The sequence below is a fragment of the Callorhinchus milii genome, unplaced genomic scaffold, assembly GCF_018977255.1.
Source record: "Callorhinchus milii isolate IMCB2004 unplaced genomic scaffold, IMCB_Cmil_1.0 Scaffold7, whole genome shotgun sequence".
Lineage (NCBI taxonomy): Eukaryota > Metazoa > Chordata > Chondrichthyes > Chimaeriformes > Callorhinchidae > Callorhinchus > Callorhinchus milii.
Window position 1 is genome coordinate 4,871,380 of NW_024704748.1, and position 144,179 is coordinate 5,015,558.

The 144,179-nt window shown below is 44.5% G+C and overlaps 3 protein-coding genes across 5 annotated transcripts; 2 read left to right on the forward strand and 1 right to left on the reverse strand.

The window, feature by feature from the left end:
* Window positions 1–6,860: 6,860 nt before the first annotated feature.
* On the forward strand, window positions 6,861–49,016 carry pdzd7a (PDZ domain containing 7a). Of its 2 annotated transcripts, XM_042337060.1 has the most exons (16): window positions 6,861–6,927; window positions 8,476–8,946; window positions 10,368–10,517; window positions 10,821–10,995; window positions 11,681–11,854; window positions 13,158–13,305; window positions 16,661–16,721; window positions 18,226–18,711; window positions 20,353–20,553; window positions 24,393–24,556; window positions 25,051–25,142; window positions 28,024–28,115; window positions 29,428–29,499; window positions 31,117–31,821; window positions 34,704–34,804; window positions 47,333–49,016. In XM_042337060.1, the coding sequence occupies exons 2-16, from the start codon at window positions 8,748–8,750 to the stop codon at window positions 47,474–47,476; spliced, it is 2,964 nt and encodes a 987-aa protein (XP_042192994.1). In that variant the 5' UTR covers window positions 6,861–6,927; window positions 8,476–8,747; the 3' UTR covers window positions 47,477–49,016. The 2 variants fall into 2 exon arrangements, with proteins under 2 accessions (XP_042192994.1, XP_042192995.1); XM_042337061.1 differs by lacking the exon at window positions 29,428–29,499.
* Window positions 49,017–53,197: 4,181 nt separating this feature from the next.
* lzts2a (leucine zipper, putative tumor suppressor 2a) lies at window positions 53,198–94,092 on the reverse strand. Of its 2 annotated transcripts, XM_007903633.2 has the most exons (5): window positions 94,074–94,092; window positions 88,666–88,749; window positions 58,817–59,314; window positions 56,356–57,258; window positions 53,198–55,323 (listed from the first exon to the last, which is right to left on the reverse strand). In XM_007903633.2, exons 3-5 carry the CDS (start codon window positions 59,273–59,275, stop codon window positions 54,610–54,612), a joined length of 2,076 nt encoding a protein of 691 aa, XP_007901824.2. In that variant the 5' UTR covers window positions 59,276–59,314; window positions 88,666–88,749; window positions 94,074–94,092; the 3' UTR covers window positions 53,198–54,609. The 2 variants fall into 2 exon arrangements, with proteins under 2 accessions (XP_007901824.2, XP_007901825.2); XM_007903634.2 differs by lacking the exons at window positions 88,666–88,749; window positions 94,074–94,092 and adding an exon at window positions 78,303–78,859.
* A 31,508-nt stretch (window positions 94,093–125,600) lies between these two features.
* eif3f (eukaryotic translation initiation factor 3, subunit F) lies at window positions 125,601–131,747 on the forward strand. Its single transcript, XM_007903635.2, has 8 exons — window positions 125,601–125,765; window positions 128,673–128,743; window positions 129,009–129,088; window positions 130,113–130,250; window positions 130,590–130,681; window positions 131,017–131,153; window positions 131,283–131,396; window positions 131,571–131,747. Exons 1-8 carry the CDS (start codon window positions 125,642–125,644, stop codon window positions 131,646–131,648), a joined length of 834 nt encoding a protein of 277 aa, XP_007901826.1. The 5' UTR covers window positions 125,601–125,641; the 3' UTR covers window positions 131,649–131,747.
* The last annotated feature ends 12,432 nt before the right edge of the window (window positions 131,748–144,179 follow it).

The following is a 144,179-nucleotide window of genomic DNA, read 5'->3' on the forward strand; positions in this document are numbered from 1 at the left end:
TTATTAAAATAGAAATCTGATCAATGCAAATAGCATTTGATGGTAAGCAATGGCATGGATAGTCTGTGCTTTGTCATGAATTTGATAACAGAGGCAACAAAACAGATTATTTTTCAACAACAACAAATTTACATTTATAGAGGGTCTCTGACGTCGGGAGGACGTCCCAAGGCACTGAACAGTCAGGGGTCAGGACCCGAACATGGGGGAGGGGTGGGGTAGGCAGAGAGGTGGGAGAGCAATGCACGATCGACGAGGAGGTCTTGAGACTGGCCTTGAAGGAGGCAAGGGAGGAAGCGAGGCAAAGGGACTGTGGGCTGGAGTTCCAGAATATGGGGGCAGAGAAAATACGCAGGCATCTTACCTATTGTATAAATCTGTGCAGATTTACGTAATGTAGACTAGAAATAAAAAGTGATGAGACATTAAGGCAAATAGTTTTTCTTGTTTAAAAATCCAGATTTTTTTTATGTTTGTAAATATAATCCTTGCACTTCATATAGTGCCTTATCACTTCGTCAAGATGCCTCAAAGCGCTTTATGTGATTTTACTGTGAAGTGTAGTGACTGTGTATTTTGTAGGCGAACACGACAGACAATTTTCTCATGACAATGTCCCGCAAAGAGCCTTGACTTGAGTGACCAATTTAATCTTTGGGGATTGTTGGCCAGGAGACCATGAGAAACTCCCTTCTCTTTCTGAACAGTTTCAACGGGATCTTTAATGTCTACCTGAATAGACAGAGGGGACCTTAGTTTAACATCTCACCTGAAGGATGGCACCTCCAACAATGCAGTGCTTCCCTTCAGCACGTTGAACCTACAACCTCTGATTCAAGAGACAAGCGTGCTACCAACTGAGCCAAGCTGACACCTATTGCAACAAAAAGCAGCTCAACAATAACTTTTTTGTTAAAAAAATTCCTCACATTCTGTAATTTAAGTGTGATTTTTACATGTGCATTTGTATAAATTAGAGAGATATACTAGGCAATTCCAGGAAACCCATTAGTTTGATGTTCAATATCAAGTTAACAAGCTTGTAATTTGTCAGTTTCAACACGAGTAGATTAAAAAAAGAAACTTGGACGGTGAGGGGAATTGTAAAGAAAACAATCAGTCTCAAAAGAGGTGAGAAAATAATTATAATCGGCATTTTTCTTGTTAATGTGACATTTACACAAGGACAAGTCAATGTCACCGATTAACATATACGTTCAATGTTATTGTTAAACATACAATGCTGCCTAGTTTCACAATAAGATGCTCCACTGGTGATGTGGCTAATCTTTCAGCATTAAGGACAGGCATTACATTGATGCAGATGCTGTCTTCTGGATGAGAAGTTAAACCAAGGAGCCACCTGCCTGTCCTGGGGTGGACGTTAAAGATTCCTTGATGCTACTTGTCATGGCCAACAATCATGTGAAGGGCATTATCTAAATACAAGTTGTTGTTGTTGAAGGGCATTATCTAAATACAAGTTGTTGTTGTTGAATCATTCACCTCATGGCTATTTGCAGGATCTGATTGTGCGGAAAATGAATGTTACATCTGCCTGAAAAAAACTGCCTCTACACTTAACATTAATCACTGTAAAGCACTTGTGAAGCATTTTGATGTACAAATAGCTATCGAGATGCAATTTATTTTTCTCACAAGTGGGGGATAGGATGTTTGCTGTGTGTACAGCTCTTGTGCTCCCCCTCGTGTCTAGTTTAAGAGCTGTGTTAACCTGGCAGTCAAACGAGTCAAATACTGTCTGCCTTTTTAATTAGAAGATAGTGCTTTAAGTCGGAATGTGGAACAGGCAAATCAATGGAGGCCAAAACACAGTGAAAGTTTGCCTGTATTTCCTTACGTTTAATATCTTACAATGACAGTGGAAGCTGCTAAATGGTGATGTATTCCTGGCCCGCTTATCCAACAGTCCTCGTAAGCTCCCTTGCCCATTAAAATGAATGACTAATTGGAAACGACATGCAATACATAATTTAGTGATAAAGCATAACTGAGCTACAACGAAAATATATCCATCCTGTCATCAGTAGCCATTAGCAAATATAGTTAGCAATTAAGGTTAGTGTGACAGCATAGCAGCTTGCTGACATGAGTGGTGTAATGTCTCTACGTTCGTAATGCAATGATCTGGGAAGCGGCCAATGTGCCAATAAAGCAATCTGCATTGATCACTTACTAATGCCCTGCAAAAGGCACTGCTATTCTCCTTCTTGTCCCCACCGAAAGCTCCTGATTGCAACCTACGCTGGTTATATTTCCGCCTCAAACAGATCAAACATCTCCAATGAACGGTTTACATTGTACCAGCCTGCAGCTGGCAGCAGACTTTTACCATCTGACATTGCAACAAGCTCCTATATATACACATAGTGACCTGCCTTCTTTCCCATACGATTTTAAATTTTACTAGGGTCAATCTCTTTCAGTATGCAATGTATAATCTGTATTAATGATAATAATTATTTTATTTGATATTGAATCTACAACATCAAAACGTCTCAAGGCAGGTAACTGTTGTCAAGTCTAGTTAGTCTCTCTGCCTCGCCCCCTCCCTTGCCTCCTTCAAGACCCATCTCAAGACCCTCCTCTTCGACCGTGCCTTCCGTCACCCTCCTACCCCTATCCTCCACCCCCTCCACCCCTCCTAATCCCAATCACCAGCTCGGGTGTGGATCCCTGACTGTCCAGCGCCTTAGGATGTCGTTATGGCGTGAAAGGCGCGAAACAAATGTAATTTGTTGTTGTTGCATCTGTAAATGTGCAAGCACAAATTGAAATGCAAATTACAAATGAATTCAGCATTGTTAAATTCCTCATGGCATAGCACCATATCATTATACTGCCGCACAAGATTGCATGTCAAGAAAAGGTTTAGCAACCCCTTTTAGAATTTTAAAAAGGTATAAGGCTGTCTCTGTATTTTAAAGCGAGTGCTCCATGCAGCAGGCTATGAATTGCTCAGGTTGCTAATGTTAGCAAGTCCATTAACAGGAAAAATGTCAGGACTTAGTTCACTGTGCTAAGGTCAGAGACAGCATCAGTGATTTGTGCCCACTGGCCTAATTAGGTCCTGTGTACAGAGCAATCTGGATTTATTTTATTACTAATGCCAGGTCAATTGGGATTAAGTTCTATTGCTAATAAATGTACGAGTCAATGATAATTTACTGTAGTGTTTTGTACCATTGCGTATCAATATTCTTTATGGGGAGGAGTGTCAACCCCTCTGCCTCTTGGGTCATTTGCTTTAAAATTCAATTGAAAAGATGATGTTTTGAAGTGAAAAGTGCATTTGAAAAGTGCATTGATTTCCAGCTTGGTCGTAGCAAACCACAAATATAAAAACATTAGTTCATTACACTGTGTGATGCACCACTTCTTGGTACACTTGGTCTTGTCCTCCTATATTTTGGCTGTTAATGAACTGCTCTCATCTTAGATAGAATCATAAAATCATAGAATATTACAGAACAGAAGGAGGCTGTTTGGCACATCGTGCCTGTGCCGGCTCTTTGGAAGAGCTACCCAATCAGTCCCACTCCCCATTCTCCCCTCATATCCTTGCAATTTCTTTCTTTTCAAGAACCTCTCCAATTCCCTTTTGAAAGTTGTTCCTGAATCTGTTTCAGGCAGTGCGTTCCAGACCGTAAAAATTCTCTGTGTAAAAAAAATTCTCATCTCCCCTCTGGTGCTTTTGCCAATTGTCGTGAATCTATGTCCACTGGTTACTTACTGACCCACCTGCCAGTGGAAAGAGTTTCTCCCTGTCTACTCTTATCAAAATCCCTCATAATTTTGAACACCTCTATTAAATCTCCCTTTAACCCTCTCTGCTCTAAGGGGAACAATCCCAGCTTCTCCAGTCTCTCCACATAACTGAAGTACCTCATCATTCTGGTACCATTCTGGTAAATCTCCTCTGCACCCTTTCCAAGGCCTTGATATGTTTGTCTTTTCCTTTGCACGTAAGGCTACCCATTGTTGCTATATTTTACATATAGTAATTACATAGGCCACACAATATTGCATGCCAACAGTCTTTAGATATGTTCCTATCCCATGTTGTACTTACAATGAACTTTTCCGAATGATTAACAGTGAAAAACACATTATAATTTGGGTTGAGCAGCGTGATCCCAAAGTATTTTAGGTGGTAATTAATTGGGAGTTGTTAAGACACTTCCAAAGTATGAAAAAGACAACATCTCCTCGCTTTGCCATTGGCTTTGATAATATTGCACGTCTCTCACTTGCCGCTGCAGTGTTGGCTGCTCATGCGATAGCGTTTAGAGCATATACAATCGTAAATTGGGCATTACACCCAAAGTTTAATTATTGGGCCCCACGAGTCCCAACATTAAGTATTGTAAATTATCCACATCGCAACAGTTAGATTGCTTTGTTGCAATAAATGATTTCCCTTAAATCTTTGTCAAAGAGAGCAGAAACTGCCGGCTACACATTATTCAACGGAAGCTACCAAATAAAAGAAGCATAGATCAGTCTGGCAGCTTTTTTTTCAATATAGTGAAAATGAACTACCAAATTGAATACTGTAGCAAAACACTCATTAAAGCAGCTGCCATTAAATCAACACTTTACTGTACCATGCTGTGTGAAAGTAATGCTATATTGGGAAAAGAAATCGCTCCATTAGTGGAGTCACATTACTAATAAGTGTTCTGAACGTAAAGTACCTATTGCCAAATGTGCTCTATATGGTAATTTTTTTCACATCAAATCTACTTCATTACAAAACTATTTGATGGGCTTCTCCATTAGAACCTACAGCTTATTCATGTGCCTCCAGAGAAGCCTTTAAGACACATTCCAAAGATGTGATCCAGGATATCCCACACAGTCTTGTTCAATCCAAATCCTAAGAAATTGAGAGACATATTCCAACCCAGTGCAACTTTTGCTAACAATTTTAATAAAGAAATTGTCTATTCCTATTTATGTGATAGCTCTCTCCTCCCGCCCACCACACCCCCCATGGGAATATGCTACAAAGCTCTTCAGTAACTCACTATAATGCTCTCAGTTATCACAGACTTTGCCATCGCATTTACTAGCAAAAAGAATCACAAAGATGTGATGCTCTTCTACACTGAAGTTCACCATAACATTTGAGCCACTCTTACTTCTTTTGACAACAATATCTCCTCTTCCCCCCATTACTTCTGGTCATTGACCACCATTTCCCCAATCCTCATGGCATATCGGAAAGTATTGTTCTGGGTTTACTTTGTTCCATTGTTCAGTGTCAGGTCCCCACTCCTCTGTAATTTCTCACCTCATTGGTTTTCTTTTCATAATTTCTCACCAGAGCAGTCTGGCATATTCACTGGGATATGATGTAAAGTGAAATGCACTAACTACTCACTTATTTTTATTTCTTAACAACATTTCCTAACAATAGCTTTTATCTTTCCTCTGAATTATGATGCCACAATTCTTTTCCAACTCCCTCATAACACTCATATTCCTTGGTGCAAAGTCACAGCTTTTTATTTTTTTACAAGTTATTTTGTGCGATGCTCACATTTAACAAACCAAATTCCCTAACACCACCTTTGGTTCATACAGGGACTCACCAGAATGTATATAAGATGCTATATATAGATATTGCCCTTGCACCTTTGGGTTCAAACCCAATCCCCGTCTCTTCTTTACGCTTAGGCATAAAGGTGAAATAAATTTAGGCAATCTTGGCTATACGTTTCTATGGGTAAGGAACAAAAGTGATACTAGATTGACAATGTGAGTCAGAGAGATAGACCATAAAGGTGAATTCTGATATAAATATTGCACTGGTGTAATAGAGCTACTCTTCTTCTGAGGATAGGTTAAGGGAGCTATTTGGACAAAGAATAGGGAGCTTCACTCTGCATGAAATTCTACTACACCAGAACCATTTGGCACTGAGTGCCTGAAGTGGAATGCTTTAGCAATGGTTACATCTTTCATCTTGATGAGCACACGCGCAAAAAAACAATAAATACGCATCCATACATTTTCAAATGGTTCAGGTAAGTAAGCTTTATTTGCTTGTACATTTTGCATTGAAATAATGACACTTTACATTTATATAGCATCTTTCATTGTCAGGAGGCAATCTCAAAACAACTGGGAACCCTAGTTGGCGGGGAAGCTGAGGGGCAAGGGGACAGTGTCTGAAAGCGTGGTTGAAGAAATAGGTCTTACGGTGGGATTTGAAGGCAGGGAGGGGGGTCAAAGCGGAGTGACTCCAGGATGGAGTTTGAGAAAGTAGGCTGAAAGCTCACTCCCGCCTGCCTGACCAGATGCATGTTAAAGATCTCATGTTACTGCTTGGAAAGAGAAGGGAGTTTCTCCCAGTGTCCTGCCCAACGTTGTCCGATAAAAGCTGGTCAGTCGCTCACCTTGTGGCTGTTGGCGTGACATTGTCATGCACAAGAGGGTGGAGCGATTTGCAGATGGCGGTACAAATGATATTACATTATTACTCGGAACACATTATTTCTGACTGCCTTCGATAGTACATTATTGAGAACTGACATCCGAGACAAATGATTACGATTAAATGAATTGTGATTACGCGTTGACGTTACCCACAGATTATTATGAATGGCTGTTAATAATAAATTAATTCGTTAATTATTATCAATAATAATAATAATAAACAATGTACATTGCATTGTGTTATACTGTGTGTGTGTGTGTGTGTGAGGGAAGGGGAGGGGTTGCGTGTGGGGGCGTGGTTGAGAGAGGTGATTGACAGCCACGCTGACCAATGGGGGCGGCGGGCGGCGGGATGCGAGCGGCCCAATGAGGAGCGAGAGCGCGAGACGGGGGGGGCGGGGCGGACAGGTCGCCGCGGAGTGACAGGACCGGGCGGCGGGGGACAGCGGTCACGGCTCCCCGGTAAGGCCTCTCCGGGGCGAACGCGCGATCCCCACCCTCCCCCAACCGGCGCCGCTGTGATGTTTAAGCCCCCGGAGGTCTGAGGAGCCGCGGGGGTTTGGGTGGCGGCGGGGGGTGGGGGGTGGGGGGGGGTGTGGCTCCGGCCTAGCGCGCGGCGGAGGCGAGGAGCTGTCCGTGGTACCTCCCTCACCGCCCGGTAATTACCCGGTGACATCCCGTCGGGAAACGGTCATATGCTTCTTTCGACAAACTCCTACGTGGTCTCCTCCTCCCCCTCATCATCCCGACGTGGAAGCGACTCCTGACGTCTCGAGCGACCGTTAGGCGACGTCCCGGTGGGGAGGGGGCGGGGCCGGAGCGGTGGGGGCGGGGCCGGAGCGGTGGGGGCGGGGCCGGAGCGGTGGGGGCGGGGCGATGGGGATTGTCTCCACCCCCCCTCTCCGGGTCAATACGTCACTGACTGGGGCTTTGAGCTCACACAGTGGGAGACTGACCCTCCCTCCAGTGCAGCTCTGGGAGTGATCGCCTTCCTTCCAAGGCACTGAATTCAGGTCATTACCCCCCTCCCCCATCCATGGGGATGGTAAGGGGATCCCTTGGAGCTATTGGGAAAGAGAGGGGAGTTTATTCTCTCCCGGCGTGTCCCGGCCAACAACCTCCCCCTCCCCACCCAACCCACGCCTCCCAAATAAAATTGGCCATTCGCTTCCATTTCCGGGGTCGTTTGGTGGCTGCAAAATAATTGGCAGCTGCTTCATTTGCCTCCGAACACGCAGTCAGTCAGGACCGCGCCAGAGAGAGAGAGAAAAAAAACTCAGAAGCCCCTTGAGGTGCTTTGACATGATAAATTGCGAGATGAAGTACAAGGATGGTTATAGATTTAGCCCCAAATGCACAAATTCACACCGCTCACACCCTGGCCACAGCGAACTTTCCTTTGGGGGAAAAACAGACAACCCAACCGCCGCACAACCCCCCCCCACCACCCCCAAATTGGGGTTTGATAGGACTGCAGTACCCTCTCACCCCAGCGCCACACACAATTTTCGAGAACTATGATATTTTCTGGTTACAGGGCAAAAACAGCGTGTTTTATGTAATATATTTTGCAGGTTATAGGACGATAACATTTAATCCTAAATCTTAAATGACGCATGAAATGTTGACTTTAAGCATCTTGTGAAGGGAACAGGACAGAAATTGAATGTTTTATATTTGGGCACTGGTCTTTTCTTTGTGAACAGCAGCGGCTTGCTTTGATATAGCCCCCGCTCACCTCACACAGGGTAGCGGTTCAGAGCGCTTGGCTCTGAGTATATGGCCTTAAGTGCAGTTACTTGCTAATTAACCTGGTTAGCCTTTTTCAAAAACATAATTTGCCACATTTTGTATGTAAAGTAGTAATCTTTGGGGATTGGTATCAAATCTGCTATACCACATTCCCTATCTTAAATCTACTTTATACTTACCGTGATACAAGCAATGTGTTCTACCGGCTTGCTTTGGTTTGGCACATTAACTACCATTCTCACACTCTTCCTCCAAAAGCTACTTTTAGACAAGGACTGAGTGGAGATGATGAAACAATTGGAAAACGACGGCTTGTTTAGAAGAAACACTTGCTTCTGAACTTGTGCTTCTACATTATGTCGCCAATTCAGCATAGTTCATGGAAAAGATGCAAGATAAACATTTTGGGGTGATAACGTCTGATTTTAACAAACACAGTAACCAAACAGAGTCATCTGTCGTGTCCGATAGCTGCACTCAGGCTTATAGTAACCTGATTTCTTGATGATTTGTTGGCGCACTGCACTGGCATGGCTCATTCCTTTGACTCAGCAAGAAGGGAGATGACTAATACTATCCACCCCAGCAATCAGACTGGTGGTGCAAACACAGCAACAAAGTACCTGCTGAAGAAGCAGCACAAGCAAATGAATGGACAGCCGAGATCAACCCGATCTTCCTCACCCATGGGCAGAGTAATTCTTATCACCGGTAATTCTCCAATTGAAGGTAAGCATATGATAACAATACAGGTAAAGATGGGTTTCTACTGTGGAATCTGATCTGTGCTATATAGATGATGAGCATTTTGGCTTTCTTTAAAATCTTTTAACAAAAGGACAGTAAGTAATGAGAGGCAGCTCAGGTGGATTCAGATGGATTTGGATCTTCTAAATTACTGGGTCTGCAGGCAGCAAGTGCATATCAATCTGGATAAGTGTGAAATAATTAGCATGGAAGTAAGACACCAAAAAAAAAGAGAAAGTATTGAACAAAACATTCCTGATCATGAAAGATATATGGATTATTGTGCTCATTGTCTATGAAACATTCAGCCCTGGCTTGACTGTTTTGTTCGACCCTGAGCTGTCCTTTCTCCCTCACATCCGCACCACAACTGACACCGCCTTCCATCACCTCCGGAATATCGCCAGATTACGGCACTACCTCACCCCTCACGCTGCTGAAACCCTGGTCCACGCCTTTGTCACCTCAAGGCTGGACTATGGGAACTCTCTCCTCGCCGGCCTTCCCGGCACCTCCCTCCACAAGCTGCAGGTCATTCAGAACTCTGCAGCTCGTGTACTGTCCCGCACCAGGCTTCGGGACCACATCACTCCCACCCTCGCTCGCCTCCACTGGCTCCCCATCCCCCAGAGGATCGATTTCAAGATTCGCATCCTCACCTACAAGGCCATTCACGGCCTTGCTCCCTCCTACCTCTCCAACCTACTATCCCCCTACCTACCTGCCCGTACCCTCCGTTCCTCTGGCTCCGGTCTGCTCCACGTCCCCCGCCCCAACCGCCCTACTATCGGTGGTCGGGCCTTCAGCCTCTCAGCCCCGAGGCTCTGGAACTCCATCCCCCAGTACCTTTGCCGCTTCCTCCCTTTCCTCCTTCAAGGCCGGTCTCAAAACCTTTCTCTTTGACCGAGCCTTCAGCTCCCCTCTCGACTCTCTTCCTCCTCCTCGCTCCCTCCTTCCCTCCCCTCACCCTGACCATTTCCCCCCTCCTCTCTCCCTCCCTTCCCTCCCTCACCCTGACCATTTCCCCCCTGCTCGGGTCATGACCCAACTGTGCAGCGCCTTGGGACGTCCTCCTGACGTGAAAGGCGCTCTATAAATGGAATCTTGTTGTTGTTGTTGTTGTTGTATTAGCAGAAGAAAACAAATTGCCAAAAAGCTATTTACCTTTGTTGACAAAGGGTTCAAATACCATGAACCAAGTCAAAAATTGCCAAGTTTAAAAACAAGAAATCAAGAGGAATTTTTTTTTACTCAAGTTCCAACAGACATGTGAAATAAGTAACTGTTATAAACATTTGTAGTTTCCTCAACAATGCAGACAAGATTGGTATTGTTTTACATCTACACTAAAGTACTGAAGAATGCACTTAAGGTATGTCACACCGTGTTAACATTTTTCACAGCTGGTATTGAAGAAAGTGATTCAGCTGAAGCTATCCACACCATCACAGTAGAGAAGAGCCCTGATGGCAAGCTGGGATTCAGTGTTCGTGGGGGTTGTGAACACGGACTGGGAATATTTGTTAGCAAAGTAGAAGAAGGAAGTGCTGCTGGTGAGCTATTATGTCTATAGTTATTTTTTAAAAAAAGGTTGAACAAACGCAAAGTTAGATTGCTATGAATTTCAACACAGATTGAATTTTTGGGTTGGAGGAAATCGGAGACATGTTGTAATAAATGTAAATTGTTTTCTTTTGGACACATGAGCATTCTCTTTGTTTCATCTCTCTTCTGCTTTTTGCCAGTCTCGTAGTTGGGGCTGGAGGGAGAGATGAATTGTGACAGTTCAGTAATACAACCTTATTGGACCTTCCTTAATCAAGTTTTTTTATTTCTTGTTTTATTTTTCTGCCTAGAAAAAAGTGGCTTGTGCCTAGGTGATAAAATCATGGAAGTAAATGGAGTCAATTTGGAAAATATCACCATGGGAAGTGCTGTCACTGTGCTAACTGGAAGCCATCGGTTACGTTTGGTAGTGAGGCGACTGGGCAAGGTACCAGGGATCAAGTTTTCTAAAGAACTGACAACATGGTAAATAAACAAACTACCAAAAACAAGCACAGTTTTAGTAACATATATACTCCAGATTGAATTTAGACAAGGGTAGATGTCTCGATGGAGCCTTAATTTAACACGTAAAACACAGGTGAAGACCATGGTAGAAATAATTGGATGCATCATTGATCCAGTAATCTGTATTATAAAGGTCAAAGCCTGAGTGAATGAGTCTCTGACCTGCTGATGTAATTGTTATTTTTTCAATGGGTTCTTTCAGCTCTTCACCAAACTAAAGGAGAACTACATATTTATTCTATCGCACTTAAAACTTTTTCCATTTCCCCCAATGACAATTAAATCAATTTATGAAACTTACATGAGTGAAAATTCACCAATACTGATTTTTTATTTTGTACCAATCCTAATGCCAACAGGAAAACAGCAATCTACGAGTGTAAAAGGTGTATCCAATACCCTGACACTGTGTGTTATTAAATACCACTGGATAAATATGTACTCTTACATTTCCATAGAACTAGAGATGAGGAATGGGCCAACACAAGCAATTGATGGTTGAAAGAGTTACCATTAATGACAGGTATTGTCAGCAAGCTTATCCATCTGATAGGAGGAGGACATCCTGTTATAATCTTCCAGGTGCAATTTGAATGCCACAATCAGATGTAGAAGCTCAGGTTTTATTTTGGTTAATTTTTAGGGTTGACACAGCAACAAAAAGAATAATAGCGGAAAAAAAACATAATTCTGGAGATAGTGGATCCGAGGATGGAATTAGAAGGATTGTCCATCTTTACACCAGTTCAGACGATGTCTGTCTGGGCTTCAATATCAGAGGCGGGAAGGAATTTGGTTTGGGAATATATGTGTCCAGGTAAGATATACATTTCCATTCAAGGAGGTGTCTAAGTTAATGTGCATGGGCTTCGAGGGAGGACAGTATAAGGCTTGGTTGTGATGTTTCTCACAGTCAATCAACAATAATAACTTGCATTAGGGTTATTGCAATGACTTGCAATTTGCGTCCCAGAGCGCTTAATCCCGATGAAGTTCATTGCCCTGGCTCCTACATGAAGGATTTGATGTAGCAGGAGCTCTACCTTTACAAGATAAATTGTAAGGGACTTAACTAAATGCATAAACCGAACATGATGGAGATTGCAATAATTACCTTTTATCTGTTGAGTAATAGTGCAAACTCCTTTCAAGGTTTGTCCAAACATAAACGTCACTCAGCAGCAATGGATGATAAGAATATTTCATTCAGAAACGAGAACTTTTGCAGTCTTTTAAATTTTTATGCAGATCTTGCACTTTCAGAGCAGAGCTATCAGCCATATCTCCTATTAGTTTGCAGATACCGAAGATGACTACATTAAACTGAGTTTGCCTGACGTTCTCTCCCCACAAGAACACATTGTTAGTTTCATAATGATAATCCTTGCATTTGATATAGCTCATTATCATGTCTTTGAGATATCTCAAAGCACTTCAAGGAATATACTGAAAAACGAGTTGACTATATTTTGTGGGCAAAACGTGGCAGCCACTTTCCCACAGCGGTGTCCCACAAGCAGTCGTGGATTAAGTGACCAAATTATTATTTTTATTTTGAAGAGATTATTACCCCCAGAAAAGCGATCCAACAATTGACCAGCAACTGGGTTCCTACTTACTACTAGGTAAACAGACGTGTGGAGTAAGGAAACATGCCCAATGTTTCGCCTGCCCGGGAATCAAACCCTGGTCCTCTTGTTTGCGAAGCGAGTGCTCTTACTACACTAGAGGACTCTACAATGATGGAGATTGCAATAATTACTGTTTAGCTATTGAACATGTTTTGCTCCCTCAACAATAAACTAATGCAATTCTTCTCCTGCTGGTGGAACAGAGAATCCCAGCATAGATTGTTATTATTACTGCAGAGAGATTAACCTATATGGACTTCATGTTTTGGGGAAGCACTTTAAATCGCTCCAAGAGATGAAAATTTGTGTTGGACTGGCTTAATTGGTAGCCCTCTCCCCTCTGAGTCACAAGGTTCCACCCCTTGTCAGAATTTTTGGCACATCAAATGTTAATGCTTTAATTTTTTAGGGAATAAAAGATTGACTGCTGGTTAGTTATAGACAAGACTATTAAGAACCTTTGTATTCATTTTGGTTATTTAATGACAGAGTTGATTCTGGAGGCCTGGGAGAACAGAATGGGATTAAAGTTGGAGACCAGATCCTGGCAGCCAATGGAATAAGCTTCGAGAACATCAGCCATAGTAAAGCAGTAGAAATCCTGAAATGCCATACGCACATTATGCTGACTATAAAGGTAAAACAACATAATAATAATAATCATAATCCTTGCGCTTGATTTAGCGCCTTATCACGGAGTTGAGACGTCTAAAAGCGCTTCACAGGATATACTGTAACGTAATTGTATTTTATGGGCATTAGGCTGTAATACAACAATTGTATTACAACATAACAAAACTAATCTTTACATTTGTTGATGCTTGGACACTGTGCTCACATTGCATTTATTAATATAGAAATGGATTTTGTGAAAAAGGGTTGAATTAACATTGTTGGTATAGATAATTATAATTAACATTATTAGGATTATAGAGACTCGAACTCAAGATAATTCTAGAATTCATCAAATAACGAGATATTAACCTGATCTTTTCAGATTAGCAGCAGTGTCCTTTGTGTGTAAGGATTGTAAAACGGTGCATTGAAATTTTACATTGTTCTAATATATGACATAGCACCCTACTACAAGCTGCAATCTGACTATACTGTTTCACGAATCATGTCACCATATCATTTTTCAGTTCCAGTCACTGTAATTATTCCCTTCGGATAACATCAATTGTAACGCTTTTAGCAGAAAGCTGCTGGTAATGTGAATTGAAAACATCACACATCCAGAAGCTTTTGAACATTAGCACAAAGCCCCACCCACCTCCCCCTCCAAAAAACACATGTACAAATTACTCAGCGGTAATGAATAGTAAGTATGCTTCACTCAGAAATATGAACCATTGCAGTCTTATTCAAACCTCACAAAATGATGGCAACTACCTTGCCTCAGATCTCTAACATGTAATTCCAGGCATTGTCTCCAGGCATTCGAGGCAGCTCTTCACACGATTCTTATTACAAAAATGGCCTCATCATATATTATAAAATCTAGGGAGAAGGTTTTGGCTGTACTTCAATCTTAATCCTTATATCATCATCAGGACCGTATGATTTTTAAATTACACTCTTGTAAGACAATGCTAAGCATCCCTGAGTTTCTTCATTTAGGATAGCTATTTGTTGATTTTCAGTAATGATTGCTAAAATTGATTCCATAAAATAAATTGTCTCAAATTCTGTTCATTCCAATCTATCAAGGATAACATTTTTAGAGTATACCCTTCTTGTTCCTCCCATTTTCCTTGCCTTGCAGCTTGTCTCCCAACCAATCCTAACCCAACTCATGTACTTGGTGTTTTCAAAAGGGCAGAATGGATAGTTTGCTGCTCGGCTACTCTCAATGCCGTTCTTGGCCAACTGCTAAGTGGCCCCCATTCAGAGGCGTGTGGAGATTGCTGTCTGATTTGTTTTACTTTGCCCCAAACACGGGGTAAAAGAAAATTGAGCCACAGCCACAATTTTGCAGTCAATATTGAAGATTTCACCAAGCTAAGCAAGGCTTATAATAATAATAAATAATAATCCTTGCATTTGATATAGCGCCTTATCACATTGTTGAGACGTCTCAAAGCGCTTCACAGGATAAACTGTAAAGTGTCACGACTGTGTGTTTTGTGGGCGAAACTTGGCAGCCAGTTGCATACAGCAGTGTCCCACAAACAGTCGTGGATTGAGTGACCACATTACCGTTAGTGATATTTGTAAGATTTAAATTGCAGATCCCCAACTGAAAACGCTGATCAGAATTAGTGTTTAGAATAATAGTAATAATAATTCCACTTTGATTGACTTTTATATAAACGGAACACTGCTGGCAAGAACCCGACTTCAATATCCTCTGGAGCTAATGTCAGACTGAATGTTCAGAAGGCTTAAACAAATACTACATTTAATATGCAGTAAACTCTTCGGGTACAGATATATAAATGTTCTCTGGTATTGTACTTGCATATTTCTCTAAATTAATCTAGACAAACTGTTAACACTCTGTTTCCTTATCACTTTATCCGAAATAGCAAACTATAAATTATGCATATAAAAATTACCACAGTGAGGAGCATAGGTTATTACTTTTCTTGACAATGCATTGCTCTGTCACGGTAAGAAAATAGAAGCTTAATTTGTATGCAAAAAATACTTTATTTTCAAAAAATATAATTGTGTGTAATTTTCAACTAAATTATAAAATTGGAAGCCTAAAAAGGATCAATTTAAATTCTTGATTGTACTAAGTAGCTTCCTATCTCTATTACACACTGAGCACATAGGCTCCCATGCAACAACTGGGAAAATTAGGATTCTAGGTTGTACTTTCTGATTGTCTTGCTGTAAATTAATATGTTAGGATCTAGTAGGAGAGTCAATGGCGATATAACCAAAACAGACTTAAAATGCTGATCTACAACACAGATACCATCATACATCAAAATAGATGCCACAACAACATAGTTGCGCACTATTATTTTGTCCGTCGAGCTGATCGCCTTGCCTGGGGTTGAAACTCTCAAAACACATCACTCTATCAGAAGTGTTATATCAGTGTTTGAGGTGCTGCTTCCTTACATAATTAGTTAGAGGAGATTTTGTGCAATGAAATATAATATTAAATAATAATCCTTAGCATTTGATATTGCGCCTTTCATTTCCTGAGGACATTTCAAAGCTGCTTATTCGGTACCTGATTGTAACAGTCATTTTGTGTTTAGCAACGTGCCCCAAACAGCCATGAAGTGAATGACCAATTTTATTGTTGACCAGGACACCGGAAGAAACTCCCTTCTCTTGGAAACCAACAAAAACTTGGTCTTAACTTTTTAAGCTTAACATTTTGTGTTCCATTGTACAACTCAGGCGAAGCAAAAATTAGCACAGTCTTGTTTAAGGAGGTCATTAAAAATATATGCAGCAACAAGTAACATACAGTTGTTATATATGGACATGATCTTTAGTAATGTGCAGCCTCTTTTGTACTTAATTGTCAATCAACATAAAATATTCATCATTCCATTTATTATGTCACACTAGACACTTATTAGTGTGAATATTGAGTGCTGTATCTAAACAAATAAAGAGTAAAGATGGCTTTGGATATTAATGGCTCCTCACTATTGAGATCTTCCATGCAAATGAACAAAATGACGCACAAAAACTGAATGCACTTATTGTGCAAACCAGTAAATTCAGGAAAGAGATGTATATCCCAAAAAGAGTACATTCTTACAAAACACTCTTAATTATAATGTTTTTGAAGAGCTAACAGTGTTTACACCCAGAAATAAATGCTGGTTGAGTGTGCACATGACGTCAATGTTAAATCATTTGGACAATTAAAGCCCACAAAATAACAGTGCTCCTTGTGTGATGATTGTCTGTGCTTTTCGATTTCAGTTTATTTCATGTGCTGTTTCCCTGCGAAAATGTTTTATGCATTTGTTATTTAAGACATACAGTTCGGTGACGTCTTTTTCGTCTTTGCTTAGGAGGTGGGCAAGTATCCTGCATACAAGGAAATGGTAGCAGAATACACCTGGCTGAACAAATGTAAGTACAGGGGAAATCTCAACAAGTAGTATCATCTGAAATTGTTTGTCATTGCTCCATATTTAGAACTCACCACATATTCATACTTCACTATTAAAAACACTCTAAAGCATGGTTATGGGAAGAAGTTATTCCCCCCATCTCATCCGATCTTGCCTGGAAACATGGGAATGATCAGAAAAAATCACTGTAGCCCTTCTGTCCAGTTTTGAAATGAAATCATAAACAACTCCCATCTCTCATATACCTCAATTAATTTCTTTGGCAAATAGCTATCTCTGTATATTCGTCCATTCACTGAGTCCAGATTTGGTTGTTTGTTGAAGTTATTACCATGTGCCAAGACTGAGAGCCCAACTCTAGTGTTCTTTCCTATTGTTGAAAATGAAACCAATCTAAATGAAATAGGGAAAGTCACTTTTTAGCTCTTGGAAACAGGCAATGAAGCCAGCAGCATTTCACCTGGCTTATTGTTTCATAGATACTTTTTCCCATGTCTATAAACCTGTGCGTATAACTTAACACAATCGCAAACCTTGTCATCTCTACAAATACTAATTTCTGGAGGGTAATAAATGCTGGTAATAAACTGGCTTAAGTTGTATAATTAGAGTTCTGTAATTTGATCTCTACACCATCTGGAAAATCTTGATATGTTTCATTTACACACCTAGCCCATAATAGGGAAAATGGCAAGCAAGGGGTGTGTACATAAATCAGATTACAAAGTATTTGGGTCACGTCTTATTACTTGTTGGTGTAGTTATATAAATGTTGATCTACTTATCTACCTAACACTGTGATATACTGGTGTAAAACTGGCACAGTACAGAACCAGGGTCCAAAAGGGAAGTTTTCTTTTATTGGTGGTTATCTTTACCAACTAAAATTTTCTTACACCGAAGACATAAAAACAACCAATTTTTTTGTGTGTGTATCTATATATATATATATATATTGTGTTTACATTGTTTCCTTTTGTAGACAGGATGGTGAGATTTTATTTGGTTTTCATTCAGGGAAAATTGATCATCTACTTTAGGTGCCAGTGTGATCCAACAGGTGGCCCGTGGGCTGCATCGGGGGGTGATTTTATCCAGCTCGAGAAGCTTGGGCCACCCGCTCTCCCTCCCTCCCCGGTGAACCGTCTCCCATGGCAGCGGCAGTAGCCGGAGGTTGGGAGGACGCGGTTGGTAAGGTTAACCGCTTGCCTTCCCTTCAGCTCCAGAGGACTCTTTGACGGACTGCAGTGCGGGAGTGGAGATCATGCCGCCCATTACTGCGGTCAAGAACAAAGGCAGGGTTGGGTCTAAAGCTGTCCCTAAATATTTCTACGTTAAGATTGCTGAATATTTTTTGTGCATTCTGTTAAAAGACCTTTTAAAAGAGGAAATTTATTGTTTAGATATAACTCTATAAAGCGTTAGTTTGCAAGAAATGTGTAATCTTACATTGGCCGAACTTACTACTAAAGACTGAATTACAGTGCCATTTTTTATTTCAGTGACAAATAATCATCAGCTCTTTGCCTCAGACACAAACTCTTCCATCTCATCTTATTCACCTTTGAGCTCAACGAGTGGCTCTTCGCAGGGCTTCCTCCCAACCACCCACTATTCATCTGACATGGTAGATGTATGTATCTCCACAGAGGATTCAAAATCCCTTCGGAACAACCATCTGGAGACAACAGAGACTGCTATACAAACCGACCTCCAGCTGTCTCCTTCCTCGAACATTGACCTTTCAAGTGAACAGAGGACAGGAAAGGCAATGAATGAGAGAAGTAGGTCCCTTGGGCGCACAATGCTTTTGAAGGAGACAGCAATTAGGTCAGAAAGTTTCATGGAAACTCGCACTAAGCCAAGAACTTACTCCACTGGGGACTCTTCCGATGAGGTTTTGGATTCTCCCAAAACTGCTGTGTTGATGGCACTAAGTAAACCAAGGAGGCCAATCAGAAGATCACAAAGCTACATCACTATCGGAGGTGAGTCAGTGACTTGAATTGCAATTGCTTAAACTCAGGGTTTATTTGTGTTTTAAACTTGTTTTGCCATCCTGAATTCAGAAATGATAGAATGCTGGTAACCTGCATGTCCCCTTAGCAGCTGGATCTGCATTTCTGAGCGTAAACACTTGAGTGTCCATAGGCTTTTCCACCCTGGGGGTAGGGAAAAATCTTACAACTGATCCCAATCCTATTCTCACTCGATGTTCAAATATAGGTATTTTCTAACAGGGGGTCACGAGGTAATAACTCTGGCATGTTCATCACCCAATAGACTAAAGACAATGAGGACACTTACAGTGTTCCATTGCTGCCTTAGATGAGATCAACTAATTCAGCACAAATCAAGGATTTCATCTCTTCCACTCTGTTTGCCTGGGCTGGCATGGACTGGTTGGGCCAAATAACCTGTATTTGTATGTATGATTCTGTGTAATTCTAAATACAGTAAAATCCTGTGAAGCACTTTCATACGTCTCCTCGGCATGAAAGGTGTTCTATCATGTGCAAGTATTATTATTATTATCATTATTATAATCTTCACAAAATAACCTTGAAGAGGAGATTGCATAGATAATATGTAAGCTTAAAGAAGATTTCAACATGATGCAGGAGCAGCAAAATAGGTCCCAAAATAGGGAGCAAATTGAAAGAAATCCAGCAAAAGGGCATATAATTAGCTAATAGCAATCAATTTTGTTAGTTAATAAGTATGAAAGCAACAAATATATAAATACGAAATTAATGTTAAATATTTCACCCACAAAATTCAGTCAATTCACTTTACAGTATATTCTGTGAAGTACATGATACGGTGCTAAATCAAATGCAAGGATTGTTATTATTCAAGAAGAGTACAGGAAATGATTGGGGAGTTGTCAGCTTTGAAAATGTCTCAACAGCAAGAGTGAATATCCGAGGAAAACTACCCTAAAAGTTACTTACTAGTGGGGAAATATGTGTCTCAGTCTTTGCTCCAGAATCAGTTCCTATTGAAGAGCAATCTTTTAAGAGCAGTCTCTGGTTATATATTGCACATATCTCCCACGTTCCCACATATACAGTACTACATATAGGTCTACTTAAAATGTCTGAAATGGACGTCATCACCTTTCTTGATGCCAGCGAGGCACACTTGCACATCAAGACATTTCAGCATGAACGTCTGCTCCTGGAGGTTTCTAATTAGCAGCTTAAAATAATAAAACACAGTAACAAGGACTGAGATGCTAAAAGAGGACTTCTAGCACTTTGGAATATATTGCATGTGATAATTCCATTTTAAGTGCAAGTGAAGATTGAATTCCTGAATGAATAAATCCATTTGGAAATTGACAATCAGTCTTTCCAATCTAAAATATTTCTGATCCAAGCATGACCTTGATTCAAGTGCTTAAGTTGCTGGCAAACCAGGTAAAGCGCATTTATTTATGTGTTCACCTGGAGACAACTGTTGGTAATCCAACCCTGATCATCTTGATGTCCAGGATCAAGTGACCTCCATTTTGAAAATAAGACATGATATCAGTTTAACTGGTACATTTAAAGTGTGTGGGGGAAGAGGGTGGGTATTGGCTGGCCTTTATCTTGGGTTTTAATTATTTTTGGTCGTATCTTTAGAGGATAAGAAGAAAAAGAAAAAGAAACACAAGTCTTCCGGGGAAGGAGCCAAGTTGGAGCGTTCCAAAACGTTTATGAATTTATTTTTTAAAAGCGGTCGATCTGGAGTCGAGGCACAGCCAAAAGAGAAGAAAGAAAAATCTAATGGAACTGAAGGGAAAATCCGATCCAAATCCCCTTCTCGCACAGAAGCAGATAGAGGTAAGAGATTTATCTTGACATCTGACACATGCGGAAATCCAACACCGTGTTTAAGATTATCCAAACCAAGCTGAGAATTCCATATATTCCACCTTTAAATTCCAGAGATGGATTGTTGGAATACTGCCCTGGAATACTGCGGACCCACCTGGCTCAGGATCCGGACTACTGAGACTGCCACAGAGGGCTGGTTTGATTCTGACATTCCATTGCCAGGCATGTCACCTTGGAGCCAGTTCATCCCCAAGGAGACCCTGCTTACCTCTCCCCCAAGGAGGATAGTCACTTCATAACAATAACAAACAACAAATTACATTTGTATAGCACCTTTCACGTCAGGAGGACGTCCCAAAGAGCTGGACAGTCAGGGATCTGCACCTGAGCTGGTAGTTGAGGTCAGGAGGGATGGAGGGCAGGAAGGGTAGGGGTAGGAGGGTGAGCGAAGGAATGGTCGAAGAGGAGAATATAGAAACGGGCATTCAAGGAGGCAAAGGAGGGGAGAGACAGAGAGAATAGGATGGAGTTCCAGAGGGTTGGGGCAGAAAGGCTGAGGGCCCGATCGCCGATGGTGAGCCGGGCAGGGCAGGAGACATGGAACAGGTCAGAGCTCCGTTGAGCGGAGGGACAGGTCACAGAGGTAGGGAGGAACAAAGCCAAACTTTGCAACCTTGAACAACCTTTCAGTTCCACATGATTTCCAGCTTGTGCTTTATGACAGCATCGATAACCACTTGCGTCCTATTCCCTGGTACCGTTCACTCAAGGCTGTACCTCTGATGATGATAATAATAATAATCCTTGCGTTTGATATCGCACCTTATTACGTCTTCGAGATGTCTCAAATCGCCTCACAGAATTGACTGTAAAGTGAATTGACTATATTTTGTGGGCGAAACGCAGCAGCCAATTGCACAGAGTAGTGTCCCATAAACAGTCGTGGATTGAGTGATCAATATATTATCATTATTATTTTTTTGAAGGAATTGTTATCCCGGAAAAGTGATCCGCCAATCGACTAACAACCGGGTTCCTACTTACTTCTAGGTAAACAGAGGCGTGTGGAGTAAGGAAATTTGCCCAACATTTCGCCCTGCCTGAGAATCAAACCCAGGTCCTCTCGCTTGCGAGGCGAGTGATTTAACCGCTGAGCTAAAAAAAGGATTACCTTTGGTTTAGCTCAGCTGGAGCAGAACAGCTTTATACCCGACTGTACACCGAATACAGCTGGTATCACTCAGAAAAATATATCACATAACCCTTCATTCTAATCTAACTGCAGAGCCACATATTTGTAGCAGACGAGATGCACGTTTGCTTATATGATTTGTATTAGTCTCAAGGCCCCAGTAAGGTTTTATTTTTCATTTCCTTACACATCCTCTTATGGTAATTTTTGCTGCTAATGGTTTCTGTCCTTTGTTTGGAATCTGCAATATCCTGTGTCCCAGTGCAACATTATACAGTCACCAAAAGCACTTGTGCGACTGTATTGGAGTGGCATTAGCATATATATTGCAATAGGAGAAGGAATCATATTGTAGAATATTTCTCAGGTATGAGTTGAAATGGAAAATGTCAGTCAAAAATGAATGATGTTAATTCCTGTTGTAAGTATCTAAAGGATACTGCGTTAGTTTCATTTCAGTAATCTCTCTCTAATATACAGTATATATACTTTGATAGCCGTCATGTCACCACAATATTTGTCAGCCTGACATATTTGCTAACACTTAAGGCCAGGGAATTTCTAGAGAATCCTGAAATGTCAATATTATTCATTAAAGCCTTTAAAAAAATGCTTCACAATCAACATGATCTAGCTCCAGCGTGACTGCTCATTAGCGCTTTGGCTCCAGGACTGAGCATATTCGTTCACACCTCCAATTTCGCCCATGAGACAGGCAGGTCAAGCATCAGCAGTGCCTTGCCTGACTGCAGACTCGCTCGGCTTAGCCAGGTTCCCGTCTCCTTGGAGCCAGTTCAACTCCAGGGAGAATACCTTTGTTTCCCCGCAGCCCCGCTTCAACAGGATATAAATTATAGAAGTTAATAAAAGCTTCAAAGTACGTAAAAGGTAATAAAAAGATGAATTAAATCAATGTTTGGATTGATATCGGAACATAGTCTGGTAGACAGCTGATTATAACTCCTGCTATATCATTCCTTTAATACAATAGCTAACCTTCTGAGCAATTTTTAGTCAGCAGAGGAGATTTCAATTACAAAATTCCATATGATTAATCAAAAGCGCCAGAGTATATATTGATTAACAGCACATCGGTTTCGTTAACAAACTACTTACAATAACTGGCTATCAATATTCACTGCAAATTACTAATGTGTCTTCTTTTCACAATGTCTTATAGCTTTTCTCTCTTAAGCTGCCAAATTTCTTCTCATCCTCCAGATCCTTAAGATGGATATTAAAAGCTAAAGGCCATAAATCAAGCACTTTACAGTTTGGTGTACACATAATGCTTCCATGTACTTGTCTAACCACATTTATTACAAGCTGTTATCTCTACACATGCTGAAACATGTGGTATGTCATGCAGGCAGAGGCCATATTTAGAGATATCTTTTAACCTTTGAATTGATAGATATCTTGTGCTGTAGTTATACTTCATTTTGTTCCCAACAATATAGCGTTGTGAAGTGGGAAGCCAGGAATAGACTTCTTGTCTCACATTGCTTTTCACACCAAATTTCCCTGTATCTGGAATGAAATGCACAACTCTCTTTCTCTCTCTCTACCCAGAGGGAAGCATCCTGCTTGCCTAATCCCATAAGAACATAAGAATGGAGTCCTGTAGCTCAGTGGTTAGAGCACTCGCTTTGCAAGCGAGCAACCTGAGTTCAATTCCAGGCAGAGGGCGAAACCTTGGGCAAGTTTCCTTACTCCACACAGAGCCTAATAATAATCCCTCCAAAACCAAAAACAATAATAAAATTGGTCATTTTCAATCTATGGCAGTTTGTGGGACATTGCTGTGCGCAATTGGCTGCCCACAAATATATAGTCAATTCACTTTACAGTGTGTTCTGTGAAGCGCTTTGGGACGTCCTCCTGACGTGAAAAGCGCTATATCAAATGCAAGGATTATTATTATTATATTAATGAATGGAAATCTGAAATTGTAGTTACTAATTTGTACCTATATAATTCCTGCTGTGTCATCTTTACAGTTAATATTCATTCAGCGGATTGAATATCTATCATTCTGTTATTGAACAAATTATTACCTTCCATATGTTTTTATAAATTGCAAAGCAGAGCGTACCAATGACTGAGTTATTACCGTACAGAGTAAGAGGCACTTCAATTAACCATTCTTTCTACTTTTGGTTTCAGTAACTGCTGTTCAAAAATTTGTCGTCAGAAGTCTCAAGCGGGGTAAATGTTTGCAATCTCTCAAACACTTTCTGGGTTTTTTTTTGCCTTTCATGCAAAAAAATCCTTTTCTGAGTGTAATTCTGGTTTACCTGTGATTATGCACTTAGCATAATTCTGTAGATAATAAATTATCTACAATTTTGTTTCAAAAGAAAGGGAGCAAGGGAGATTCAACTCCAACTTAATCTGCTATGAAACCTTTGCAAAAGAGACTGACAAAACAGCAGCATTTGCTTTCAATAGCAGAGTTACTTGTGAATGCTTTCTTCAACTCTAAATCTTATTCGCCATTGTGTGTTGCCCATTACAAATATATAGCAAAAATGTGTATCCTTCAAAGTCTTTGCAGTGTCACTGTGGCGTGACTTTATTCTTTTTCTTTTCCCTTGTTTTTTTTAATAAAATAATGACTTTAATCTGGATTTGTTTCTGTTTTCAAATGAAGATAAAGAAAGGGGTCACCGCTTTCATATCTTTGGCTCCCAGAAAGAGTTAAGTGGTCTCTCCGCATCAGAAATGTGCACCCATGCACTGTCCATGATTGAAGACATTTCTAGGAAACTCCTGAATGAAGATGAGGTCGATGCAATCATGCGCCACTGTAGAAGGGTAAGGTCCAGAGCAGTGTTTCCGTAGACTGTCATTACGTTGGTATGAAGCTCCCACTGTGAAGGGGAGTAAGTAAATTGCATTGCAACACTATTGACTGACTTGTCACAAATATAACATTGGTAATATTCCTGAATGTGAAAAAGTTCTTGCTCTTAATTTCGCAGGGGGAAAAAAATGGTTACTACATGTACCATCTGCTGCAAAAATATATATTTTCAGCTACCATTTGCTTTTAAAACAACCTACTGTTATGTTCTGTGGAAAGCACAAGCACATTTTGATGCAATCACCTTTCCGCACACCTCAAAAAAACGTACATAATATTTATGCTGTTAAAACACAAATCTTTGCCAAAGATTAAATCTCCCACTAGATGGCGTTCAACTGTTATTTCACATAGTAGTTTAATGTGAGCCTTTTCTTTATGTTGACGATATGATATTGAGCATCTGCTGGGTTTTTTTGGTAGTGAAAACGAATTTGGTGTGTAGTTTGTTTCAGATGGTGGAGTGGAAGATCTGGTGCGACCACTGCTTAACATACTAGATAAACCAGAGAAACTACTTGTATTGCGAGAGATCAGGTAAGAGGATTAGGAAAAATAAATACTACTTTCATCAAATAAGGAACCAAGCAAAAGCTAAATTTTTCTAACAATGAGAGGTTGGTAGCCTGGAGTTCGATATATTCCTCAAGGCAGAGGAGGTTAGGGGGTGACCTGATCGAGCTATTTAAAAATAGTGAAAGGAATTTTCGGATTAGGTAGTGAAACCGTTACAGTGGCATTGCCTTAAAATCAGAACTAAAACTGTTGGAACCGAGGTCAGGAAGACACTATATACATGTAAATTTGTACATCATTGCGTTATATTTCTTCTCCAAGAGAGTTGTGGAGATGTGAAATGTTCTGCCCCATTAGAGGCGGATGTTTAAAAGATAAGACAGATACTTGGGTAGTAGAGATATAAAGAGGTATAGCAAAAGAGCAGGGCAATGGGATTAAATGATTTGCCCAAGGTCTAATAAACTGGTCGCGCAGGCTCAGTGAGCAAAATGGTCTCTTTTCATTCCTGTTTTCCAATGTTCCTACGTTTTCATTACTTAGAATAGGATTTGTACTGCCTACAACAATTACACTGCTACCCCAGAGGATTGATTTCAAGATCCTCATCCTCACCTACAAGGCCATTCACGGCCTTGCTCCCTCCTACCTCTCCGACCTACTATCCCCCTACCTACCTGCTCGTACCCTCCGTTCCTCTGGCTCCGGTCTGCTCCACGTCCCCCGCCCCAACCGCCCTACCATCGGTGGTCGGGCCTTCAGCCTCTCAGCCCCCAGGCTCTGGAACTCCATCCCCCAGTGCCTTCGCCGCTTCCTCCCTCTCCTCCTTCAAGGCCGGTCTCAAAACCTTTCTCTTTGACCGAGCCTTCAGCTCCCCTCTCGACTCTCTTCCCCTCCTCGCTCCCTCCCTTCCCTCCCCTCACCCTGACCATTCCCCCCTCCTCGCTCCCTCCCCTCACCCTGACCATTTCCCCCTGCTCGGGTCATGACCCAACTGTGCAGCGCCTTGGGACGTCCTCCTGATGTGAAAGGCGCTTTATAAATGGAATCTTGTTGTTGTTGTTGTTGTTGTGAGATCCATTTCTTGTTTTTTACTGGCCAGAAGGCTGGGTTGAAGGTGGATATAAATCATATCCAAAGGTACAAATTTAACACGGATAGTTTCCATAGAGGTGCTCGTTAGCTTTTACAGTTCATACTCAAAAGACAAGTCGCCTACTGTGCACACCATGCCAAACAAAATGGCTTTTCAGCTAATTGAATTAATCAAGGATCACCTGTGCCTTGAAAAAGAATGCCACATGAACTGTCAATTGATGCAATTCTAGACATTCACCGACCATGACTGCGTGACATGTTCTCAGAAGGAGTTTTGAGTTTAACTTGATTATTTTTCCAGCTGGGTATTCTGGCATCAGTGTCGAGCTAAATGCCAATACTTATTTTTTCATAGACATTTGGGTAGACGGGATTTACTGCTGCAGGCTGGCACAGACAGATTCTTTGTTTATAATCAGCAACTTCATGCACTAATTTGCTTCTGTATTAAAATATGTACTCAGATCACATGCCTGCCACCATGCCCCATCTAACAGTTCATTTAAACAAAGCTCACTTGCATAAACATTAGCATTATTAGTCCTAAATTTTTGACAGAGCAATTAGCACAAGGTCACTAAACGAGCGTCCTTCATCAGGGAAGGAAGTAAAGACTGATTTATCAAAGCACTACTCTAATTACCAAGTGTGTGGCATGTTGTCCCCACGAGAGGGGACTTACACGCTGTGTTGTGTGAAAGCTTTTCTCTAGGCGATGAGTTTTACATTTCATCTATCTGCTTACTAGTGATATTCTAATCATGTTCGGGGAGGAATCAAGCCAATTAATAATAATAATAATCCTTGCATTTGATACAGTACCTTATCACATCATAGACATGTCTCAAAGCACTTTACAGAATATATTATAAAGTGAATTGACTATATTTTGTGGGTGTAACTATCCTAAAATAACTTTCAGTCTTATGCTAAATTTCATAGAGCATATTGCACAAAAACAGTTTAGCTTCCTGTAAGCATTAAACTGTGTTGCTCACTTTCTAAAGCTCTGGTTGCTGTTTAAATTCTTAAGTCACGAGCTGTGGTTGAGATGAGCTCCAGTATTGTAATCTTGTTACTTCATTGAAACAGCATTCCTTTTTGCAACTGGAAAATTGCTGTGGTTCAAAATTCCATTGGCCATCCTCCGAATTCTCTGATCAAGACTCGCGTCTCATCCTCAGTGTTTTGTTTTCTTAGTCACTCCCATGATTGATCAACTTGGTATTTTGTCCTTCTGCTGAGACAGCTGAGTAAGCTTTATGAAATGCTGTTTGTTTCCCTTCCACTCACTGCCTCCAACACTCTTCTAAAAACCTACCTCTTTGACCGTGTCTTTGGTTACCTTCCTCTGACTAGCATGGTGACAGCCAGTGTATTCTGCTGTTGGTGTACATTAACCCTTCATCAGAACATTTCACAGACTTCTTGCCATATTTAAGTCACACCTGCCCTTCTTGCCTACTTTTATTGAAAACATCCGTCCAACCACATGCTGTTTACGTTGAATTTAATTTGCAAACATGAAAGAATTCAGTGCAAATTGTGAATCTACAATATAAAAAATTGTTCGTAATTCGTCGCAGATCTTTTTAATGCCTCTTGCATTGTGTCTACAGTACTAAAATAGCATCTTCAGTAGATATTCAGTTGGTAGAGTTCAACCTACACTTGACAGCAAATCTCCATGAAGCAGTTTGAGATGTTCAATGTACTAAGTGCTATATCGAACGCAAGCACTTTTATTATTTTTATCTTTATACAACTGTTTATCAATGCGTTTTCTTCTGCTTTTTATCCAAAGGGCCATTATTGAGCCTACTGACTTGGGAAGGTTTGATAGTATGGTGATGCCCTCTGAACTGGAAGCATATGATATTCTAAAGAACAGAGCAGGTGGGAATATTGTGACAGATTGGACCAAGTAAAAAAATAAATCCTCATTTTCTGCTGTTCTTAATACGTGCCTAGTTTCTGTCAGTTTTGAAATGTATAATTACAGTCTACAAAATAATGTCAAAATCTGATTTTTCTGACTGATAACTAGATATTACGCTCAAACTACTGGAAATATTTTCTTTGAAAATGTGGCATTTGCAAAATGGGCTTCCAGTGTGCTTCTGAAATGTGCGGGATACATAGTTCATTTAACATAATCGTGATCACAAACATCAGCAAATATGTTATTAAAACATCTCTAACAGACATGAAAATGTTGTAATAGAATTGATCACCAAAATGGCTGACAGAAAACAATAAGAATGATATCAATTAAATGTAATTGCAGTAAAAACAATCAAATCATGTTTTCCTTAGTAATTTCAGCTGCACTTGAAGTATCTTGAGTATAAATAATAATAATAAAATCTATAGTAGTTGAAAGAGACCATTTTTAGATGAATTTTCATTGCAGAAAAGCTTAGTAAGCCTTATGTGTCCAACATTATACAGATATTACAGTATAACAGAATGCTTTCTTTAAATTTTTAAATGGATTTATAATAATAATCCTTGCATTTGATATATCACCTCATCACATCTTCAAGACATTTCAAATAAGTGAATTAACTGTATTTTGGTGGCAGTAAGTTTCCTCAATGTTTTTTATAACTGACCAAATTAAATTGCAATAAAATTATTTTTGGTAGGCACTCTTCAAGTTGTAATAACTTACTGAATAAACACAGTAAAACATCTAAAATTACGGGTACTGTATAATGCCTGGCAGCTAGTTTTCCCCCTGGCAGCCTTTTACATTGTACAGCAGTAGATGGCTATCAGTCATTGGAACAGAGAATTTCAATCAAGTAGTTCTGAAGATGGCATGAGAGCAAAGCTAAGGGAGTTATATAAACGTCAGCAGAATCCTCGAGTATTTTAAACTGCCTGATTAATATTTGTTAACTTTTACACAGTGAAGTCTGCACTTTGCTTTTAAAATAAGCAATTCAAAAAAAGGTTTTAATTACACTGTAGACACACTGGAGGCAATGTGCTTGGATGAAAAGATAATTAAGGTGAAATAAGAGCATAAGGGATATGCTATCACATGGTGCTCCTGTGGCATCAGATTTTTTATCTCTGGCAGAATGTGATATATACTGGGGATTGAAATAGATCATTATGGGCATTTTCGTACTTAGTGAAAATGCACTAACTGTATATCGTAAAAGTATCTATATTAATATCAATAAAAATCTTCTTCCAGTGAGATCTCCTGCACTTAGGCGGGCCGATAATGGAATTGCCCCGAAGAGACACCTGATCACATCAATTCCAGGTTGGTCTCCTGAGACGCTGGAGTTCTTGGTTGCAATAAGTCAAATCTGCAGCATGAAAGAGGCAGAAAAGCATCAGGACAATCATAGTGGATATGAATAGAAACGGCTCAACGGTTGTTGTACAAATATTGATTATTTTTATCAGCTGTAGTCCTGAGTGTTATCCTGGAGGTTTTCAGACGTATCATTGTACGCCAAACTAAATTTGCTCATCAGGCTGTGGCAGGTAATTGTGAATCAACTTGTTCTCTAGCCCTATTCTTAGTTAAATGCACAAACATTGCATCATAGATTGATCTGGTCAATAACCTGGAACTCATTTTCAACCAATAAAACCAGGTTTTCCTTTCTAAATATAATAATAATCCTTGCATTTGATATAGTGCCTTATCATGTCTTCGAGACGTCTCTAAGCGCTTCACAGGATTTACTGCAAAGTGAATTAACTATATATTTTGCGAGCAAAACGCAGCAGCCAATTGCACACAGTTGTTCTCACTTCAAGACTTAAAAACCAGTGGGAGCCAGGAGAAATAAGAAAATAAGTATAATGATTTAAAATTCTTTAAAAGTTAGAAAAGAATTGAAAAAGAGAAGATTGGCTAGATCAGGTAGGTTAGATCAGCGCTATATCAAATGCAAGGATTATTGTTATCAGGTAGGTTAGATCGGGTAGAAGATAAAGAACATTAAAATTATTTTTAAAATGGACAGATACATAGAGATTTGGAAAGAAGTGAAATATGTAGGAAATAATATAATAGTAACAGTAATTACATTTGATATAGTGCCTGATCACATCATCAAAGTCTCAAAACAGTTCGCAAGATTTACTATAAACTGTAGTGACTGCAGGTGATATAAACAAAGGGGAAACAAATTGAAATGTTTACTTTTTTTAAAACCAGTGTCTACAACAACAACAACAAGATTCCATTTATAAAGCGCCTTTCACGTCAGGAGGACGTCCCAAGGCGCTGCACAGTTGGGTCATGACCCGAGCAGGGGGGAAATGGTCAGGGGAGGGGAGGGAGCGAGGAGGGGGGAAATGGTCAGGGTGAGGGGAGGGAGCGAGAAGGGGGAAGAGAGTCGAGAGGAGAGCTGAAGGCTCGGTCAAAGAGAAGTCTACGTTAGCTTATGTGGCTAGGTGAGACCAGACTTTTCTATTTCTTTTGCTCCTTTTTGATCTTAACTAACTCCATTTAGACCTGTCTGCTCCCTCCGCTCAGGAGGCTCCAGCCTGCCCGAAGTCCCCTGCCCATCCCACCCCACCATTTTTAATGTGCAAAAGGAAAAAAAAAATTCCTTTTATTTAAAAAAAGCTCTTCATAATATTTATAAGCCTTCAGCCTCTCTGCCCCAAACCTTTGGAACTCCATCCCACAGTCCCTTCACCTTGCTCCCTCCCTTGCCTCCTTCAAGGTCAGTCTCAAGACCCTCCTCTTTGATCGTGCTGTCGGTAACCCTCCTACCCCTACCTTCCCTACCCTCCACCCCCCCTGGTCTTCCCAACATGAAAAGCACTATATAAATGTGATTTGTTGTTGCTGTTGTTAACAAATGGTACTTAAGTTTAGAGTGGCTCTAAAATACGTGTTTCTTTTCTCTCTGGGTAGACTACAGGGGCGGATTCCATCTGAAACCATCCCAGGACTATGAGAAGGAAAGAACAATGATGGAGGAGTTTGAGAAACTGAAGATCTCAATGTCGTTGGACAAAGAAAGTCATCCCAAATCATTCACAACTTTGGAAGATGTGCCAGTGGATGTATACACAACAGACAATACCTCTTTGAAATCTGCTTCAGCTAGTCCGGTGAGGTCAAACTGGTTATTGGCAGAATCCATTCGGACTCCAGAGCTGCCAACTACTACAAGGCAGGACAATGGTACAGTAGCCGCCAAGTTGCACTCTGTTGAAAAGGTTGATGCACAATCCGCAAAAACTGGAACCACCAAATCAACCCATTCCAAAACTAAATCAGAAAAAGCAGAGAAAACCAAAGAGGTACCGTTGTACTCAATAGTGAACAAACCTAGAAAATCACGACCATTATTAACCCAGATCTTTGGGGTAACCTCGCCTGTGGCACAGAGTAGCAAAGGAAATCCAATCGAGACTAACACAACCGCACATGATCACAATGATCTTCAGGAAGAACCGATATATGCAGAGATTGATGAGTTCTGGGAAAATGGGCCCACGGGAGGGAAAGGCACCAGTGAAGGGATGAAAAAGAAATGGACAGGAAGTGCACAAAATCCCAGACCAGAATATGAACTGAGGACTGTGGAAATCGCCAAGATGAAACAGTCACTGGGTAGGCGTTTCATTTTCACTCAGTTATTTTCTACTTAGCCGTTTCCTCCATTATTTTAGTCTCTTTCTCAATGGCAGCAAGCCATTGAATAATAATAATAATTCAAATAATTTGAATCATTGAGCCAAATTTTTAATGTGCAAAAGGAAAAAAAAAATTCCTTTTATTTAAAAAAAGCTCTTCATAATATTTAGAAGTGCCAGTGAGATAAAGGATAAACTGATATCTTTGGAATCCTCCCTGACTTTTGAAACCGTGCTTAGATAGTGCAGATGCAATTGCAATATGCTGAAATATATATTTTGAGTGATCTTTTATTGCATACTTTTGTCTTTGAAATCCCAGCTGAATTAAACCTGGGTTCTACGTGCCAGTTTTAATGAAGCACCAGTTCAGTAAAATAATTTTAGCAGCTTCTGTCATAAGTTTTCAGCGCTTAATACTCTGATTTTAAAACAAAATGTTTGGAGCACTCTGCTTGTTACACGAGGTAGTTGCTTGCTTTGAAATTTCCAGCTGATAAAATTCCCAGCTACTCATTCACTAAGATAAACGACTTCACCTCAATTGTGTAGGTGTTTCACTTTGTGTCTACTTCCATAGTTAATCTCCACCTGCTGGAGTTTTCGTCTACTGCATCAGAGCCCTGAACTTAATTTCTCAAATACTGAAATGGATAGGGGTTGTTTGGCTGCTGTACCAGGGCGCAAACCCTTGACTGTCCAGCGCCTTGGGACATCCTCTTGACGTGAAAGACACTATATAACTGCAATTTGTTGTTGCTGTTGCTTCTCCCATCTATTTATCCTTCTCATTCCCTGTCTGTCATCTTATGCTTTACTTCACTGTAAAGCATAAGACTCGACTGGCTTCCCATCACACAGAAGATACAGTTTAAGATCCTGGTCCTCACCTTTAAAGCTCTCCATGGCCTTGCTCCCCCCTACCTCTGCGACCTCCTAACCGCTACCAACCTGCCCGCTCCCTCCGCTCAGCAGGTTCTGGCCTGCTTCACGTATCCCGCCTCGTCCGCCCCACTATTGGTGGGCGAACCTTCAGCCATTCTCCAACTTTCCCTTCCTATACCTTTCTGATTCTTCCCACCAAAGCTCTGCGCAAAGTGCCAGTTCTTCCTAATGCTGGCAAACACCAAGGACTAAAACCTCCCATGATAGCAACATACTGTTCAGAATCAGATCAGATCCCCATCTCACAACAGTCAGTCTATTAAACTTGGCAAGAATGAACAGATACTTAAGGGTGTAACATGCAGACTGGGAATCACCTGTAATCAAAACCATGTTGGCTGAGATCAAATCATTAACAACTTGAAAATAAAACCATTCAACTTGTTGAAAAATTGTACCTGCATCTTGGGTGTCGTTTAAGCTGTACTTGAGACTGTTACTATTTAAGGGAGACAAGTTGTTCTTTTTAAATAGCTGTTTAAATAGCTGTTTACTATCTATAGTATCCCTCATTTTTACCTCGGGACAAATCTTTAACTCTTTTTATCCCAACAACAGCAACAAGATTACATTTGTTTAGCGCCTTCCGTGTCGGGAGGATGTCCCAAATCGCTGGACAGTGTACAGCATTTCAGACCCGAGTTGGGGTCAGGGAGGGGAGGGGTAGAGGGGTGATCGATGGCATGGTTGAAGAGGAGGGTCTTGAGGCGGGACTTGAAGGAGGCTAAGGAAGGGGCGAGGTGGAGTGATTGATGGAATTCCAGAGGTTGGGGGCAAAGTGGCTGAAGGCTCTCACACCAATGATGGGGCGGGTGGGTCTGGGGACATGAAGCAGGCCGGAGCCGGCTGAGCGGAGGGAGCGGGTGGGTTGGTAGGGAGTTAGGAGGTCGCAGAGGTAGGGTGGGGCGAGGCCATGGAGAGCTTTGTAGGTGAGGACCAGGATCTTGAACTGGATCCTCTGAAGGATAGGGAGCCAATGGAGTCGGGCGAGAATGGGGGAGATGGGGTCACGGAGTTTGATGCAGGAGAGGACACGACAACACACCGAGGTTCCTGACTGGCTTGGTGAGTCGTAGTGTGAAACCATGGAGGTTGATGCTGCCAGAGCCTGAGGTGCAGAGGCACTGGCGCGAACCATTCAGGAGGGCCTCAGTCTTGTCCACATTCGACTGTAGGAAGTTTGCCCTCATCCAGGACTTGATGTCTGACAGACAGTCTGTCAGGGCAGCAGTGGTCCTGGAGTTGAGGATGGAGGCAGAAAGATAGAGTTGGATGTCATCCACATACATATGGAAGTTGACCCCATATCTGCGGATGATGTCACCAAGGGGGAGCATGTAGATATTAAAGAGAGGGCCAAGGACAGAGCCCTGGGAGACGCCAGACGTGACAGTGCGGGGGCTGGAGGAGAAACCGTTAGAGGCAACAAAGTGGAGACGGTGAGAGAGATAGGATTGGATCCAGGCAAGGGCAGGTCCGCAAAGGTTAAGTAAAAAGGCGAGGCGGTATATGAGGATGGAGTGGTCGACAGTGTCGAAGGCGGCAGAGAGGTCGAGGAGGACAAGGAGGCAGAGGGAGCCCTGATCACAGATGTTCGGAATGTCATTAGTGACTTAACATAAGTAATATAATCAATACGGGGCGTGTATTATCTGTACTGTTCACGTATTATATGATTTTCATAGTTAAAATTCATTAGTTAGATGGTACAAATGTCCTCGTTAACAATGCTGTCAATTCTGACAAAATCTATACACAGTCTTTACACAGATTCCTTTTCACTATTTTTATTGCTTTGTACTGTCAAAAATGTTGAAGTTGTACCCTTTTGACGTTGGTAATTCAATACTTGTTGACACGGCTACATTTGTGAGACTAAAAGCCCTGTTATACTGTTTTGACTCTTATCTGTAGGAATCAGCATTTCGGGTGGTATTGAATCAAAAATACAACCTACAGTGAAAATAGAGAAGATTTACCCTGGAGGGGCTGCCTCAGTCAGTGGAGCTCTTAAGGTAACGCAATCCTTGAACAGTTTGGCTTCTTTGTATGGAGATAAACTGGAACCACAAGCATGTTGGATCGTTCTTTGAATGATTGATAATACAAGCTTACAATCATAGTTATGGAATAGATTACTATTAGGTTCATAGAATTCATTGCTCCATAGAGCAAATAGATATTGCAACTCTACCTTCCTTCTCTTCTTTGAAGGTCAATATGACTATTTAGAATATTTAAGCGATTAAAGTGATATTTAAGTGATTGTGGAGCACTGTTTTGATTTAAAACAAAAGATTTTCTTCCCATATTTGGATCTCAGAATATTTCAACATAATAATGCTACAGAAAATTCTGTGGTTTTTATTCTTGGGATTAATTAAGAATGTTTGGCCTTGATGTACCTGTTTTATATGGTAACCTCAAGATGATTTTCAGAAGCTGGTAATAAAACATCAGCGTGTATTCTCTCCCACACGGCTCCACATAACCATCCTCACCAGGCTCTGCTGGCACTTAGTACCCCAGCAAAACGTCTTCCTCCTGATTGTTAAATCCTTTCACGATCTGCTTCACCTTACATTCTCAATCTCCTCAGTCTCCATTGACTCTGTCCGGTATAGTATTTATTCCTTACTTCCCCCATTCCATCTGTAATTTAATCCTTTAGCCTTTACTCTCTGGAACTGTCCCAAAATTCATTCCCCCTCTACCTTATCGTCTTGCCTTTGAAATCCTCCTCTTCAAAACATCGCTTTGACTTCGCCTTTGGTCAACACTCTCACATTCCTTCTCCTTTTCTCCTTGTCAGATGATCCTTGGTGTCATTTTGAAGCGACTTGAGATTTTCATATAATACAATTTACACTTATATAGCACCTTTCAAGTCAGAAGGATATCTCAAAGTGCTTAAGGATGGATGTTCATCCCAAGTGGAAAGAGTTATATTATAGCAGTGTGTTAAAGTGATTGGATAAAATGCGTTCTCCACTGTTCATGCTGACAAGTGATGAGTTACTTTATGGGGATAAAGTAATTATAATAATAATCCTTGCATTTGATATAGCACCTTCTCACATTGTCGAGACATCTCAAAGCGCTTCACAGAATATACTGTAAAGTGGATTAACTGTGTAATTTGTGAAATACATAGTGAACTAGTGAGCATGTTCAATCCTGCCTTTGAATCTCCACTTAAAAGTGACCAGAACAGCTGGGAGGTATATTTCCCACCAGTAATAATGTGTTTGCACCATCTGAGAGCAATGTATCTCACTCAATACAGAAGCACAGCTTTTTACAGCCTCCGAATTGTTCTGCTAGAAAAAGTAAAGCATTGTAAGCTATCTCTAGTCAATACAGGCCCTAAGGCAGTAACACCACCAGTTTCAACATCTAAATACAGTTGGCTCGTGTCTTCTCCAGTGATGTGCGTTCCTCTGTGTTTTAAGCTCCCCCTCCCCCCAGCTGTACTCTGACCTGATTTCACAAGGCTATTCTGGGCTCTTGGTATCACTCATGCGATGAATGTATCCAAACCAATTTTGTTTTCAATTTTCTATTCGTTGGGATATGGTTTGCTGGACCATTCTTTTCTAAAGGCACATATTGCTTTTTCCACCTTATCTTCAGTACAGTACTGCTCTTAAGAATTTGATCTGAAAGGCATTGATTTTTTTTCTCTGCTGGACATGAAATGGCATTGACGTCCAGTTATCTAAAGGCAGCGAAAAAGAAATACTGTTTGTCAGTTAAAGGGGAAAGTGTATTTTACTGAAAGACCACATCATCTTCGATTTGACAAGAGAGATCGCATGCACTTAGCCAATGTCCCATGTCATCCGGTGTTCTTTTACATGCTGTGAGGCTGGCTGCTGGTCTGAGACACCACAGGAGGAGATACTTGTTCTTCACAAGCATCACAAGCCTTAGTTTTAGTGACATCATGTCTGCTCCCAGATAGACAGCCACTGACCAGCAGTTTGAATGGTCTGCCTCCCATCTAAACACAATCATCTACACCAATAATATGAGACCTAAGAGGCTGTTGCATGAGGAGGTCTGGTCTCACTGCTCATTTCTTCACTCCCTTCACCTCACGGTTATGCTGTAGCTAATAATAATAATCCTTGCATTTGATACAGCCCTTTTCACGTCTTCTTGACATCTCAAAGCGCTTCACAGAATAGACTAAAGTTAATTGACTGTATATTTGTGGGCGGAACGCGGCAGCCAATTGCGCACAGCTGTGTCCCACAAACAGCCGTGGATTGAAGTGACAAATTTATTATTGTTTTTTTTGAGGGATTATTATCAGGCGTGTGGAGTAAGGAAACTTGCCCAAGGTTTCACTCTGCCAGGAATTGAACCCAGGTCTCTCACTTGCAAAGCGAGTGATCTAACCACTGAGCTACAGGACTCCACTACATTGAACAGGGATAAAATATTGTGTCAAATCTGCACAAAATGTGAAGCAATTAGAGTGGCAGGAATAAAGAGCGGCGCTGGAGTAGATTGTTTGCAAATAATAATTTTTTTTGTTATTATTTGATGTCTTGGCTTCGAAAAAATTTGCAGTGATTTCTTCAGTGGACCTGAATGTAGTGGGCATAGACATTTAGAAATAAGCAGCAACATTTTCCTACATTGCTTTAAATGAATGTGATTGTTATAGAATTACTAACTAATTCAGGGTTTACAAAGCAGCTTTGTGAGCAGAGGTTTTGCAATGCAGTAGAAGTTCAAAATATTGCTAAAATGTTTGAAGATATTACAACAACAACTTGCATTTATATAGCGCCCCTCACGCAGGGTGGTATCTCAGAGCACTTGATGGTGGTGGAACCTGCCTGGTCGAAGAGGAAGATATTCAGGGACCACCTGGAGATGGTGAAGGAGGGGGCAAGGTGTAGTGTTCCAGAGTTTGGGGTGTAGTGCCTGAAAGCGCGGCTGCTGATGGTAGAACGGAGGCCACGAAAGACAAGCTTACTTAATAAAAAGTAAACAATTTTGATAGCCTAAAAATGAAAAAATTCCAAACTTCTATTGTTGCTTGATTCGGTAGCCTGAAATGTCTTATAACATTTAAATATTTACCGGGGGTAAAGGTTAGTCCTAACTCTTCACATCCTTTGTCACACAGCCTCACCTTTTTCTAGCCCTTACTCCTGGCCTGTCCTTATGCTCTTCCTCCGAAACAACAAATGCAAAGATTGTCGTGCTGGGATAATTTACTTCAGTTCTGAAATGGACAGTCTTTAGTCCAGTGGTGAATCCTGATCGATTTCTAACAAAAATGTCAATGCCCACTAAAGGGATTGGATCCTGACCTCCCCTCCCCAAACAATTATTGACTTCTATTGTCAAGTTGTATGACAAATACATTTATGTTAGTACTGTATTGTTGACTGTGTCAATCCATCATGGACATGACAAGAATTCCTGATAACAAGGTTTGCTGTTTCCCATTGATCAAATCAAATAAAGATTGAAACCACTGCAGGTTTAATCACTTGAGGCCAGCTTACCTCCATTTAAATATAATGGTATCGTGATTCTTTACGGTACACTTTTGAGTGAGTTACTGTCTGAACTGCAATCCCTGAGAACTTGCCACCCACCTTCATTGCTTCCAAAGATCCTATTCATCACTCGTTCTTGTTTGCGGGACAGCCCTGGGGTGAATTAGCTATTATGTTTGCCTACATCACACTCTTCAGAATAACTCATTTTGTGAAGTGCTTTGAGACATTTCAGCAATCCTCAGGCACTATTTCAATCACAGGTATTCTGAATTTGTTCTCTCAGGCAGTTGGGAAAAATACAATCTAAAGAATAAAATGATGGAGAGCAACAATACAAGTTGAGGCTCAGATGATGCTGATAAACAATGGGATCTTTGGTTTTAAGGTTCATGATGCCACTGAACCACATGATTACATTATTGCTTTGCTACAGACGTCGAGCTAATCTATCACATTGTGTGCACTATATAAGGTGCACTGGACTTTCAGACCCTGTGCATTTTCAGAGTAGGAAGTCTGTATTTAGAGGCAGAGACAGAAATGCCAGTTACTGAAGCCCATGTATTTGGTATGATCTATCATCACTTGAAGCCAACACTATGAGACTGTCTTGGCTAGAATAAGGGATCTGTCCAACATGAGAATGCAGTGTCAGAATCCTATTAAACTGTCATTGGCTCCTGCTGGCAAAGAGAGATTGTCCAGAGCACGAATGCACCTTAGCTAATGGAACCAATTGCTTCTCATGTCCATAGGCTTGGCTTTGTTCAACAGTGAATAAGTCATCATGAACAATACTCTGAGTGCTACTATAAAGAGCTCTTTGTTTGAATTTCATGCAGCATATTTAGCCTCTAATGAACTGAGTTAATGCAAAATACAGTGGTGGTTTCTGTTGAAGCACAGGTCAAATGCAATCAGCATAGCGGATGGCTTGAGTGTGGCTGTACAAAACATTCAATAAGAAAATTTCATACTATTCATTAGAATTCAGTGGTGAGTCAGCCTGCACCATCAGAATTCAGCGGTGAGTCAGGAATCTGTGTGTCGTTTCACTGACACTCACAGAAAGTTTGAATGAAGGCCTTCTGATCTCATTCTTCCATAATGCCAACAATACTTTCAATCTTTTTACTTTCAACTAGTTCTCGAATAAGCAAGGGCTCTTCTGTTTTATATTGCTTATAAAAAGTATCTTACCAAAAGCTCTCAGGATGGAAACTTGTTTGTATACAGTAACTCTGGGCAGTAAATATGCCAAACATCAACACAATTTTCAAGCTTCATAAGACAATTTGGTCACATAATTTCAGAAACAAAAGTTAAATGAAAGATACAGAACATAAGAATTGCTAGACGAAAGACGACCAAGGTCCATCCAGTTTGCCTTCCACTATCCTGGGAGTCACATGCACGTGTCATGTCCCAAACTACATACTGTATCCCGAGATATTATTTCCTAAAAGAAATCTATCTCATTTGCTTTTGAAAGAATCGATACTTTCTGCTTCCACCGTCTCCCTAGTTCTATATATAGAGTTTTCACTACTGAAGATGGACAAATGTAGATTGAGCCTTCTGCCTATTATTTGCAGATATAATGTCATAGAAAATAGTTCTATAGGTAACTGTGGTGCACAATTTAGATATGGACAGAATTTAATAATAATAATCCTTGCATTTGATAAGCACCTTACTACGTTGTTGCAACATTTCAAAGCATTTCACAGAATCTACTTCACAGGATACTACAAGTGTAATGACAGTATTTTGTAGGAGAGCGTGCAAGCCAATTCACGCACAGCAGGTTCTCACAAACAGCGATGAAGTGAATGACTAATTTTACCTGGCGGATTGTTGGCCAGGAACTGGGAAAACCTCTCTTTTCAATTAGTGCCATAAAATATTTAACATCCATCTGAACACAGAGACCTTGGTTTAATGTCTCATCCAAAGTCATCACCCCCCCAGCACTGCAATGTCAGCCTAGACTAAACTAGTCCCAAATGCCGAAAGAAAGTTTCTGTTAGTCTTGTTACTGATGAGTTTGTTTAACTATGACTTTATTTTCACCTTTCGACATTGGATGACGAGAGATCTATCAGTATGTCAGGTGCAAATTAAAGTCCATTGCAGGAAATTAGAAAGCTTTTATTGTGGTAATACTGCATTGTTGGCACAATGTGGTCTTAGGAGAGGAAATGCCTTCTATTCTACTTAATAACTGTTTGACAATTTGACATTCAAATTAACATGATGGATATTAACTTTGCAATAAATGTTTCAGAAAAAAACAAGAATAATTTGGGTACTCAATCCATGACTGTTTGTGGGACACTGCTGTGTGCAATTGGCAGCCGCGTTTCGCCCACAAATATACAGTCAATTCACTTTACAGTCTATTCTGTAAAGCACTTTGAGATGTCTTGAATACATAAAAAGCGCTATATCAAATGCAAGGATTATTATCAAATGCAAGGATTATTATTAATATTACAACTTGCGCAGTGCTTGATCATTATTATGGATCATGTTATTGCAATTCTTCTGTGCAAATAACTGAATCTATCACTGAATGCTAAAACACACTCATGCTGTCTTCACTCACTGAAAATAGTATGAATGTTAAAGGGCAGTAATACATCAACCACTGTAAAAGGCAATGTATTTTTGCACGTGTAGTATTACTCCTATTGTTTTCAGTGGGAGACAGAAACATCAATATGATCTCCAGCTGCAGCCAGCACACAAAATGCAAAATAGTTGGATGTTGTGTTGCAACAAACTACATGTCAAACACAAGGATCATTTTATTATACGTACAACCGACGAACAAATGTTTTACATTCTAGTTAATATAGAAATGTGACAGCTTGGTGATGTGTTGAAAGTAAAGATTTAGATGACCTAGCACAGATATCTGTCATGCACTTTTGAAGAAAGTACAATATAAACATTAAAAAAACATATTTATACTTGTAAGGATTCAGATTGTACACAGGCATAACTCCACATCATTATCTAATGTTTAAGAAGTTTCAACTAATATTTAGAGACAGCAGAAAATATTGGAGTCAGATCACTCGATGTCTTGATTTACATGTTTTTTTTGTTTAGATGGGGTTAGTTAATGTAGGATTCAGGTAGGCTACAGTATAATTAATTTACATTTTAACATTATAAAATCCTGACCTGTCTTGGTAAGATCACTATTCCCTCAGGGTTTCAGTGTGCAACCAAACTTTGTACAGAATAAAGGCCAGAGCGTAAGGTTTTACATTCTGCCCATCACTGACAAATCTGTCCCGTCTCAGAGACTTCACCTTTCATGTTCTAAACTGTGAGCTTTAAATGTAGTAAATCTCCAGTCCTGAAAGGTACACTTGCACAATCACCATCAGACCTCAAGGCCAAATGAGTGTCTAAGCCAAGCACAGACAAAGTATTGTAGTAAAAGATACAAATAATGAACATGGGTTTAATCGCTTGGCTCCTGCCTATGCGGTTTAATGAACTCTACATGCGAGTGTGACCGATTACAGTTTATTAACAAAAGAAGAATGATTAAATTCTTCTCAATTATTCATGAGGGTAATTTTGTGCAGTGTAATTTTAACACTGTATTATGTAGGAGCAGATATACTACTTAATTACTATGGACCCATTCGCTTGCAGGTGTAGAGCTATCGCTCCCAGGGGAGGCATAAACTGTGTGTCAATATTAATGGCTATCAGACTAAGGTTTCTTGAAGGACAGGAATAAACCCACTGCAATGACGGTGTTTGATGCAGACAACTCATGCTATTAAAACTGTCAGCAGCAATATTTTATGTTTGGTAGATTTAAAATAATATTTGGCCAAGGTAGACCAGCAAAAAGCACGTCATAAGGAATACGAGAATAAATTATTCACGTTTTAAACTGCAGGGTATGAATAGGACACTTAAGATTTATATTCACATGCAGGGTGGATTTATTAAATGAGGTATTGGGAGAATAGCTTTGTAGCGAGATAAAATTACCTCCCTCCTAGCAATTAACAGATTAGATTAAAATGATAAAATCTCTAGTGGATATTAGTTAATTATATCTGTTGGGAAAGGGAGTCTGCTCTGTGACAACCCTGAGGACACAGGTTGGGGATGGAAAATCCGCTGGAAAATGGCATTAGTGCATAGTTGTTGTCTTAAAAAGAATGACCATAAAAACACACAAAATCATTACTCTGTTCATGTTTGTCAAGCAGGCGGGGGGGGGGGGGGGGGTTGATTGAATTGTTTACTGCTTTTATGTTGTTCAGTGAAATGAAAAACAAAAGTCCAACCACATTTATCCCAAACTAGCTGTGGTTAAGAGTGAAGTCATACCTTAAATTATCAAAAACATAGTCTTTTAAAATTTCGTCACTCAATCCCCGACTGTTTGTGGGACACTGCTGTCCGCAATTGGCTGCCATGTTTCGTCCACATAATAGACAGTCAATCCACTTTACAATATATTCTGTGAAGCAGTTTGAGAGACGTTGCAACGATGTGATAAGACGCTATATCAAATGCAAGGATTATTATTATAAGGATTATTATAATCCTGAGTAAAATGCCCACAACAACAATTTGCGTTTACAATGGAGCATTTCACATGGGGTACAGCTTCGGAGCACTTAACACTGGCGGTGTTTGATGCTGCACGGCGGAGAAGGGAGGGAGCTGTAGGCGTGACCCATGGCCTCCTCTGAAAAGAGAATGTGTAAAAGCGTGCCTCACTGTTACACTGGCAATAGAATCTGAATTAAATACTGGAGTGAAAATAATACTAATAATCCTTGCATTTGATATAGCACCTTATCACGTCGTTGAAGGGTCTCAAAGCACTTAATAATAATAAAATTATAATCCTTGCATTTGACATAACGCTTTTCATGTCTTCTAGACATTTCAAAGCGTTCACAGAATATACCGTAAAGTGAATTGACTGTATATTTGTGGGCAAATCGCGGCAGCCAATTGCGCACAGCAGTGTCCCACAAACAGTCATAACCAAATTGAGTAACCAAATTATTATTATATCTCAGAATACAATGCAAAGTGAATCAACTGTATATTTTGTAGACTGTATATTTTGTGCCACCAGTGACAACTAACACATGATAAATGTATCCGAGACGATCAATAGCAAAACTGCTCTGTGGTTGTGATGTCTCTGCCTTCTTCCTCCCCCCCATCCCTCCTGACAAAGGTTGAACTTTGAGCTGGTGGGAAAAGAATGGGAATGTAGAATGAGTTAGCAGCATACTGATTACTTTTGTTGGTTAGGACATAACCGCAGACAGGCACCATCACCTCATCTCCACAGCCAGCAAGTGCAACGGATGTTTTTAAGTAAATTAACTAAATGTAAAGTAGCACTCCTATTGCACCATTAAGATAGTCACTGTTCACGATGGGAGTGTTAATTTTTTGGTCAGCTGGGTGTCTGTCACATGCTGAAACCCCATGCTTAAAAGAGAATCGAGACCAGACAGAGTTCCATCTATGCCACCTACACGTGAAAATCCTCATGACTGAAACCTCTTGTTTCCCCCGGAGGAAATGCATTCTGATCACCTAAATCCGGAGAGTATTAGGCACAGGTTGGCAAGAGTCCTAGAGTACACATTGGAGTTTAACCAACTAAAACTGCATACCTTGCCATTGAGAGCACTGTGTGACATGCTTTCCGGTGCTTATCCAGCTAGGACAACCCTAAGGTTTTGGCTTGCAAGGTTAACAGGAGAGTTGAGGGAATTGCAGCTGCATATTGATCATTTGATATGGTGCAGAGATGGACATTACTCTGTTACTGTCATATCTGTGTCACTGCCTAACAAGAGATAGAGAAGACAGAGGTTTCCTGACTGTGTGCTTTTAAAGATAATATGAGTGTGTTCTGCTCTTTTTAAACTGTTTGCACATTCTGTCTCAGAACTTTTTCCAAGATAAATTTTCAGTTACAGAGAAAAGCATCTGTTTTATAGGCTCGTTTTCAGTAACAGCTTCAACGCTATGTACTGTAATCTAATTTGTCTCCAGTGTTAGTCATGTGCAGACCACAAAATATACAGTCAATTCACTTTACAATGTATTCTGTGAAGCACTTTGGAGACATTTCTAAGATGTGACAAGGCACTATATTAACTGCAAGGATTATTATGGAACAAAGAAGATTGGAGTTCAGAAGGAGACTGCAATTTACTGATAAAATATTGTTATCTGAGTGTACAGTTCTGGGGAGAGCAATCAGCTCCTCTGTAGCGCTGTCGTTTATTTCTCATTGTTGATAACAAGCACATTCAGCCGTGCTTTCCCGACAATCGCAATTCGAATCATGATGTGCAATTTCACACAGTGGAACCATGTCCCTCATCGTCCACCAAACCTTCAATAGTGTTTATTCACCACTTTCTCAAGGAGCAAATGGTCCACCAGTAAAAACGTGTCTACACAGGATCACAAGACAGACTCGGCCCTTTTAAACTCCCGCCCATCTGTTTCCCTGTAATTTAAGTATCATGCTCTACCTTAAATAGGCCTCTGATAATAATAATAATCCTTGAATTTGATATAGTGCTTCACAGAATAGACTTCTAGACGTCTCAAAGTGCTTCACAGAATAGACTGTAAAGTGAATTGACTGTATATTTGTGGGTGAAATATACCCGCCTTTCCTGCTACCTTTTCACCTGTTTAGCCTCTGTACAAAAAAATTCATTATCCGTTTTCTTAAAAACTTCCATTGAGAAGCATTTAAATCAAAGTGTCTGTAAATATTTCATTAAAATGATTCTTCTGTTGGAAGTTATTTACATTTTATTTGCAATATCTTTCTTTAAATTGCCCTTTCAAGCAATATTTCATTGAAGGCTTTAATCACAATAAATTAACCTGAACTTAGCATATGAATCATCTCAGAAGGATCTCATATTTTCTAGCACAGCCTAAATGTAGCTTTGTGATGGGATATATTTAACAATAATAACCTCCCAAAAATATATAATTAAAACAATTTGGTTTCTCAATCCAAGACAGTTTACGAGTCCATGGCTGTGCTCAATTATATTTGGGTACATATTACTTTGGATAATTGGCACGTAAGGTCCTTTGGATAGCAATAACCTGTGCTTCCCTCAAAAAATGTTAGTCTTGGTTGGAACGGATTTTCGCTTATGAATCTGAAACAATTTTGGAAATTGGCAACTCTATCCACAGCTTCTTTGTGGTGTGCTGTGCAGTCCATCTATCATAGTGACTGAGTTTCAGTCTTTTTTGTTCTAATAAAGAAAGCTGAATCAGCGACAGTCTGAATCGACAAAACTGCACAAAAAAATTATTTTCCCTGTCTGAAATTACCATGATGTCTTAGCTATTCTGAGGCAAGCAGACTGTGAAGTGTACAATAATAGACACAGGCTAAGTTAGGGCTTTTCAGTTGATTTGAGAACAAGATGTGAAACAGGCAACAAACTGAATTTCTTTTGATGATGCTCTCGAGAACGCTTCCAGGCACCATTATGAAAAATTGATGTTCGCCCGGCGGCTGTTTTTGTTTTTCATTTCGTATTTAATGGATTACAAGGTGGTGTGCAGAGAAATCTCATTTACTATGGCACAATTCATCTGCCTTCAAGGACATCCTGTTAACAAATACCAACAGTTCTTTTTTTCTTTAAAAAAATTGTGACTCTTTCAATGCAAAGTGCCTGAAACTCTTGTATGAATTGAGCCGTAGTGTTTATTGTGAGGGATTGCACACTGGAGAATGCCCCAGGTAAAAGCAACAAAACTTGAGTGTGTACTGCAGATTACGGGGATTTCAACCCCATATTTCCAGAACTAAAGGACCCAAGCTCTCAGCAATGGTTTGCACTGATATCTGCTATCCCCTAAACTGTAGTAATCCGTCCATTTGATACAGCCAGCATCTTATCATGTCATTGAAATGTCTCAAGGCCGTTCCTAAGATTTACTCTAAAAGTGTGTTGACAAGGTATTTTTACGACAACAGCTTGCATTTATAGAGCGCACTTCACTTCTCTGAACACTTAACAGTGGCGGAGCTTGATGCCGAGCCGGGGAGAGAGTGATGTGACCACATGTACGATCACAGGGGAAAGTGTTCAGATGTGATCTGAAGATGGGCTAGGAGAGGGCAACGCACAAGGTATTTTTAAGTGAACCCAACAGCCAATTTTGTGCACAGCAACATCCCACAAACAGCCCTGAAATGAATGAACTATTTTTTTTCATCTGATTGAATGTGGGCCAGGACAACAGGAGAAATTCCCTTCTCTTTTCCCATAGCACCATGGGATCTTTAACCACCATTTGAACTGGCAGGCAGGACCTGGGTTTAACGTCTAATCCAAAGGACAATAGCTCTTGACAGTACAATGCCCCCTCAGCATTGTATTAGAGCATCAACCTAGATTGTGACCTCAAAAGTCCCGGTATGGGACTTGAACAACAACAACAAGGCACAACCATCTGACTCAAGAGGTGAGGGTATGCAACCAATTGAACTAGGCTGACATCTAAAGTGCCTCTGTGGATGGAAAAATACAGGTTGTGGGATGACTGTTGATAATTATCACATTGACCAAAGATGCAGTCAAAAGCAATTACAGCTTGCCCTTCTGTAGAAAGTGTCCTTAAGCACTCTGGGACACTAACCTACATGAGGGGTGCTATATAAATGCAAGTTGTTGTTGTAGATTGAAGGAGAACATCTCAAAAAAGCAGTCAGTAATTATCATGGGACTTTTAACGGGTGGGAGGGCCGGGGATGCATACCTGGGCATACAAGCAGTATTGAAAACAACAACAAATTACATTTGTACAGCGCCTTTCCTCGGGAGGACATCCCAAGGCACTGGAAAGTCAACGATTTACACCGAGCTGGGGGTTGGGATCAGGAGAGGTGGAGGGTAGGGGTAGATTTTATTTGATTCAACAGTAAAAGTCATGTTTCCTCTCTTCACACAGGCTGGTTACGAGTTGGTGTCAGTTGATGGGGCAAGCCTACAAAGCGTCACACACAGACAGGCAGTGGACATAATCCGCCGATCTTATAGCAACAAATCCAAGGACCCAATGGTGCTGGTGATTAAGTTACCAAAGAGCAGCTGAAAATCAAAGCTTAAAGACATTGCAGATCTTCATGACTGAACTCCCGGTGGTCATAGACTATTTGTTTCAATGAATGATCTGTGTCTTTCTCCAGTTTTAATCTATTTGAAATTTCCGATCTCTTGTCGTCGGCACACCCCACTCCACTTTGTTTCACTCGCTCCCTATTTGCATCAGCAAAAACTACGCAAATTTTAGAAATCATTTTACAAAGCATTTCACACAGTTAGATGAACGCTGTTATTTTCCTCATTATTTCCTTTCGAGTAAACGGCTCATTTACTTGTTATGCATACAAATTTACCAAAAATAATCTTTCGCAAAGCAAACTGTTTTCAAACAGATGGTCCATTAATCATTTCATGGAAAACATGTCCACAGTAATTTTTCATGTCAAAATACAAGAATATGAATAAGGCTGAGCCTCTTTACAGTGTTAAGCGATAACATCCAGCAGAATGCACCATAAGCCAATTCAATTGTGGTTATCGCAGACTATGTTCAGCATATGGTTTCTGTGGACCATTGAGCCAGCACTTGGGATATCTTTGCACGAAAGAACACCTGCAGGCAGCCACTTTCTTTGTGTGTACAGAGGTTTACGTGGCTCCAGGAAGGTGAGGCTGTGACTTGCGAGGTTCCAGTTGCTGCCCATTTAGATTGAAGCAGGAATGTATGAATGAAAAACGTAAGTCACTCTAGCTTACAAATGGTTTCTAAGAGTTGTATAAAACAAAAACACTTTGTGCACAGAAAAGTATAACTTTTTTTTAAAACAAAGGGGTTTACAGTGCAATAATACTTTCATTTGCTATAGCCCCTTATCACGTCTTCAAGATGCCTCGAAATGCATTATAGAATATACTGTAAAGTGAATTGACTGTATATTTCGTGGGCGAGACACGGCAGCCAATTGCACACAGCAGTGTCCCACAAACAGTCGTGGATGAACAACGAACTCAACAACAAATGGCATTTAGAGAGCACCTTTCACATCGGGATGAAAAATCACACTCCCAGAAAGTTTTAAGGAGTCTTGCTTTCCACGGATGTGAATCAGTTATTGGCCTGGATTCCACCCTCCCTCTCCCCCCTCCCACTACTGCCCGCCCACACCTGGCTGGTCCTACGTTTTGTGAATGACGACAATGGGCTCAGCAGTTTGCCACCAGCAACGTCAGCAGCAATTATTGTTAGTGCCCCGTTGGGATAAGTGTAACATCAACAATAGCAAATTCACTTGGATCTGTTTATAACCAGATATTTTCATATGTTCTGCCACTTGGCACGTCAAAAGCAAACTGTCTACACCTGTTAACACTACTTCTCACATTGCCGTCGCGATACCTTAACAGTGTTCAGTGAAAGTGCCTTACCTTCATGTATCACATCCTTTTGCTTCTCAAAACCTTTTGTAAAGGTACCATTCTGTGTAACTCTCCTCCGCAGTCACTCTCTGAAATAAAAGTTGGCATTAACGGCCTGTAGATTTGACTAGCTGTCAAGTGTTTTCCAGGTATCGTAACACATCTAAAACGTCTCCCTGAGAAGAATTGGAAGATGACTGGAGAAAATTGGATTAGCAAAGGGCTTTTGGTTCATCAATCCTCACCTTCCAGGGACCCATGTTTAATTTGCACCATCGTAGGATAAGCCATCATACCACAATCCTAATGCACATAGTTCTTTGAGGGGAATATCGCAATTAAAAAAAGCAATAGAACACAACAGCAACCTACCACTAAGTTGATTAGAGTTGTCCTCTGCATTCACGTCCTCTTATGTTCCACTTCATGGGTAAGAAAAGGTCATTCCACTCTGAAATGCGGAGCCAAGCATACCAATGCATTACAGTGAACTCTGTGCTTTAGCGAACACTGACAAACATGCTCAAACACAAATAGAATCTGAAAAGTTGGCCTGGACTTGGAAACCTTATCACAGCAGAGAGAGGTGGATGAATTTGCTACTGATACCATTTCTCTTAATACCACATTGTCAGATTTTTGTCTCTTTCACACAGAAGGGTTACAGAATCTCTGATACAACTGCAGTTACCACTGTTACATAAATTGTTTAAGTGAATGCCGAGGGTTTGACTGTTTTTTCAATCTAATTAAAAGATTGAACTTCACTTGCGATTACTCCCAAAATCCTACACATGGTGGGCATTCGTGGCACGATTCATTTCAAGCGATGGAGCGAAGAAAACATAAAATTCACACAGCCCCAAATGAATACTGTTAATTAATAATCTTTGCATTTGATATAGCGTCTCATCAAGATTTCGAGACATCTCAAAGCGCCTCACAGAATATTTGCACACAGCTAATTGCGCAAAGCAGTGTACCACATAGAGTCGTAGATTGAGTGACCAAATGATTATTATTTTTTTAAGGGATTATTACCCCTGGAAAAGTGATTTGCCAATCGTCTAACGATAACTAACAACCGCATTCAACTTAATTCATTCAGCACATTGCCAACAATTGGGTTTTAGATGAGTTCAAAATTGATGCTTCCAACTTTCATTTCCTCCCACCCTGGACTATTTTATTTATTTTTACCCATTCCTTTTGTTATCTCCACCCCCCCCCCCCCCCCCACCCCCAACCCCTATCTTATTTCGACAGCCTGGCTCAGTTGGGGGCCCTCTTGCCTCCGAGTCAGAAGGTTGTGAGTTCAAGCCTCGCAATTTGAGCTGGGGGAGTGATGAACCTGAGATAGCCATTGGCACCGTTCTTGGCTAGTGAGCTTTATACAATACTGAGAGGAATACAACAACAAATTACATTTATACAGCGCCTTTCACATCAGGAGAATGACCCAAGGTGCTGAACAGTCAGAGATTTGGACCCAAGCTGGGGGGTTGGGATCAGGAGGGGTGGAGGACAGGGAGTGTAGGGATAGGAGGTTGCCCGAAGATGCGGTTGAAGAGATGGGCCTTGAAGGAGGCAGAGAATAGAGAAAGTAAATCCACAATAATACTTTCAGATATACCAGATTATCAGGACAAGAGGTCAAAGGTTTGGGACTACAAAGAGACTGATTGGAATTTTACCAGGAGAGAAATCGACAAGAAAGATGGTTAAGACCACAGCCCTGGACTCATTTAAGAAATGGATCAATGCTGTAATGGGAGGAGGGGAGGGGGGGCGGTTCTAGAAGGAGGGTTAGGTTGGATGTTCTGGAATATTGAGATCAAAGGGCAGAACCATCTTCTTTATACAAACCTCTGCTTTTGTGATCGTGGACATCGCTTGCCATCCTGATCCAGCTTGGCTTGATGAATGAGATAAGCAGAAAGCCCCGAACGACACACACAGTTATCGTAATCACAGGCAAGTAAAATAAACATATGCCTACTTAAACCCGCTTCATTTCAATCATGTTTTTTTTTATTAGAAACACAAGAACCTGTAGTCAGTTTTATACACGAAATGTACAAAAGGAAGAAAAAAAATAAGCAATATCTGGAGATGAATTCTATAGGTAACACAGTGAATATCGAAGATAAAACAGGTACGAAAGCGTGTCTAATTAGAAACTTCCCTTCCACTCCCCCCTCCCACCAAAAAAACTCAGGAGATCCCCCCACCCCCACTTTGATCTAGTCACAGCAGCTACACATAAATACACACATCTACAGAGACACGTCAACTGCGCTACTGATTTTACAGTGTAATGTCTATTTCCATTCATTACAGTATTTACAGCCTCCTCACAGTGCATTGATATAATGTACAGGTGTTATTTCTTCAGCCAATTGCCAGTATACAGTACACCCAATAATCAATTATACAACCTGGCGCTTGACAAGCTGAATTGTGATGGCCTTATTCATATATACTATATATATATATATATATGTACACACACATACATACCAGTGAGGGAGTGAGTGAGTTAGTGAGTGAGTGAGAGAAAAAAATAAGTATCTCTTGTTTCGTATTGTGGCGGACTGGATGTCTGCAAACTGGACAGTGCACCCAAGACTAAGCAAAGTCCCTTGTTACAGTATTCACAGCAATCTCCAGAACCTTAAAGCACAGACTGGGAAAATCCCCATCTAGACTTAGATCTACAAGACTAGCCTACACCTGAAATTCAACGTCAGGCAGATATTGAGGAAGAGTCTTTTTTTAAAAAAAACGGGCAGAAATTCAGACCTCGTAGCAGCTAGAGAACAACAACAACTTGCATTTAACTCAGAATCCACATCGCTGTTGCATTTGGTGCATTGAACTGGTGACCTGACCCAGGTTTTATGGAGAGATATTGAACACACGTTGAGTCCCCCCAGAGAGCAAAGTAACATAGACCCGTGCATCTACCCAGGTGCAATTCACAGTGGTTTATTATGGGGGAGATTATCGAAGACTATATTGACACTGGAAGATTAAATGGTGGGGGGGGGGGGGAAATGCTACAAAGAGTCTCACCTTACAAAAATATATTTTTACATCTCTCCCAATCCTATCCCTCTCACCTCAATCCTCCCCCGTCAGACACAGCACACTTTTACACACACGCCCGTACATGAATTGGATATAATAATGATAATAATAATCCTTGCATTTGATTTGGCGCCTTATCACGTCGTTCAAATATCTCAAAGCACTTCACAGAATGTACTGTAAAGTGCAGTGACTGTATTTTGTGGGCAAAATTTTATTTGAATTCCAACCTTACTGAAACATTTCAACTAGCCTTAGCCTGCAAGAGCAATTTGTCTTAAAATCTAAGATCAACCATTTACTTATACGGCGCCTTTCACAATGGGAGCACGTCCCAAAACGCTGACACAGTTGACTGGAAGCCCGAGCTTGGGTGGGTGGTGGTGGGTGGGGGGGGGGGGAGGGGGCAGAGGAAAGGTGGCAGAAAGAGATAGGTCGAAAAGATAGGAGTTGCAAAGATTGTGGTCAGAATATCTGCTGAAAGAGGGGGAGGGGGAACATGAAGCAGGGTGGTGTAAGCTGAGTGGAGGGAGCAGCCTGGGCAGGAGGTTGCAGGTTGGATAACACCCTGAAAGGATTTTGAATTCAATCCGCTGGGGGAACGGGGGTTAAGCAAGGGCGGGAATGGGGGAGGGTTGGGTGGGGTGGGGGGGGGGGAAAGAGAGCGTGATGGGCCTTTTGTGGGAGAGAGCAACAGCTGCAGAGTCTGGTCAGAATTGTGGTAAATTGTCACATTCAGTCTGAAATTGGGAGCCGTTTTTCTCAGGACTAAATTTAAAAATGGTCCAAAAATGATACGACCCTCAATTTTAAAAGAATTGGTTGCGGGGGTTGAGACTGATGTGTGACTGAAACTGTTTGGAGGGGATGGGGAGGATAGGGGGGAGGATTTGTGTTCAAAATTGACATTGACATTTGTAAGCATGGGATGTTTCATTCACATTAGCAAAAAGCAAATGGCTGAGGTAGGGAAAAGAGGCAACATATTCATTTCAATCCTTAAAATATCAGAATATAAAAACATTGCTTGGGTTTTCATTCATCCATCATCGAATGGCCTGTCTCCCATCCTTCCCGCTGACCCAAAAGACCTCCCTCTTCCCCCTCTGCCCCTTGTCAAGACACTTAGCTGTTTTTTCCGGTCCATTTGGTTCACTCTTTTCGAGATAAAGATGTACTTGAAAAGGAAAAATGTGCAGGGCTATGGGGTAAGAGCAGGGGAGTGGGGACGAGTTGGATAGCTCATTCAAAGAGCCATCACAGGCACGATGGGCCGAATGACCTCCTTCTGTGCTGTAAGATTCTATGATTCTCTTGATTTACCCTGGGTGTGCATTTAACCCCAAGCGACGAAATAAAACAAAATCCTGCTATCATTTTCAAACCGGTGGTTCAAAGACAATCTGGCTTGGGTGCATTACATCACCAAGAAGGTCGTGTCCCTCTATGCCATCCCTTCTGCTGTCGACTGGGCACCGCTTCCCAGGCTGGGAGGTTTTATTTTAATTTCTACGGCCCTGTCAGGACCTGGCACTCTGGGGTACCCTTTCTATCACTGCTTTGGCCCCTGATCCTTTGTGAAGAGCAGCTGACCTGACCCCCACCACCAGGGAGGAACTTGCTATGGATTCAGGGACTTTGCCAGACTGCCTTTACTTCTACAGGGTGTTCACAAAGTCATGCCCCCACCCCCCAGCCCTACCCACCCCCCGTTTTCTTTTCATACAATGATTTTCTGTTGCAGCTGAGTCGAGTGTAACAATGTCAGACACCAGTAACTTCTCCTCACTTACTCCGTGTTCCGGAAGACGCTGAACCGAATGCGGTTCATTATCTGCCATTAAATAATGGCGCTCACTCACACCCACACCCATCCTCTGGACGTCTAAATACAGTTAAACACTTCTAATGAATACAATTAATTACGGTAAAGCTCACATAAGTCTTATCAATCAAGACCCTATATTGAATCTGACTTATGCAAAGTACGAATTATGTGAGACTTATAAATAATAGGAAATCCAACGAGGCTCAGGCAGATGGACGACTTAGGCCATTATTCGATTTATACCAATTGGACTGGTGCGAGTTTTACTGCACTTCTAAAAACAATTATCATCATTCTTCCACATGTTTCAGTTGTTGAGTCAGTGAGTGCACTGGCCAAAAAAAAACACATGGGACTTTGGAGGACACCCTGTAAAGTTACAAGTGGCGGTTTTGGAATAGGGAGGCTCAGCGGGTCAAGCGGAGAACATTCATTAAGCAACCGAGACCCGGTCTCAGATGCCACCATACCCTGCCGTTGCATCGGTGACCTCTTTATTTGCCTTCAACCCCTCCCACCCCAACCCTCCCCACTCCAACACCAATACACACTGCAAAACACCAGAGAGATCTCAAAGCGAAGAAAGGAAGACTTCAAAGTATCATCTAAACAGCAGATAGACAGACCCCTGGATTTGCAATTAGGGCAACATTTAGGCCCAGTTAACTCCACACAGTTATTGCGGCTCCGTATATTGCAGAAATTCGGATGCGTTAAAGCTTTTTTTTCTCTCTCTCTCTCCATTTACTTCTGTTAAGTTGGCACTGTAATAATAGAGCACTGTAATCATTTGGCAAGGGCGCTTTTACTTTTTGTTTAAAAAGTCTCTTTTTTTTCTCTCTCTCTCTCTAGATCTCTGTCGCCGTGATCTCCTCGAACCGAATCTCTTCGTTTTGCACCTCAAAATCGTCCAAGTCCCTGGCTTCCAGCTCCAGGGTCAGCTGCCTCATCTCCCTTTCCAGCTCCCGGTTCCGCCTGTACATTTGGATGTAGTTGTGCTGTAGCTGTTTCTGGTACCTGATCACTTTCTCCTTCTCCTCCTGCCAGGTCTGACGTTCCACCTCAAAGCCGTCCATCTGGTCCTCGCTCTTCCTCCGCTCGTAAATCAGCTCCGCCTTCAGCCTCTCCAGCTGCTGCCTCAGGGCCTGCACGTTGTCCACATTCTTGCGTTGGGCTTTGGCCTCGTCGCTCTCGTACACCAGGAAGTCCTCCTCGTCTTCCTCTTCCTCCTGCTGGTATGAGCCCAGTCCGGCCCTTGTGCCGCCCAGCGCCTCCCTCAACCCCACGGCCTCCAGTTCCATCCTCCTCACCTTCTCCCTCAGGAGCTCAGCTTCATTCTTCTTGCGCTGCAGCTCGTTCTCGCACACCTCCAGCTCCAGCGTCTTCATCCTCACCGCGTCCTGGAACTCCTGGATCTGGTCCTCGTGGTCCTGGAGTTCGGCCTGAAGCTCGCGGAGCTGGGATTTCAGACAGACGATCTCATTGCCTTTGGCCCCCGTCTCAGCCTGAGAGTCTTTCAGCTGCTGCTTCAGCAAAGAAATCTCTCCGGACTTTTGACAAACCTACAGAGATAGAGAGAGAGAGAGCAAACACAACGAGAGCCTCAGTGAGGAGCAGACAATATCTCCCTGCTGTTAATTTCCAGCAACAACAACTTGCATTTTTATAGTGCCCTTCAAGAGGGGCAGCGTCTAAGAGAATCATACAATCTTACAGCATAGAAGGATGTCATTCGGCCCATCGTGCCTGTGCCAGCTCTTTGAAATAGCTAACCAACTAGTCTCACTCCCCGACTCTTACCCCATAGCCCTGCACATTTTTCCTTTTTAAATAACTATCCAATTCCCTACTCGGAGCGCTTAACAGTAACAGAGCCTGATGCCGAGCCAGGAGAAAGAGTAGATGACCGTAAGCATGGTCAAAGAGAAAGGTCTTATAAGAGGGCAAGGTGGAGGAATTGGGGGAGAGCATTGCAATGAGTCCAAGTCCCCTTTTTGACTAGTGGATTTAATGCAACGCTGTTATTCCTCTCCCCTACTCTACTCCTTCACAGGATTCACTATAAAGTGTGGAGTCCCCTAGTGGTAGTGGTTAGAGGGCTCGCCTCGCAAGTGTGAGGACCTGGGTTCAATTCCCATGCAGAGCAAGACCTTAGGCAAGTTTCCTTACTTCACACACCTCTGTTTCCAGCAGTAAGTGGGAACACGGTTGTCAGTCAATCACTTTCCGGGGCTAACAATCCCTCAAAAAAAATTGGTTCACTCAATCCGTGATTGTTTGTGGGACACAGCTCTGTGCACAAACCAGATGATTGGAGGGACTCTTAGAGGGAGTGTGAAGAGAGGAAAAAGCAAAACTGGGAAGCAATGTTAAAGAGGAGGGGACCAAGGACAGAGCCCTGAGGAACGTCGCATGTGACGGTACATGGAGAGGAGGGGAAGTTTTTGGTGGATACAAAGTGGGACTCATTCCAGGACTTGGAGAGAAAAGGAAGGTTGGAGATGGGTCGGTAGTTGGAGAAAGGAGATGAGTCGAGGAAAGGTTTTGTGACTGTCGTGCCGGGGCTGACGACGGCTGTTTTTAAGGCCACCCACCTCCCACTTGGTCTCCTCCAGCCGGGGCCCAAGCTCGGTTTGCTCTCTCTCGATGGACGAGCACTTCTTCTCCAGGATCTCGCGCTCCTGCAGCAGCTGGGCAAAGTCCTCCTGGAGTTTCTTCTTCTCTTGTTGGAGCTGGAAGACTTGGAGTTGGAGGACCTGGTGTGTGCGCTGGGCCTTCTGTGAGCTCTGCTTGATCTTGCTGGCACAGACCTGCCTGAGCTCCTCCAGCTCCTGCTCACTGTGTCTCTGTTTCTCCTCGTAGATCTGGCACAGGGCCGCCTCGTTCTCCTCCAGGCTCTCCCTGAGCTGTTGTAGCTCGGACTCCCGTTCCCTCAGCCTCTCCTCCAGATCCCTGGCCAGCCCCTCGTGGCCCTGCCCGCCAGCGGGGGGCAAGGGCGGGGGCAAGGGCGGGGGAGGAGGGGAGCGCTCCCGAGACCCTGTGTCCGACAGCGGGTGCCCCCGTCCGCTTAGCGAGGCCGTGCTCTTGCTGGACGAGGAACGCCCGCTGTCCGAGGCTGACAATCCGGTAGCCCCTCGCTCCTGGAAGCCGTGCGGCCCCCCGCTACACCCCTCCAGGCTGATGTGACCCATTGAGTTGCTGACCGGCTCCCCCTGGTGGTGATGGTGACTACAGCCAGTGCTGTAGGTGGGCAGGCTGGACAGCGAGTTCCTGCCCGAGTCTGACATGCTCCCGCCAGAGTGCACGCTGCTCCGACACCCGGGACCCTGCAGTGAGCTGCGCTTCTCCACCGAACCCCCCCCAAACAGCAGGTTGAGGCTCCCCTGGCTGTCGGACATGTCGCTGCTGGGTCGGGGGGCTGAGTGCTGCTGGGGGGCTCGGGCTTTGGGCAACACCGCTCTGAATGCCGTGGGCCTGATCAGCTGCTTCTCCATGTTCTGGCAGCAAATAAAAATATTGATGGTTAAAATACACAGACTCACAAACACGCGGACACACACTGGCACAAACACACAGAGGCTTAGACACATTGACACACAGGCACAGGCACTCAGAGACTTCCGACACAGACACACACAGAGAAATACAGACACACAGAGACAGACAGACACTGAGACATAGACACGCACACAAGGAGATATAAAGATCCATAAACACACAGATATACACACAGACACACACACAGACACAGACAGACAGACAGAAACACCACTTCAAAACTCTACCCCCCACCCCTCACTCCCCACCTTCAACGAGCTGTCTAGCTGTCTAGTCTGCCCACCTAGACAAGCTCTTTGCATGAAGTCTCAAGAGTTTATAGAGTTGTATAACATTTTAAAATGGATTGAAAAAGTAATGCACTGAGGCAGATCAAGAGGACACAGGGTTAGAGTTGTAAAGAGCAATTTCAGGATAAACACCAGGAAGTATTTCTTTACTCAGAGGGAAATTAGCAGCGAAAACAGGGTGACGGGAAGGGTGGCTGAGGCCACAACAATGCTGCTAAAAACTGCGCTGGAGTGTCAGTCAGCTAGAGAACCATGCGGGGGGTGGTGGTGGGGGGAGTGGGGGTTGTGCATTGTGAACGTTGATCAGTGGTGGGGTCAAAGAGAAAGGTTTTATTTCGGTTGAGAGAGAGCAGGCACAGCGCGGAGTGGTTCAGTTCGGGAAAGAGTTGGGACCAGTAGACCTCTCAGTGAATCCCCTGGAGGCTTTGAAGCCTTTGATCCAGGGGCTGGTGAAAGAGCACGTGCGTCTGACACCGAACGCCCATCACAAAGGGGGGATTTGAGAAGCAGCTGAATGAGAAACCCACTCCACACCAGCCCCATTGTCAGGCACATGGTGTGAGGACTCAATCACCCGGCATTAAAACCACACTGTGCGTGTTGAAAGAGGCTGCCTCTGTTTGTGCACATTTCCACACTCCTACTTAATTTGGTTGTTGTTGTTGCTGTTGACCGCCTGAATTCCTGCACTTTTTTTTCCTTTAAAATAAAGTTTCCCTCCAACCCCCCCCAACCCCCCCCCACCCACCCGCCAAAAAACACTTGTGGCGTGCAAATAATTATCACCAGCCACGATCATCACATCTGCTACATGCGTAAATGCACCACGTCACCAGACGCCTGTGTCGGCTATTCCGCAAGGACACAACGTCAGGCTGCAATGTCAGCAAACCTGGGGTGGGGGCGGGGGAGAAGAGGCGGGAAGGGGGAGGTGATTATATGTCAAAGAACTAGGTGTTATGGCGCGATTTGAAGATAGATAGATAGACAGGGGCCAGAGGTTAGGCCATTACGCCACGGGACACCAAAAAGGAATGTTTCACCCAACATTCCTTGGCTGGGGAGGTTGGAAAGAAGCTTCGCTCCCAAGGACCGACCCGACGGCTCCATTAACCGGCTCCATTCACGGCTGGTTGACCGTGCCACGCCCAGCCACGCGGGCCATCACTGCCCCGAGCACCCAAGCGAGCCCTGCGCGCACACCCACCTTCTCCAGTTTCCCCGAGACCGGGATGATTTTGGGAGGGGGCCCCTGGATGCTCCCGTTGACGGCTCTCCCGTCCCGCACATCCTCGTGGTCGCTTTCCGGGCTGGCCGGGGAGAAGGCGGCGACGTGCCAACCCCCGTTCCGGTGCTCCTCACACACGCAGGCAAAGCCCCCGTTCCTAGTGGCTCCCGAGCACAGCTTCCTGCCGGGGTCCTGAGAGTAGCCATTTTTTAGGAGTCCGTCCGGCTGCCTGAAGATCTTCTGCGCCTGGTTGGGCTTCCGACCCCTGCTGGTGTACTCGGTCGCCCGGCAGTGCTTGTCGAGGTAGGTACGTCCAGACACCAGGCTGCCCACACTCCCCATGGCGCTGGGCGAGGTCACTCGCGTCGGCCGCAGCTGGTTCTCGCTGTCTGAATTCTGTCGCTCAGAGGCTATGGGCATCGCCTGAACCATCGCCATGACGACAAGCTGTCACAATGTCCACAGCGCCCGGGGTGCCTGGCAACCAGGAGAACAAGCACAACAACGTCAACAACAACAACAACTTACATTTACACAGCGCCTTCCACGTCGGGAGGACGATCCCAAAGTGTTGGACAGTCAAGAGATTTGGACCCAAGCTGGGGGTTGGAATCAGGAGGGGTGGAGGGCAGGGAAGGGTGGGGGTAGGAGGGTGACTGAAGGCGTGGTCGAAGAGGAGGGTCTTGAGACGGGCCTTGAAGGAGGCAAGGGAGGGAGCGAATTTAGTTCCGTCAGATACCGCAAGGCAGAATGCAAAAGGCGCACGTACGTTTTTCACCTTAATCCAACCCAAAAAAAACTCTTCACAGGAACTATGTAGAGCAGCGAGTTAGAATGGTGTCTATTTATGTGTGCCACCTGGGTTAGACTGCACCCACTGAGCGGATCAAGGTCTCTCTCTCTCTCTCTCGCCCTTTTTTTCTGTGTTTTTCTTTCTCTTTCTCGCTCTTGCTGGTGGACCAAAGGCGCCGACAAGGAGCTGAGGTGAGCAGCAGCCGCACTGTAATCAACGCCAGGGAGTTTGGACTGAGCCCTGATGTCAGACCTCCCTCACCACCAGCTCTGCTCTGCGTGTCATCCTCCAAGGAGATCACAATGCATTGGCTGCTGCTGGTCAGGAGATGGGCCGGGAGGTCAGTGAGACCCTGACTGACCCTCAGGGGGCGATGGTGGGGAATGGGAGGAGGGATGGAGTTGGAGCCAAAACACTGAGATTCCCGAACACCAAGTCAGGAGGTGGTCAGAGAATCTCCCTCCTGGATGGTGACGGACGTCAATTCCAGGGATGTCAGCAAACTGGGCAGTGAGTACCCAGACACCTGGAGCTACATAACAATAATAATAATAACCCTTGCATTTGATGTAGCTCCTTATCACGTCATTGAGACGTCTCAAAGCGCTTTACAGGATACACTGTAAAGTGGAGTGACTGTATTTTCAGGGCGAAACGCGGCAGCTGATTGCGTACAGCAGTGTCCCACATTATTATTATGAGGAAATCCATCACTGTGTTTGAAAGAGTATCGAAACCAGACTGAGAGCTCCACACATATACGTCACCTTCATATGGAAATTTCTCCTGTATCTAGAACAGAATGCGTACTCTGTCTCCCTGCTTACCTAAATCTGGGGAGCATTAGGGAGGCAAGAACCAAGGTGAAGGTGTCCTGCACGCAGAGATGAGGCTTATTGTATCTTTGGCTCACACAGAGAGCTTTTCAGTAATGCCTATGTTACTAAACACGGCCGTGTCTCCAATTAAACCAGATCTGTCAGCCAGTTTAGTCACTCGTCTCTGCGGCTAGTCAGCTCCGGGGCAGCAAGAGCAGAGATTGTGGGTTGGCAGTTTTGAAGAGTTAACCAGTTAGTGACTGAAACAAGGAGCTTTATTTTGGTTAGCCGTGTGTCCGACGCATGCGGAAACCCATCATCGTGCTTAAGGGTATCCAAACCAAACTGAGAATTTGATTGTTGGAATGCTCACTCTCTCCCTGGAGGGACATATCCTACTTACCTAGTTCTAGAAAGGAATGCCAGGTTGGCAAGAGCCAAGGTCTGGGGACCCCAGAATGTGCATTGGGGAAACTGCTGGAGTCTAACCAGCTAAAGCCACATAGCTTGCCATTGATATCACTGTCTGGCATGCTTTCCCGCTGCTTGTCCAGCTCGGACCACCCTACCCTTTGGGGCTTTGGCTGGCAGGGTTAACAGTGGGAGGATTCCCTTCCCTCAGTGAACGAAAGTAGCGCAGTTCCCCTCTACAGTCCGTGTGGAGGCGCAGGGATTGCATTTACACAGCGCCCTTCACATACAATACTGTTTCAGACACTCCACTGAGACGTTTGAGTGGACGTTAAACATCCTGTCTCAGAAGCCCTACGGCACTCACTGTCTGGGCTGACACTGCAGTCCATTGCTGGGGGGAGGCAGTGCTGCATTGTTAAAAGTGCTTGTCCTCCAGACAAAATGTTACACTGAGGTCCCATCAGTGCTTGTCGTGGCGGACGTTAAAGGATCCCACAGCACGATTGCAATGGGGCTGGGAGTTATTCGGTATCCTGGCCAACAATCCCCCAGATCATTCACCCCGTAGCTGTTGGTGGGACCTCGTTGTGTACAAATCGGCTGCCACATTTATCCACAGTCACTATGGTTGGACAGAGATAAGGTGTGAAGCACTCTGAGACTTTATGATGTTGTAACAAACACAGGTCTCACACCCACACACACATAGATCTACCTCACACACACATCTCTCTCACACACACAAACACAGATCATCACTACAATAACAACAAACTACATTTATATAGCGCCTTTCACGTCATTACAGTTACAATCTCTGGAGCCATAAGAAATGCTGGACAAAAAAAAGATCAAGGTCCATCTAGTTCGCCTTCCACCTTCCTGGCAGTCGCATGCACATATGTCCCAAATTACCTATATACTATATCCCATAATGTTATTTCCTAAAAAAAACTAATCTGTGTTTGAAAGAATCAACACTTCCTGCTTCAACCATCAACCTCGGGAGCCTGTTCCACAGGTTTACTATTCGCTCACTGAACTAGTGTTTGCGTAGATTCAATATGAATTCATCCCCCTTCAATCCCAGGCCGTGTCCTCTAGTTTTACTATTCTGGACAAGTTGAAACAGCCTGTCATGACCTATATTGCTTAGCCCCTTTAGAATCTTAAAGATAGAAATCATGTCGTCTCTCAACCTTCTATTTTCCAGCGGAAACATGCCCAATTTACTTAGTACTTAGAAGATTTCAGAGCAAAGGGAAAGGTTAGGAGACAGAGGTGGACTGACTGGCTATATGAGAAATTGGGAAATCTCCCGAGCATTCCCCCATGAATAGTTCTTCGTAGACGAGATTTCGGTTTAACATCTCATTCAAGGATGGCAGCTCCAAAAATGCCATCCTCCCCAACACTGCATTGGGAGTGTCATCTTAGACCAGATAAGCTCCCTGCATGACCCCACTACCTTCTGACTCAGAGGCTGGAGCGCTACCAACTGAACCAGAGGACGTGCTCCTGATGTGAAAGGCCATATACAAATGTAATTTGTTGTTATTGAGCCAGGCTGACACATTACACAAATATAAAGGTTGGCCAGTGAGTAAATTAACACTGATCTGGTGGGTGGGGCAGGGAGGAGAGAGGAGAGGAGGGAGGAAAAAAAGAGAGAAAGAAAGAGAGGAGGAGAGGGGAGGAAAAAGGAAGGAGAGAGGATCAAAACAAGAGAGTTGTTGGGACCTTCAAGCCTTGGCCTACTTAATCCAGTCCTGGAGAAGGGTTTTCAGGCCTCTGGTTGCTCATTGAGTTGCTGAATGCAAGTGGGACCCTCCTGCCACAGTGTAATTAACCAGCTCAGATTCCCAGCGGCTAAACTTTAATGGTATTTGAAGCTGGCAGCAGCAGTGGGATGTTTCCCACCGATCAGTGGACACCGACCAGTGCTTAAGACTCCCTAATCCGCCTGTACACTGACTGATTCCCTTAATTACTCTGTGTGAAGTTCAGATCAGTTGTACGGAGGCAGAGGGGGTTTTAAGGGGGGGAGAAAGCAGGTTTGACTTAACATGATCAAGAATTTGCCCTGATAAGAGTGGGGGTCATTGTGGGGGGAGGGGGCAACACTCGTGAAGTTTCAGCTCTCTTTTGCTGGACTTGAAAAAGTTTCTGTGTCAAACTTCTCTCCTCAAGTTACCGACTCACCGACCACAGCACTCATACCCCACCACCAGCTGGCACGCCTACACTACCCACAGAACTTGGGCAAAAGCTGAGGAGAACCAATGGCCTCACAGTGATGGAAGCCTCCGTGGGGGTTGAAGGGTTAATGCAGCGGGAGAGGAGGAGGAGGAGAAGGAGGAGGAGGAAGAGGTGAGGGGGGAAGGGGAGAGCATTAAAGTGATTTAACAGCTGAGAAGGGTTCCTGGCTCCAGCAGGCAAAAATCATTAAGAACCAGAGACGATTTGGGGGCAAAGGGTCAGGGAGGTCACACGTAGGGTCACACAACCACGTGGGGGACAGGAGGGTTATGGGGGGAGGGAGGCGGAAGAACGAGAGCCTTGGCAAGTTCTCATTAGCGATCAGCAGCGCTCTCGCAGCTGGCTCAGATGGTGTTGGGTCCAAACCAGATTGCGCCTGGAGTTCACAATCTGACATTGATGTAATATTCAGGTGGATGTTAAAAGATCCCATGGCGCTCCTCGGAAAAAGGAAGGGAGTTTCTCTCTCCCGGGGTCCTGGCCAACAATCTCCCCAAATGTCACTCACTCCAGGGCTGTTTGCGGCACGTCACTGAGTGCAAATTGACCGCCGCTTTCGCTCACAAAACACACAGTCACCGCACTTTGTGGCATGAAGCGCTTCGAGACGTCCTCGCGACGTGAGAGGAGCTGTATCAGGGGAAAAGAGAAGCAGCAATTCTCCAGTGACTGCCCCCCACCACCAGGCACATCACACGAGCACGTGACTTCACGTTAGCATCTAGGTCACAGCGACTGCAATGCAATCTCCAACCGCCTCGCAAACTGATCTTACTTATGCCCCTTGACTGCTTTTTTTTAAAAAAGGAAACACTGAAACATATAATCCTTGTACTCGCGTTTATCATCTTCAAACCCAAACTTATTCCCCCTGCTCCAACGCACTCTGCCTCCGCTCGGCTGGCTGCAGCCTCCTGCTTGTCCCTTGTCCCCTCCGCTCCACCGTCAGCCCCCAATCTCTGGAACTCTCTCCCTCAACCCCTGTGCCTTGCCCCCTCCCCTATTTTCAGGTTGCACCTGAAACCTTCCTCTTCGACCGTGTTTACGGTCGCCTCCCTCACTTACTCTGCATCTGGCTCCATCACTGTTAAGCGCTCCAAAACGCTGCCCTGCGTGAAGTGCGCAGTGTAATTGCAAGAGAATCCTTCTTAACCGGTGGAGCCCAGAAGTTTGAGCATCCCATCAGGAGGTCACTGACTGGATAACAGGAAAGCTCTCGGAGTCTTAAGCTTACGACCGAACATTAGATTTTTAAGATCAAACAGAATTTTTGCAAAACAAGTCTTAATTCCGTATCTGGATTCCCAAACAAATCTGGATTCAATTTAGATTGAAGTTAAAAGCCGTTTCCCCTCCCCAGCTCGGGGGGTGGGGGGAGGGGGGGGGAGAAAGCGAGGGAGAAGGAGTCCTGAGGTCAACTCAGCACAGCTTTCTCTGCGCATGATTGGAAACCTGTGGGCTGTGTCAATGGGCCTTTAAGGGAGACGAGTGAGACTCGCCTTCAAAGGCCAAAATAGTGTTTTGAGGCCAACACTAAAATAGCCAGCAACCAGCCAAGACAATAATAATTAAAAGCAAAAGCCGAGCTGCTATTTACAGAATACCCTGTGAAGTGCTTTGAGACATCTCAATGACGTGATAAGATTATTATTATGTTGTTATTAAGGTGGTGAGCAGACAGGCTTCTCACCAAATCAGCCTGGTGTATAGAGCAGCAGCACAGTGCACGCACGCACGCACACACACACACACACACCCTCTTGTAACAGGGCATGAGACAACGCCTGAGTCGAACGTTTAATAAGCAGACATTAATTTCTGTGATGCACTCACTTGATTATCCACAGCCTCTTTCGTGTTGTTTGGGCAAAAGCAATTACCCTGTAATAAACCAAGCAAGTGGCCTGTTCAGAAGGAAGGGCTCGACCCATCTTAACACAGCATTGAGGGCTTCATCATCTATCATTAACAGCTCCCTCCACACTCTGCGTTGTTGCTGAATAATTAACACTCTACCATTCAATGCCCCGCCAATGCCTGTGTTGCTGTGCTTTTCAGCTTTAAGAAGATTACAGCTCCAGACACTTTGGAAGTATGGGTTCGAAATAATAATAATCCTTGCATTTGATGTGACGCCTTATCACGTCTCCGAGACGTCTCAAAACGCTTCACTGTAAAGTGAATTGACTGCATACTTTGTGGGCAAAATCCCCACCAATCTGGATGTCCTTCATACCTTCCAGGAAAACAATGGTCTTGTGAATTGATGCTTTCACCTGACCTCCTGTGGGGTCCTGTAGCGTATTGGTCAGAACGCTAGGACCGGGTTCAATTCCCGGGTGGGCCGAAACCTTAGGCAAGTTTCCCTGCTCCACACGCCTGTGTTTACCTGGCAGTAAGTAAGAACCCGGTTGTTAAGTCGATTGGCAGATCGTTTTGCAGGGGTAATAATCCCTTCAAAAGAAAATGTGGCCACTTAATCCACGACTGTTTACGGAACACTGCTGTGACCCTATATTCTGTGAAGCGCTTTGAGACGCCTCAACGACATGATAAGGCGCTATGTCAAATGCAAGGATTGTTATTCTTATTATAACGGTGAAATATGTGGAGCAGGCGAAGGGTTTTGCTGGATTTATTTCATGCCTTTCCCAGAGCCGAGGCGGAACGAGGTCGCACTATAAAATCTCAGAGGAGCCACGCACAACAGATGCACAGCAACTGTCACGCGGTACAGATCAGCTCGTACCACAGCACTGCTTGTTGCTGGCTGCGGCTTTCACCTCAGCTGACTTTCGTCAGTTGGCTTTCTGTGTGTAACGACTGAAATCTTTTTTATTCTTCTCTTTTGAACTCGTGTTTTCCTGTGGCTGCTTCTCAACAACTACAACAACAAAATTACATTTGTATAGTGCATTTCACGTTGGGAGGATGTCCCAAGGCGCTGGACAGACAGAGTTTCAAACCCGAGCTGGGGTTCGGGATCGGTGAGGGTGGAGGGCAGTGGGGGAAAGCAGGGAGATCGAAAGCACGGTCGAAGAGGAGGTTCTTGAGATGAGTCTTGAAGGAGGCAAAGGAAGGGGCGAGGTGGAGGGACTGCGGAATGGAGTTCCAAAGGTTGGGGTCAGAATGGCAGAAGGCCCACCCGCCAATAGTGGGGCGAGCAAGGCAGGGGACGTGAAGCAGGCCGGAGCCCGCTGAGCGGAGGGAGTGAGCAGGATGGTAGAGAGTTAGGAGGTCACAGAGGTAGGGGGGGAGAAAGACCATGGAAGGTTTTGAAGGTGAGGACCAGGATCTTGAACTGCATCCTCTGTGTGATGGGAAGCCAGTGGAGTCGGGTAAGGATGCGGGTGATAGGGTCACGGAGCCTGGTGCGGGCTGCAGAGTTCTGGATGATCTGCAGTCTATGGTGTGAGGAGTTGGGGAGGCCGACAAGCAGGGAGTTTGCATAGTCGAGTCTCGATGTAATGATAGTGTGATTGAGGGTTTCAGACAGTGCCGGAGCCGGGCGATGTTGCGGAGGTGGGGGAAGGCAGAGTGGGTCATGGCACAGATGTGGGGAAGATAGGATAGTTGAGGGTCAAATAAAACCCCAAGGTTCCGGACTGGCTGAGTAAGGTCTACCAGCCAGTCTCAACTTTCTCTCTCTAGCATTATAATTATAATAATAATCCTTGCATTTGACATAGCACCTTATCATGTCGTCGAGACATCTCAAAAGCGCTTCACAGACTAAACTGTAAAGTGTAGTGACTGCATGTTTTGTGGGACAAAAACTCCAGCAGTTACCCTCAACGCCCACTCTGAGGTCCCCAATCCTTGCCTCTCACCAACCTGCGCCTGATAAGCAGGGTGCATCCCTCCATACGATAAGAACATAATAATTTACTCAGCGAAAGAAGACCAAGTTTCATCTAGCGAGGCAGGGGACGTGAAGCAGGCCGGAGCCCACTGAGCAGAGGGAGCGAGCAGGTTGGTAGGGGGTTAGGAGGTCACAGAGGAAAGTGGAGCAAGAAAATGGAGGGCTTTGAAGTTTCCATCTAGTTCGCCTTCCACCATCCTGGCAGTCGCTTGACATGCGGTGTCCCAAACTATCCCAAGATATTAATTTCTAGCAGAAATCTAATTTGTTCTTGAAACAAACAACATTTTTTGCTTCCACCGTCTCCCTAGGGAGTCTTTTCCCTTAGTTTACCTACTGGGGTGAGAGTGTGTGTGCATTCCATTCCAGACGGGGGAGATTTCCGCGTGTAGGTGACGTGTGCAAGTGGACAGTTTGGATAGCGTTAAGCACGGCGACGGGTTTTCGCCTGTGTCATGACACCCAGCTGACCGAAAAAAAACAGCAAAGCTCCTGCTCTGAGTGGGAGGGTGAGCAAGCCATGCATGAGTCTGCCTCCTATGCTTTGCCTTGCTTTTCGTTACTGCCTTTCAGCTCGTTTCTCCTCCGCCAGCCAGCCAGCCCGTCTTAACTTGGCAAGTGCATTCTGGCCAACATTGTCAACAGACTTAAACCTTCCACCAGCTCCAGGGATATAATTGCCTCCAAATCTTCCTGAAAGACCTCTTCTTTACAGCCAACCCACTGTCACTTCCCTTCACGCCTGGCTCCCCCCATTCACCTCACTCCCTCATTGTTAGCTATATCTCCAGTGAGGCCATGGCTCATTACAAACAGTCCTGGGTCCTCACAAGACCTGTTCTGGAGTCTGGCACTCTTCAGCACATGGAGTAGGTCAGCTTGTTTATAATAATAATAATCATCATCATCAAAATACACAGTCAATCCGTTTTACAACCTATTCTGTGAAGCCCTTTGGGATCTCGACGACATGCATTTTATGTCAAAGCAGGTCAACAATCAATCTCAATTGGCAGATCGCTTTCCGGAAGGGGGGGGGTAGGGGGGAGAAGGTAATAATCTCCCCTCCCGCCGCCCCGCAAAAAATATGGACCACTCAATCCCACGACTGTTTGTTGGACGCTGTTGTGTGCAATTGGCTGCTAAGTTTCGCCTACAAAATATTCAGTCAATTCACTTTTACAGTATATTTTGTGAAGCGCTTTGAGACGGCTCAACAAATATTGCGCACAGCGACGACCCCCCCAAACTGCCACCCAATAAGTAACCGATTTTATCGGGAGGGAGAGGGGTGCGAGGGGATTGTTGGCCAGGGCACCGGGAGAAACTCCGTTCTCTTTTTTCGAGTAGACTAAAAGACACTAAAAGACGCTTAACAGCCGCCTAAAACAGGGCGCAGAGTTGAAAGGCCGGTGCATTTTGTATACGATGATCGAATCTGGCCGGTTGTGTCACACTCTCAGCGATGTGTGAGTGGGGGAGAGAGAAAGCAAAGGCTCTCAGAGAAATGTGTAGGCAATCAACGTGCAACAGCGAGACTCTGCTCTGCACACACACACTGCGAAGGCCTGGCTCACAAAGACATTCCAGCCAGGATTAATCATGGAATCATTTGCTGCTACTTGTTTAAAGTTGCCATCTAGCCTGGAGGCAGACAACCTCGGGGCGGTGGGGGGGGGGGGGGCACTGTAACACCCCAATTCTTAAAGGGGCCAAATCATCCTGTAGTGTCGTGTAATGTGGTTAGAGCGCTCGCCTAGCAAGTGAGAGGACCCGGGTTTGATTCCCCGGCAGGGCGAAACCTAAGGCAAGTTTTCTTACTCCACACACCTCTGTTTAGCAGTGAGTAGGAACCCTGTTGTTATTCAATTAGCGGATCACTTTCTGGGGGGGTAATAATCCCACAAAAACAATTGGGGCAATCGATCCATTGGATGCCATGTTTTGCCCACAAATATACAATCTACTTTATAGTATATACTGTGAAGTGCTTTGAGACGTCTCAACGATGTAATAAGGCACTATATCAAATGCAAGTATTATTATTATTATAACATTGTTTCCAAAAGTTCACTGCAACCACGAGTAACCCAGAGAGAGATTTCCGATCTATTCCTCAGTGTTTCTCTGCTAGTCCTAATTCTTGATATACATATGGGGGAGAGGGAACAGAGTTTGGGAGAGGGTATTGGGAGATTAGAGGCTGGCGTGGAGGTAGAAACACTGGCACGGACTATATGGGCAGAACGGCCTGTTTCCATCCTGTTTCACTCTGTGTAACTCTAAAATAAAGAGTGTATATTTTGTAGGAGAACGCAGAAGCCAATTTGCGCACAGAAACTGTCCCACAAAGAGCCATGAAATGAGTGACCGATTTTATCTTGTAGGGGGGATGTGGGGCGAGGGGAGGGCCTGTTGGCCAGGACCCCAGGAGAGAGAAACTCCCTTCTCTTTTTTCGAGTAGCGCCACAGGACCTTTTACGCCATCCTGAACAGGCAACACCAACAACGTGTACTTATATAGCGCCCTCCACGCAGGGCAGCGCCTCAGAGCGCTTAAAGGCAGAGACGGGACCTTGGTTTAACGCCTCGTACGAAGGACAGCGTCTCCGACAATGCAGCGCTCCCCCAGCACTGTAATGGAGCGTCAGCCTAGACTCGCTTCGTCTACAGAAACAAGCCATCACGACCGAGAGCGGCGATTTAATGGCAAACTCCAGCCAGAAATTCACCATGAATCGGGGTCACGCTCCCACAAGCCCAGGCTGCGCTGGGCTGAACTCTGGATTCCAAGCCTGCTTTCCTCATGGGCCTTTTTGGTTCAGCCAGAGGCCAGCAATCGCTGGGCTGATCAACTTAAGAGATTTTCCATCACTTGCTTTTTTTTATATTCTCCCAAAAGCCGAGGCAGGAGGGAAGAGTGAATAATGTGATAGTGTCCAGAGCCCCTGAACAGGAATGTGTTTACTGACTGTACAAGACACACAGATCATCCCCCGCACCCCCCCTCACCACCCCCCCCTACCGTTACCCTGAACCCACCCGCACTCTGGCTTTCCGAGTTTAGTTTGCTGTAAAGAACGAGCCGGACAGACTCCATACAGAGAAGAGAAACTATTCACACAGCCGATGTCAGCTCAGCTTTCTCTGGCGGGAACCCAATCCCTCTACAAACAGATCCAATGTCAGATATTTTGTGGGCCACGGTTTCAAAGTGGATGTTTCTGTTCACCAAAGCCTCCCTATCCCGCTTTGAGACGCTATGCAATAAGGCGCTGTATAATTATTATTCTCTTATTATTTTTAACGTCCACCTGGACTGGAGGACATAAACAAATTGGGACAATCCTGCTGCAATCTGTGGTGTACTGGTTAGAGCAATCGCCTGGTAAGTGAGAGACCTGGGTTCGATTCCCGGGCAGGGCAAAATGTTGGGCAAGTTTCCTGACTCCACATTCCTCTGTTTGCCTAGTATTAAGTAGGAACCCTACTTCCTTGCTGGTATATTGGGGGTCTCTTTCCTGGGGATAATAATCCCTCAAAAAAAATTGAGTGGTCGCTCAATCCACGACTGTTTGTGCGCAGTTGGATGCTGTGTTTCACCCACAAAATACACAGTATATTTTGAGACGTTTCGAAGACGTGATAAAGTGCTATATCAGATGCAAGGATTATTACTATCAATCTCCCAACCCGAATTCCTGGCATTTCCCAGGGAATGGGGTTGAGACTGGCAAAGTATAGTCTGAAAGCCCACATAACATAATTGCATGAGGTTGTTCTCAGTGACAAACAATTCCAAGCACCCTTCATGCACTGTGTACATGAGGCAACCAAATGCACACAAGCCAGCCCCCATTTCCCTGCCTCAAAAATAAACAGAGGCAAATAAAACCTAGGCAGCAGGATCACAAATAAGCAGGGATGAAAACGCAGACAATAAAAACCTGCTAATATGTAATGACCCTTAAAGGGGTACAGCCAAATGACTGGATACTTTAATATATATATAAAAAACACAATGGAAACAGCCCATTGAGGTGTCTGATGCTTCAGATCACAAGGCTTTACGATGGCCTGACTCCCTGCTGTAGGGCAAACCAGTTGCTGTCTGACACATGCCAGAGAGGTGATAAATATCAGGCTGTATCCTTTGAAGTTGCAGAAGTTAATTCATGTTGCAGCTGGGAGACTTACTTTTGGGGTGTATGGAGGAGAGATGAGAATATGGTGGGGGTTAGGGTTGCTTTCTTAAAGGGACAGCCCTGCAATGGTAAGTGTGGCACAATGCAGTTTCTGAATCCAGCCTTGGCTCTTACTGTTTTCATCTATCAGCCTGTTCAAATCAAGGGAGTAATAATGCTATAACCCCTTTACTTTCTTTTCTGATTACTGGCGCTCGAATACAGCTCCGGAGAGGGTGAGGGTAACGAGAGCGTGCGCTGCATTGTTTCAGATGCCGTACTTCAGATGAGACGTTAAACCAAGGTCCTGTCTGCCTGTTCAGTTGGACGTTAAAGATCCCATGACTAATTAAAAAGAGAAGGGAATTTCTCTCTCCCGGTGTCCTGGCCAATAATCCCCTAAATAAAATTGGTCACTCACTCCATGGCTATTTGTGGGTCATCGCTGTGCGCAAACTGGTTCCACAGTCTCCAACTAAAAACACAGTCACTGCACTTTACAGTGAATCCTTTGAAACACTTTGAGACATTGTCCTGACATGAAAGGTGCTGTATCAAAAATGCCAGGATTTTTTTAAATTCAATTTGTTTATATTTCTGTAGAGGATACCAGCGATAGACAGCTTGCTATTTGCGATGTCATATCCTTGCATTTCATGCCAACATATCAAGAAACTTTAATTTTGGGAACTATGATTATAAATGTCTATCCCTTTTCCAGTACAGCACAATATCTTGTCAATCTGTTGGGCTTCACTTGGAAATACTGAATAATAGTCAATCTTCTCCTTGCATTTCACATAACACTTTTCACAACGTTTCAAAACACTTCAGAGGATTTTAATGTAAAGTGTAGTGATTGTGTGTATTTTTGTAAGAAAATGTGGCAACCAAATTGCAGACAGCAAAGTGCCACAGAGGACTGTGAACAATAATCCTTATAAGTAATCCTTGCATTTGATACAAGACACGTCTCAAAGTGCTTCCCAGAATATAATGTAAAGTGTAGTGACTGTGTATTTTGTGGACAAAACGCAGTAACCAATTACACACAGCGTTGCTTCTGTGAAGTGCATCTGTGAAGACATCTCAACCAATAGGAACAGGACGAGATCAGTTAACTGAGATCATGACAGAACTTTTAACCCAATTTCCCCACTTTTGCGCCACCTGAATCCCTCTAAACACCCATATTCCGTCCATGTCTTTTAATCAGCTTTCGTTTCCAGTAGGCAGCAGTCATCTCTCCCCAGGTGACTAGGATAAGAGAAGAACATCTTAAAGGATGTTATTAAATCCCAACACAGATCTATTTGAGTTGCGACACATCTACCAGGATCAGATTTTGCCACTGGTTATTAGTAAATTGTTCAACTTTAACAATCTCCTTCCCATGGAGCCTGGAGGCACTGTTTCCCTCTCTCTATCTCCCCCCCCTCTCTCTCGCTTGCACCAGGAATGCTATTATTCATATCTGTGTCAATGATATTCTTTTGCGGTCGTAAACTCAAAGCTATTAAACGTTAGGAAACCTTTAAGGGGAATGAAGACCATTTGAAATGACCCAGATGATAAAACAAGCTAAAAGGCCATTGAAAAACAAGAGAATTTTCCAAAACAATGTTCTGGATTACATACTGTGAAGCCCCATTAGACCCCACAGTCACTGGGAGCTGAAGTCAGGGGGGGTATAAAATCCCAACTCGCCTTATAACAGGGGCGTGATTCCCAGTCAGCGCTTCCACATTTGCTTCACTCACCCACAGAAAGACAGCTGTGTGGATTGGTTGCATAAACCTGGTCTGCATTCCCTTGAGTTTAAAAGGTTGAGGGTGATCTAATTGAGGTTTTTAAAAATAATAAAGGGAATTGATAGGATAGCTACAGAGAAACCATTTCCAGAATAAGAATTAGAGCTTGGCCATTTAGGAATGAAATCAGGAGGCAGTTTTTCACACAAAGGGTCGCAGAAATCTGGAACTCTCTCCCCAAAAGGCTGAGGATGTTGAATCCATTCACATTTTCAGACTGAGGTGGGTTGATATTTGCTAGGTCAGGGTTTCAAGGGATATGGGGCAAGGGCAGGTAATTGGACTTGAGGTACAGATCAGCCACGATCTTATAGAATGGCAGAACAGGCTCGAGGGGCTGAATGGCCTCCTCCTATTCCTATAAAAGTGGAATTTCCCCTTAAAAGGACAAATGTCAACTCCAGTGGGGGGGAGGTAGGGGGTATTCTCTCTTGTTTTATGAATTTATTAACAACTTTTCGCTCGTGAACCTACAATGATTCCAAACAACAGGAACACAATTGCTGATAAGAAAAGTGTGGGCATGAATCTTCCTCAGAGCTCCATTCCCTGCTCTCCTACTCACATGATTCAGTGTAATGGAGTCTATCTGAGCTGAACAACAGACGCTTCAAATGGGGTGGTGGGGGGTGGGGGGGGAGTGAGGAAGAGTCACAGGTTACATTTCACCGAGCAAACAAACAGGATAGTTGATGTGTAATAAATCTTGCCTCCCCCCTTTACTTTCCCTCTCTTGGGAAAATAACACCAGGATTTGTAAACATCACATGAGAGGAGAGGAAAGAGGCACATGTGCAGTGGTGGGGAGCGATCTTTAACCCTGTTTTGACAAAGGCACAGGAAGCAGCCGGCAGGGATGGATGGAGTGAGGTTCCTCACAGGGACATTGCTTTATACTGCCTTGGGAAACTCTGGTGTGCTCTCCCAGACAGTGCTGTAACCCTGCGCTTCTCTGCCTCGCACCATGGCTCTCGAATGAGCAGCTCAGTCTCTAGTCTGGCTGTCAGCCTTGTTCGCAGTTGGTTGCACGCTCGCCTAGGTCAAAAGGATTCAAATTCACAAATACACACAGATCAGGACTTTGAACTCAACATAGTCTGGGCTAACAGTACAGTACAGTGCTGGGGGAAGCGCTCCCACATGAAACGCTAAGTTGAGATCCAATCTATCTGTCCAGGTGGATGTTAAAGCTTCACGTGGCACATCTGTGATCAACTGGTTAGACTCCGGCAGTTACCCCCAACGCACACTCTGGGCTCCCCAAGCCTTGGCTCTTGGCAGCCAAGAAGTGGACCAAGAGCGAAACCTTCACACAGTCTAAGCTGACACTCTAATGCAGGGCTTGGGGTGTTGCTGGATTGTCAGAGGCACCGTCCTTTGCACGGGACGTTAAACCGAGGTCCCGTCTGCCTGTTCAGGTGGATGTTAAAGATCCTATTGCACGATTCAAAAACAGAAGGGAGTTTCTCTCTCCTGGTGTCCTGGCTAACAATCCCCCAAATACAATTGGTCACTCAACTCCATGGCTATTTGTGGGACACTGCTGTGCACAAATTGGCTGCTGCGTTTCGTCCACAAAATACACAAATACCCATTTTGAGATGTCTCAATGATGTGATTAGGCGCTATATCAAGTACAGACATGCTTTCCTTCGCAAGGCGAGTGCTCTAACCACTACGCTGCTGGACTCCACAGCAAGTGTCAGTGCGGCAAATCGCTGACTGTAAACCCTCAACGCTGCTATAACATGCACTGATTCACAACAGTTTAAAATCACGTCTTGTTTTATAAACCAACAATTTACTTTCTTCTTCTGAGCAACAGAACCCACCCGAGGATGAGGCGACCATCAGACAGCCAGCTAATGGCTCCTTTGAATTGCTTTCAAAAGAAAACCAGCTGGGATGAAATAATCACAGAAATTCACAGAGAGAGAGAGAGAGAGAAAATAGAAAATAGACTTTTACTTTATTCCCGGGGGGAGTGGGGAGAGGGGGGGAGGAGGTTTAAAAAGGAAAGAAAGACACCAGGGGAAAGCCATTGCTCTTTGAAAACCTCCTTCTCTGTAAAGTAGAACTCAGGCAGCTAATTGTGCCGTCTCTATACAAAGCAGGATTAGGTCTCTCTAAAGCTCAGTTTGTGAAACCAAGATTGGGTTCGCTTTGAATCGAGGTCGATTCCTAAAGGAATGCAATCTCTCAGGCCCCCAGTCAGGCTGTGTAGTGGGTGGCAGGACACTGACTTGCCTGGATCCCAGCACTTAAGTGTTTATTCATTACCGCAGCAAGGAATAAGAGGCTGGACAAGTCACGTTGAGCGATCTGTCCTGGACTATTAATGCATTTCAACTCCAGGGCCGTTCCCAGAGGTGCAATTTTCTCTTGTTATCGCCAGCGAGGTTGGGAAACAAATAACTGCACATAATACGTTTGGGAATTTCCTGTGAGACCAGCTGCGGATTTGTGGCAAATGCAGATTTCCCAGCTGTAGCATGAATGGAGCTTAAGTGCTTAAGCCTCGGCCAGTGTGACATTTCACGAGCGCCACTGAACAGTGGACATTGAGCTGCGGAAAGCAAGCTGGACTGTTCTGGAACAAGTTATTTCCAAAAGATGCTCACTTCCATGTGACCACTACAAATGGTCATACGCAACAAGAGGAAGATTCCTACGGGGTGTCTACAAAGTCCTGTTACCCCTGGGTAGCAGAAAGTGGAAGCAGGAAGTGTTGATCCTTTCAAGAGGAAATAATATCTCTGGATACAGTATATAGTTTGGGGCACGACATGTGCAAGCGACTGCCAGGATGGTGGAAGGTGAACTGGATAGACCTTGGTCTTCTTTCGTCTAGCAATTCTTAAGTTCCTATGTGTTCAGGATTGTTATCTGCTATTAAAATGATTGCGCTCACTCACACCAAACCTCTGGATGTCTAAATACAGTTAAACACTTGTACTGAATACAATTAAGTACTTCTATATATAAATATCATCTTTCTTCCACGTTTCAGTTGTTGGTCAGTGCACTGTAGAAAAAAAATGTAAGGGTAACAAGACTTTGTGGATATACTGTTCAATACTCCAATCCAATCAAATAACTGTTGAAAGGATCCATCATTGTAACAAAGATTGTTGCAGTATTGACATGCTACCACTAGATGTCGCCACCACTTTTACTGAACACAATTAATTTGCCTACAAATAATAATCCTTGCATTTGATATAGGGCCTTATCATGTCTTTGAGACGTCTCAAAGGGCTTCACAAAACAGACTCTAGAGTGTAGTGACTGTATATTTTGTGTGTGAAACGTAGTCACTACACTTTACAGAAAAGCGCTTTGAGACTTCCTCCCAAGATCAAAGCTGCTCCATCAATGCAACGATTATTTATTTGTTTTCTTATGTCTGTAAATCCCTGAAGTGCAGTCCTTAAATATTTACAGAGAGTGCCTAAAAAACAGTACATACTTAGCATGGTGTGAACTGATTATCACAGATGTGAGGCCCTCAGGGAATAAATCTCACACGTATATGCACAAACACACACATGCGCACTCGTGTTTGGTCTGTTTGCACTTTCAACACAATCATCCATTCGGGATCGGTCCATGTGTGAGTGGCTTGCATATGTGGTATTCTCAGTCTGGTTTGGACGCTCTTAAGCATGGCGATGGGTTTTCGCGTATTGCAGAGCCCCCAAAAAACTGTTGTTGCACTAATTTGTACAGCACTGGATTCCTGAGTACTTGGAAGAATTGTCCTTTAAGAATACAATGAACCACATCCCATGTGGGTCCTGTAGCTCAGTGGTTAGAGCACTCGCCTCACAAGCGAGAGGACTTGTGTTTGATCGCTGTGCGGGGTAAAACCTTAGGCAAATTTCCTTACTCCAAACACTTCTGTAAATAGGAACTCGGTTGCCAGTCAATTGGCAGATCGCTTTCCAAGGATAATAATTCCTTCCAAAATCAATCAATCAATAAATTGGTCACTCGAACCACGACTGTTTGTGGGACGCTGCTGTGCGCAATTGGCTGCCGTGTTTCGCCCACAAAATATACAGTCAATTCACTTTGCGGTATATTCTGTGAAGCGCTTTGAAACATGTCAACGATGTGAGAAAGAGCTATATCAAATGCAAGGATTATCATTATTATCCCAGTTCATTTCACATCCACAGGTAAAACTCTCCCTGGAACTATCTAAAAAGACAGTGAGTGAGTGAGTGAAGTGAGTGAGTGGGAGAGAGGTTAGTCCTGCAGGGGTTAACCTTTTTCTGCCGCAGTGCAATGTTAAGAAGCTGAACTAATTATACTAACGAATGAAAAGGACTTGAGTGGGGGCAGAGTAGGATCTCTTAAACGTGTTGGGGGTTGGGGGTGGGGGGAAGAAACCCCTCCAGCCTCACCACCCACACTCCCTCCCCACAACAGCTCACTGAACAAAGCAAATGAACTGAAGAGAGAATAGAGTGCACAAAGCCCTGGCTACAGCCAATCCATCATACACTCTGCACAAACACCTCTCTGCCTCCTCTCTGCTCCTCAATCCCATTTACAAACAGGAGCCTAACCCCCACTGTATTATTTCACTGTAACCTCACAGGCACTTTATACCCACAGCAGCTTTGCCACCAGCATAGACCCCCACAGACAAGAGAAGAAGTTATTTTTTTATTCAAAAAAACACAGCAAATCAAAAAGTCTCACAAATTTGGACATGGGACTTAAAATGCCATGGATTCAAAAAAGAGTTTTTTTCTCTTTCCCCCCCCCCCCCCCCCCCTCACCCTTCCCTTCCAAAAAAAATACACAATTGGATCTTTAAAGGTCTTTTTTTTAAAAAACGAAACTGGTTAGAATGAGTCACACAGATGCAGCAGTTGATTTGAAGTAGTCCAGGTTTTTTAAAAAAAAGAAATTCGATTAAGATGAGAATCACAACGATGTAACATGCACCTCCCCCCAAATCCATCCCCATATACAGTCAAAAGGTTTAAGATTGATTAAAATAAGATTTGCAGTGTAAAGCAACACTTAGCAAACACCCCCCCCCCCCCAAAAAAAAACTACTTGTCAATTTCACAGGGAAGATTTCAACAGCAAAACTGTTACTTTTTCCCCAAAATATTATTATTTAGGGGAAAAGTATTTTGGGGAAAAAGAATAATATTGTTATTCATAATAATAACAATAATCATTGCACTTCGACTCTAACCTAGAGTTTTGCAAGTTCTCATGTCCTCTCTCTCTGTGTCTCTGTCTGTGTCTCTCTCTCTCTCTCAGCCCAGTACACTGGCACACATCCCTGTTGGCTCACTTACCATTGCTCGCCTCCTCCATGGTCTCTCTCTCTCTCTCCTTCTCCCTGTGTCGGAATATCCACCACTGCACTTCAAAGGGGAAATGTGTCCCTTTTCTTTCCTCTCTTGTTTGTTTTCAAACATGCAACTGTAGCTGAGACCTTTCTATGTGCTTCCAGCACCGAACCCTCAGCACTAATGTACTGCTATATGTCCTCAGTGGCTGATGCTAACTGGAAGCTCACGCCTCTTTGCCAGAATCTCTGTGTATGTCAGTGCTGAGAGCCTGTGTTGCAAGTCCAACCCTCTCTATCTCTCTCTTTCTCTCTCTCCTTCCAGTTACTGGCCTGGGGGTGGGCTGTGCACTTTGAGAATCTGACTGCAGTTTGTGGAAGCTGTGTATCTCTCGTGTCCCCTCTCCCAGCCCGATTTGTTTTAATATATATATATAAAAAAACACACAAATTTCCTGAGATTTAATCAGAACAGCCTTCCCCACAGCTCTACATCTGCAGTCAAGGCTTTCCAAACAGTTCCCACACGCACAAACACACACAGACCCCAACCCTCTTACCCGGGTTTGCAAAAGTCAAGATGCCAAGAGAACAATACAATCTTCATTCGAAATATTGTGAAATGGTTGGGCAAACTACACAGTCACTCCACTTTACAATACATCCTGTGAAGAGCTTTGAGATGTCTCAACGACGTGATAAGGCGCTATATCGAATGCAATTATCATTATTAAATGCAACGGCCACTGTTTGCACACAGCAAAGTCCACAAACAGCCAACCTTTTATGTCCATCTTACATTTTAAAATGCCTCTCCGGATCCAGTGTGAAATGTAGTGACTGTGTATTTTGTGGACAAACGCAGCAGCTAATTTGGGCACAGCAATCATCCACAAACAGCCATGGAGTGAGTGACCAATTTTATTTGGGGGATTGTCAGCCAGGACACTGGGAGAAACTCCCTTCTCTTTTCAAACAGCACCGTTGTGTTTTTTTAACATCCACCTGAATAAGTCGAAGGGATCTCAGATTAATGTCTCATTCGAAGGCCGGCACGTCCGACAATACAGTGCTCCCCCAGCACTGCCTGGAGCATCAACGCTATATACAGTATCCAATCCTAGTTTGCATTGCTACTGTGCCAACAACCAGTGACTTGCTATTACACAGCAACTTTCCCAGAGGATGTGTATCTCAAAGAGCTTCAGAGGCATTCAGGAGCAGGAAGGAGAGGGTGGGGAATTTAAGGTTGTTGACCAAAGACCTGATCAAAGAGTTAGATTTTTAAGAGCAGTTTGAAGGCACGGAGAGAAGGAGCGAGGCAAAGGCACTTTGGGAAAAAGAGTTCCTCAGGGCAGAGGATGGTGGAGTGAGGAGCTAGCAGTAAAGGGAGGAGTGAATGGGTGGGAGAACAAGAATGGAGACGAGGGTGAGAAAGTAAAGGAGATTGTGGAATACCCTAGCGGGTAGTGTCATCGCCTCGCAAACAAGAGGACTTCTGTTTACCCAGCAGTAAGTAGGAACTCGGTTGTTAATCGATTGGTGAATCACTTTCCGGGGGTAATAATCACTCCAAAAAAATCATTTGGTCACTCAATCCACGATCGCTTGTGGGACACTGCTGTGCGCAATTGGTGACCACATTTCACCCACGAAATATGCAGTCAATTCACATTACAGTATATTCTGTGAAGCGCTGTGCGATGTCTCAATGACATGATAAGGCGCTGTATCAAATGCAAGGATTATTATTGTTGTTATTATGCGGGAAATTGGGAGATGGAATTTCCAAGGCTGAAGCTATTGATCTCTGGTGCAGTGCTGGGGGGGAAGGGGAAGCTTCACATGACCAGCCTGACTGACCAACTTGTTGTCTCAGCATTTGTGGTGATTTCAGTGTGGTCATATATACAATACAAAATTACAGTTGTATCGCTCCTTTCACGTCAGGAGGACGTCCCAAGGCGCTGGACGGTCAGGGATTTGGACCCGAGCATGGAGGGAGGTGGGTTGGGATAAGGGAGGATGGAGGGCAGGGAGGGATGGAGGGTTGAAGAGGAGGGACTTGAGAGGCAATAGGCAACAGGAGGGCAGGGGCATGTGCTGGATAAATGCAATTTTATTTTGTTGTCAAACCAATTTCCAGACCTTTGGCTTCTTTGGAGAAATAGGGCCCATTATCGACGACGTGATAAGGCACTATATCGAATGCAAGGAATATTATTATTATTATTGTTGATTATTGTTGATGGAGCAGAGCTTGACAAATGCCTTGGTTGGTCTCAGTTAGGAAGCGGGAATTAAATCAGCCTCAGATGAAGGTGGAGTTTGGAAGATGTTTGGGATGACTGGGTCGGGGGGAATTTAACACCCGTTGAATGGCATTTACATCCCTCCCCCCCGAGCTCCCACCCTCCACTCCCTCAGGAAGAAATTCCAGGCAAAAGGCAGGATATCCAAGCCAATCCTCACCTCGTTCATTTCCTTCCATTGTTTGTTCGCTGGGAGGTGGGCGGCAGAGCGAGGTGTCCCCATGAAACATGCCTGAGACCTTACTCTACATGACCTGCTTACTCACCAACCCACTACCCGCTGCTCAACTGCCTCCTGCATGTCCCTCGTGTCCTCCGTTCCACCATCTTTGCCCCAACACTCTGGAACGCTCCCTCAATTCCTCATCCTTTCCCCCTCCTTCCCCATCTCCTGGTCGTGCCTGAAGTCCTTCCTCTTCGATCGTGCCTACGGTCACCTCCCCCCGGCTCGGAGTCAGGCTCCGCCATTGTGAAGTCATCACCAATAACTTTCTCTTTCTGATACCCATTCGGCAAACACGCTCATTTTGAATAACAACTTGCGTTTACACAGCGCCCGCTCATGTAGAGACATGTCTCGGAGCGCTTCAAAAGGTGGGGTCAGAGGCCGAGCGAGGGAGAACGGAGGGTGGGGGGAGGGTCACGATCGAACAGCTAGGGTTTAAAGACAGATCGAGAGATAGATAAATTGTCCAGGGCAATCTCCCATTAGCTCCTTAACGTTTGCAGGCAGCTATCGTCATCTGAAAGGCTGTTTGCCTGCCAGTGTTTGGTGATGTTAACTGTTAAATGGTCAGCAACACTGGACTGTGTAACAAGGGGCAGAGGAAGCTATAATAATAGTAATCCTGCATTTGATCGAGCACTTTACCATGTCGTTAAGACATCTCAAAGTGCTTCACAGGATATAATGTAAAATGAATTGACTATTTTTGTGGGCGAAGCACAGCAGCCAAATGCACACAGCAGTGTCCTATATACAGGCGTGAATTAAGTGAGCAATTTTTTGGTCAAGGATTATTACCCCTGAAAAAGGATCGACTAACAACCGGGTTCCTACTTACCGCTGGGTATACGGAGGCGGGTGGAGTAAGGCAACTTGCCTAAGGTTTTGCTCTATCTGGGAATTTAACCCAGGTCCTCTGGCTAACCACTACGCAAATGTGCCCGTCCCTGGCTGGTGGAGCAGCCATTTTGGTTTGCCCTCACACGCATACACACGCACACATGCACCTCCCTCCCAAAACCGATCTCAGCTTCCGTGCAGAGATGTCGCTTGGCAAACCCAACAGAGGCTATAAAGGGTGCCCGATACATCGTTTATCCTGTCGTAAACTTCAAAAATACAAAAGTTTTTGAAACAAAAGTTAGAAAACAGCTAAATAGGAAATGTCATATAAAATGCGGTCAGACCTGATTTCCCATTCCCCCCCCCCCCCCCCCCGCCATCTTTGGCATGTTTGCCTACAACCAGATGATGTCATGAAACACTATTGCCATGGTTACAGCTCTTGAAAGTGCGCCAGAGAGAAAAAAAATCCTCAATTGTGGTTGGTTCGAAGTTACAGAAAAAGAGATTTTTCCCCCCCCCACCCCCCCATACGTTAAGACAAAAGGCCGGAAATTTCAAACCACATTATTAAAGATTCTCTGGGAATAAAAACAGAATTGGAAGCCATGGGACGGAAGCTTTGATCCTTTCATCCCCACTGTTCAGTGTATTTTCTGAGGCTTAGAGTAATGTTCACTTGCTTGGTTTTTAACAACCACACTTTCACTTACATGTTATAGCACTTACGAAGCCTCCACAGCCTTGCTCCTCCTGACTTCTGTCACCTGCTAACTCTACACCAACCTCCCCGCTCCCTCCGCTAGACGGGCACTGGCCCGCTCCATGTCCCCCCCACCCCCTCCCGTCCGGCCCATTAGACCCATCGTTTCTGTGCTGGGTCTTTTAAGGGTGAAAGTATTCATATCACGGGTGCGAAAGAGGTCACTGAGCCCTGAATCTCAGGGAGTTGTTGTTGAGTATGGCTTGGTTTTGTGCTGGCTTCACCACAATCATCGTAACGTTAACCTCAGAATAAAACGTCACATATAAAATGGGAGCGAAGATGATAGCATCCCTTACAACACTGAGTTCATATGCTCGCTGGCCCAGGATGGAATGGGGGGGGGGGGGGGGGGTGGGGAGGCAGGGGAGATGTGCAGATTAAAGAGAGGAGATATAAGCAACACCTCCTAGCTTCACACAGGGCTTTATCTGCCGTTTGGTCAATGAGTCTCTCTGGTCTGTCAGCTTGGCTTTGTCCAAAATCATGGGAGCTTTCAGTGCTTCATTTCCTCTGCCTTCTCACAGTGATCTCTGCTCTCTGCCATTAATCTTCTTCCTGCTCCAACCCTTTGTCACCGGGCTCTCTCCTGGATTCCCGGAGCTCCGATAAGATCTGCAATAACAGAGCTGCCACTACGTCCTTTCAGCCTCGCTTCATGTCAAAAGAAATGGAACGAGACAGAGAGAGAGAGAGAGAGAGAGAGAGAGCGAGACAGAGAGAGAAATTTTCTCTTAAACCTTTGGGTCGCTTGCTTTCAACAAGGCAATAGTCACCACAGGTGGGCTTGCTTACTGCTGTTTTCAAGATCCTCACGCTCGTTTTCAAATCCCTTCATGCTCCGGCACCTCCTTACCTCTCCGACCTGCTTACTGTCCAACCCACTACCTGTTGCCTCCGCTCGACTGCCTCCTGCATGTCCCTCGGGTCCCCCGTTCCACAATCAGTGGCCGCACTTTCAGCCACTGCGCCCCTGAAACTCTAGAACATTCTTCCTCGATCCCTCCACCTTGCCCCTTCCTCCCCCATCTTCAGGTCGCGCCTGAAGACCTTCCGCACAGACGAGACCGCAGTTTTAACGTCTCATCCGAAGGAAGGCACCTCCGAGAATACAGCGCTCCCCCAGCACCGCAATGGAGTGTCAGCTGAGACTGTGAGCTCAAAGACCCCGATGTGGGACTTGAGCGCACACGAGAGCTGAAAGCTAAAACAGGAGGAATGGGCTGATCATGCTCTCTGCCATTTAATCTTCCTGCTGCAGGATATAGTTCGGGACATGACTTGTGAATATGATTGCCAGGATGGTGGAAGGCGAACCGGATGGACCTTGGTCTTCTTTCGTCCAGCAATCCTTTTGGTCTTGCGCATTTTGAACGAGAGATCTTTACGTCTGCGCCCCTCCCCCCATGATGTCTCTTTCTGAAACTCCTGCCCACGGTGCCTCGTTCTTCACTAAGCTAATCCGTTTATCCCGGTTGGCTGCCTCGCTCCCAGGGGTCAGGCACCTGTCATTCCAGGAACACGGATCTTGCCTGATGGAAGCAAGATCTCCCAAGAGCGACTCCAGCCAACGATCAGCTCCCGAGGCAAACTGAATTCAAAGTTCTTCTGCACCCCCATCCGGGTTTCTAACATGGCTCTCGTTTCTGTACATCCCAAAGGAATCCCCCGCCCACCCCCCCGACACATAAATAAACACACTCATTCACACCCGCGCGCGCGCACACACACTCCCGCGCACACACATACATGCCCGCGCACACACATACATGCCCGCGCACACACATACATGCCCACGCACACACATACATGCCCGCGCACACACATACATGCCCGCGCACACACATACATGCCCGCGCACACACATACATGCCCGCGCACACACATACATGCCCGCGCACACACATACATGCCCGCGCACACACATACATGCCCGCGCACACACATACATGCCCGCGCACACACATACATGCCCGCGCACACACATACATGCCCGCGCACACACATACATGCCCGCGCACACACATACATGCCCGCGCACACACATACATGCCCGCGCACACACATACATGCCCGCGCACACACATACATGCCCGCGCACACACACTCCCGCAAGTGCCTCAAAGAAGGCACCCACTAGAACTCCATCCTGCAGTCCCTCCACCTCGCCCTCTCCCTTGCCTCTTTCAAGACCTGTTTCAGGACCCTCTTCTTCGACCGTGCCTTTGGTCACCCTCCTTCCCCCCCCCACTGTCCTCCACCCTCCCCGATCCCGACCCCCAGCTCAAGTCCGAAACATTGATTGTCCAGCGCCTTTGGGACGACCTCCCGACGTGAAAGGCGCTATACAAATGTCATTTTGTTGTTGTTGAAAGCACTGCTGCCGAGTGTAGTGACTGAGCATCTGTCAGGCAAATGTGCCTGCATGGCTTCCAGAGCATACAACTACATTGACTTGCATTGATATAGCGCCCTTCATGCAGGATAGTATCTCAGTGCACTTGATAAGCTAGGACAGGAGAGTTGGCTGAAGTGACCTCTCTCTCAAGGAACTTCTAAAGCACTTGGCTTGAGGCGATGTTGTGTGAAGCTAACATGCAGTTAACAATCTCCCCACTGCCTCCCCTCACCCCTCACCTCCTCGTCTTTGGCTTTCTCTTCAAGCTGGTGTTTATTTTCCTGTTTAGGTGGTTGCCCTGGAGCCTGATCAGTGCATCAGTCAGGCCGCAAACTTTAACACAACTTTAGGAGCAGGTTATGTATCGGATCATGTTTCTGAAGTGCGACTGATCCCCCGAAACCATGGTGATGAGAGGCAGAGCCAAGGAGATGGAAAGCTGGCAGGAATGCCAGGTGGCAGGTTGGGGGTGGGGGGGATGGAGGTCAAGAGAAAGGCTACATCATAATATAATTTTGTCCACAAAATATACAGACAATTTACTTTTCAGTATATTCTGTGAAGCGCTTTGGGACATCTCAAAGACGTGTTAAGTTGTTATATCAAATACAAGGATTATTCTTATTCTTATACTATAGAACTCCATGTAGGAACTTTGAGCTCACATTTGAACTATGTTTCAACCCAGATCCCGTCTACCTGTTCAGATTGATTTTAAACATCCTGCGGCACAACTGGGAAAGAGAAGGAAGTTTCACAAGGAATCTTGGCTTCCTCCTCCCCCACTCCGTACGCTATCTAGCCCAGGGGCAACACCAACCTGGATAAGAAAAGGTTAACCCATCGCAGGCCAGCCCTGGTTTGCATGCCTTAGATTCACGCTGGAACCAAACAAGTTCTAAGAGGCGGAGCGGACAGGCTGAGACACACCACCCACCAGGTGTTTGACTGTAACCTCAGGGTGATTCCTCTTCACAGTAAGTGCTCGATCAGAGCAAGGCTCCCGAACACGTTTCACTTCTCATTCACAGCAGCACAAGCCAGGAGGGGTCAGGGTCAGAGACTGCACACAGAGCAGAGCGTGAGGCAATGGAGACGGGGCCCTGGCATCGCGTGGCAGGATTGGTGAGAGTAGGGAATGAGTTACATGTCCTCTCACTCGCTGCACTCTCTCCTTATATTACCTTGACACCTGCTCAATGAATCCAAACATAACCGCACGCACGCGCACACAGACACACACAACAACAACTTGGATTTATATAGCGCCCTCCACGCCGGAGGGCGTTTCAGAGCGCTTCACAGTAACGGATCCCGGGACCGAGCCGGGGGAAGGGGAGGAAGGTGACTAAAGGCGCGGTCGAAAATAAAGGTCTTTAGCCGAGACCTGAAAATAGGAAGAGAGTGGGTGAGGGGAAGGGAGTGAGGAAGGCAGTTCCAGAGCCTTGCGGCGTAGTGGCTGAAGGCACGGCTGCCGATGGTGGAGCGGAGGATTCGGGGGACGAGGAGGAGGCCAGATCCGGTGGAGCAAAGGCAACGGGCACTGCTGTGAGGAGAGAGGTCAGAGAGGTAGGGTTGTGCAGAGGAGTGGAGGGATTTGAAGACAAAAGTGAGGATCTTGATCGATCCTCTCTGGGTCCGTGCAGTCTGGCAAGGACTGGGGTAATCGGGGAGCGGAGTTTGGTACGGTACACACAGTGCGAGGGTGAGTGTAAGAGAGTATAGGAGAGTGAATGCGTGAGACCAAGCGAGAGTGAGTGAGTGAGTGAGCAAGTGAGCGAGCGAGCGAGTGAGTGAAAAAGAGTGAGTATAAGAGAGTATGTGAGAGTAGTATGAGAGAGCAAGTGTGGTTGAGAGTGAGCGAGTTGCAGTGTCAATCTCAGCGTCTGATGTCCAGCCTTGCGTGGGGCTCCCTCTCGTGGCCTGACTGAGAAGACATCAGACCAGACCCTTTGGCCAAAAGGATCAGGAGGCAAAAGGAAGGACCCCAAGGTCCCAAAGAAGTTGCCTGTGTGAATAAGTTTTTAATGTGAATGGTTTTTAGTTGATTGGTGGATCGCTTTCCACAGCTAATAATCCCTCCAAAAAAAAATTTGGTCACTCAATCCACGACTGTTTGTAGGACACTGCTGCTGTGTGAATGGCTGCCGCATTTCACCTACAAAATATAGTCAATCCACTTTACAGTATGTTCTGTGAAGCACTTTGTGAGGTCTCAACGAAGTGGTAAGGCGCTGTATCAAGGATTACTTCTTACTCTTATTATTATAGCTTGTGTCTCAAATCCAAGTTGATTGGAAGTGAACGATCTCCATTACAACTCTTTTAAGATTGTGGGCTGTTACGCATGCTATTTCTTAACAGGATTCCTTAATGCCGGTGACCGGAAGCACGGCATGCTCCCTGGGAAAATTCTGCTCCCATGGCATTTACTTCTGGAATGGGCTTGTTGGGAGTCAACAGGAATTCCAATGTTAAGGAAATCTGTTACGAAATAGTGCAGATTACTATTTCAGACAGTCCTGATATCCAGCAAGAAAGGGTCTCTGATTATAATGATTCTATTATAAACCTTGCATTTTCCCCTCCCAAGGACGTCTCAAAGTGCTTCGCGTCATGTCCTGTAAGATGTACCAACTGTGCATTTTGTGGGCACAGCAACGTCCCACAAAAGAGCCATGAAGCAAATGACCAATTTTATCTGAGGGATTGTTGGCCAGGAGATGGAGAGAGAGAAACTCCCTTCTCTTTTCGAGTAGTGCCATGGGATGTTTAACATCCACCTGAACAGGCACTGAAGGGACGTCTCATCCGAAGGACAGCAACTGTTTAGCAATGCAGTGTTCCCCCAACACTGTGCTGGGGATTTAGCCTCGACTGTAAGTGAGTAATCTAGGTCCAAGTTTTTTCTTTTGGCCATCAGTTTCCAAGCATGTTAGTTACTTCAGCCCCCAGCACCCCACCCCCAACCTCACCATCTACTTTGCCCATTGTCACTAGGCGTTAAACGATAGGCCTTGAAAAGTAGGGAAACCCCATCTGGCCAGCAGATGCCAGTTGAGCCATGTGATAATCACTGCGATTAGCCATTTGCTCTACTTCACCTTGGAGAGCGAGGCTGAAGCTTTTCTTGTGGCGTACAGAAGTGTTACCACAACACCAAACAGTTTCACAGGGAGCAACAGCGACTTGCATTTATGTAGCACCCTTCACACTGGGCGAAATTTATATCGTCGCAGAGCACTTACAGACACGTGTCACCACAACACCAAATAGTCTCAGAGGGCGAACCTCGTACAGGTGTGTAAAACATTAAACGGCCTTCAAAAAAGTAAACTCATATCAATACTTTAGGATGCAAGATGGCAGCAGAACAAGAGCACACAGGTTCAGAGTTGTAAAAGGGCAATCACACACACAAAATACTCAGTCGCTATTACTACACTTTAAAGTAAATGCTGTGAAGCATTTTCGGACATCTTTCCAACCTTAAAGGCGCTGTATCAAATGTAAACATTTATTATCATTTTATGGGGAAATTTCCACGTGTAGGTGGCATGCCTAGTGGAACTCTCAGTCTGGTTTGGATACTCTTAAGTGTGGTGATGGTTTTCCGCACGTCTCAGATACCCGACCAACCAAAATAGACAATATACCGTATTCACCAACAAGGACAACCAGACAGATCCTGATAGATCATTGGGTGGGTGTGGGGGGGAATGAGCAATGAACTCTGGATAAATTAAGGTGAAATATTAGCTTGGATAAATCACTGTTATCGACCGCCATGAAGCAATAAAAACCACAAAGATGGTACCTTTCTCCTACCTCTTCCATTTGCGTTCTGCAACTTTCTTGTCAGGTGCTAATCCTTCACAGAGACAGTTCTGTGCACAGCACATTGGTCACAATCTGGTGAGATTACAGAACATACTGTATTACCAGAGAGCATCTAATAGCAGAGTGCAAGAAAAGCACTGAGCTGAGGAGACCAGTCCTGCCTCCGTTTAAACAGTGCGGACGCAATGATAATATTAATGCACAATTACTCCACTTTACAGTATATTCTGGGAAGCGCTTTGAGATGTCCTGATGACGTGATAAGGCACTATATCAAATGCAAAGATTATTTGTGGAGTCCTGTAGCTCAGTGGGTAGAGCACTCGCTTAGCACGCGAGAGACCTGAGTTCAATTACAGGCAGAGGGCGAAACCTTGGGCAAGTTTCCTTACTCCACACAGAGCCTAATAATAATCCCTCCAAAACAAAAAACAATAATAAATTAGTCATTTTCAATCTACGACTGCTTGTGGGACATTGCTGTGCGCAATTGGCTGCAGCGTTCGCCCACAAATATACAGTCAATTCACTTTACAGTGTGTTCTGTGAAACGCTTTGGGACGTCCTCCCGACGTGAAAAGCGCTACATCAAATGCAAGGATTATTATTATTATTATTAAAGATTATTATTGTATAATGAATATACAGTAGGTACATATAATGGTAACAAATGATACATACATGATATACAATATAAATATATATATGATGATAATCCAGGTAATTCAGGCTAGAGTTCCCTAAAATAAGGAACAAACTGGATCAGTGCAATGCTCCCGAACCACACACACTTCCACCAACCCCAGTCAGTCGTGTGACTGATCACTGTTGGGAATTCATATAAACACGCTGTAAATTTCCGCGCCAGCGAATTGCCGGTACATCAGGCGATCGTTAATTACATCAGGACATAAATAAAGGCAACACAATTCACAGCGCTCAACCACACAAAGAATCTTGATATATTAACATGCACACCACAGTCGATCAGTACACAATCCCCAGTGATATCCTGGGCTGGCGCTCACATCCATGCGTTATTGTTCACCAAAGGGAGATTTCATTTTTATTATTATTGTCTTTGCACAGCTGGGCTCACAAAGGAGACATGGCAATGTGACTGAGTGCTGCATGATGGATTGCTCCATCTGTCTGCAGAATATTACTCTTCCCCCACCACTCTCCCACCCCGATATTGCCGACATCATCACATTGTCACGTAGTGTCAGTCGGGCTCAGTGGTAGCGCTCTCACCTCTGAATCAGAAGGCTGCGGGTTCAAGTCTCGCCTCAAGTGAATTTGACTGTATATTTGTGGGCGAAACGCGGCAGCCAATTGCGCACAGCAGTGTCCCACAAACAGTCGTGGATTGAATAACCAAATTCTTTTCTTTTTTGGAGGGATTGTTCTCCATGGAAAAGCGATCCACCAATCAACTAACAATCAGCTTCTTACTTACTGCTAGGTAAACAGAGGCGTGTGGAGTAAGGAAACTTGCCCAACATTTCGCCCGGCCTGGGAATCGAATGCAGGTCTCTCACTTGCAAGACGAGTGCTCTAACCACTGAGCTACAGGACTCCACAATGAAGTGCACAAATGGCAGTGTGCTCACCAATAATAAATTGGTGTTATGTCAACTTGGCTCAACTGGTAGCATTCTCACCCTGGGTCAGGAAGTTGCAATTTGAAGCCCCACATTGGGGTCTTTGATCTCACGGTCTAGTGCGATGCTCCAACACAGTGCTGGGGGGGGGGGCGGTGAGAGTGCTGCATAATCGAAGGCACAATTCTTCGATGAGACGCTAAACCCGAACACTAAATCTGTTCAGGTGAGTGCTAAAAACCCCGTAGTGCTATTCAAATAGAGAAAGGAGTTTCTCCTGGTGTCCTGACCGATAATTTCCCCCAATAAGAATTTATCATGGCCGTTTGTGGGACATTGCTGTACACAAATTGGCTGCCTACAAAATACATGGTCGCTGCACCACAGAAACCTAGTGGGATGCTTTTGAGATATTTGACGTTACAGGCGCAGTATAAAAAATTAATAATATCATACATCTTTATGATGGAAAGGTTCTGTGAAGTTCCTCCCTGCCCTGAGGCTAGACCAAGCAAGACCTTTCTCACCATTCATCACATCCAACATTATTTATCTACCATCAGTCACATTCCTCAGCGTGACATTTGTAAGTTCCTGACAGGTCAGGGAGCATCAAAGTTCCACACAACCTGCCATTGTCTCTACCTACAATTACTCGATAACTGAGAGATCAGCCCAGGCCCTGGAGGCAGTTATCGAGGAGATGGACGAAGCTGGTTAGACAGATCTGATGCGAATAAGGTGAGGTCCTTTGGTATTGAAAAGAGAAGGAATTAAACAGCATGTTTCACTTCGGGAGGACATCTCAATGTGCTTTGCATTGCTAGATAGGAACCCAAGCTGGGGGTGGGAGCCAGTGGGTGTGGGAAATGGGGCGACAAGAAAGATGACCAAAAGCCCGGTCAAAGAGATACATTTTGAGATGAGTCTTAAAAGAGGGGAGGGAGGGAGAGAGTCAAATAGACTCTGGGATGGAGTTTCAGAGATTGGGGCAGAATGGCTGAAAGTCTGACCATTGATGGTGAGGCAGATGTGGGGGGAAGGGAGTGGGGGGCACATGAAGCAGGCCAGTGCTGAAGAAAGGCAACAGGCCAGTGTGGGTTTGGAGGAGGTCACAGAAGAAGGGCGGAGCGAGACCGTGGAGTTGTCTGAACTCAATCCACAGGAGCCAGTGGAGCCAAATGAGCCTGAGATGGAATGAAATATGGAAAGCAAAGCCAACAATATCTCAGTTTGGAGCTCCTTTTGTCTATGACTACACATCCTCCTGTGATGCCAGCAGCAACCTGATGACCTGGAAACACTGACAAGCAGCCATTTGTAGACTGTCACCGTTTATAACGCGGGGTGTGATTTTATGCACCCAAACAACCAGTTAGTAACTTAGTCCTGTAGCGTAGTGGTTAGCGCACTCGCCTCACAAGTGATAGGATCTGGGTTCGATTCCTGGACAGGGTGAATCCTTAGGCAAGTTTCCTTATTTCACACGCCTCTATTTACCCAACAGTACGTAGGAACCCAGTCAATTTGCGGATCACCTTTCCGGGGGTAATAATCCCTTAAAAAGATAATAAATTGGTCACTCAATCCACGCCAGTTTGTGGGACGCTACTGTGCGCAAACTGCTGCCACGTTTCATCCACAAAATATACAGTGAATTCACTTTACAGTATATTCTGTGAAGCACTTTGAGACGTTTCGAAGACGTGATAAGGCGCCATATCAAATGCAAGGACTATAATTATTATCAGCACGAAATAAAATGTAATTCAATCTTCAAATCGACTAAAACTGCGTTCATAATTTGTTGCCATTCCTGGGCTTGTAAACTTGGTTACATCAAGGCTAGGAGATGACCTTGAGATACTGAATGCCCTGCTCATGGTCAGGCCTTGTTTAAACAGAACTGCAAACACACCCTTGTGTGTTCGAAAGACGCCCAGCTTACTTAGGAGGGGTGCAGCCCGCCTTGCCCAGCTTACTTAGGAGGGGTGCAGCCCGCCTTGCCCAGCTTACTTAGGAGGGGTGCAGCCTGCTATACCCAGCTGCATTGTCGGCCCTTTACGAGATTGTGCCATTACAGAGACATTGAAGGGGCAGTCTGGGCTCCTCTGTGAGGCATTAACTGGCTAAGCACTCTGCCCCCCCCCCCCCCCCCCCCCCGGCACTGACATCCTGACTACACTGACCACAAAGACTCAACCACCATCAGCTTTTCAAAGCGTGTCTCGGATCAGGACACAAGACTTTTCTTTCCCCCCAACCGCCTTCCCCATCTGCAGGTTGCATCTGAAGACCATCCCCTTCGACCGTGCCCACAATTACCTACCCCAGAGTGTGCGCTGGAGTCTAACCAGTTAAAACGGCAAAGCTCGCCATTGAGAGCACTGTCTGGCAAGCTTTCCCGCTGCTTCTCCAGTTTGGACCACTCTACCCATTCGTGCTTTGGCTTACAGGGTTAACAGGAGTTGAATGGGAGGAGGCCCTAGCCCCAGTGACTGGTCAAAGGCAATGATAGGTGTAACGTCCCCACTTAAGCTAGAGAACTGAGCAGGCAGGAAGCCAGACAGTTCTGGGGATCAGGGTGTGGGACATGATGTCTGTGGTTGGCAGAAACCTGAGCCAAGGTCACCATCCCGTACGGGCAACAGGACAACAACCACCACAAATTATAGCGCCTTTCATATTGGGAGGACATCCCAAGGCACTGGACAGTCAGGGATTTCGACCCAAGCTGGGGACTGGGATCAGGAAGTGCGGATAGCAGAGAGGGTGGGGGTAGGAGTGTGGGGGTAGGAGGGTGACCGAAGGCGTGGTCGAAGAGGAGAATCGTGAGACAGACTTTGAAGGAGGCGAGGGAGGGGGCCACGCGAAGGGTCTGTGGGTTGGAGTTCCAAAGGGTGGGGGCAGAGAGGTTGAAGGCCTTTCCCCGCTGATGCCCAGCCAGGCATGCAAGAGGCCGGAGCCTGCTGAGTGGAGGGAGCGGACAAGTCTATATGGAGTTAGCAGGTCACAGGAAGACCGTGGAGGATTTTTGAAGATAGCGAACCATTAAATGCTAAACTACTTTTCTTTAACCATTCAACCCCCTCCCCAACCACCCTCCCCTGCCAACCCCTCACCCTCTCCCCCCAGGCCTGCATTGATCGATGCTTACATGCGTGGTCACATTCTCACGACTTTGCCTTTAATAGAAGGCAAGAGCTCGTCAGCTGAAAAACACTTCATTGTTCTTCAGAACAAGTTCCCCGCTGGCAGCACGAACCAGCACTTGCTGCACAGTCAGACAGTCACGCTGATCAAGTCCCCCAGGCTCCCAGGTACTTAGACCCACTTGTCACTGGGACATCTGAGAGCGAGCCACCCCGTCTTAACAACAACTTTATAATAATAATAATCCTTGCATTTGATATAGCTTCTTATCACGTCGTCGAGACCCTTCAAAGTGCTTCACCAAATATACTGTAAAGTGAATTGACTGTAAAGTTTGTGGATGAAACGCAGCAGCCAACTACGCACAGCAGTGTCTCGCAAGCAGTCGCGAATTTTTTTTTTTAGAAGGAGTTATTACCCCAGACAGCGATCAACTAACAACCGGGTTCCTACTTGCTGCTAGGTAAACAGAGGCGTGTTCAGTAAGGAAACTTGCCTGAGCTTTCACCCTGCTCAGGAATCAAACCCAGGTCCTCTCGCTTGTGAGGCGAATGCTCTAACCACTAAGCTACAGGACTCCCCAACTTTGTACAACAATCAAATGACAACTTTTTAACAATCATTTAAAAAAAAACTTACATTTGATACAGCGTCTTTCATGCCAGGAGGACATCTCAAAGGGCCTCACAGGATATTATTGTAAAGGGCAGTGACTGGACTGTGCATTTTGTAGGTGGATTCAGCGGCTGGTCTGCGCACATCGATCTCTCCGCAAACAGCCGTGAAGTGAACAACCTTTACTTTACAACAGCAACTTCATACAGCTCCTCCCGCATAGGAGCTACAAGCAGAAGAACGTTCCAGGGTTTTGTGGCTGCTGTCCAATTGGCAAGCAAGCGCAACATAAACTACTCGCTGGCAGGCCAGAGAAGGGATACAGTCAAGGGCACTCTCTGATAGGGAGGCAGCGAGCAAACATTGCTCAGTCTAGGGCCTAAACGTCTAGAGACAAAACGTGCTCAGAGATATGTGTCCCAGAGAAGGTGTGGCCATTAGGGTACACAGCTATGTGGTTTTAGCTGGTTAGACTCCAGCAGTTACGCCAACGCACACTCTGGGTTCCCCAAGTCTTGGCTCTTGCCAACTTGCGCCTAATACTTTCTGTGAATTAGGTGAGCAGGATTAGTCCCTCCAGGGAGAGAGAGCGCTTTCCATTCCAACAATCTACCTCTGGGATCTCCATGTGTAGGTGGGATGTATGTAATTCTCAGCTTGGTTTGGATACTCTTAAGCATGGCGATGGGTTTCCGCGTGTGTCAGACACCCAGCTGATCAAAAAAAAAGTTTAGAGGGCAAGTCCATTCCTCCAATACTCCACGGTGATGATACGTGGGTAACTTTCTCTGGCTGAGTGTTATGTGATGCTACTATTACGTGTGGGTCCAAGGTGACGTATTTTGAACTGTGTCAAGACTGGCCTTGTACGATCTGGGGAAAATGTCACAATGTTCGATCTATCGATTGTGATGGTTGACATTGTTGCGCTTCTCAACTGCGCTCTTCCTACTGTTTGAAACAATACACTCAGCTTAGGTGCCAGCCCGGCTCACGCTCTCACTCTCGCCTCTGGTCCAGAAGGTTGTGGATTCAAGCCCCCACATTGGGATTTTGAGATCACGAAGCGCTGGTGGGGGTTATGCTGCATGGTCAGAGGCGCTATCCCTCATATGAGACACTTAAACTAAGCTCTCGCTGCTTCTTCAGACGTGCGGAGTAAGGAAACTTGCCTAAGGTTTCTCCCTGCCTGGGAATTGAACGCGGGTCCTCTCGCTTGCGAGGGGAGAGGTCTAACCATGACCCTTGTCTAATTTCGCTTGCATCACAGTTTAAGTTGTTTGCCGTAAAGTAAATATGTTACGGAAATCTGGGTGCATCAGGAGGTCGCTGAGGGAGCTTCTACACTTGGCCACAGATCAGAGAGTTGGCAATATTTTACTTGATTGTTGAAGAAAAGCCAAATACATTATTGTAAAATCACTAATGGAAGCCTTGAAGCACACTCTACAATAAAAACAGCTGCCTGTGTCGGAGGGGTAGTGGGGGTGGTTGAATGGAATAGAATTAATCCATCTGCAAAGCTGTTTGCTAAGGAATTGTAGCTTCTACTTTTCTCTACATAGCACGGAAACAGCCCTGGTAAAAGTCACTGATGACATTCTGAACATCTGTGATCAGGGCTCCCTCTGCCTCCTTGTCCTCCTTGACCTCTCTGCCGCTTTCGACACTGTCGACCACTCTATCCTCATACACCGCCTCTCCTCTTTACTTAATCTCAGGCTCTGGCAACATCAACCTCCATGGTTGCACACTTCAACTCGCCAAGCCAGTCAGGAACCTGGGTGTCTTGTTCGACCCTCAACTGTCTTTTCTTCCCTACATCCAAGCCATGACCCGCTCTGCCTTCTCTCACCTCCGTAACATCGCCCAACTCCGCCACTACCTCAACCCTCAGGCCGCTGAAACTCTTGTTCATGCCTTCATCACCTCCAGGCTCAACTATGGAAACTCCCCGCTTGTCGGCCTTCCCAACTCCTCCCTCCACAGGCTGCAGATAATCCAGACCTCTGCAGCCCGTGTCCTCTCCCGCACCAAACTCTGTGGCCCCATCTCCCCCATTCTCGCCCGACTCCATTGGCTCTCTATCCTTCAGAGGATCCAATTCAAGATCCTGGTCCTCACCTACAAAGCCCTCCATGGCCTCGCCCCAGCCTACCTCTGTGACTTCCTAACCCTCCACCAACCTGCTCGCTCCCTCCGCTCAGCCGGCTCTGGCCTGCTCCATGTCCCCCGACCCACCCGCCCCACCATTGATGGGAGAGCCTTCAGCCACTCTGCCCCCAACCTCTGGAATTCCATCTCCCAATCACTCCGCCTCGGCCCCTCCTTAGCCTCCTTCAAGTTCCTGTCTCAAGACCCTCCTCTTTGACCATGCCATTGGTCACCCCCTTCCCCTCCCCTCCCTTCTCCCCCCTGAGCCCAGCTCGGGTCTGAAATGCTGTACACTGTCCAGCGCCTTGGGACGTCCTCCTGACATGAAAGGCGCTATACAAATGTAATCTTGTTGTTGTTTTTGTTTCTTAATTATTTCTCACTGTTCAGTTTTACCTCCTCAGCTTTGAAGCCAACTTACTCTCGCCCTGAGAAACTGATCCATCCTTCATATGAGACATTAAACAGAGGTCCCGACTGCCTGTTCAGGTGCATATTAAAGATAACGGCGCAATTTGAAACGAGAAGGGAGTTTCTCCCTATATTGCAGTCCCAGTTGCACCGATGAGTATAGGAACTATGTTTCACATTATTATAATAATAATCCTTCCAGTTGATATTGCGCTTGATATCACGTTTTCGAGACATCTCAAAGCGCTTCACGAAATATACTGTGAAGTAAATTGACTGTATACTTTTGCAGGTGATATAATAAATATATTATTATTATTTCTTTTAAACAATCCTATTGATTCTGTCTCTACAACTCTCTGGGGGCAGAACAAGTCTCTGTGGAAAGAAACTCTTCCTGACCTCAGTTCCTGGCTGTCTTTGTGAAGCTTTCCAACCCACCACGCACTCCCCCCCCCCACCGGAATGGCTTGTCCAGCATTGCTGACAGGATGGGACCCAGGGTCCCGAGGAGGTGACGCAGACCACCACCCATCCCGAGCGGGTTTCCTGATGAAAGGATAGCTTTGCTGTAGCAGCCAAGAGCAGCTCTTGTCCTGAGAGGTAATCGCCTGAACTAGTTACAACACACAATAAACCTTTGATCTCCGTCATTGATCTGATTATATAACAATAACAAATTTCATTTACACAGCACCTTTCATGTCAGGAGGATGACCCAAGGCGCTGAACAGTCAAGGGTTTGTACTTGAGCTGGGGTTTGGAATCACGAGGGTCCCTACAAGACCATCACCCCCACCACCCCAACATGCTGTATTTAATCCTAATAACATTCCTTACATTTGGGACACACCATTCACAGCAGGGCATGTCTCAAAGCACTTTCCAGGGTTTAATAATAATAATAATCCTTGCATTTGATACAGCGTCATATCACATCGTTGAGACATCTCAAAGCGCTTCACAGAATATACTGTAAAGTGAATTGACTATATTTTGTGGGCGAGATGCGGCAGCCCATCGCACACAGCAGTGTCCCACAAACAGTTATGATGTAAGTAACCAAATTATTATTATTTCTTTGAAGGATTATCCCAGGAAAGCAATCCGCCAATCAACTAACAATTGGGTTCCTATTTACTGCTGGGTAAACAGAGGGTGTGTGGGGTAAAAAAACTTGCCTAAGGTTTCGCTCTGCCCAGGAATCAAAACCAAGTCCTCACGTGCGAGGCAAGTGCTCTAACCACTACATTACAGGACTCCTCAATCCACCGTCGGTGGCTCAGACCCTGAGCCCAGATTACAGCACCAATTGTCAGCATTAACAAGAGCTTTAGAGCCCAGTAATCTGCAGAACCATTCAGCTTTTTGCTATTAAAACCTCATCCTCTTAGGTTTCCGAGAGCTTTGTTCTGCGAGGGATAGGAGTCGGCCGATCAAGGATTCAGATTCCCGCGCTCCGAAATTACTGTTCAATTCCTACATGGTTTAGTCGGTCACTTACAGAGCACTTTCGAGCTTGGGACATCAGAATTCAGACCCTCCCCCCTCCCCAGAAGAGGTCAGGGAGGCTTATACCAATGCCTGGGGTCTGCTTTGTTACCCTGGACCATTTTGCTGGAATTAGAAGCTCCCCCGATACTCAAAATTGCATTACAGAATCGCATTTCCCCACAGATTCGAAAATCATTTAATTCCTATTAATATCCCTTTCCTCCTTAATATCCTTAATACCCCATGGTCGTCCACGACATGGGGCATTCGCTCCGCTTTGCAAAACAAAATGCAATGGAAAACTGTTTGCAGAAAATCCTGTGAAGCACTGTGAGAGCTCCTCCATACATGAAAGGCGCTGTATCAAATGTAAGGATTGTTATTAATGTTTTTAGAAAATTACTTGTAGGCAATGAACACTAACTAACTAACTAACTATATTGCTTGCATTTGATATAGCGCCTTATCACGTCGTTCAGATGTCTCAAAGCGCTTCACCGAATATATTGTAAAGTGAATTGACTGTATTTTGTGGGAGAAAAGTCTTTTTAGTTTAGTTAGCATAATTAACTAATTAATCTAAAAGGACTGGTGCAGTGGGGGGGTGAAGGGGGTCCGAGGCAAAAGGACAACTATCTCCCCAATACAAAATCACTCACTCACTTCAAGGCTATTTGGAGTCACTGTGCACAGTTACACAGTTGCTCCATTTTACAGTAAAGACAAGCTGAAGGGATGATGCAAGGAAGGCCAGACTAAAAGGGAAATCTAACCAGTTTTAAACAGAGTTAAATCTCCGCCTTCTCTCCTTCAGTGAGAGGAAAAAACAATCTGGCAACTATTTGACCACATTGTACAGAAAGAGCAACCAGCCCAGCACAGCCCGGCCTGTCCAACTGAGCTTTTCCTATCATCTGTCAACTAACGCTCCCTTCCTTGTTGGCTCAGCCTCTCGGCAGGCAATGTTCAAGCCCAGGCCTGCATTACTGACAATGATAAAGCACTCACAGGGCCTCAGATCAATGGCTAATATCAATAATGAGCAAACTCACCAGCTGGGGCTCTTTTACATTGAGGAGGCCTGGGGCTCAGAGGGCAGGTACAGTGCCAGAGAACTTTATAAACATTCAGTCACGTCCGTACACATCAACTGGCCAATTCCTCAACACTGCACTACACTGGAGCAAACTCACTTCACAACTATCAGAGCTAAACACTGGGAGCAAATGCAGGAAGGTATATTTATGGCGTGTCTTATAATAATTTTGCACAGCGTACAATATGCGAGGAATGCTTTTAAATCCTAACACTCTGAATTTTGTTAAATCCTAACATTCATGTTGGGAGGACGTCTCAAAGGCCTTCGCAGCATTTATCGCAAAGTGTAGTGACTGTGGGTTTCAGAAGCAAATGTTATCACAACAGCTTCCAGGCTAACTGTGAGATTTTTGGGTCTCAGACTGTAATATCCTCAGGCATGAGAAAATCACTTGCAGCTAACGGTCAAAACTTAGTAATAATAATAATCCTTGCATTTGATACAGCGCCTTATCCTGTCACTGAGACATCTCAAAGTGCTTCAACGAATATATTGTAAAGTGTGGTGACTGCATTTTTTGTGAGCAAAATGCGGCAGCCAATTGCGCACAGCAGTGTCCCACAAACAGCCGTGGATTGAGTGACCAAATGACCAATTGAAGGAATTATTACCGCTGGAAAGAGATCCGCCAATTGATGAACAACCAGGTTCCTACTTACTGACAGGTAAACAGAAGTGTGTGGAGTAAGGAAACTTGCCTAAGGTTTCGCCCTGCCCAGGAGTCGATCTACAAAAAAATCATTCCAACATTTAATATCCAGTATCAACATTAAGTTCTCCAAAGGTCAGTTAATAACACTGGTGAAATGCTGCAGAAAGCTCCTTCTGCAAGACCCCAGCAACCAGTTTTCATTCTAATCTCAAACAGGTGTCCATTTCACAAAACTCGGCTGGTTTTGAAACCACATACAGAGATGGCAGTCACCCACTCCCATAGCGATTCTCCATTTTAATTCCTTTGAGACAATGGCAGCATTTAACAGTGGGCAGCACCCTCGCCCGGCTTCACTGGGTCTCCATCCCCCAGAGGATTGAGGTTAAAAGATCCTCGTGCTCGCTTTTAAACCCCCTCCACGGTCTTGCTCCTCTCTCTCTCTGCGACTTACTAAAATGTTATCAACCTGTCTGTTCCCTCTGCTCGGCCAGCACTGGCCTGTTTGCTCCATGTCCCCTGCGCTGCCCACCCCACCATCAGTGGTCAGCCCTTCAGCCACTCTGCGCCTACCCTCTGGAACTCCATCCCAAAGCCCCCCCCGGCCTCGACCCTCCCTTACCTCCTTCAAGGCCCGTCTGAAGACCTTCCTCTTTGACCGTGTTTGGTCATCCTCTTACCGCTACCCTCACTCCTCCTGAACCCAGCCCCCAGTTCATGGGCAAACCCTTCACTGTCCAGCACCTTAAGACGTCCTCCCGATGTGAAAGGCGTTGTGTAAATGTAATTTGCTGTTGTTGTTGCGCCGCACTGTAACTTTGGAAGTTACCCCAAATACGCTGCTCAAAACGAGAAGAGAGTTTGTCTCTGTGCCCTGGGCAACTCCCCCATAGAGAGCAAGAGAGAAGTAATCGGTCATTCACAAATGAAGTGCTTTGAGATGTCTCAAAGACATGATAAGGTGCTATATCAAATGCAAGGATTATTATTATTATTATTATTGCGTCTGTTTGCGAGATGTCACTGTATGTAAAGCATTTCACTGCATTTCCCTACAAATACACAGTCACAATGCTTGACAGCAATTATCCGTGAAGAGTTTTGAGACGTTTCAGCCTATTATAGAGGCTGTATCAAGTGCAGGGATCAGTGTTAAAGTGCAGCCTCTGCTCTGGAGACAGGAACCTCCTGTTTTCTGGGCTCACCCATTCACTAGTGAAGTGGACGGTACGTCTGATTCACTCTGGACGTCCCAGGTATAGACGAGTGGGTCTATAGGTTTTGGGTTCACTCCCCCACGCCACCCCACCTCAGCTTTTGAGGCAGCTTAGAAAAAATGATAAGGTCTGGATTAATTTGACCTAAAGTTATTCTCAGAGTTATGTTTACAGAGCTCAACCTGGCTCAACCGTAGCAATCACGCCTCCAAGTCAGACGGTTATGCGTTCAAGCCCCATATCATGAATTGGAATAATAGTCTAAGCTGACCCTCCAACGGAATGAGGTCCCGTCTGCCTGTTCTGGTGGACGTTAAATATCCAATGGCACTATTCGAGAAGGGAATTTCTCTCTCCCGGTGTCCTGGCAAACAATCCCCTGAATAAAATCGGTCACTCACTCCCAACGGCTGTTTGTGGGACACTGCTGTGTGCAAACTGGCTGCCGAGTTTCACTTACAAAATACAATCACTCCATTTCACAGTATATTCGCTTTGAGACGTCTCAACGGCATGATAAGGCACTGTATCAAATGCAAGGATTATTATTATTATAACAACGCAATGTTCCCCCTTCCACTGCATTGGAGCGTCAGCCTAGACTGTGAGCTCAAAGTCGCCGATGCGGGGGATCGAACGCACAGCCTTCGGACTCGGAGGCGAGAGTGTGACTGAGAAGTGGTCGCTAAGTCAGCAGGAATAAACCTCCAATATTTATCCTCTGAAACTATTAAAGCTCTTAGTATAGCACACACACACAGCAATAGCCCTCTGTATAGCACACACACACACACACACAGCAATAGCCCTCTGTATAAAACACGCACAGCAATAACCCTCTGTATAACACATACACAGCAATGGTTAAAACCCTCTGTATAGCACACACATACCCACAGCCAATGTCTGGCAGATACAGTTTAAGGAACAGCAGGATTCCTGTAAACTCAGCAGAAAGAATGTATCTGGCAGTTGAAGAATAACTCAGTTAAAATTCCACTTCATAAAGGGACCTGAAACCTGTTCCACGCCAAACAGTCGACAGCTAGAGCCGAACCCATCTCACAGACAATTACTGGTGAACAGGTTGGGCAAGGTTCAATCCAGTTTGTGATTCCAATTTTTTTGAAAGATTAACAATCTCTTGTTAATGCCAGCAGCAGTTATTGAAAAAATAAACCATTATTTCGCCCACAAAATACACACACACTCCACTTCACAATATATTCCGTGAAGGACTTTGAGGCGTCTCAATGGCGTGATAAGGTTTGATAAACAAATGCAAGGATGATTATTATTATTAATATGCATTTCAAAAACTCTAGGCTGCATCTGATTTACATTTACTCCAAACCCCTGGAAGCCATATATAGCCTTAACGGGTAGGGTGGCCCAAGCTGGACAAGCAGCGGGAAAGCTTGCCAGGCAGCGCTCTCGATGGCAAGCTATGTGGTTTTAGCTGGTTAAACTCTAGGTGTTACCCCAACACACACACACTCTGGGCTCCCCAAGCCTTGGCTTGGCTCTTGCCTTCGGTAAGCAGTGTGTGTCCCACCAGGAAGAGAGCGAGCTCGGATTCCATTTTAGACATGGGGAAATTTCTACGTGTTTATATACATGTGTGGAACTCTCAATCTGGTGTAATCTCTCTCTAGGAACAGTGTGTGTGTGTGTGAGAGAGAGAGAGAGAGAGAGGAGAAGGGAGGCAGAGGAGAGAGGCATAGAGGAGACGAGCAAAATAATAATCCTTGCATTTGCATTTGATATAGCGCTTTTCACGTCGGGAGGACGTCCCAAAGCGCTTCACAGAACACACTGTAAAGTGAGTTGACTGTGTATTTGTGGGCGAACCCGGCAGCCAATTGCGCGCAGCAGCGTCCCCACAAACAGTCGTGGATTGAAAATGACCAATTTATTATTAGAAAGAGAAAGACAGAGGAGAGAGAAAGAGAAAAACAGAGGAGAGAGACAGACAGACAGAGAGCACAGTGTGAGCAGCCGAGGATGTGAATGAGCCCCAGTAATGAGATGGTTTCTGAGCAGCTGCTCTTTTCCCAGCTCTAACTCTGCCAAATAATTATGTCACGATTTGAGCTCTCTCTCTCTCTCTCTCTCTCTGTGTGTTGCAGGGAGTAGGACAAACTCTGGAGAAGGAGTGTGTGTGGAGGAGAGGATAGAGAGGGAAGAAGAGGGAGAGGGGAGGATGGGGAGGGTGAGAAGGATAGAGAGGGGGAGAGAGGATGAGGAGAGAGGATAGAGAGGGATAAAGGGGAGGATAGAGAGGGGAGGATAGAAAGGGGGAGAAGGACAGAGAGGGGGAGAAGGACAGAGAGAGGGAGAATAGAGAGAGGAGAGGGGAGAATAGAGAGGGGGAGAGGGGAGGATAGAGAGGGGGAGAGGGGAGGACAGAGAGGGGCAGAAGGACAGAGAGGGGGAGAGGGGATGATAGAAAGGGGAAGAAGGACAGAGAGGGGGAGAGGGGAGGATAGAGAGGAGGAGAAGGACAGAGAGGGGGAGGACAGAGAGAGGGAGAGGGGAGGACAGAGAGGGGAGAACAGAGAGAGGGAGAGGGGGAGAGGAGAGGACAGAGAGAGGGGAGAGGGGGAGAGGGGAGGACAGAGAGAAGCGAGAGGGGGAGAGGGGAGGACAGAGAGAGGGGGAGAGGGGAGAGGGGAGAACAGAGAGAGGGGGAGAGGGAGGACAGAGAGAGGGGGAGAGGGAGGACAGAGAGAGGGGGGAGGGGGAGGACAGAGAGAGGGAGAGGGGAGAGGGAGGAAGGGGAGGACAGAGAGAGGGGGAGAGGGGAGGACAGAGAGAGGGGAGAGGGAGGACAGAGAGAGGAGGGACAGGAGAGGGGGAGGGGAGGGGAGGACAGAGAGAGGGGGAGAGGGGAGGACAGAGAGAGGAGAGGACAGAGAGAGGGGGAGAGGGGAGGACAGAGAGAGGGGAGGACAGAGAGAGGGGGAGAGGGGAGGACAGAGAGAGGGGGAGAGGGGAGGACAGAGAGAGGGGAGGACAGAGAGAGGGGGAGAGGGTGAAATGAAAATAAAACGGGATCACAAGCGCTTCCCCTCAGCAGTCACTCACCATCCGATCGACTCGATCACTTGAGGCGGTGGGGGTTGGGGGGGGAGGGGGAGGGGGGGGAGTGAGACGACAAAGCGACGAGAGGACTTGAAGCCAAGGGGCAGGTTTCTCCTTCTTTATTTTCTTTATATATACATATATATAAAAGAAAATCTGTGTCTCCCTCTCCCTCTCCCTCCACTCTGTCGGTCGGTCGATCCCAGTTTTAAGTTTCACCCTCTGGAGTTGACAGATTAAGTCAAAGAGTTTCTCTCTCTCTCTCTCTGTCTCTCTCTCGTTGGGACAGAGTGTTGTGTTCAACCTCATACAGTTGAGGAGATATTGAAGAGAGAGAGAGAGAAGGAGAGAGGGGGGAGAAAAGGGGAGTGGAAGGAGGGAGGGAGGGATGGAGGGAGGGAGGGAGGGAGAGAAAGAGGGGTTGGGAAATTCAACACCAAAAGGGGTCCCACAAGGGTTTATGTGAGAAACAATCCACCACTGCGCGTTGGGACACGGCCGCGCGCACTCGGCCTCCACGCCCGTCCCGCCACAAAATACAGTCAATCCGTTCGCCTGACGATCTTCGTTCGAGCGCTCCGAGGCGTCTCGAGGACGTGACGGGGGACGGGGCGGGGGACGGGGGACGGGGCGGGGGACGGGGGCGGGGGACGGGGGCGCTACGTCAAGCGCAAGGATTGCTCTTGTTCACCGCAGCGGTGCGGAGACTCTGTCGCTCTCGGCCCTCGCTCGCCCCGCGCAATCGTTCCCACTTTCAGCGAAGTACGAAACAAAAGTGAGGATGTAATCTTCGCGGTGGATTTTCTCCTGAAATCTATTTCGTTTTGTTCCCCTTTCCTTTCCCCCCCCCCTGTGTTGAATTCCCGTAGTGTTGTTCTCTCTCTCTCTCTCTCTGTCGTCAGCTGCCCGAAGGGCTAGTTACCAATTTAGTAAAATGGTCAAGGTTTGATCAATTGATCAAAGGAAGGATGTTTAGGGGGAAAAAAAGGCTCTTTCATTAAGTAATTAAGTTTTTTTTCCAAACTCTCAGTTTTGGCTTGGCAAGGATTTCCCTCTCCCACCACCCCCGCACCCCCCCCCCCCTCCTTTGACCCTTTCAAGTCCCCGTTTGGGAAACTATTTTGCAAAACAAATATACATACTGTACAGCATATACATATATGTTGAGAAAGTCCGAAGTTTCACTGCTGTTCCTTACACTGGGCTCCTCCACATTGCAGTGTGGAAGGAACATAGATTTTTTTTTTCTGTGCATTTTGGGAGGAAACTGAGTACATATGTGAAGGAGAACAACTGAATACAAATAAACACAGTCACTACACTTTACTGTAAAATCCCGCAAAGCTCTCTGAGATGTTTTGACCATGTAATAAGGCGTTGTATCAAATCCAAGGATTCTTCTTATAATGGGAGGATCAGGACGATCCCAGGTTTTATCCTCGGATTTGCTGCAATATCTCTCCTCATTTGTCCCTCCAATCTATGTGCAGAATATTTTTAAAATAAACTTGCATTTTAATTTATTTTATATGTATATTCTTGATTGCTTTCTGGGAATAATAACCCTCCCAAAAAGATTGACACTCAATCCATGACTATTTGTGGGACACTGCTGTGTGCAATTGGCTGCTACTTTTTGCGCACAAAATACACAGTCACTGTACTTTACAGTATATTCCGTGAAGCTCTTTGAGACGTCTCAACGACGTTATAAGGTGCTATATCAAATGCAGGGATTACGATCATTATCATTATTATTGCTCCTACTAAGTCGCATGTTGCAAAATTCTGTAGAGTTGTTACATTTGACACCAGTGGTTTTAAGAGCTAAAAAAACAAGCCTCCAAACTTTTTCCTCATTAGCAGTAATAGACTCGTCAGCACATTACACATTGCTAGTTATGCAGACGATTTTGAGTCATCTTTCCCCGGAGAGTCTTAGCGGTGAGTTGAAAGTCCCGACGTAGAGCTCGAATCAACCTTCTGACTCACAGGTGAGAGTGCTCCCGACTGAGTCAGGTCACCCACCATGTAACCACCTTTCCTGTTCGGAGTTGGGGCTCCATTCTTTAATCCCAGTCTCCGCCACGGAACTACAATAAATCTCACGTAAGTCATATCAGTTGGGACCATACATTTAATATGAGTTATGTCAAACTTGCATAAGTTGTATCATATATGACTTATGTAAAGTGATGTATAAGTCGGATTTTATATGACTTATACATAACAAATACAGTATCATGGTTTCTTCTCTCTTCCTCCCCCCCCCCCACCGCTGTTCAATAATCTGCTGACACTCACTTTCCAGGCTCACTCATAAATAATAATAATCTTTACATCTGACATAAAGCTTTTCATGCGGGGAAAACGTCAATCAATAAAATGAATGAATGCCAATAAATAAACTAAACATCAATCAATAAAATAAGTGTCAGCAAATAAAACTGCTCCACGTCTGTTTGTGGGACTACGTCTCTGTGCGCAAATTGGCTGCTGCGTTCGCCTACACAGTCACTACATTTCACAGTATATCGTGTGAAGCGCTTTGACACGTCTCAACGACATGATAAGGCGCTATATCAAATGCAAGAATTATCATTATTATTATTGTAATGTCTCAAAGAGTTTCACAGGATCTTGAAATGTAGTGACTGTGTATTTTGTAAGCAAATAAGCATCAGGCAAGGAAAGCGCAGAGCGATCAAAACTGCAACCCAGCCAAAGGGAAACCATAGAAAGAGGCTTTAAAGGAGAAGATAATAAGCTGAATAATTTGGGGTTATAATAACTGGTTTTCTGCATATCTTTCCTCCACTCAGAGCCATTTCGCACTAAAGATAAATGTCTAATGTCCTGACCGGGCTGAAACCTCACAATCCGCTGAAGGAGAGAGCAAGTAACCCACTGATACTTTAATGAAATGCATTGAACCCACCCCCCTCTACAGAGAATGAGCAAATGCAAAGGAAATGACATTGTGCTCCTGTTTGAGAGGCTTTTCAATGCATTTTATTTAGACGCACAAGATATATATATGTAAAAAAGGCTCCTTAAGCTCTCCTCGTTCATCATTCAGAAGCGATTTGCTGGATAGTCACTTAGATTCGATGCGAGGAATCAGGTAAAATCAGGGCTTTTAAATGAATAATAATCCTTGCATTTGTTATAGCGCCTTATCACATCGTTGAGACGTCTCAAAGCGTTTCACAGAATATACTCTCAAGTGGATTGACTGTGTATTTTGCGGGCGAAAATCGGCAGCCAATTGCACACAGCAGTGTCCCCACAAACAGTCGTGGATTGAGTGACCAAAATTGTTATTTTAAAAAAAATAACAATTTTAAGAGATTTTTACCTCCCAGAAAAGCCATCCGCCAATCGACTAACAACCCGGATCCTACTTACTTGGTTGGTAAACAGTGGAGTAAGCAAACTTGCCGAAGGAATAATAATAAGAAATAACACGTCTCCATCGACGAGCCCCTGTTGTCAGCAGCTCCATTCAGGATATTGTTTGTAAGCAGAACGTGTAAGCTGATGTAGCCAGCCAGCCTCCGCTGAGCTATTGGAGGTGACAGGTCCCTCGCCAAGTGCACAAACAGCTGAGAGAATTCTCTCTCTCTCCCTGTGGCGGTCTCCTGTCTGCTGATCTTTGCCTGTGGGATGCCTTACCCCACCCACTCACCCCCCCACTTCCCCCCCAACCCACCCCCGAAGACCTTGTCTGACAGAACAGAAGATGAAATGATTATTCAAATAGCCTGTTAATTACAGCGTACATCACTGCCGAATTACTTATGCAGGGAGCTGTCTGATTAACAATGTGGCTGCAATGTCCACTAGATTTAATAAATCAACATTTGATTTGTCTCTTAGTGGTAGAAGAGGGTGGAGAATGTTAATTCCACCCCCCACCCCCACACCAACCCCCCCCCACCGACACACACACAAGAGGTGAAAGTGCATCACTCAATCCACGACGGGTGGGGTGGTCCTGCTTTGTGCAATTGTCTGCTGCGTTTTGCCCACAAGATATACGGTCAATTCACTTTACAGTATATTCTGTGAAGTGCTTTGAGGATCCCAACAACGTGATAAGGCACTATATCAAACGCAGGGATTATTATTATTATCAGTGAGTGTTCAAAACCCAAGCTTTTGAATCGGCTTTTGAAGGATCCAGTGTTAATAAAAGCTCTGATGAAAGGCCACGATATTGATCTCCCCTTTTTAGTGTATGAAGTGAAGCAACATGTGAGGTTGATTGTGCTGTCTGTTTGGCAAGCTTTCTCACTGCTTATCCAATGAGGACCATCCTACCCATTAGGGCTTTGGCTTGTAGGGTTTAACAGGAGCTGAGTGAGAGGATGCCCTGCCTTCAGTGACAGGTCTGCCCTTCCAGGTCCTGCTGATGAGCCAGGCTGGGCTGTGCTGCCATCAGCAGTGCCCTGGAATACTGCTGACCCGCCTGGCTCAGGAATCAGACTGGAGACCGTCACAGAGGGCCGGCTCGAATCCGACAGTCCATTGCCAAACATATCACCTTGGAGCCAGTTCAGCTTAAGGAGACCCCACTTACCTCCCCCCTCCCCAACCCACCCCAAGGAGGATACTGGCCCTGCCCTCACCCGGCCACACTGGCTCCCCATCCCCCAGAGGATAGAGTTCAAAATCCTCGTGCTCTCCACGGCCTTGCTCCTCCCTACCTCTGTGAACTGCTAACACCGTATCGGCCTGTCCACTCTCTCTATGTCGGGGGTTTGGGAGGGAGGTGGGGGGGGAAGCTCCTTTGTCGGTGGTGCCATCCTTCAGATCAGATGTCAAACTGAGGTCCCTTTCGGCTGTTTATTGACGCGTGGCAGAGTGTCGTATTAGCGTGTTTTCCTGTTTTGCAAAGCCTCAGTGGATGCAGGGAGAACAGCGTGTGTGTGCACACAATGCTGAACAAAAACAACCGATCCTATCTATACGCGATAAGACGCTTCAGGAAGAAAACAGCTATTAAATGAGACCAGCGGACTGGAACATCGGACTGCATCTGACTCGGGTTTTAATTGTGATAACAACCCCGCACATCCTGAGTTCACCGGAGACGAAGCGAGGGGGAATGAGAATGTAATTGAAATAGGGAACTCACAGCGTGGAAAATGCGATCTCACGCCTATGCACTCACCCCGGGTATTGGCTTAGTGAGTGAGCCACAACATCCAGATGTCCAGCTGTGTCCCCCAGATAATAACAATAAGCCTTGATTTTGATACGGCGCCTTATCCCATCGTTGAGACGCCTCAAAGCGCTTCACAGAATATACTATAAAGTGGATTGACTGTGTATTTTGTGAGCGAAAAGCAGCAACCAATTGTGCACAGCAGTGTCCCACAAACAGTCTTATTTGACCTCGGCACCTACGCTCTCCTCTCTTCCTCCCATGTACCTGGTTACTCCAATACTACTGAGTAGTTTAGAGCTTAGATTGAATGACCACATTTTTACTTATTATTTTTGAAAGGATTATTAACCCCAGAAAGCAATCCGCTAATCGACTAATAACCGGGTTCCTACTTACTGCTAGATAAACAGAGGTGTGTGGAGTAAGGAAACTTGCCTAAGGTTTCGCCCTGCCCGGGAATCAAACCCGGGTCCTCTCGCTTGCAAGGCGAGCGTGCTAACCTCTACGCAACAGACATATTACATGTACAACAGGAATCACACAAGGTCTTGACAACCAAGCCTTATTTCCTGGTTCAATGCCGATTTGTCTACGAAAGGCTTTGCAAAAACCCGCTTTTATTTTGATGATCTCTTTTTTCGAAGGATTTTAATTTTGCTGATTTCACGGATTATAGAAAATCCGCCAAGTTAAATTATAGCCAAGATTAACGCAAACCATTAATGTGGTTAGCAACGAAATAAACATCCAATAAATGAGGTCAGCCCGGGCTTTAACTCACCGCTAATTGACAGTGTTCACTGGTGACCGACTGACACAACAAATGTTCCTGTTCAAAAAAAGGGATTCGATCACTTTAGCTGTTATGTGTGGAGCTTCGCTTCGAATAAACCCTTAAATCCTGAGGCACGTGAGTCTCAGAACAGCATTTCCTTTCTCCTCTGTCAAATGGCGCTAATGTCTTTGTCAGGTTAAAGCTACCTCCTCCCCACACATACACGCAGATACACAGACATGCACACACACACACGGCACACACACAGACACACATACACACACAGCACACACACACTTAGCACACACACAGTTACACAGCACACATACACAGTCACACAGCACACATACACACAGCACACACACAGACACACATAGACACACATACACACACACGTGGCAAGACATTGCCCTAATCCAATCTCAGGATTCAGATGACAATTGTCAATGTCATTCATTGCCAGTGAGTCCTGTTATACTCTGTGTGAGTGTCTCTGCATTCGCTATTTTTACTTCTTGGTTACCTTCACTGACTGGTGTAAAACAGACAATTTTGCTGGATTTCTTAATTAAGAAAGCACAAGGAGGAAAGTCTTGAGACAGGCCTATCACATCTGCGAGACGTCTCAAAGCGCTTCACAGAATATACTGCAAAGTGAATAGACTGCATATTTTGTGGGTGAAACGCAGCAGCCAATTCCACACAGCAGTGTCCTACAAACAGTCATGGAATGAGTGACCAAATTATTATTATTATATTTGTTCATTTATTTTTTGAAGGGATTATTATTCTCGGAAAAGTGACGAAACAACCGTGTTCCTGGAGTAAGGAACCTTGCCTAACACGCGGCCCGAGAATGGACCTTGAGTCCTCTCGCTTGTGAGGTGAGTGCTCTAACCACTGAGCTACAGGACTCCACTACAGGAACATTAATTATACCTGGTTCATATGAAGGTCTTTTCTCCATTGGGTCCTGTTTTTCTTAATTACTTGCAATGTAGGACTGCGGCTCACCAAATGCCAATTCATTTCCTTTTAAACACTGCACACTGTGAAGCCGTTAATTATGTTAACATTGTCTCAGCCTCTTTCATGTAACGTCATCCGTTTAGTTACTATAACTGAATAAAACATAACTTCATAAAATCTAATCGCTTCCAGGACCTTCAACTATTAAGGAATAATGAGTCTCTATGGGTCATAACAGCCGCAGCTTTGTGGGAAAAAAAGAACAAACGCTAGTGTTAACTTTAATGTCCACTATTATTTAGAGCAGGAGCTTCAGAGGTGAGATCTTTGAGAGAGAGAGAGACGTCCACAATAACCTGGTAAGGCGTTGGATCAAATGTAAGTGGAGTCCTGCAGCGTAGTGGAGAGCGCGCTCGTCTCGCTAGTGAGAGGACCTGGGTTCTATTCCTGGGCGGTGGGCGGAGTGTTTGTCAAGGTTCCTTACTCCGCACACCTCTGTTTACTTAGCAGTAAGTGAGCACCCAGTTGTCAGTTGATTGGTGGATCGCCTTCCAGGGGTAATAATTCCTTCAAAAGAAATAATGCTTTGGTCACTCAATCCACGACCGTTTGTGGGACGCTGCTGTGCACAATTGGCTCCAGTGGTTTGCCCACAAATACACAGTCAATTCACTTTACAGTACATTCTGTGAAGCACTTTGACACGTCTCTGCACGATAAGGGAGCCGCTATATCAAATATTGTTATTATAATAATGTCGTGCCCTCTCCACTAACGGGGAGGGGGGGGGATTAGGAAGGGGGTGCTTAGAGCGTTTAGAGTGGTCGCGTGAGGCGAAAATGCCTGCCCCAGGGCATGAAGCAATCGTGACAGAGCCGCTTGCTTCCCCCAATTCGCTGCCCAACATTTCCCTCACAGATGTCAAATTGACTCGGGCGCCTCTCGCTGAGTGCATTATGTGCCCTGGGCCTCGTGCCGAGCAATAGAAAACACACCAGTGACAAGTGCTTGTCCAGGATGAACATTAAATCCTTTGTGCTTGAAGATAATCAGAGTTTGCAAACACACAGCTATCACGTTGATACCCGGGGGCTCCGAATAATAGAGGTTAGCCTCATTATTACGTGATTCAGTGAACAAGAATACGGTTAAAGAGCAATTAAGTGAACTCCGCAAGGCACGGCAATGCTAGCTATTTGCATTGCCTCCGTTCCCTCTCGATTCCGTAACCTTTGTACTGAAAGGAGAAGAGTTCAAGTGGTTGACGCTTCACTTGCTGGCACGCAAGGTGGTAGACACTTAGCCCTGTGGGCAGGCATTAAAACACACTCGCTTAGAATGAGAAAGTTAAGGCGAGTTCTGTTGCCAGGCCCCACAGCAATGAGGGTGACAACCACTAAAATAATAATAGTAATCCTTTTATTTGATACAGCGCCTTATCATGTTGTTGAGACAAGGTCTCAAAGAGCTTCACGGGATATACTGTAATTCTTTGAGAGGAGTACGGGAGCCAGTTTGTGCACAGCGATGTCCTGTAAAACGTTGTAGTGAGTGACCGATTTTATTAGGGGGATTGTTGGCCAGGACACCAGGAGAGAGAAACTCCCTTCTCTTTTTGAATAGCGCCGCGGGATCTTTATTGTCCACCAGAACAGGCACAGACGGGACCGCGGTTTAATGTCTCATCCGAAGGACAGCGCCATCAACAATGAAACACACCCCCAGCACTGCTCTGAAGCATCAGCTTAAACTGCGTGATTCCAAGTCCCGACATGGTGCCTCGAACCCACAGCTTCTGACTAAGAGGCGGGAGCTTCTACCACTGATCCAAGATGACACAAGAACAATAAAACAATCACACAACAAACAAACACAACAACAGCTTGCATTTAGTACAGTGCCCTTCCATCTGTGTGGGGGAGGGGGGCGGGGGGTGAGAGGCTGCAATATCGGAGATGCCATCCTTCAGATGAGACATTAAACCAAGACCCCTTAAGTAATTCTTCAGGTGGAGGTTGACTGTTCGAAAAGCAAAGGGAATTTCTCCTAAAAAAACTCTTGCAGATAAATTGGCCTCTCCTCTCACACCTGCTTGTGGGACCTCGCTAAATGAGTGAGTGTCTGAGCCAGCCTGACGCTTTAGTAATTGACTGAAGATTGCGTTGTTAACAGATTTGCTAACACATTGAAAGTGTTAAGAAACAGCGCTGTTTTCACACCAATATGTTTAACATGGTCACAGACACTGTTGCAAAGCTGAGGGGAGGGAGGTGCATGGGCTCAACGAAGGAGAGACAGACAGATGGTTCCCATTTAATCACTTTACACAGGGCACGGTAAATATGTGCAATGGACCAGCTAGGGAGATAGTGGAGACAGATTTGAATTAAAAAGCAATTATGCAGTTATTTGATGAAGAAATAAATTATTAATAATAATTTAAAGTTAATCATATTAAATAATCAGTATAACATTCGATGTAGCACCTATAGTTTTAAGATGCCTCAAGTGATTGCTGATTTTGGATTGCGGCAGCCATTTTGTGCACAGCAGCGTCCCACAAACAGCCATGAAGAGAGTGACCAATTTTATCTGGGGATTGTCGGTCAGGACACAAGAAGAGAAAAACTCTCTTCTCGAATTGCGGAATGGTACTTTTAACTAAAAACAACAAAAAATAATAAATTGGTCATTTTCAATCCACGATTGTTTGTGGGACGCTGCTGTGCGCAATTGGCTGCCGCGTTTCGCCCACAAATATACAGTCAATTCACTTTACAGCATATTCTGTGAAGCGCTTTGAGACGTCCAGAAGATGTGAAAAGCGCTATATCAAATGCAAGGATTTTTATTTATATTATTATTTAACGTCCACCTGAACAAAAAGGCAAAACCTCAGTTTAACGTCTCGTCTGAAGGGCTGCACTTCTGACAATACAACGTACCCCCATTTCCAGACTCGAACTCACAACCTTCTAAGAGGCGAGAGTGCCACCCACTGAGCCAAGCTAATGACTGAGCAGTCTGAGAAATCAGATTAACCTGGTGTTTTGCTTTTACTTTGCATCTGGACAGATGGACTGGGATATTTCCCCCCACCCCAGACCTGTTCCTTGCCATGTTCCTAATGTTAGTGCATCAATCTGCCATTATCATGAAATTGCACAAAGTCTTAATGCACATCATGTTAAGTGGTTTGTGTTCCGCTCGAAAAGCGTCTTCAAAAAAAGTCAACAGTGAGAGAGCCATTTCCCAGTGCAATGTATCGTAGTTAGCAATAAACCATAGACAGTAACAAATAGTTCTTCTGTGACCTCTGTCAGTTTGCGATAGATTTTTAAAAACTAAAGGGATTAACGGATATGGGAATAGGGCAGGTAAATGGAATTAGGTTAGAAGATCAGCCATGATCTTATTAAATGGCGGGGCAGGCTCGAGGGGCCGAATGGCTTACTCCTTATTTCTTATGTTCTTATGCTCTATCTGGCCACTAGGAGGTGATGGCATCCATCCATTCCTTTGTTTAATCAGCGTTGGTCATGCCGGGCAGATTGCCGATTAAACAGAGTAGAGAGGGATTACAGGCTAAGAGAACCAGGTCAGCAAACGCCACATGTTTCTACCATTCACGAAAGATTGTTCTGTGACCTGGGTTAGCCCTTCTTTGGTCTCTGACTAAAACTCACTCAGTGTGGTGCAAACTGCCCACGGAGGCACAGAGAGACAGACCTGCACTTTAGTTCAGGCTAGCCTTCCTCACTATGACTGATTGTGGGACTTTGCCGCGTGCACATTTGTTGCTGCAGTCGCCTACAAAATATACAGTCATTCCAATTTACAGCAAAGCCTGTGAAGCACTTTGAGACGACCTGCTGACGTGATAGGGTGCCACGTCAAATCTAAGGATTACTATTATATTACTGGGCGATTGGATGGCGTGTCATATAAGATAAGCAGCTAAAACAGCATAGCTTGCCATTGAGAGCACTGTCTGGCAAGCTTTCCCCCTCCATGTCCAGCTAGGACCACCCTACCCGTTAGGGCTTCAGTTTGCAGGATTAACAGGAGCTCAGTGGGAGCATTCCCAGCCCCCAGTGACTCGTGATCCTCAGCCGTGGTTTAATCGGAGCAGAATGGGATTCCCTGCTCCCAAATCCTTCAAGATTAAAATGAGCAGAAAGTGTTTGGAAGCCTGGCCCAGGTTGTTGTGATTAACCTGACCTGAGAGGGGCCCCAAACAGCCTAACAGCGGGCTACTGGGAGCCGTGCTTAACAAACACACTGGTCTGGACTCACAAAACACCAATTAACAATTGATAGCAAGGAAGTCTCAAATGGCGAATGTCGCGCAGGTGATGTCATGCTGTACCCTACTGTGTATGTGTGTGCGTTTGTGTGTGCTGCAGTAAAGCTTTGTGTCATACCTAGCCTCGATGGTTAAATGTCAGCCTGGCGCAGCGGTAGCGCTCTCGCCTCTGAGTCAGAGGTTGTGGTTTCAAATCCAATGTCAAGACTTGGAAACACATAGTCTAAGATGACGCTCCAATGCAGTGCTGGGGGATGTTGCATTGTCAGAGGTGACGTCCTTCGGGTGAGATGTTAAACCGAGGTCCTGCCGGTTTGTTCAGGTGCATGTTAAAGATCCCATGGCGCTATTTGAAAAGAGAAGGGAGTTTCTCTCTCTCTCCCTCTCCTGGTGTCCGGGCTAACAATTTCCCCATATAAAATTGGTCACTCATTCCACGACTGTTTTTGGGACACTGCTGTGTACAACTGGCTGCCGTATTTCTCCCACAAAATACACAGATAATCCACTTTACAGTATATCCTGTGAAGCACACTGAGACATGGCGTTGACGCGGTAAGGCACTATATCAAATGTAAGGATTAGTATTATTATCGTTGTCAAAACACCTCAAGGTTTTTCACAGGTCAAGTTTACAGTGACCGCTCGCTCCAAGTCAGTGTATCCAGGCACATCCTACATCTGTTGCACTTTGGCTCAGTTTGTTTCATCGACAATCACAGCAGAGCTGATTGCAGGAAGCGGTGAAATCCAGTGCACAACACAGCAAAGTCTAATCTGTCTTTATCAGGCAGGGCATTCACTCAGCCACTTCCCAGCTGTTCCCCGGCAACTCAGGGAGTTCGACCAGGAAAAAGCACCATCATTTCAGTAAATCAAAAATAAAAGCTAAGCACTTAATATTTCCGACTGATGTCTTCATCACATTTCCTCGAGAGTAAGGCGTATTTTTTTTCATTATGCAGCATATTTTCACCCACAAAATACAGTCACTCCACTTTACAGTACATTCTGTGAAGCGCTTTGAGTCGTCTCAAAGACGTGATAAGGTGCTATATCAAGTGCAAGGATTATTATTATCATCATTAAAGAAAAACCTTGAAAAATCACAAGATGCTTCAGAATTGCAGAAAAGTTCCTTATTTTTTAACCCCCCAAAATCCTTAGAATCTGATATTGTCTTAGATTCTGATAAAAACAGTGGGTATAATAAGACTTACGTTTGATACAGCACCTTTCATTTCGGGAGAACATCTCAAAGCGCTTTTACTGTCGAGTGACTGTGTATTGTGTAGGTGAATAATACTACCTCTAAATAATGCTAATCCTTGCATTTGATATAGCACTCTAACCTGTTTTTGAAACGTTTCAAAGCGCTTTACAGAATACATTGCAAAGTGAATTGACTGTATATTTGTGGACGAAACGTGGCAGCCAATTGCGCACAGCGGTGTTCCAGAAAAAGACGTGGATTGAGCAACCAAGTTTTTTTTGAAAGGTATTATTACCCCCAGAAAAGCGATCCAACAATCCACTAACAACTGGGTTCTACAAAGGCTTGTGAAGTAAGGAAACTTGCCTAACATTTCGCCCCAGCCTGGGAATCGAAAGCTTGTCCTCTCGCATGCGAGGCGAATGCTCTAACCGCTTGGCTACAGGACCCCATAATTGTCGCCTACACGGTCACTCCACTTTACAGTAAACCCTGTGAAATGTTGGGAGACATTCCCCCTGATGCTGGATCAAACACGATGCATCATTATATTGTAAATTAGCAGCTCTCTAGTTTTCAGTCAACGTCCACATTTGTGGTATTTAATCAGTCGCAAGAGGAAAATATCTGCATCGCATGAACAAGAGCAGTTGCTTGGAATAATGATACATAACATGAGTAAAATGTTCTCTTGTGAACAGTTACATTGCCTATTGGAGGAACCTTGCCTCAGATGGACAATTACTCTCACATGGAATAATGGCACTACTGGCTATATCTAAGTGCAGTTCCCCAATTATACCTGTGCGCAATTGGCTGTTGCGATTTGCCCACAAAATATACAGTCAATTCACTTTATAGTATATTCTGTGAAGCGCTTTGAGACGTCTCAACGAGGGGATAAGGGCTGTATCAAATGCAAGGATTGACTGTGTATTTTGTGAGCTAAACTCAGCAGCCAATTACGCACAGCAGTATCCCACAAACAATCGTGGATTGAGTGAACACATTTTTTTTTTGGAAGGGATTATTACCCCCAGAAAGTGAATCCGCTAATCGACTAAGAACCAGGTTCCTACTTACCGCTAGGTAAACATAGGCGTGTGGAGTAAGGAAACTTGCCCAGCGTTTCGCACTGCCTGCGAATCAAACCCAGGTCCTCTCGCTTGCGAGGCGAGTGCTCTAACCAATGTGGTACAGGACTACTAAATAGCAATGATACAGATAAAATTGATCAGTTATCTCTGGTTGTCATGTGAATCGGGAACCTTTATTGCTAAGTGGATTTAAGCTCTGGAGATCCCAGGTAAGGAGATACGTGTGAGATCTGTATTAAAATGAACAACATGCCAAGCTCTTTGATGCCCTCACAGCCTCTTTGATCATCCCCCAGACCTTTAGCATTTTCACCCCCACCACCGGACGTGGGCAGTGTATTTTCATTCCAGACTCAACCAGGGATCTTTTAACCTCAGTTGAAGCCAAGCATCAAAGAACCCCTATGATGTAGTTTAATATTAATAGATGTGAAAAGAAGCCAAGCTGCTCATGGTCAGACTAAACATCACCATCTGCACTTTCGTTCTAACCGTCACTGTCCTTTTGAGCGATAACAGCCCATTTGGCACCCAATACTGTGAGCTTTGGTGAGCCAATGCCGAGAAATGGGAAGAATTAGAGTAGTGGTTAGAGCACACCTCACAAGCGAGAGGACCTGGGTTTGATTCCCGGGCAGAGAAAAATCTTAGACAAGTTTCCTTACTCCACACACCTCTATTTACTTAGTAGGAACCCAATAGTTAGTTGATTGGAGGATTGCTTTCTGGGGGTAATAATCCCTTCAAAATGTTTTTATTATATTTATTATTATATAAAATTTGGTCACTCAATCCACGACTATTTGTGGGACACCGTTATTCGCAAGTGGCTGCCACAAAATATACAGTCAATTCACTTTACAGTATATTCTGTGAAGTGCTTTAAGATACCTCAAAGTCATGATAAGGCGCTATATCAAAATGCTAGGATTATTATTAAGATCTGATGGGACTCTTTCTGTTTCATCAGTTTATTTTATTTCTTTTCTTTCCTTCTCTCCCCAACTCATAACATCCCAGGTACCTCTGTAAGCAAATTGTGTGTCAGCCAGGCTCAGTTGATAGCACTGTTGCCTCTGAGTCATAAAGTTGTGGGTTCAAGCCCCACATCGGGACTTGGAACTCGTAGAGACTAAGCTGAAGCTCCAATGCAGGCCTGGGGGTGTGCTGCATTTCCAGAGGTGCCGTCCTTAGGATGAGATGTTAAACTGAGGTCCCACCTGCATGTTCAGGTGAATGTTAAAGATCCCATGGCGCTACTTGAGCTTGTCTAATTATTCTGGTCTAGGATGGCTACATGGATGATTACAGTCTACGTGAGTTCAAAGTCCCAATGTGGGGGCTCGAACCCACGACCTTCTGACTCAAAGGCGAGAGCGCTACCAACTGAGCCAGGGTGACACCTGGCAGATCCTTTCCCTCGCGTGTCAATTACAAAAGAAGGGGCACCTGCAATTTCCCCTCCAGATGGATTGCACCGGCATTTGCAACACGGTTGACATGTGGTTTACACATGGTGTGCAGAATACAGCCGAATATGGTGGGAGTAGAAATGGGCGAGGAAAGGTTTGGAGAGAACACAAAGAAACAACATCTGGATTAAAGGCTTTGTTCAGAAGCATGCTAAAACCATTTCATTTTGAAGCGAATTCAACGCATTCTGGCTCGATCACGCAAGCAAAGATTTCTGCTGGGATGGACATCTGGAAGATCTCTGGTGGGCCTGAGAGAAGCAAATAAGCTTGTGAAAGCTCGGATCACTGCTCTTAAACATGAGGCCTTGGCTGCAAGGCCAGTCGTCTAGTTCCCTTCTTGGGTGTTAACCCTTTCTGAGCCAGGTCCCTACTCAAGAGGATGCCTCTATCCAAGCCTCACTCTGTAGGCCCAAAACTCCGTCTTGTCTTTAATGATCCTTGCATTTGAGATAGCCCCTTTTCACATCTTCAAGTCGTCTCAAAGCGCATCACAGAATATACTGTAAAGTGAATTTAAGACCGTTTTGCCTCCAAATGCGAGAGTTGTGGAACATTTAATTGGGTCTTTAGTTTGGAAGCCGGTTCTTTTGAAGAATTTTAATAATCATCCTTTTGGTTGATGCAGCACTGTACCATCAGTCCCAAGAGCATCTCAAGGGGCTTCACAGAGTTTTCCATGAAGTGCAGTGACTGTGTACTTTGTAGGTAAATGCATCAGCCCAATTTGCGCACAAAGATGTTGAACATTGAATAATGTTGAATTTCTTTGCAGGATCGTTGGCCAGGACACCAGGAGAAACTCAAAAAAGCATCACCAGATCCACTCAAACATGCAGATGGGACCTCGGTGTAACACCTCATCCAAAGGACGGCACCTTCAACAATCATTTAGGCCATTTTGGAGTGAAACCAGGAGGCAGTTTTTCCAAAGGATAGTGGAAATCTGGAACTCTCTCCCCCAAAAGGCTGTGGATGCTTGATCCGTTCACATTTTCAAGACTGAAGTGAATAGATATTTGTCAAGTCAGGGTATAAAAGGATACGGGGCAAAGGTGGGTAATTGGATTTGAGGTACAGATCAGCCATGATCTTATAGAATGGCGGAACTGGCTCAAGGGACTGAATGGTTTCTAAGTTTCTATGTTCTGTCACTGCCTAAAACTTGAAAAGATGAATCTATTTGTGGCCACAGAATACCCGGCTACAGTATTCTGTGAGCTCCACACCCCACCAAGCACATTGCCTCTTGCCAACAATATCTTGCCTGTGATCTGGCTTGGATTAGCATCGCCATGTTCTGGCAGGTTACATGGAAAGATATTGGCTTTAACTTCTCTCTGTTTGCTCGTAAATTCTCTTAAGCCTTTTTTAAAAAAATAAGAACAGTATTGTTAACTATTAAACCACACCAGGCGTTCCCACCCATACAATTCCAAACGTGTTCCTGAATGGGAATTAAGTTGTTTTATTGCCATTGGAAAGAAGTGGAATAAATCCCACATGTGAAGTTTGAGACTTCCGAGCTACTAAACTCCTCCTCAATTTCACCCGCTCTCAGGTGACCGCCCCCCACCCCGGCCAATTGGGAAGGGAAGGGTCATTATTTTTGGTCAGCCGTGTGTCTGACAACATGAGGAAACCCATCACTATGGTTAAGAGTATCCAATGCGTGCTCTCTCTCTTTCTCTTTCAGGAGGAACACATCCTGCTTACGTAATTCTGGAAAGTATTAGGCACTGATTGGCAAGAGTTGAAGCTTAGGAACCCCAGAGTGTGCATTGGGGTAACTGTTGGAGTCTAACCAGCTAAAACTGCATTACTTACCATTGATATCACTATCTGGCAACCTTTCGCGCTGCTTGTTCAGCTGGGACCACCCTACCCGTTAGGGCTTTGGCGTGCAGGGTTAACAGGAGCTGAGTGGGAGGATTCCCTGCCTCCAGTGACTAGTCTGCTCTTCCAGGTCCTCCTAATGAGCCAGGCTAGGCTGTCATCAGCAGTGCTCCGTAATACTGCGGACCCGCCTGGCTCAGTAACAGGACTAGAGACTGCCACAGTAGGCTGGCTCAATTCTGGCATTCCTTTGGGGGGGGAAGGGGTTTCAAGGCATTTTGTCAGAGTACAGCCCCTTTAAATCTTCAGCACAAATGAGACGAATTTGCATCCACTAGAAATAGATGCCTTTGTCAAAACCAGAACCAGGCAGGGTGGGTTAGCGGGAGTGAGATCATCTTACATCTAAAGTTTGCCTTCCCACTAATTAAAGTCCAGTGAAAGCCTGAAATAAACCTCAATTACTAAGCAACTCTAATTACTTACTAAGCTTAATTACTGATGACCCCACATCAATACAGCACGGAAAATAAAGGGGCAAGGAGGTAGGCGGAGAGAATCTTGCCTTTTAATAATAATAATCCTTGCATTTGATATAGCACCTTCTGAAGATGTCTTAAATTGCTTCGCAGAATATACTGTAAAGTGAATTGACTGTTTATTTTGTAGACGAAACACAAACAGTCGTGGATTGTTACCAGTTTTGGTATCTAATTTATACTGGGAAAGTTTGGCACATCCCATTCACCAAAAACAGTGTCTATTCCAACACTAGATGTAGAGCTGGCAAAATCAGAAGGTTGTTCGTCTGACCTCTATTTTTCAAGGCAGGTAACATAATAGAGCGTCTTATCACACATTGAGGTGGCTCAAAGCGCTTCATGGGATTTTACAATAAAGTGTGGTGATAGTGCATTTTGTGGGCAAACAAGGAAACCAATTTGTGCACAGCGACCTCCCCACAAACAGCCATGAAGTGAATGATGGATCTTATCTGGCGGATTGTTAGCCAGGACACCGGGAGAGAGAAACTCCCTTCTCTTTTTTGAATAGCGCCACAGGATCTTAAATGCCCATCTGAACAGGCACAGATGGGACCTTGGTTTAACGTCTCATCCGGAGGACAATGTAGTGCTACCCTTTAGAGAAAAAAGACAAGCAAAAGAACTTTGAGACACTCTCGATCTGGTAAGATGCTGTATCAAATGCAAGGATTGGGGCATCAGCCTGGACTGTGAGCTCAACCATCTGACCCAGAGCCAGGCTGACACATTCAATGTAGACCATATGTAAACTCAGAGACCCAACATTGGGCTAAGGGCGGTGGGGTGGAGGAGGGGCAGCGACTGTGTACTCTTGTATAAAGGGTCTAAGGGCTGACCCAACCTCCTCAAACCACATTATAGCTGAGATCAATTAGGGTTCAGCTTTGATATAAGCCACAAAAGGCTATTAGATGTTTCTCCTCACACTCCATCAATCAAGCATTTCCGGGGGAGGGGGGTGGACCATATGCACTTATAAAATACAACTGGGGGCTATAATTCTATTTTGCCCATAAAGTAACTGACATTTATTGAGTAAAATGCCTTGCCTCAGGTCAGCTAACTGGAGTAATTTGCATTGATCCAGGCAGGAGGATGGCTTGGTAACTGCAATTGAAACTCTGTAATAATCTGTAATAATACTTACAGCATAATAATAATCCTTGCATTTGATATAACGCCATATCACATCGTTGGGAAGTCTCAAAGCGTTTCACAGAATCTACTGTAAAGTGGATTGTGTATTTTGTGGGCGAAACTCGGTAGCCAATTTTACTGTTAATGCCTTATGCGTCAAGAGGAGGTCTCGAAGCGCTTCACGGGATTTACTGTAAAGTGGAGTGACTGTGTATTTTGTAGCGGATGGGGCAGCCAATTTGCGCACGACAACGTCCCAATTAAAGTTATGCTCTCTGACAAGTCAGCTACACACATGCTCAGACTGTACCAAATGTGGAATTACAGCTTTGTAGTTTCTGATTGAGTTCTCAGTTCATTTTTGTGGCTTTCTTATTGAGTGAGAGAGATACCTTCACATAACAGAGATCAGACAGAGCGAGAGAGAGACACAGAGACATACACACACTATATACACACACAGCGGAGGGGGCCATTCCTGATGGCAAGAAAAAATGGGAGACTGGAATAAACTGAACTCGATCTGTCCGCACTGTCTGGCTGAAAACAGCATTAACACAGAGAGCCCCTTCTGTCCCTCTCCTCCCCCCACCCCACCCCCATACGCACACAAACACGCACACCAATTCTAATAAGATCCATTAGTTAAGAGCTTCTGACAAGTGGTGCCAACATGTCTGATTGCATGTGTCTCTCCAATTTCCCGTGACATTATAGTGACACCTTCTCCCACGTTCCCTCTCCACGCTCAGAGCTGTGGGACACTCACATTCGCAAGATTGCAGCTGAAGTGACAGAGTGTTGACGTACCCTTAAATGCAGCCTGAGCTTACTGTACAATAAATACACTTTGCAGTATGAAGCACCTTGAGACGTCTCAACGATGTGATAAGGCTCGGTGTCAAATGCTCTGTATTTCATACAAAATCTTATCACATCGTTGATAAGGATTAGTTTGTCATTATTAAACACAGCCCAATTTTCTTTCAAGGAACTTAGAAACGATAACCAGAGCGACCGAGGCTTCGGGTGGGGAGGGGCAATAATGGTCAGATCATTTATTCAAGATGTAAAGACATGGCCATAATAGTACATTATTATAATAATAATCCTTGCATTTGGTATAGCACCTTTCATGTTAGAACGTCCCAAAGAGCTTCACAGGACACCGGGAGAGAGAAACTCCCTTCTCTTTTCCAATAGTTAGTGGCATGCGTTCAGGAGGTGACAAACACAAGTGCGGCTTGAAGGTCTATAGTCATAATTCATATTATTATTATGAATTAGTAATAATTATTAATAATAGCCTGGAAATAACCATGTCCACAACCCTCAAGTATTAATCTGGCAGATATCCCTGATGGACAGAGGTGGAATTCAAGGACAGTGAGTTTGCTGGTTCGAATCTCTCTACAGCCCCACTCTCCGCTATATTCCCATCTTCAACAACCAATATTTTGCCAACTGAAGCACTTCTCCACTCCACCACTCTGTGGAGTGGAGGAGCGATGTATCAAATGCAATTATTATTATTAAAAAGGAAGTTCAAAGAGTTTCAGATTTCGGTGATGTGCAGTGACTGTGATTTTGTAGGCAAATTGCCAACCAATTTGTACTGAGCGACATCCCACAGAAATTCCATGAAATGTTATTTTATACTAGTCCTATAATAATAATCTTTGCATTTGATATAGCACTTTTCACGTCTTCTAGACGTCTCAAAGTGTTTCACAGAATATACTGTAAAGTGAATTGACTGTATATTTGTGGGCAATGAGTGGCAGCCAATTGCACACAGCAATGTCCCACGAACAGTCGTGGATTGAAGAGACCAATTTATTATTGTTTTTTTTCATGAGGGATTATTATCAGGCGTGTGGATTTGCCCGAGGTTTCACCCTGCCGAGAAACGAACCCAAATCTCTCGCTTGTGAGGCGAGCGCTCTAACCACTGAGCTACAGGACTCCATTTTGTGACGAAAGGTGATCGACCTGAAACGTTAACCCACTTTCCGCTCTCCATAGATGCCGCCTGACCTGCTGCGTATTCCCAGCAAATTTCTGTTTGTATGATAGCAAGAATTATTATGATGCTTCGACCTTATCTGATCGCATTACCAGAGGATGGTCACAGGATGGCAGTGACGCTCCATCCAAACAGTGAATTTATTTATAATTACATTTAATAATTTATACAATTTAATAAGTTAATTATTTTTAAACGATACATTTTTAAATTAAATTTAATTATTATGACAAAATAAAAAATATAAAATGAAATGTAATTGTATTGAACGGCACATTTCATTGCAATAAATGATACATTGTTCAATTAAATGTAATTATTTAAAATGATAAACTTTAACTGAATGACTGTGATTTTTTACTTGTTATATTAATTGATTATATTATATTAATTGAAATTATTGTATTTAATTGTATTAAATTATTTTAAATGATCAAAACTATCAAAATAAATCACTTTCATCAAAATTATCAAAACGACTACTTTTGTTACAAAGGATATGATTACACGTTATTGTTTCGTGTGATTATTGATTAATTATTGATTGTTGTGCTTCATTCATTGTAATGTGACACTTGGGCTCCCTCCGAGTGACGTCATGACGCTCGCAATCTGAGCGACGTCATGACGCTCGCAATCTGAGCGACGTCATGACGCAGTCGTTCCCTGTCTCTCTTGCTCAGGAAGGCAGCGTGGTCGGCAACGTGATGACGTTGACGTCGTTACATGACGTGATGACCTGGTCCCGCCCCCACTCCTGCTCAGGACAGCGCGGCGGGCGGGTGACGCGCTGACGTTGCCGTCGTTACTGACGTGGTCACCCCTTCGCTTACTCGACGGCGCGGTGGGTAGCGTGATGACGTTGCTGACGCGATGACGCAGTCTCCCCCTCCCTCCCGCCCGCCCTCTTTCTCTCTCGCACAGAGTGTAAAATGGCGTCTCAGTTTCATCCTCAGACGCCGCTGCTCCGTCTTCACCCCGTGGTCCTCTGCGCCGCCGCCGACAGCTGCGAGAGGCGCAACGAGGACTCGCGGCGCGTCATCGGCACGTTACTAGGTCAGTGTCCGTCCCGACCCCCGCCCCGGGTCACCACCACCACCATCATCATCACCATCTGGTCAGTCATCCCGACACATGGACACCCATCATCATGTTCACTTGTCTCCAAACGAACATGTCGCCCACCTCCCCCCCCGCACCCCCCCCCCCCCCACACACACCCACACATACACCTCCCCCACCCACCTCCCCCCACCCCCCCCACACACACACACCCACACACACACCCCTCTACACCCCCCCACACCCCCCCCACACACACACCTCCCCCCTACACCCCCCCACACACACACCCCCACACCCCACACACACACCTCTACACCCCACACACACACACACACCCACACCCCCCACACACACACACACACCCACACCCCCCACACACACTTCCCCCACACACACACACCCATACACACACACACACCCACACACACACCCCACACACACGCCTCCCCCCACACAAGTACCCTCCCACCACACACCCACACCCCCCACACACACACCTCCCCCTACACAAATATCCCCCCACACCACACCCCCCCCACACACACCCTCACACAACTAGGGTAGGAAACAGTGAAGAAGATTGTGACGGACTGCAGGCAGACATACACAGAATGGTGGAATGGGCTGACATGTGGCGGATGGATTTCAATGTAGATAAGTGCGAGGTGATACACTTAGGTAGGAAAAATGATTGGAGGCAATATAGGCTCAGGAGCTCAATCTTAAGGGGGGTGAACATACAGAGAGACCTGGACGTTCAAGTAAGCGATTCATTGAAGGTGGCAGAGCAGGTAGATAGGGCAGTAAAAAGGGCATTTGGTGTACTGAGCTTCATTAGTAGGGCATAGAGTATAAGAGTAGGGGTTATGGTTAATCTGTACAAAACACTGGTTAGGGCTCAGCTGGAGTACTGCGTCCAGTTCTGGGCACCTTACCTCAGGAAGGACATTAAGGCACTGGAAAGGGCGCAGAGGAGATTCACGAGAATGATACCAGGAATGGGGAACCTTAGCTCTGAGGACAGGCTGGAAAAGTTAGGACTTTTCCCATTAGAGCAGAGAAGGTTACACGGGGACCTGATAGAGGTCTTCAAGATCATGAAAGGTTTCGACAGGCGAGATAGGGAAAAGCTGTTTCCGCTGGTTGGTGTGTCTGTGACCTGTGGTCACAGTCTTAAGATATCTACCAAAAGAAGCAGAGGAGAGGTTAGAAGAAATGTTTTCACTCAGCGAGTTGTTTGAATTTGGAATGATCTGCCCGAAAGGGCAGCGAAGTCCGATTCGGTAACAGCTTTTAAGAGAGAAGTGGATAGGTATCTGGGGAAGACGGGTTTGCAGGGTTATGGGGAGAAAGCTGGTGAGTGGGGTTAGTGAAAGTGACTTACTCTGTCAAAGAGCCGCACAGACTCGATGGGCCGAATGGCCTCCTTCTGTGCCGTAACATTCTATGATTCTATGAACTCACCACCCCCCCACCCACACACACAACTCCCCACAACACCCCCCCACACACACAGCCCCCCCACCCACACAACCCCTCCACCACACACACTGGCCCTCCACACACACACAAACATCACACACCCCACACGCACACCCCCCCACCCACACGGCAGTCACACAGACAGGGTGTTAGGATGCCATGTGCGCTCACTCTCTCTCTCCCTGGAGGGACGCCTCCTGCTGACCTGATTCTGGAGAGTATTAGGCAGTGGGTTGGCCACAGCCAAGGCTTGGGAGTGCAGAGCCCAGAGTGTGCCTGGGGGGTGGTGGGGTGGTAATTGCTGGAGTCTAACCAGCTAAAGCCGCGTGATTTACCACTGCCATTGCCATCTGTCTCGCTTTCCCGCCGCTTGTCCAGCTCGGACCCACCAGCTAACCGTTAGAGCTTCGGCTGCAGGGTTAACGGGAGCTGAGAGGGGGAGGACTCTGCCCCCGCACCCGGTGACTGGTCTGCCTTTCAAGTCTTGCCGATGAGCCGGGCTGAGTTGTGCAGTCACCTGCAGGTCCCAGGAATATCGCGGAACCCGCCCGGCTCAGGAACCGGACCAGAGGCCGTCCGTCGCAGCTCGAGTCCGACATTCCATTGGCAAACATGTCAGGCTTCACAATGCAAACTGGGCCTCAACTAACTGTGTGATGATAGCACTTAATGATGATATCCCTGCAATGATGTTACTACGTGAGGATGTCACTGTGATTACTGATGATTAATGGTGATATTAGTATTTATCATTTATTGGCTATTATTAACGGTTAATAATGATTATTGATAAGTATCTATGATTTATTGAGGATTCTTGATAATGTACTAACAGTTAGTGTCACTTAATGTTTATGATTTATTGAGGATTAATAATGATTATTAATGTTTATTGTTATACATGAATTGTTGAGATTATTGACCAATATTTAAGTTTATTGATGTTTGTTTTTCTCTTCAACCGTGCCTTCACCTCCCCTCTCGACTCTCTACCCCCTCCTCGCTCCCTCCCTTCCCTCCCCTCACCCTGACCATTTCCCCACTGCTCGGGTCCCGACCCAACTGTCCAGCGCCTTGGGACCTCCTTCCGATGTGAAAGGCGCTCTATAAATGCAATTTTGTTGTTGTTGTTATCATTTAATGACATGATTGATGATTTATTAACCATCAATAATGATCATTAACATTTTGCTGATTATTATTTGTGATTTATTGATGACTAATAGTGATTATCAATGTTTATAATTTGTTGAGGATTACTGATGTTTTGGTGTTTGTGTTTATTGTTATTTATGATTTATCGATGATTATTAATGATTATGGGTTGGTTGATGATTTATAATGATCATTAAGTTAATGATGATTGATTATGATTTATTAATAATTATGTAATTAACACCTGTCTGTGTGTCTCAGGAACGGTGGATAAACACACAGTTGAAATCACAAACTGCTTCTCGGTTCCTCACAATGAGTCGGAAGATGAGGTTAGAACAGCAACCACACTGCTCTCTCTCACACTTACTCACTCTCAGTCTTTCTCTCTACGTCTCTCACAGAAACAGCCTCGGTCAGTGACAAATGACAATTTGTCCATTTGCAACCAGGCTACCTCTTGTCTCCTCATTCTCCTTGACCTCTCTGCTGCACTGTCGATCTTTGTATCCTCCCCAGTCTCTCTCACACACACTCTCTCTCAGTCTCTATCTCTCACACTCTTTCTGTGTCTCACACACTCTCTCTGTCTCTCAGGTCGCCGTTGACATGGAATTTGCTAAGAACATGTACGAATTACACAAGAAGGTGGCTCCAAATGAGGTTATTGTTGGCTGGTGAGTAATGGAGAGAGACTAAGGAACAGCCAGAGAGAGTGAGGGAGCAAGAGTGTGAGAGAGACACAAACAGAATGAGACAGACCCATACCCAAATGTACACACATAGAGATAACACACACACACACACAGAGACAGACAGACAGACAGACAGACAGACAGACAGACAGACAGACAGACAGACAGACAGACAGACAGACAGACAGGACAGGACAGGACAGGACAGACAGACAGACAGACAGACAGACAGACAGACAGACAGACAGACAGACAGACAGACAGGACAGACAGACAGACAGACAGACAGACAGACAGACAGACAGACAGACAGACAGACAGACAGACAGACAGACAGACAGACAGACAGACAGACAGACAGACAGACAGACAGACAGACAGACAGACAGACAGACAGACAGACAGACAGACAGACAGACAGACAGACAGACAGACAGACAGACAGACAGACAGACAGACAGACAGACAGACAGACAGACAGACAGACAGACAGACAGACAGACAGACAGACAGACAGACAGACAGACAGACAGACAGACAGACACAGACAGACAGACAGACAGACAGACAGACAGACAGACAGACAGACAGACAGACAGACAGACAGACAGACAGACAGACAGACAGACAGACAGACAGACAGACAGACAGACAGACAGACAGACAGACAGACAGACAGACAGACAGACAGACAGACAGACAGACAGACAGACAGACAGACAGACAGACAGAGAGACAGAGAGAGTGAGTGAGTGAGTGAGTGAGTGAGTGAGTGAGTGAGTGAGTGAGTGAGTGAGTGAGTGAGTGAGTGAGTGAGTGAGTGAGTGAGTGAGTGAGTGAGTGAGTGAGTGAGTGAGTGAGTGAGTGAGTGAGTGAGTGAGTGAGTGAGAGTGTGTGTGTGTGTGTGTGTGTGTGTGTGTGTGAGAGAGAGAGAGAGAAAGGGAGGAAGAAGGGGAGAGATGCGGAGCCCCAAGCGAGGTGCAGTGACTGTTTCTCTCTGCTTTAGGTATGCCACAGGCCATGACATCACTGAACACTCTGTGTTGATCCACGAATATTACAGCCGAGAGGCTCAAAACCCGGTACATCTAACAGTAGACACAGCTCTGCAGTCAGGACGGATGGATATCAAAGCATATATCAGGTTCGTTCATCACTGACTCCCTGTTGCTCTCCCAGGGACAGGAAACTGATCGTTAACACTCAGGTGCTCTTGTTTGCTATCCATCTCCCTTCTTGCACCGCAATCCATTCCCTGACACCCCAAGTTTCTATCCATTTCCCTTTTGCACATCAATCCGTCTGTTGACTCCCCCAAGTCTCTATCCGTCTCCCACTCACACCTCAATCCATCCCCTGACTTCCTAAGTATGTCTCTCTCCCTCTCTGTCAGTCAGTCTCTCATTCTCTCTCTGTTAGTCTATCTCTCTGTCAGTCTCTCTCTCTCTCGCTCTCTGTTCTCACTCTCTCTCTCTCTCTCTAGCACTCCGATGGGTGTTCCAGGTAAAACTATGGGTCTCATGTTCACTCCTCTGAATGTGACATACGTTTACTACGATACAGAGCGAATTGGAGGTAAGTGTCTCTTTAACTTTTTCTCTCACACTCACTCACACTCACTCAGTTGACGTGACACAGAGAACCCTCACACTCTCAATCACACACTATTCTCTCACAGTTGACGTGATACAAGGATTATTATTAGAGAGAAAGATAGTGTATGTCTCTCACACACTATCTGTCTCACTCTCACATTCTGTCTTTCACTTAGTCTCTCAAACTCTCCCTCACACTCTCTCCCACAGTTGACGTGATACGGAGAACCCACTCTCTCACACACTTCTCTCACAATTGACTTGATACTGGGAACACACTCTCACACTCTCTAACACACACTTTCTCTCTCACAGTTGACGTAATACAGAGAACACGCTCCTCTCTCACTCGCACCATGGGTTTGACCTCCGACCTCCAGCAAGTAGGCGTGGCCGCTTCTCGAATTCTGGAAATGTTAGTCACCATTCTCCAGTACTCGGAGCACGTTCTGGTCAGTCTCTCACTTCCCTCGCGCTCTCTCCCCTCGCACGCTCTCTCTCACTCTTCCCTCATTCTCTCTCCCCTCTCTCAGTATCTCACACTCTCTCTGACTCAGTCTCTTTCTCACACTCTCTCACAGTCAGGGAAGGTGACAGCTGATAACAATGTTGGACGCTTTTTGATGGATTTGGTGAATAAAGTTCCCCGAATTTCAGCCGAGGATTTTGAGGCAATGCTGAACACCAACGTCAACGTGAGTAACTTTCCTCTCTCTCCGTCCCTCTCTCCGTCTCACGCTCTCCGTCTCTGGCTACGTCTGTCTCTCTGCCTCTCTCTTGTCTGTCTCCTTTTCTCTTTTTATCTGTCAGTTTCTGGGGGGTGAAAGGGGCTATGTAAATTTTAAATTGAATGAAATCTCTTTTGACAGGATTTATTGATGGTGACGTATCTGTCAAACTTGACACAAGCTCAGATAACTTTGAATGAGAAACTGGTAGCTTTATGAAATCATCACCTATGTTCTCTCCACTCTCTGTCTCATGCTTTCTGACGAGAGACAGAGAGAGTGTCTAACCTCTTAATAAACTCGAGTGTTTATATGTGACTGAATTATAGCTGGTTCCATTTATTTGGCTCGTTCTCTCACACGCACTCTCTATCACACGTACATCTCCCCTTACATCGCTCCCATCGTCAGGATCGACAGAGAGAAAAANGAAACCGAGAGAAAGATTAAAGAAACAGAGGGAGACTGAGGGAGAGAGACTGACAGAAAGCAAATTTTTTGAGAGATTCAATGATGGATAGAGAGAGTGACTGAGATGAAGAGAGAAACACAGAAATCTTACAGCACAAAAGGAGGCCATTTGACCCATCGTGTCTGTGCTAGTTCTTTGAAAGCTTCCATCTAGTCCCATTCCCACGCTCTTATTCTATAGCCCTGTAAATGTTTCATTTTCAAATACTTATCCAATTCCCTTTTGAAATCTATTATCGAATCTGCTTCCACCACCTTTTCAGACAGACAGTGCATTCCATACCGTAATAACTGGGTAAAAAAATGTCTCCTCGTCTCCCCTCTAGTTCTTTTGTCAATTATTTTAAATCTGTGTCCTCTGATTACTGACCCTGCCAGAGGAAACAGTTTCTCCCTAACCAAAACCCCTCATAAATTTGAACATGTCTATTAAATCTCCCCTCAGCCTTCTCTCCTCAGGAGAATAATCCCAGCCTCCAGCTTCTCCACATAATTGCAATCCCTTCTCTGGTATTATCCTTGTAAAGCTCCTTTGCACCCTCTTCAAGGCCCTGACATCCTTCCTAAAGTGTGCTGCCCAGAATGGAACACTACACTCCAGCTGAGGTCTAATCAGCGATTTATTAAGGTTCAACATAACTTCCTTGCTCTCATACTCTTATGTCTCTACTTATAAAGCCGAGGATCCCATATGCTTTAACAGCTTTGTTAACTTGACCTGCCACCTTCAAATAATTGTGCATGGGAACCTCCAGGTCTCTCTGTTTCTGCACCTCCTTCAAAATTGTACCATTTATCTTATATTGTATCGTGGGAATGTGATGAGTCTGTACCAGAACTATCTCCTCTTTGAAGGCCTCTCATTGCTTGTTTATTGTTTTACCTGCCAATCTTTGTTTCCGATGCACATGGGCCAGATCCCTTTTTAACTCTCTGAAAATAGCCCTCTTCCAGCAGCGTATCTTCACCTTGGATTCCTTATCCCTTCCATAACTACTCTAAACCTGATATTGCGATCACTGTCATCCTGATGCTCTCTCACTGACACACTCTCCACTTGCCCCACTTCGTTCCCGAGAACTAGATCCAGCATTGCTTCCTTCCTCGTTGGGCTGGAAACATACTGATCAAGAAAGTTCTCCTGTACACATTTCAGGAATTCCTCCCCCTTCTTGTCCTTTAAATGTTTTTTTTCCGAGTCTATGTTAGGATAATTGAAGTCCCCCACAATACTCTATTGTTTTTACATCTTACTGAAATTCGCTTGCAGATTTCCTCTTCCATCTCCTTCCCACTATTTGGTGGTCTACAGTATACGCCCAGCAGCATAACTGCTCATTTTCTGCCCCTGAACTCTAACCAAATAGATTCTATACTTGATTCCTCTAGCTCAGGCTGCGCCAACCTTTTTGGCTGCCGTGGGGTGGTTTCCCTATTTGAGAAAGGTCCTCTTTTCCCACATTTTGCCCACAAAATACACAGTCAGTCCACTTCACAGAATATAACGTGATGGGCTTTGAGATGTTTCAATGATGTGATAAGCGCTGTATCAAAGGCAAGGATTATTATTATTGAGAAGAACTTATTTAGCGCCCTTCACGGTAGCACCTGGGAGAGCTATAATTCAAATAATCCCCTGGGCTGTGTTTGCTAATTCAGGTGTCTGTATAAAAGATGACAGCAGCTCCGATTTTTGGGGCAGTGGCATTGTTACAGATATTATTTAAATAATCCAAATAATTTAACAAGAACAGATTGATATTTCACCGCCACCTTCAGTTCCTCTCGAAAGTGTCACAGCATAAATAATAATAATAATCCTTGCATTTGATAGAGCGCCTTATCACATCTTTGAGACTGGTCAAAGCGCTTCACAGAATATACTGTAAATTAAATTTACTCTAGATTATATTGGTGATGATTACTGTTTTTAAGATTTTTAATTAGTATGCTTTTAAAATATAAACAAACACCTATAATCTGTTTAGTATAGCATTCCTTAGTTGTTAGGGCATGGACCTAATGTGAGTTTTTAATGACTAACTTAGGGTCCCTGAAAGGGTAATTAGCATTAGCAAAGTTAAAAATATATTGGCTTGACCCTGGCTGAGATCAGGCTCTGATAAGTTTCCTTCGCTCGGTGTTTGGGTCGACGTCATCCTCCTGTATAGGAATTGAGAAATTATGTCCTTGAGCATATAATTGTTAAGATGTGAAAACAAGGAAACTCGGAGAGAAAAGCGCACTCCTGGAAATCTGATTAGCTCAAGACGAAGAAACAGGAATCCTCCCAATTAGCTGTCCATATCTCTCCTTATCAGTTATTTTCCCAGGCAAAAAGAGCCTGCGAAGGATGTGGTCTATCTCTGTGACCAGGGGAGATGGAGTTAGAAACACATAAAAGATGAAACTTTGGAATCGTTGGAATCATCATAGGAGGAACAGTTGTGAGGCAGCTGGTGGTCAGCAACTTCCCCAATGGAATCGGGTAATATCGGTTTTGTTGAATCTTATCATAAACATAACATAGGAGCAGGAGTAGGCCATTCAATCATGGCTGATCTTCTAATCTAATCTTCTAATCTAACTCCAGCTAATACCATAACCCTGCCTTATGACCTTATGCCTTATGCCTTATGCCTCATGACCCAACTGTGCAGCGCCTTGGGACGTCCTCCTGACGTGAAAGGCGCTCTATAAATGGAATCTTGTTGTTGTTGTTGTTATGCCCATATCCCTTAATCCCTTTTGCGATAAGAAATATATCTATCTCAGTCTTGAATATGTTCAAGGACTGAGCGTTAACAGCCCTTTGGGGTAGCGAGTTCCATACATTCACCACCCTTTGATTGAAGAAGTTCTTCCTCAACTCAGTGCAAAAGGGTTGGCCTCTGATTTTAAGGTTGTGACCCCTGGTTTCAGTTTCTCCAACCAGGGGAAACAATCTCCCACTATCTACTCTATCATGCCCTTTAATGATCTTATAGGTTTCTATAAGATTCCCTCTAATTCTTCTATATTCTAGAGAATATAGGCCCAAATTGGTCAGCCTATCCTCGTACTCATCCCCTTCATCCCTGGTACTAACCTAGTAAATCTACGCTGCACCCCCTCCAAGGCAAGTACATCCTTCCTTAAATAAGGAGACCAAAACTGCACACAGTATTCCAGGTGTGGTCTCACCAGGGCCCTATACAGTTGCAGCAAGACTTCCCTACTCTTATACTCTAATCCTTTCATAATGAATGCTAACATACCGTTCGCCTTCCTAATTGCTGCTGCACCTGCAGACTAACTTTCTGTGATTGGTGTACAAGGACACCCAAGTCCCTCTGGACACTAACACATTCCAATCTCTCCCCTTCTAAAAAATAACCCGCTCTACTGTTTTTGCTACCTAGGTGGATGACTTTGCACTTCCCTACATTATACTTCATCTGCCACCTACCTGCCCAATCACCTAACCTATCTATGTCGCGCTGCATTTTTTTAATGTCATCCTCTGTGTTGACACTTCCTCCTAGTTTTGTGTCATCCGCAATTTAGATATATTAACTTCGATGTCCTCATCTAGATCGTTGATGTAGATGGTAAATAGCTGAGGCCCAAGGACTGATCCTTGTGGCACTCCACTAGTCACATCCCGCCAATCTGAAAAGGACCCGTTTATCCCTACTCTTTGTTTCCTACCCGTTAACCATTCCCCAATCCACGTTAATATGCTCCCCCCAGTTCCATGGGTCCCTATCTTTTGGACTAACCTTTTATGCGGCACCTTATCGAATGCCTTCTGGAAGTCCAAATAGACCACATCCACTGATTCACCCTTATCTAAATATTCTCTATGAGATTTGTCAAACATGACTTCCCTTTTGTAAAGCCATGTTGACTTGGCCTAATTATATTGTGCTCCTCTAAATACCACACTACCACATCCTTAATCAATGATTCTAAAAATTTTCCTATCACTGATGTGAGACTAACTGGCCTATAGTTCCCCATCTTTTCCTTTCCACCTTTTTTAAATAGTGGTGTGACATTTGCGATCTTCCAATCCATGGGGACTGTTCCAGAATCCAAGGAATTTTGGAAGATCAGACACAAGGCCTCCACTATCTCATAAGCTACCTCTTTTAAAACCCTGGGATGCAAGCCATCCGGACCAGGGGATTTGTCACTTTTTAGTGCTAACAGTTTCCCTAGCACCAATTCTCTACTAATGAAAATTTCCCTAAGTTGCTCCCTGTCCTTATCCCTTGGTGCATCTCTATTGTTGGCAGACTTGTTGTGTCTTCTAGGGTGAAGACAGATGCAAAGTACCCATTTAGGGTCTCTGCCACGTCCTTATCCCCCATTACAACTTCTCCCTCTCTGACTGAAGTGGACCTACATTTACCCTCACTAGCCTATTCCTCTTAATGTATTTGTAAAAACTTTTACAATCAGACTTAATGTTCCTAGCTAGCTTACCCTCATACTCCTTTTTCTCGCTCTTAATGAGTTTTTTAGTTTTTTTTGCTGGTTTCTAAAACTCTCCCAATCTTCAGATTTGCTGCTTTTCTTGGCAGTTTTATAAGCTTTTTCTTTTATGCTTTTTCTTTCTCATCCCTTTCCCTAACTGCTCTAGTTAGCCACGGATGAATTGCTTTCCCTGTGGTACTCTTATTCCGCAAGGGAATATGCGACCGCTGAGAATTATGCACTACATCCTTAAATATTTGCCACTGTTGGTCTACATTTTTACCTCTTAATCTTATTCTCCAGTCTATTTTACCTGAATCTTTCCTCATACCTACAAAATTAGCCTTGTTTAAATTCATCATACTTGCCTCGGATTTAACTATATCCCTCTCTAACTTAATATTGTGATCACTCTGCCCTGAAGGAGTCTTAATACCTGCACTGCCGACTAGCCCTGTTCCGTTACACAAAACAAGGTCTAGGATGGCCTGTCCCCTAGTTGGTTCCTCGGCGCGCTGCTCTAGAAAGTTATCTCTCATACACTCAATGAACTCTTCTTCTATAACCTACTTTTGCCAATTTGATTTTTCCAATCTATGTGGGGATTGAAACCACCCACTATTATCGCTTTACCTTTCCTACATGCTCCACTGATTTCCTGATTAATACCTTGTGCTATATTGTGATCACTGTTTGGGGGTCTGTAAACCGCTCCCATTAATATTTTCTGCCTCTTATTATTTTTTATTTCCACTCATATTGTTTCTACCTCCTGGTCATCGGATTTCAGATCCTTCCTCTCCACTGCTTTTATTTCATCCCTAATTAACAGGGCTCTCCCCACCTCTTTTCCCACAGTGCCCATCTTTCCTGTAAACTGAGAACCCTGGAATATTTAACTCCCACCCTAGATCTCTTTGTAACCATGTTTCAGTGATGGCTACTAGATTGTACCCATATGTGTCTATCTGTGCTTTTAATTGATCAGTTTTATTCCGCATGCTTCGCCCATTCAGATATAACATTTTTAATTTCCTACCATTTCCTCTACTCTCCGATTTCTTATCTGCTTTGCGAAGCTTCTTACCCCTAGTTAACATATTCCTATTATTAGGCATGCTATTCTGCACTGTCATCTTTACTCAAGAAACCCGAGTTCCGCACCACTCTTTTAGCCGTGCGTTCAAGTCCTTAATTTGTTTGTTCCTGTACCAATTGTCGTATGGTACAGGCAGTAGTCCCAATATTATCACCTTTGATGATGTTGACTTCAATTTGGACCCCAGCTCTTTGAATTCCCTTCTCAAGTCATCTTGGCCAACTCTACCAATGTCATTGGTACCTATGTGAAGTACCATCAACGGATCCTTACCCTCATATTTTAAATTATTTTCTAGCCTTGCTGAGACATCCTTCACCCCGGCCCCAAGGAGGCAACAAAACCTTCGGGTCTTCTGGTTGGGGTTGCAAATGATTGTGTCTGTCTAATAGTCTCATCCGCAATGACAACAACCATCCTCTCGTTTGCCCCAGTGTTAGAGGTAGTTTTTCCTTCCACCTCCCCGGCTTCCTTGTCCATACAAGTTCCAAGGATCTCATATCTGTTGTTCAAGGTTAATGCCAGATTTACAACCACTCTTTCCATTGTCCCCCTGACCTTCTGACTGTCCATTGACCTATCCTGACCATAACCAATGTTGACCATATATTCCCTCAGGGGAATGACTGGCTCCAGGATGTAGCTATCCAGGAAGCACTCACTGTTTCTGATACTCTGTAATGTCTGTAGCTCGGATTTCAGCTCCGCCACTCTGAGCTGGAGCTGCCTCAGTTGCAGACATCTTCTGCAGATGTGGTCACCCGGGGTCAGACTGCCCTTCATCAGCTCCCACATGTCACACTCCTCACATAACACCTGCCAGGCCGTTGTCCCGCTTCCAACTTGAGTAAGTTAGTTAGTTAGGTTAATTAAGTTTTAATTTAATCAAGTTGATCCAATTAAGTTGATCAAGATAAGTTAAACCAATCAAGGTAAGTTGATCAAGTTAAGTCCGTGGTGTGTGATGTGTTGATAGTGATAGTTGTTAGTTCACTGTTAGTCTGTAGTTGGTGTTGATACTGACGTCGCTCTGATGTCACTTTTTAATTTTCTCGCTGGTTTATTATCCTCTGACACTGCCTGCTCTCCGCGCTGTGGCTTTATCCCCACTGCTCGGTCTTACTGCTTTAATATAACTTAACGATAATAATAATTGTGTGTGTTAAAGCATTAACCTTTGAATTGTGTATGATATTAAAAGATTTGTAATTCACACAACCTGTGTTGGATAAAGGATCTTTCTGGCGAACCTTACAACTATATATTTTGTGGGTGAAACGTGGAAGCAAATTACACACAGGGGTGTCCCACAAAGAGTGGATTGAGTAACCAAATTGAGAACACGTGTCTATACACAAACTCAGCACCTGAAGTATAAAAGCGATTTGTTGGACCACATATAAAGTGTCAGTCTCGCTCCTGTTTCTTTCATGATATTGTGTAATGGGCCAGTTTAGGCAATAAATCACACTGGATAGCCATAACAGCATGGACGTGCTACAGAGTAAAGAGCAAGCTGATGGATTTTTTGAGCTTTTCCATCTCTGGGTCGCTGGGACTATTGACACTGTTATGACCGCTGAGTACATTGCGCATTCTGCTGATTAGTAATATATGCCTGACAGTCAGCACGTTGAACAAGGAGAGGCAGATTGTGATCGGTAAAGGAGATAAGATGTGGACAAACCATTCCCAACCTTCTCCAAAAAGGTGAAGTGTAATAGGTATGTTTCTCAACGCAGTACATGGTATAATGTGTGGCGACCTGTAGCTCAGTGGTTAGAGCACTCGCCTCTCAAGTGAGAGACCTGGGTTCGATGCCCGGCAGGGTGAAACCTCGGGCAAGTTTCCTTACTCCACACGCCTGATGATAATCCCTCAAAGAAAACAAAACCATAATAAAATGGTCACTTCAATCCACGACTGTTTGTGGGACGCTGCTGTGAGCAATTGGCTGCTGCGTTTCGCCCACAAATATACGGTCAATTCACTTTACAGTCTATTCTGTGAAGCGCTTTGAGACGTCCAGAAGACGTGAAGACATATATCAAAACGCAAGGAATGTTATATTGTCATCTACAATGTAAGGATCATAAATAAAGTACCAGGGAATGCCTTGCAAACTGCCCAACACAGTCACCCGTGAGAATAACCCACGAAGGGCGACAGCTTCTGGGAGCAGATGGCGACGCGACCATCAAAAGTGAAGTAACTGTTAATTAGACAGAGCTCTCGGTGGCTGCAGTGAGCAATTTCACCCTGAGGCTTCAGCCGGGAGTGTAGCACAGGAAGCTGAACAGGTAACAGCGGTTATTAATCCGATTCAGGCATCACATCGGTGCCACCATGACCACCAGGCAACGAGGGACACGTTTAGCCAGTCCGCACTTGCCTCGGGATAGGATCACGATCGCCACAAAATTAACTGCGATACCACAACATCAACGGCACATGCAGATATTTATCGACTCACTTGCCTTCGCCCTCTGATTGCGAGGACTTTTATTCTGTCCAATTGACTGCACTTTTGGAATGGTTTGCAATGCTTTTTGCGCGGGTCAAACGCAAACGATTTCGATTTGTCAATCCTTATTTTGTTCTCTCTGTCCACTTAAGTGCCAATGGGGAGCTCAGTAACGTTGCCCGCACCTCCTTCACAACCTTTTCCCCTGGAATCATCCTCCACTTCTTTCATCGGGCTTCACCACGCCAACGCTCTGCTTTACCCCGATTCTCGGTGCACAAGCTCTCACAACCCACAGCTCTGCAGCCCACGTCCCTTTCGCACTCGAGGCTCCTTCGGGATATCACCCCCATCCTCGCTGAGCTCCACTTGCCTCCTCCCATCACCCTGCAGATTAACTTTTAACATCCTCCTTCTCGCCTTCAGATTCTTCCATGCTTTCGCTCTCCCCGACTTCTGTGAGCTCCTTTATCCCTACCCCTCTACCTCGCTCCCTCTTCTCAGCTGAAACCAACCAGCTTCATGTCCCCCACCCCGACCTATCCATCCAACCCACAGGCAGGCGAGCTTTCAGCCATTCTCCTGGGTTCTCTGGAGATCATTTGACTCGCTCCCTCCCTCTCCTCCTTGAGGGTTAGTCTCAAAACCTTCCACTTTTACAGTGCATTTCCCTCCAACCCCTCGACCCCAACCCTCAACTCGAGTGGCAATCTAGCAGTCTGTGTGATTTAGATCTTTTACGATGGGAAAAGCGCTGTAAAAATGCAAAATGTATCGTTTTAATTATCACCCGAATAGAGAGATCGGACCTCTGTTCAACATCTCACTTTCACATTTGAATAAAGCTATTAAATAAAAAGTAAACAAGTAAACAAAAAAGTGACTGAAAAACGAGACGCACCACTGTGATGGAAATGACAGCTACAGTCAATATAGTAATGATAGCATACCAGGAACTCCGATCCCTGCAAGAATTGAGTGGTAAATTGCTTCTCTCTCATTTATTAATCCAATTTCTGTTTGACGCTGTGTTTCCCCTTGAATTCTGTGGTGCAACTACATAAATGACTTCAAAGTCTGCTAAAATATATTGGAAAGATCGCAGCCCCAATCCCCAAGACAATTGGGTTTAATTATGAATGTATTACATCCAGTTGGCTGAACAAATAAGACTCTAAACTACTATGCTTTCAATATACCAATGGAAGAGCGGAGAGATGGAGGGAAATGTCTTCAGCAAAACTAATGTCCAATACATATATTTGTGGTATTCTTCAGCAAGGCATTACTCAAACTGCCGCTCCATATTGCAAAGGAAAAACAATTTAATTGATTAAAATGTTTTGTTTTTACGATGTTACAATTGAGAAAGATGAACAAAAATCCTGTTTTTTTTATCCTTCGGCCAACAATTACATGCCTAATTCATTCTTTACAGAAACGTGGTTTCACAGTGGCCAACACAAGCACAGCCATTTTACTCTGTTCATCAGTATAAACACACCTTACAAATGGCGTATTCAATTCTGCCCATGTATTTTTTCTGCTCTCTCAATTGATTTCTCTTGCTTCCCATTTTTTATTCAATGGATATAACTTCCTCTGCTTTGCTTTCCCCCTTCCCCTTGCCATATCAGTTGAAATCATGTCCTGATAGCAATAGCTAACCTCCCAGCTAGGATATTCATTGCAGTCCTCTTTAGGTGAAACCCATAAATATTGTACCAATCATTTCTTCCTAAGAAATGTGTTTCTTCTTCCTAAGAAATGATCCCAAGTAATCTGAGTTTCTCCCTCCTGCAACAATTTCCCAATCATATATTTAGCTCATTGATGTTCCCGTCGCTATATTAGCCAGAGTGTGGCTCAGGTAGGAATTCTCATGTAGGAATATTGCTACCCTCAGGTGCTGCTCTTAAATCTACCTCCAAACTCCCAGAACTTCTCCTGCAAACCTGTAACCTTCTTTCATCCTCCTCTGCAGCTCCAAAATGAACCATATCATATCAAAATGAATCATGTTTTCACTCCATATCATCTTTAGTACCTGCTCTGTTATGCCCCCTCCCTTGTCCCTAGGAGACTTATCATCATAACTCGGCTTATGGATGCGGCCACAGAAATGCCTGTTCATTGCTCCAACTGTGTATTCTCGGATTACCAGATAATTCCTGCCCATTGCTCTCCTATCTTTTGGAACCACTTGCTCTACTATGTACTGGCTTTTCTAATGGCCGCTCTCCCCCAAATCGCTGGGCATTCAATGCTGCATACCCATTTACCAATTCAAATTTCTTAGGGGATCCTTACACTACTTTCTGTCCACTCTTCCTATCACGGTGAACGTTGACCCACTTCTCTTCCACGCTAACCCTCTCCGTCTGGTGGGTGATTATTGAAATCCCATAGTGTGCGTTTCAGGAACCCATCCGCCTCCTGTATATGACGGACATAACATACAAAACATCCCAAATCCTGCAGCTCCACACTGCATGGTCACTAGATACCTGGTCAATCTCACATCTCCTCTAAAAGGTAAGGAACAAACAAAGCAAAATAAAAAAGCATCGCTCAGCCATTGCCTTGCTCCCTGGTCAATCCAGTGGGTCCCATTTTTTTGCTAGCCAGGCTCTCCAACTCATCTCGCTGGTTCCCTTTTCCAGTTCTCCTGATCGTCTATAACGCTAAAGAAATTTACGGCACAGACAAAGGCCATTCGGCGCATTGTGTCTGTCCTGTCTTCCACAAGAGCAATTCTTTCAGTTGCACTTACCTGAACCTTTCCCCGTGCAGATGTAGCTGACACTTTTTAAAGATATTTATCTAACTCCGTTGTGTAGTCCAATACAGATTTTGCCTCAATCACTGCTCCAGTCATGGTTTCCGTATCGTAACTACTATGTGCATGGATACAATCATTGTATTTGGTATAGCGCCCTATCACATTGTCGAGACGTCTCAAAGTGCTTTTACGGAATATACTGTAAAGTGAATTGACTATATTGGAGTCCTGTAGCTCAGTGGTTAGAGCACTCGCCTTGCAAGCGAGACACCTGGGTTCAATTCCAGGCAGGGCGAAACCTTGGGGAAGTTTCCTTACTCCACACGCCTGATAATAATCCCTCCAAAAAACAAAAACAATAATAAATTGGTCATTTTCAATCCACGACTGGTTGTGGGACATTGCTGTGAGCAATTGGCTGCTGCGTTCGTCCACAAAAAATACAGTCAATTCACTTTACAGTGTGTTCTGTGAAGCTCTTTGGGACGTCCTCCCGACGTGAAAAGCGCTATATCAAATGCAAGGATTATTATTATTATTGTTATATTTCTGTGGGCGAAACATGGCAGCCAATTGCACACAGCAGTGTCCCACAAATGTGTATGGATAGAGTAACCACATTATTATTATTTATTTATTAAATGTTAGTCCCAGTATTGAAGCATTTGGCTTACTAGGTGTTGTTTAAATTAGTACTATCTCGGTACTCCATATAAGGTTATATGGCCTCTTATCTACTTTCTCTTATCTTATGCTTCACCCTTTTAATGCTACACAATAATCTCTAATGGTATTTCTAAATACTAATGTTATCAATTTAATTTGATATAAAACAGAACAGCATCAAAATTTACAAACTCCCTACCATGAGGGAGAAATCTAATTATTGATCTCTCACTCCTTTTTAACAATTCTCTTTCTTTCTTGCATTAGCTCCAACATTTCCCACCTGTCTTCTTTTTAAACACTTTTCGAAACACGCCAAATACACATAAGAGTAAATATCAAAACAATTAAGAAAATAATCTGGATTAAACAAAAATTTAGGAGGCTAATCTTACCCAGGGAGACTCTCCAGCATTGTATGCAAACTGCCATCACTCGTTATTATCTAACATTTTACACTTTTTCTCGACATCCATGTCTTGTTTCATTTGTTCCATCATTTGTTGGGATGTTCTACTTCTATCTATGTTGGACTGCAAACTCAGTGACAAAGGTTGTATGGGATGTCCAAATCTCACTACAACTCGTACAACTTCATCTAATACTTTGCCATACACCTGTATCTCGGTAACCATTTGGAGCTTTATACGTTGCATTACTTTTCCATCTATCTTCACCCAGTTGTTGTTAGTTGTCAATCATCCCATTGTTTTAACTATCTTGCACATTTTCTTCCCCTGATTCACACATTTATTTTCATGAGGTGGTGTAACAATATGTACCATTAATGACAACCCCGATGCTAGC

What these genes read in the sequence shown, in the direction of transcription:
- pdzd7a (XM_042337060.1), top strand. Translation starts at nt 8,748, where the DNA reads ATGGCTCATTCCTTTGACTCAGCAAGAAGGGAGATGACTAATACTATC. An exon ending in TCATGCGCCACTGTAGAAGG is followed by an intron (nt 24,557 to 25,050) that starts GTAAGGTCCAGA and finishes TTTGGTGTGTAG; the next exon opens with TTTGTTTCAGATGGTGGAGT. An exon ending in CAGTCAGTGGAGCTCTTAAG is followed by an intron (nt 34,805 to 47,332) that starts GTAACGCAATCC and finishes CTCTTCACACAG; the next exon opens with GCTGGTTACGAGTTGGTGTC.
- lzts2a (XM_007903633.2), bottom strand. Translation starts at nt 59,275, where the DNA reads ATGGCGATGGTTCAGGCGATGCCCATAGCCTCTGAGCGACAGAATTCA. An exon ending in TCTCGGGGAAACTGGAGAAG is followed by an intron (nt 57,259 to 58,816) that starts GTGGGTGTGCGC and finishes ATTTGCTGCCAG; the next exon opens with AACATGGAGAAGCAGCTGAT. An exon ending in TGGAGGAGACCAAGTGGGAG is followed by an intron (nt 55,324 to 56,355) that starts GTGGGTGGCCTT and finishes CTATCTCTGTAG; the next exon opens with GTTTGTCAAAAGTCCGGAGA.
- eif3f (XM_007903635.2), top strand. Translation starts at nt 125,642, where the DNA reads ATGGCGTCTCAGTTTCATCCTCAGACGCCGCTGCTCCGTCTTCACCCC. An exon ending in AATGAGGTTATTGTTGGCTG is followed by an intron (nt 129,089 to 130,112) that starts GTGAGTAATGGA and finishes TCTCTGCTTTAG; the next exon opens with GTATGCCACAGGCCATGACA. An exon ending in CGATACAGAGCGAATTGGAG is followed by an intron (nt 130,682 to 131,016) that starts GTAAGTGTCTCT and finishes TCTCTCTCACAG; the next exon opens with TTGACGTAATACAGAGAACA.